Source organism: Diospyros lotus, chromosome 3, assembly GCF_014633365.1.
Source record: "Diospyros lotus cultivar Yz01 chromosome 3, ASM1463336v1, whole genome shotgun sequence".
NCBI classification, from domain to species: domain Eukaryota; kingdom Viridiplantae; phylum Streptophyta; class Magnoliopsida; order Ericales; family Ebenaceae; genus Diospyros; species Diospyros lotus.
This window is the reverse complement of record NC_068340.1, coordinates 35,660,936-35,795,946: the sequence shown is the minus strand read 5'-3', so window position 1 is coordinate 35,795,946 and position 135,011 is coordinate 35,660,936. Positions and strand designations below refer to the sequence as shown.

The 135,011-nt window shown below is 35.2% G+C and overlaps 10 protein-coding genes, 1 non-coding gene and 1 pseudogene across 11 annotated transcripts; 7 read left to right on the top strand and 5 right to left on the bottom strand.

Moving 5' to 3' along the window:
* The first annotated feature begins 7,563 nt into the window (after positions 1-7,563).
* Positions 7,564-8,557, top strand: LOC127796514 (abscisic acid receptor PYL4-like). Its single transcript, XM_052328676.1, has one exon. The coding sequence runs from the start codon at positions 7,665-7,667 to the stop codon at positions 8,295-8,297; it is 633 nt and encodes a 210-aa protein (XP_052184636.1). The 5' UTR covers positions 7,564-7,664; the 3' UTR covers positions 8,298-8,557.
* A 5,297-nt stretch (positions 8,558-13,854) lies between these two features.
* On the bottom strand, positions 13,855-16,906 carry LOC127797728 (protein trichome birefringence-like 33). Its single transcript, XM_052330854.1, has 6 exons — positions 16,676-16,906; positions 16,373-16,592; positions 15,063-15,234; positions 14,741-14,940; positions 14,490-14,648; positions 13,855-14,394 (listed from the first exon to the last, which is right to left on the bottom strand). Exons 1-6 carry the CDS (start codon positions 16,878-16,880, stop codon positions 14,049-14,051), a joined length of 1,302 nt encoding a protein of 433 aa, XP_052186814.1. The 5' UTR covers positions 16,881-16,906; the 3' UTR covers positions 13,855-14,048.
* A 1,019-nt stretch (positions 16,907-17,925) lies between these two features.
* LOC127798513 (DEAD-box ATP-dependent RNA helicase 18) lies at positions 17,926-22,993 on the top strand. Its single transcript, XM_052332127.1, has 11 exons — positions 17,926-18,246; positions 18,957-19,193; positions 19,559-19,819; positions 19,956-20,035; positions 20,139-20,244; positions 20,340-20,453; positions 20,844-20,942; positions 21,066-21,155; positions 21,671-21,777; positions 21,864-22,007; positions 22,358-22,993. The coding sequence occupies exons 1-11, from the start codon at positions 17,971-17,973 to the stop codon at positions 22,626-22,628; spliced, it is 1,785 nt and encodes a 594-aa protein (XP_052188087.1). The 5' UTR covers positions 17,926-17,970; the 3' UTR covers positions 22,629-22,993.
* An 8,523-nt stretch (positions 22,994-31,516) lies between these two features.
* Positions 31,517-60,317, top strand: LOC127796966 (cytosolic endo-beta-N-acetylglucosaminidase 1). The gene is made up of 21 exons (XM_052329362.1): positions 31,517-32,016; positions 32,979-33,116; positions 33,370-33,479; positions 33,857-33,968; positions 34,051-34,158; positions 34,427-34,539; positions 42,574-42,655; positions 42,880-42,960; positions 43,695-43,750; positions 44,227-44,362; positions 47,021-47,750; positions 50,663-50,758; positions 50,927-51,068; positions 57,332-57,607; positions 58,472-58,555; positions 58,645-58,705; positions 58,819-58,906; positions 59,343-59,404; positions 59,642-59,707; positions 59,799-59,862; positions 60,004-60,317. The coding sequence occupies exons 1-21, from the start codon at positions 31,633-31,635 to the stop codon at positions 60,057-60,059; spliced, it is 3,045 nt and encodes a 1,014-aa protein (XP_052185322.1). The 5' UTR covers positions 31,517-31,632; the 3' UTR covers positions 60,060-60,317.
* On the bottom strand, positions 50,087-51,203 carry LOC127797101 (LOB domain-containing protein 12-like). Its single transcript, XM_052329635.1, has 2 exons — positions 50,950-51,203; positions 50,087-50,863 (listed from the first exon to the last, which is right to left on the bottom strand). The coding sequence occupies exons 1-2, from the start codon at positions 51,103-51,105 to the stop codon at positions 50,495-50,497; spliced, it is 525 nt and encodes a 174-aa protein (XP_052185595.1). The 5' UTR covers positions 51,106-51,203; the 3' UTR covers positions 50,087-50,494.
* Positions 60,318-61,674: 1,357 nt separating the features above from the next.
* LOC127798286 (uncharacterized) lies at positions 61,675-79,657 on the top strand. Its single transcript, XM_052331747.1, has 12 exons — positions 61,675-61,945; positions 63,049-63,136; positions 65,769-66,062; positions 66,290-66,448; positions 76,730-76,870; positions 76,983-77,039; positions 77,182-77,320; positions 77,866-77,970; positions 78,240-78,430; positions 78,755-78,796; positions 78,915-79,072; positions 79,184-79,657. The coding sequence occupies exons 1-12, from the start codon at positions 61,836-61,838 to the stop codon at positions 79,194-79,196; spliced, it is 1,497 nt and encodes a 498-aa protein (XP_052187707.1). The 5' UTR covers positions 61,675-61,835; the 3' UTR covers positions 79,197-79,657.
* A 676-nt stretch (positions 79,658-80,333) lies between these two features.
* On the bottom strand, positions 80,334-80,406 carry TRNAK-CUU (transfer RNA lysine (anticodon CUU)). The gene has a single exon. It is a non-coding gene; the product is annotated as a tRNA-Lys (tRNA).
* Positions 80,407-81,140: 734 nt separating this feature from the next.
* Positions 81,141-86,108, top strand: LOC127798199 (eukaryotic translation initiation factor 2 subunit alpha homolog). Its single transcript, XM_052331584.1, has 7 exons — positions 81,141-81,653; positions 83,612-83,668; positions 83,760-83,846; positions 83,933-84,079; positions 84,184-84,288; positions 85,291-85,389; positions 85,682-86,108. Exons 1-7 carry the CDS (start codon positions 81,270-81,272, stop codon positions 85,835-85,837), a joined length of 1,035 nt encoding a protein of 344 aa, XP_052187544.1. The 5' UTR covers positions 81,141-81,269; the 3' UTR covers positions 85,838-86,108.
* Positions 86,109-87,396: 1,288 nt separating this feature from the next.
* On the top strand, positions 87,397-91,117 carry LOC127796964 (probable E3 ubiquitin-protein ligase ARI2; annotated as a pseudogene).
* Positions 91,118-98,468: 7,351 nt separating this feature from the next.
* On the top strand, positions 98,469-104,553 carry LOC127797535 (probable methyltransferase PMT23). The gene is made up of 8 exons (XM_052330519.1): positions 98,469-99,122; positions 100,078-100,227; positions 102,086-102,356; positions 102,448-102,558; positions 102,843-103,014; positions 103,224-103,481; positions 103,769-103,963; positions 104,289-104,553. The coding sequence occupies exons 1-8, from the start codon at positions 98,649-98,651 to the stop codon at positions 104,488-104,490; spliced, it is 1,833 nt and encodes a 610-aa protein (XP_052186479.1). The 5' UTR covers positions 98,469-98,648; the 3' UTR covers positions 104,491-104,553.
* Positions 104,554-104,905: 352 nt separating this feature from the next.
* LOC127797533 (peptide-N4-(N-acetyl-beta-glucosaminyl)asparagine amidase A) lies at positions 104,906-107,037 on the bottom strand. The gene has a single exon (XM_052330518.1). It carries the CDS (start codon positions 107,020-107,022, stop codon positions 105,142-105,144), a length of 1,881 nt encoding a protein of 626 aa, XP_052186478.1. The 5' UTR covers positions 107,023-107,037; the 3' UTR covers positions 104,906-105,141.
* A 713-nt stretch (positions 107,038-107,750) lies between these two features.
* Positions 107,751-114,287, bottom strand: LOC127798022 (sister chromatid cohesion 1 protein 1). Its single transcript, XM_052331295.1, has 20 exons — positions 114,235-114,287; positions 113,808-113,876; positions 113,685-113,743; positions 113,540-113,584; positions 113,424-113,443; positions 113,249-113,325; positions 112,610-112,721; positions 111,413-111,488; positions 111,179-111,257; positions 110,973-111,082; positions 110,076-110,149; positions 109,821-109,973; positions 109,539-109,704; positions 109,376-109,458; positions 109,103-109,289; positions 108,933-109,011; positions 108,593-108,735; positions 108,412-108,502; positions 108,197-108,309; positions 107,751-108,115 (listed from the first exon to the last, which is right to left on the bottom strand). The coding sequence occupies exons 1-20, from the start codon at positions 114,285-114,287 to the stop codon at positions 108,033-108,035; spliced, it is 1,872 nt and encodes a 623-aa protein (XP_052187255.1). The 3' UTR covers positions 107,751-108,032.
* Between the last annotated feature and the right edge of the window lie 20,724 nt (positions 114,288-135,011).

Genomic DNA, 135,011 nt, shown 5'->3' with positions numbered 1-135,011 from the left:
GTTTGCTTGCGTTGAAGATAATATTTCAACAATTTTTTTTATTTTAAATAATTATAAAACAAAAATATATTCTTAAAAACACATGTTTATATATATATATATATTAGTTTATATATAAAGAGTAGAATGGTTTTAAAATATTTTTTTGTGATTTAAAAACATATTTTTCTATAATTATTATATATTTTCAAATTTATATATATATATATTTAGTTTAGGATCAAAATTTTAATATATTTTTTGTAAAATTAAAATTTACTTATATATAGCTTAAAGAGAGAGAATATGAGAGACATAGGGGTAAACTAGTAATTTTAAATTAATTTTGAACGGTAGAGGTTGTTTTTGTTATTTTCAAGAGGCTGAGGGTATTCTTTACAATTAAGTAAACTTAAAATATGATTATTGCAATTAACCCATTTTACTATTGCACCAAAATTGACCTTTATTTAAAAGTTATCAAAAAAAATAAAATTAAAACTATAACTAATAAGTGTCACTGTTACAAATGAAAATAAAAAATTCATTTAAAACATTAATTTGAACTTCTTATTAACACCAATCTCTACCAATGGCGGAGCCACATACAGCCAAGAGTGGGCCATTGCCCATCTTAAATTTCTCAAATTTTTCCAGTTAAGGTCTTACTGACTCTGACATAACATATAATATTACAACCATAATTTGCTTAAATGTCACATATATTTAGCTATGAATTGGTTTCTTAACTACCGTCTTTTATTTTGTTTCTAGAAGCTTTATTATCTGAGTTTATGAAAAATAAAATAAGAAAATTACCTTTATAATGTAATTAGATGAGTTTAATTGAACAGAAATACAATTATTGTAATGCTGCAAGCTTGTTTTCTTCATAATCTCCTTTTCTATTTTGAATGTTTTGAACAGATTTTGGATTGAATTTCAAGGTTTTTTAAAGGATTTAGGGGCTTAAGGTTGAAGTTTTTTTTTGAAGAATTTAGGAACTGAATTTTGGGGCTATTTTGAAGGATTTATGGATTGATTTTTGAGGATTTTTTTTTTGAAGTATTTAGGGATTAATTTTTTTGGAGTATTTTTAAGATTTTTAAAATTGCAATTTGAAGGATTCTTGAAACATATATTATTGATGTGCGTACTGCTAAGAATTTTGAAGGATTACCGGACATTAGTGATCTTGCATAGAAGTTGGTAACAACGAAAAAAAATGATGTATATCTATTAGTTTACATATTTGTGACACTAACATTAATTCTTCATGTTGCTATTGCTAGAGTAAAAATAGTATTTTTTGCCATAAAATTTGTCAAAACTAATTAAACTACACAATCAAACTAAAGATTAATGATTGAGTAACAGTTTAATTATGTATATTGAAAAGAATATATTTAATGAAATTAATAATAATATTATTAGCGATATTATCAAAATATAAAAATATGTCTAAGAATAATTATACTAATTTATCAATACACTTTTTTAGTATTATTATGCATGTAATTTCAAATTTTTTTATTATTTTTACTTTTGTTCACCTAGCTAATTAAAAATTTATGGCTCCATCACTCATCACTACCATATATGGACCAGCGGCGGATCTAGGGGACAGGCAAGGGCTGCAGCCCTTTGTCAGCCTCAGCTCTCCCTCTCAAATCTTCCATGAGATTTGAATTATTTAGGAGGCGAGGGGGCCCCTGGATCCGCCCTTTGCGTGTGTACTGGGGGGAGGGGGCCGGGTGTGGAAGGACTGACCAAGTCATTCAGGTATTCCAGTTTCTGACTTTCCAAATTAAACGATGAGCTCAGCTTAGAGTGGAAGTATTAATTTCAGGCTAATTCATTCATTCATTTAATATACATATATAAAGCGGTGAAGAACCGCCATATATATGCTCTCTGGAGTCTGGATTAATGCAATCAGCCTGTCGACGTTAATGGCGTAATAGATCCAATATTTTCTTGACCAGGAGGTAGCTTAATTGATGACTCAACCAGCTTCTGTACGTAGCCTCTAGCTAGGCTGAAATTTATATATAATACAAAGAAGAGATTTTTCATAATTAATTCATCTGTATATATATACACGAAAAGAAAAACCCACCAAATATTAGGTTTAACTTTCTGTTGTTGTTTTCTGAGATAATCAATATTAGAGTTAGTCAAGAAGAGGGCAAAACTTAATTAACACATCTGTTTTTAGAATTAATTTATTATTGTTGCTCTTAAATTATGCACGCAGTGACTCGCGCACACACACACATACACACACACATATATATATATATATGTTATTATCTCATGCATGAAGGAGAGATTGTTTGATCGATCAGCTAGCTTAGCTAGCTAGTGCTATATACAGTGCATGGTCTGCAGGTCAGCTACATATATATATATATATATATGGCAAGGCAGATTTGCCCATCTTCTGTCGGCAGTTTATCTTCTACGTACGTACAGATCTTAATTGTTTGCTTCTCAAGGAATTAAGTTGTCATCTGCAGCGTACAAATTAATAGTTTCCTGGATTTGGTCTTCGGATCACCAAAAATTAATTAAGCATCATCATCTCAGCCTGCCCATTACTATTACTAAATAATTCTCTCTCTCTCTCTCTCTCTCTCTCTCTCTCTTGTGTTGCTTCACTTGAAAATCTTAGATTACGTGTTCTCTTTACTGTTTTCATATCGTTTTGAGTTTTTAATTTTTTTTAAATATTAAAAAAGAGTTTAATTTATTACCTTTAAAAATAAAAAAAAATTATAAATGAAGCCTAAGGGTGTTTTCAGTTAAAACACACTAAAAATACCAAAACGCATAAAACAATCCCTCACACACCCCCAATAATCTCAACAAATCTCTCGTTTCTCTCTCTCTCTCTCTCTCTCCACTCTTCTCTTTTTTCTCCTTTCTCTTTTCTTCTTAAACTATTGTCAATCACGCCCGCCGCCGCCGCCAACAACTTCTCTTTTCTCCTTCATCCTCCATCGCCAATGGCTGAAGTCAATGATGATGGTTTGATGATGTCGATCGATAGCCAAGCAGCATTGCCATGGTAAGGGCAAGAAATAACGACCATGGCAAAGCAATAAAGACTGACAGCCATGACGATGTATAAAGCCATGGTTGGTCGAACATGGCAAAGGCGCTCAAGTGGTCGCAATCGGAGATGATGATGCATCGAAAGAGAACATTGACGATTGGTAACGATGGAAGGCAACATTCATGGCCATGGAGCCTTCCGCTGTCGACGACACATCATCGGCCATGGTGATGACCCTAATTCCCTTACTAGTAATGTGAAAGAGGTTTTTGATCGTTGGAAACCATCAACCACGATGGTCAGTGGTGATTGACAGTGGACTTTTAGTTTTGACCAAAGATTAAAAATTAGATCTATAAAAATTCAGCCATTAAATTTGGCCTATTTTTGTGTATGTTAACCCCCTTGATTTGGCGTTTCTAATGGTAGATTCTGATGGTGTGAATCTCAGGCTAGCGGTGGTCACCGACTATGGAGAAGATGCAGGCGCCAAAGAGAATAAAAGAAGAAAAAGAAAAAGAAAGGAAAAAAAGAAAAAATTATTCTTAAAATTTGAAAACAAAATTATATATTTATTTAAAATTTTAAAAATATAGTATATCTTTATTATAATTAAAAATATAGGATAACATATAGTATATTATTAAGTGTATTACATATATTATGTACAATAATATTTAATATAAAATGTTATATTAAAAAGAGTTAATTTTATTATTTAATAATCAAATTCATTGAATAAAATATCATAAAATATTTTTTTTAGTTCTCTGTTCTAAGAAACAATTTTTTAAAATGACAAAAAGAAACATTTTTAAAAATCTCAAAACAAATACTTAAAATAAAAAATTAAAAATGAACTCACAACTGAAAATTGAAATACGAAAAGAACACAATCTTAATTTTGCTACACAATTTGTTCCTATGTCATGTTATATTTCTTGTTCTTGGGTCGTTAGGGTTTTTTTTAGTAGTTTTTTGGATTTTACTTGAAAAAGAGAAAAAAAAGTTAAAAGTACTTTCTATTAGAGCTGACAATTTTGAACACGATCTGATTACACAACACAACACGAAGTTAAGCAGGTTAGGGTTGGGGTTAATCGGGTTCAGGTCATAAACGGGTCAACCCGTTTATGACACGATTATTTTTGTGTCTTAGGCGAGTCAACCCATCTAACCTGTTTAAACACGAAATGACACGTTTAATTAAACGTGTTAACAGATTGACCCGAACACGTTAACACGATTATATACGAAATGACACGTTTAATTAAAGGAGTTAGTGGGTTGATCTGAACACATTAACACGATTATACACGAAAAAACACGTTTAACAGGTGACACAACACGATCCATTTAAATTAAACGGGTTAAACAGGTTAACAGGTGACATGACACGATACGACACATTTAGTTAAACGGGTTAAACGGATCGTGTCGTGTTACACGTTTAATAAACGTGTCGTGTTCGGGTTTAAAGAATTTGACATGATGGTCGTGTTCGGGTTAGCCTGACACGTGTTATACGTGTATCTCGACACGACACGATTATAATCTGCCAACACGAATTGTCACCCCTACTTTCTATGGGCTAAGTTTTTTTTTTTTTTGGGAGAGGGGGGGGGGGGGGGAGTTGTGTTTCAATCGAATTAAAATAAAAATAAAACCAAGACTAGGAAGTGATTAGGTTAGGATGATATATATATATATATGTAATGTGAATATTATTTCACAAATTCATTCTAATGAAAATAAGAATAAATTGCCAAATATTATATTATTGCAACATTTATGTTACCTATAAACAAGAAAAATGTCATCAGAATAATATGACAATGATATCTTGGATATAATTAATAATATTTTTCTTAATTTCATTGATCTACTTGCTTTTTTTATTAATTCTTACATGTATGTTGGATTCTTACTTAAAAAGAAGTGGATAAAAAGTCTTGAATGAGTCTGTCTTCTCTTATTAATTAATAAATCACGGCACCCACTATTAAACATAAAAGCAAACTAATTAGAGAGGAAAAGGACGTAGCAAGCCCTTAATTATACCAAGTTGTTCCACTAAATATTAAATAGATCGAAAAGCAAATTGATTAGAGAGAAAAGTCACCTAAGAAACCATTAATTATATCAACTTGGAAAAAGGGGGGTAGTTGGGGTTGCATATCCGGGGTCCGATTTTCCTGTGACTTTCAACTTGATAGGTCTTCTCCTATATATATATATATATATATATATATGAACACCATGTGAAAGTTTGGAATATTCCAAACATAAAGAAACATCATGTTGGATTTCATCACACGAAACAAGTAGTGATTATCCTAATTAGAAATTAAAATTTACTCAATTTAATAGTTTGTTTGTGGGCATAATAATTAGAAGAACAGTTAAACTTTTTACAATAAAAAAAAAAAATTTAAGTATGGAGAGGCTTTTTACTTGTAAAATTACAAATGTGCCCCTATACTCATCTCGATGTGCCCGCACATCTTTATTTCATGTATGTATTATATTTTGATAAGTGACTCTTCACATGATCGTAATTATAGACATCAATGTCAATGTCAATCTAAACGAAAAATCAAAAGGGTAAGAAGGAAAAAACCTTCCAAGTTGTGGAAGTGGGAAGGGAGGGAGGGAGGGAATAGCGAAACTAATGGAGGAAAAGAAGAAACAGCTTTGTGGAAAATGGATTCCCCCCCATCTTAAAGGTGTGTACTAATTAATGAGTAAATTAAGTGGTGAAACCACAACCACTTGAGAGAGAGAGAGAGAGAGAGAGAGAGAGAGAGAGAGAGAGAGAGAGATGATGATGATGATGATTAAAGTTGTTTGGGAAAATAAAACCTAGCTAGTTGGGGGAGGTAGTTCCTCAATTGGCCCTAATTAATTCATTTGTGAAGCACAACAATCCATGGATCCCTTAATTTCACACATATATTTTTGAGCAAATTACATGCAAGTAGGGAATTGAAAAATGGAGTTGTTTCTAACAACTGGGGTTTGGTTGATGGATTTGTAAAAAGAGAGCATTATTCAGCATTGGGATAAGAGATTAGGGTGACAGATTAAAATATATAATAAGGGCACCAAATGGTTAAGTTTGATTCAAATATTTTAATATAAAGCTTATCATAAATATATTTAATAACAGATCGAGACACATTTATAAGGGGAATATTAATTAATGGAACAAATATTTTGTAAAGAGAGAAAGAGCAAGAGCAAGAACAACTTGGTAAAATATATTTGGGTATAATTTAATCAGTTATAAAAGTTTTACAAAAATTTAAAATTCATAATTTCGTATATAACTAATTAATGTCTAATGAATGGGTAGCAAAAAACATGACGTAAATTAATTGTCCTTTTCCTCTTCTTGTACTTTATTATAATAATAATAATTAAACAAGTTGCAAGTCATCTAAAACTGGTGTTGTAAACTTCATATATATATGTTTTCTAATTTGGACTTTTTATTTTCCTCCAATTTACCCTTTTTATATGTTTATCAAATTTTCTTCCTGCAGGATGCTTGACCCCTTTGATATTCTTCTTGCAATGCAACATGATTGAATTTAGTGACAAAGGGCTTTCTCCCCTCCAACCCAACCCAACTAGATAAAGATCCTCCTATTCTATTCTAAAAATATAGATAAATAATTAGATCACAATAAATTAAGATTCGTACTAATAAATCGTAGGTTCGATTATTTATTTTGCACAATGAAACAAAGTTTCTATTTACGATTTATCTCTTATGTCGAAATCGATGACACGAGTAATGAAAAATCATATAAATATGATACTTCCAAGATCAAGATCCTTTTTTTTTTTTCTATAGAATATTAATCTTTAATGTCTCTCCTTTGTCATCATTCACAATATTATTCAATCACACACTCAAGGATTCTATTTTTTAAAATAAAATATTATTTTCTTTACCACCTATATATAATTATATATGTAATTAATCAATTATATGGAAGACTTATAAACTAAATACTGTTTATTATTTCACATATTAGCCTTCCATTTTGGTTAGTTAGTTAGCATTAAGGGTATTTTTGAGATTTTCTTTTACCATATTCGGGTTCCCATCCAACCATCCACGGCAGAGGTCAAAACTCTGAAAGGGCGTCGGCAGTCATTCCGCACGGGACACGGAGGGGCAGTTTTGTCATTTGAGGGAAGCTGCCAAGTGAGTGAGTGGTGGTCTCGTAAATAAGAGGGAGAAGGAGGGGCAATAAGCTAGGAGACTGCGTCCAAAGCGAGGATGTGCAAGTTGAAGGGCCACTTGCGCGTCCGGCGTAAGCCTCTGCGTCCTCGATAAGGATTAACCCCTTCATATATAAATATAAATTAAATAAAAAAGAAAAAGAAAACAAACAAACAAGAAAGAGAAAACTTCCGTGCCCTCTCTCTTTCTCTTTCTCTTATTCCTCGTAAGTAAGGCCATAACTAACTTAATACTACAACTTGACAAAATAAAAAATCTCTCTCTTTCTCTCTCTCTCTCTCTTTCTCTTTCTAACAGATATATAAACAACCATATATCTCCTTTAACGCGTAATTTACCTAAAACGGGGAGGAAGAAGAGGAAGAAGAAAGAATGCCTACGTCTCTTCAGCTTCACAGAATCAACACCACCAACCACCACCGCTCGGCGGCGGCGACTGTGGGTTGTCACAGCAATAAGCGGTCATCGCAAACCATATGGCGGCTTCCTCCCTCCGTTACTTTCCTCCCCGACGAAGCCCTGCACTACCACACCCACGCGGTGGGGCCCGGCCAGTGCTGCTCCGCCGTGGTGCAGGAGGTGGAAGCGCCAGCAGCCGCCGTGTGGTCCGTCGTGCGCCGCTTCGACAACCCCCAGGCCTACAAGCACTTCCTCAAGAGTTGCCACCTCATCGTCGGCGACGGCAACGTCGGCACTCTCCGGGAGGTCCACGTCGTCTCCGGCCTCCCCGCCGCCTCCAGCACCGAGCGCCTCGAGATACTGGACGACGAGCGCCACGTCTTCAGCTTCAGCGTCGTCGGCGGCGACCACCGCCTCAACAACTACCGCTCCTTCACCACTCTCCACCAGTCGCCCACAGGCTCCGGGACCGTCGTCGTCGAATCTTACGTCGTCGACGTACCGCCGGGAAATACGAAAGACGAAACTTGCACGTTCGTGGACACCATCGTCCGGTGCAATTTACAGTCGCTGGCCCAGATCGCTAAAAACATCAATTGTATGTAAATCGCTTTTGTTGAGCCAATAATTAATTTTTCGTGAACTTGGGTTGTGGGTTTGGTGGTTCATCGTCGATCATTCAAACCCAGAATCGAAAATTTTTCAGCCAGATATATAGCTAGCTAGCAACGTCGTATATTATATATATATATATATATATGCTATATGCTAGCTAGGTTCCTTCTGAGAGATTCCAATTGTTAAAGTTGATAATACGTACATGAACATGATCTTAATTAGAGTTAATTACTTGTATTTTGTGTAAATTAATGTTTCTTCGAAATTGTTAGTTTGTTCATGTTTCATTTTAATTAATTTCTTGCCGGGTGAGTATATATATATTTTCCAATTTCCAGTTACAGTAACTAATTAAGATGCGTGAATTTTAATCCATTTAATTTGATCGATCATCAACTCTCCAGCTCTCCAAATTAATATTAATTTTTCTTCTTAATTTCTATATATATATATATATATAGTCATAAAAATATATACATAAATTCATTGTTCTGACATTTTCCATTCCGTTTATGTAACCAAATGTAGATATATATATCTTGCAAACTATATATATATGATATATATAGCTCTTGGCCTTGGTTAATATATATTGTTGTCCACTGCAACATATTTGTTGCAAATATACTAAGAACTAATTAACATCTTTAATTATATATTAGCAGCCACGTGATCATACTCTTACAAAATCTTTATAAAAAATATTATCATCAGAATCATCTGATGTAATTTTTTTAATTTATTTTTTGTCAAATATATATATAATCATCAATAAATCACATTCTAAATTTATATATATATAATAAAATTATTTTCAATCCGCATTAAAAACAAATTAAGAGTTATCAAGGATATTTAAAACATTAATTTAACAACTTAATAAATTAATTATCAAAAAATTAATACAGTTTGAATCAACATTATATATATATATATGTATACCATTATTCCATGTGGATGAACAAAGCATTTGTATTAGTTATTCTTAATGGATAGCCACTTAGGCTGCGTTCTAGCTCTTTGTTGTTTTCAAGTCATTTTTAGTTTTTAATTTTTTAAAATAATGAAAACGCGTTCTCGTTACTGTTTTTAAGAATGTATTTTTGAAAATAAAAAAAATTATAAAGAAAACTCGAAACAATAAAAAATTATTTTGAATATTTTAATCTAAAACAAACACTAAACTCTAAACTAATTGTTCAATTTTGTGTATATTGAATTAAATATTTTTTTTTCTCTTATGTAATCGAGGGCACGAGCATAGAGGGCTGCGCAAGGATGGTCATCTCAAGTAAATATTTTTTTTTAATAATTCACACTAAATTATTCATCTATATATAATAGTTGCCATCAATGTAAGTTTAATTAATTAAAAGTATTTTGGGACTTTTGACTCATAATTTAATTTTGAAAAGAATCATCACAATTAGAAAAGATAAGTGGAGGAATCCAACAGCTAGCAGTATAGCGGCTGCACCAACTTGTTAGGAAAACAAATACAAGTTGGCATAGTAGTTATTTGTGGCCAGCTCCGTCTTGTTTTCTATATATATATTATAAATGTGTGGGGGGCAAAGAAAGAAAGAAAGAAAGAAAGAAAATTATATATAGAAGAAATGGCAAGTTGGGGGGTGCAAGTGGGGAAGAAGGCTCTTAATTTGGTTGATGGATAGATGGATATATCAATATCAATATATATCCCTTTCTTCAATTGCGCGAATTCCATGTTGGAAGTTGTGAAATGGTCAATTCTTTCGTTTCTAATTATTATAAACATACAACATAGTGGGAGGGAGGGAGGGATCACAATTTAAATATGCGAATTTGAATAAAATATGACAACATGCCAGCAGGCAGGCGCATCTCTCTCTCTCTATATATATATACATATATATATGTGTGTGTCTTATTTGAAAACTTAATTAAGATATTTTTAATAATATTCAATAAATATTGTATATTTATATTAATATAATATAAAATGTGATACACAGTGGATGAGTGTCACAACAATATGACAACTAAGCGTTTAAATAATATCTTGATGATATGTATGTACCCTTTAATTTCCAAAAGTGCATTTAAAGTATAAAGTTAGTTTTTTTTTTTTTTTCTTTTTCAACTGGGCTCTTTAAATATACAGCATGTGGGATGTTTTGAAAAGAAAATAAAATAAAAGTCATATAAGTGAATTATTATATGATAGTTTAAAAGATAAAGTTTAAATATCTAGGGCCACCAAAAAAGAATGGGTATACTTTGTAATTTTAAAATTTCTAGGGAAAGAGATAAAAAAAAAGTCAATATTTTTTCATGTGACTTTAGTATTTTTACATAAAATTATTGTAGTTTAAATGCAGTATTTGAGGTTTTGTGAGTTTTTTTTTTTTTTGTTAAACAACTCATTTTTGAAAATTCTTCCCGAGAATGGATGAAAAACAGTATTGCTCATAGTAGAGATTTGGGGTATGCAATCGGTTTGATATGATTATGAAATCAATTGAAAATCACTAACCGAACCAAGGTATATAATCGAACCGAACTGACCGAGTCATTCAAATTAATCGAAATTGAACTAATCCAATTTTAAACGACAATAACTAAATCAAAATTGAAATAGACCGATAAAATCGAACTGAAAATTGAAAATCAAAGATAATAAAAAAAAAATCGAACTAACCGAATAACCGAACCGAAAAAAGTTAGGAAAAAATAGACAAAAGAGCCTAAACTAAACTAAAAAATGGCGCTTATTGTGGTTCAATTTGATTTTTCAGTTATTAATATCAAAAAAATCAAATCGAATTACCAAAATTCTTAGGAGAAATAACTGAACCGAATCAAATCAAATAATTGAAAATCTTGGAGAAAATAACCGAATCAAACTGTTACTTGTGAAAAATCGAACCAAACCAATAAAATCGATCAATTCAATTTGATTAGTTCAATTTACCCAAACTCCGACTTACCCTGACTGGAAGGTGTCAAAATGGAAAAGGTTCACCTTTAGGAAAAGTCTATTTGCAACTACCTTTTTTTGCTCTTCACAGTCACCTTTTACAATTACATAATTATTTTTCAAAAATACTCTTTTACACAACTATCCCACTTACGTCACCCATCTAAGGTTGTTAAAATCGTAAAATCGTAAGAGGGTATTTGATATGTAAAATCATAAAATCGAGTGCGATTCAACTTTAAAATCGTAAAATCGTAAGGGTTTTTGATACAAAAAATCGTAAAATCGTACCCGTAAAATCAGGAGTTTAACAACCATGCACCCATCATTGTACCCGACCATCATCACCCATTATTGCTGACAGACCAAGCTCTCACCGGCAATAGCCACCAGCTCTCACCTCCTACCCATCATCACACCCATTTTCCTCTCTCTCTCTTTCCTGCAGGCGTTCCTTGCGGCCGCCATCATTTCACTCGAACCCTAGGGTTCAGTTGCGTTTAAACATTCCCAAACGCACCCAAACCCCAAGGTTTGGAGGTGTTTAGACTTGCCGGGTTTGGGGAACATTGGTGGGGGAGAGAAAGAGAGAGAGAGGAAGAAAGTGGGTTAGATGGGAGCAATGCTAGCAGGATAGAGAGATGGAGGAAAGTGGGTACGATGATGGGTGAGAGGCGGGAGCTGATAGTGGCCGCATTAGTCATAGCCACAAGTGGGAATTGGGTTGCCGGCGATGATCGGTAGTTGCAAGCAAGGGATGACGATGGGTGGCTAGAGTTGGAAAATGGGCAGGCTAAGCCGAGCCGGCCCACCTTCCGCTTATTTTTTTTGCCTACCCATTTCGTGGGTAGGGCCGAATTTGGCTCGCGAGGAATGTGGGCCAAGCCGGGCAATGGGAAATGGGGGCCTGACACGATCCTATAACCCTTAATAAATGGGCGAAAGCAAGCCAAGCCGAGACGTGGACTTGCTTGGTCGAGCCAAGCTGGGCCATAGGCTTGTAAGCATGGCCATGCCATCTTCGCAAGCCAAATCTTCTCTTTTGATTTTTCCTTTGATTTGATGCAGCCATTCTTTTTTCCTGTTTAAATCTCCTCATTATTTTTTCTACTTTGATTTCTTGTTCAAATTTTTCAATAATTGCGGGACGTATTCCCTTTAAGAGGAAAGATCGCTCCGTTTGTGGATGGCCCTGTATTGTCATTATGCTCTAATTCATTAGATTTATCGTATAAATCTATTCCTTATTTGTCAAATTTAATTTGGTCTAATTACTTTCCTGGGTTGTGTCGGTGCGGAGGGTCATCTTGGGCTATGGGTTTGGCCGAGTTGCGGGCCACAAAGTACTAGCTTGACATGACCTGCATTATTGGAACCAGGCCGACACGTTTGCTACAGTATCGGGTTGATGGACTAGGTTGGGAGGCGAGTCCATTGACCGCTGACCCATTTGTCAATTCTATGGGTGACTAAGGGTAAAAATACTTTTTTCTCAAAATATGAATATAAAGAACAAAAATAGATGGTTACATATAAAATTTTTCTTGTCTTCATGTAATTTAAAGGCCAAACTGCCTTTGCCACTTCACAGTATAAGTTTAAGGCATGCGTTTTATTTTGTAGGTAAAACCACCCCAGCAGGCCTCTCAATGGAGTAGGCCCGGCCTAGACATGTCAGTTTCGGCCCCCCCACCCATCCCAAGATAAGAGCTGGCCCAAATTTATTTAGAAAAACGGGCAACTTCTCATTGGATTAGAGATGTTCATGTGTAGTTGCAATTCATTAGATTATGATAAGTTAAAGATTATTGAATTATGATAAATTATAATTTATATTAATTAATCGTGAGTTTAATTCTTTATCTAATACAGTGAGAAAAAATATTTACGTATAATTTATCTCTTTTATTAAAATTGAAAACACAAACAACAGGGATCGCATAAGAATAGTAATCCTAAGAACTATTTATGTATATATGGTAGAGTCCGGCCCAAAAACTCAACCCAAGATTTTCAAAAAATTGCCCAATTGTTGCTGATTTTAGAAAGAAATTAATATGACTGGCCCGTTTGAAAAACTGCACTGATCGATCAGCTGAAATAAACTTAATTAGTTTTGAGTTATTGCTGATTTTAAATAATCTGAACTCAATATATAATTGAACATCTATCTTACTCTTAGTGATTGCAATTTTGACAGTTCAATTTAAAATTTGACCATTATCATGCACACAGAAACTGGTTTTCTTTTCATGGAGTTCTAAGTTCTAAAATAGTTTTAAAATGGAAAAGGGGCAAAAATGGATGAACATTTGAATCTATAGATAGTGATTGGCGATGCTGAAAACATATTTGATTGTTACCCATCACTTTGGTTGGACACAAAACAATTAGACAAAGGTAATCCTGTTTTGGGAAAAGAAGAATAGAAAAAGGGGGACACATGTAGTGCCGTATGATACTGATTTTTCTCTAGTGCGTGTTCTTTCATAAACTTTATGATATTCTATTTAATTAATTTCTTTTGGACTAACTTAACCATTAAATACTATTTTTGTCACATATTTTAGCATTTATATTCTGGAAGAACAATTACGGTTTGAAGACTTCTACCTACTTGGATATTACATCAGTCTCAACAAATTCAATCATATGGATTATAAATTTTTCATTTTTCCAAAAAATATATATATGTTCTGTTAAGTAACATTGACGAACCATGTGACTTTCAAATGAGCTGCTTTCTTCACATTCAAGTAATTTTAAGTTTTTTAATGATTTCATGGGTAGAAAAGCTTGGCGAAGAGGAGCTCATTCCAAGTGTCTTGAAGCCCCGGCAAGCACCAGTGGATGCAGTCGGCATAGCTCACCGGATTGGCCAGCTGCTCTGCCGTCAGTGGCCGCCATTGCTTCTTGTAGATCGACGTGTGGGCGTCCTTCCGGTATCCGGAAAGTTGGGTTATGTTCAAAAACGTAATCTTCACCTTTGATTGGCTTCCCCTTAGCACTTCTCCAATCACCTCCATTATGCTCCGCTTCGTGTCCGATCCCCAGTACGCCGGATCTTCAATGATCGCAGTTTCGTTGTAGCAGTTGCCGGTCTCCTCGCCTCCCCATTCAACGCTCCTGCCAAATCAACCCCACCAAAATTAATCAAATAAGAAATAAGGCTCCCAGCCTAATTTACTAGGGTATCGAAAAGTCTTAATATATATAATTACTTCTGGTGAGACGGCGACATGCTGGCGAAGAAGACCCTGGTTGTCTTGGGATTCATGTTTTTCCTAATCCATCTCACCATACTCTTGATTGCCAAACGATAAGCATCTTCTGTCGGCAGCTCCACGATTTCTTTCACTTCGTCCTGAAAGGACCCTTGGCTGCGGATGAGAAGCCATGATCAGACCTTAAAGAAGCTAGCTAGGAGACAACAGAAATAATTGATTATATAAGAAATTAATTGACGAGTTACAGTATCTTGAACTTGGCCCCGGTCATCCACCAAAGATAGGTATTGAAGACCAAAATGTCGACTCCTTTCCAGTGCCGGCCGTGCTTGTTAATGGAGCCTCGCCGGACAATTCTGTCCGACAGCCTGTGTATGACGGCGTCATCGGCGTTTGATTCTAACAGGAAAGGCGCCCAGTAGAATTCAACAGACGCGTTGTAATCCTATATAATATACGAAACAAGAGGAAATCAAAAGCTATATATATATATATATATATAGAGAGAGAGAGAGAGAGAGAGAGAGAGAGAGAGATTTCTGAGAGGTTAGGTTGTTATATAATCACCTTAGCTCTGAAAATGGTTAGGGAACCATTGGTTTCCATGGATTTGGCAGCTTCTGGGATGGCTCTGTGGAGAAGACAAACCATGGAAACGAACTGGCCGCGGTTTAGAGAATCGCCTACGAACATCATCCTTTTCCCTCGAAGCGTCTCCAGCATTAGCGTCGCATTGAAACTGTATTCTTCCAGACAGTAAAATAGACATCATCTAATATATCTGTAATCTATTCCTCGCTACTTAGCTAATATTTGTTAATTAAGATATAAATTAAAAATAAAATAAAATATATATAAACAATATTTTAATAAAATTATTTTTCATTATAAATTTTTTAAATAAATTAAATTATCTAAAATCTCATAGATAAATTAAATTATATTATTCAATAATTTTTAATACTGTAAATAATATTTTGATGAATTATATATTAGATATAATAATATCATCAATATATTGTATCTTACCCTTACGCCGTATGAAACGTGAATAGTACCCCTGCCCAAGTGAAGTCCCAACCCTCTGTTTTTATTTATAATATATAATAATATTAATGTTCTTATAATTTGAATGAATGAAACTTTTAAATAAAAGTTAATAATTTCAACCAAACTAATGTTTCTCTAACTAAGAGAGAAGAAACCATAATGATAACTTGAAATATAAAACTCTCATTCGTATTATATTAATAAATATTTTTTTTGTCACTATAACTATAAAAAGAATATAGCATAAATGCTAACCACAATAATTAAATTATTTAAATATTAAAAATAAAATATACTTATTTTATTATTCTTAAAACAATATATAATTACAATTACCTTTATGAAAATAACTTAAAACCAGATTATTTAGTACTCATCTCGGAAATACGACGCTTAATTAAAAACATAGATAAAAAAAAAAACTTAGCAAGTTTACTCCCACCCACCCACCCACCATTCACATCAAGCACATAGAAACAAAAGACTTAATAACAGACAATAAGAAAGTGTCTTTTGTGATAATCAGGTTTAGCGAAATAATCATAGATTAACATGATGATGATCCTCGTGAGACCGTGCAGCCGGCAACATCATGCACCCACCTGGCCAACACCCACGACGTCATGGGAGTAGAGTAGAGTAGAGTAGAGTGAGTAGTTCAACTAACGTAACCTAACGTAAAATGCTCCACGCGTCTTTCCACTATTTTAATTAATTTCCTTTTCCATTCGCCGTCCGAACAAAACCCAAAAGGAATAATCATTTCATTTAATTAACCTCTACTCAGTTAGAAACTAATTTAAAAGGAATGATTTGATTTTAATTACCCTGGAAGAGAACAGGCGTGGGGTTGCCATCGCCAGAACTGATACTCCTTCTCCGGGCGGCCGTGTTCTTGACACGTCAGCTGCGGCTGTATGTACGGGCACTCTGATTCCTCGTAAAGCGGCCGAGTCGACTCGTCCCTCACCCACCTCCCGCTGAATACGTCACAACCTTTCTCCGTCTCGGTCTCGCCCACCGCAAACGTCAATATTTTCGTCGAATCTAAATTTTGATCATCGAGACGCCCAAGATTTTAATTAGTATTAATAGTAAAAAGAGGGATTGGAAAATTCGGATTCGTTTACCGTTTTTTCTGTTGGAGTGATCGGAGACGGGATCGGCGTGGAAATGGAGCTGGCTGAAGATGCAGAGGAACTCCTTGCCTGAAAAAATGGCGTAGAGGAGTAAGGCGAGGAAGGTGAGGAGGTAATAAGGCGGGAGACGGAGCTTTCTGAGGAGGAGAGAGGTGCAGGAGCAGGACGAAGCAGAAGAAGTGAGAGGCGGCTTCATCTCCTCTCGACTGTGTCCACGACAAGTAAAACGAAAGGACGGTGCTATATAAGCAAAGAATACCTGGAGAAAGGGGCAAACATGAAAATTAAATTACAGAAAATTTTATATTAAGATTTTAGTTTAACCATCGTAATAAAGATTATTATAATCATAAAAATCTCACTAATTATAATTAGGGAAATAGCATAAAAAATTGATAAAATGTCTCAATTGTAAAAAAAAAAAAAAAAAAAAAAAAACACACATTATTCTAATCTCATTAAAATTTAAGTTCAATTTAGTAAACTTAAAACATATTTACTTCATTAAATGACATTGTCTTATTTTTAATTTGCTTGGTATGGCAACTTCAACTACTTGTCTAATCCTCAACGCATAGGATGGAACCCAGAAAATAAGCAGTTTATTTCATTTTAATTGATGGATCAACTCAATGTCTTATCTTACTTATTTTGGTTAATTACGTTTATCCCCTCAAACTATTGCTAATTCTCATTTTAAGTCTCCTAACACAAAACATTTGGACTACTTTTGACGGCTGAAATTTGTACCTTTTTTTATCAACAAAATAATTAAAATTATAATCTTAAAATATTATATTATAGATTTTTGATTGATTGGTTTTATTGTAATACAAACATTAATTCTTGGTTTTAGAATCCTACAAGAACTTTCTTTCATATTAATATAATAATTATTTTTTAATGCAATTTAATTACTTTCATTAGTTTTGATCATTTCAATAAAATCAAATTTTAATAGCTTTGATTTAATTAAGTTTTATTATAAATAAATTGGACTCGATTACTTAAATTATTACTTTATACTCGACCGAATTAGTAATAGTATGAACTCAAAGATTACAGATGTCAAAGCTCGTCCCTGCTGCCCGACCCGGGCCTGTGCTTTTCTTCCTTGGCTGCACTAAAAAATATAAATTAAAGGAGGGTGTAACGGGCCTAGTGAGTCGGCCTAAATTTCCCCGGGCATATGGGCCTTTCCAGGCCGGCCCGCCATTAATAGTATCGAAACAAACCCCTAAAAGCGAATTCTGAACGGCGGTGCAGTGAAACGTCCACAAGCTGGCATGGCCGCGGCGACGGAGCCTCCGAATCCCAACGGAGCCCTAACCAACACTCGCTTCTCCGACCTCCACCCGCCTCTCTGTCCTCCAGTTCTCGACGCTCTTGCTCGGTTCGGTTTCGAGTTCTGCACCCCCGTTCAGGCCGCCACCATCCCTTTGCTCTGCAGCTTCAAGGATGTCGCAGTCGACGCCGCCACCGGTTCCGGCAAAACTCTAGCCTTCGTCGTTCCCCTCGTCGAGGTCCTCCGCCGCACCTCCCCGGCGCCGAAGCCTCATCAGGTTTCTCTTCCCTTCTATATGCGTGTGTAGCTGTTCTGGCTCGAACTGCAATTTGAATATTGAATTGTAATTCGTATGCACTTTTAGCCTTCCTTTTTATTTGAACTATGTGTAATTCCATGAGTGAGGGATTCGTGTTGATGTGGTCTTAGAGTTATTGTAGATGCAGGTTTTTGAAGTGATTTAAGACCAGTTGCGGTATGTATGTAGTTCTGGGCAATCAAGTGAGATGACAGTAAGCAGAATGTAGCCACGATGAGCGTCGGAAGGTGTATGCGCGGCAAAGCTAGTTCAATAGATATGTCTAGAATAGGGAGGTAACATCTATTGAAAACAAAATAAAATAGTATAAGTTGAAATGGAGACATGTTAGAAAGTGATCCAGATGGTTCTGATGAAACACAAGCTCATATCGGGTTATTACCTATTGCGTTTTGCCTGAAGTCAGATAAATTTAGGATTGTTGATGATGCTTTTGGATTGAGGCATTTTGTGGGGAGCCCCTTTATGTTCATTAAGCTCTTACCTCACTTAACTAGTTCTAAACAAAGCACCAAGTGGGATGATTGTGATCAGTTTTAATGGTGCTTCTACGTGTTCTAAGATTACTTGCATTATTCGAACAATCAGTTTCATTTTGTGTTAATTGTGAGTATCTTGTGTTGTTAACCTCAGATATTTGTTTGATCACCGTCACTATTGATCAACAGGTGTTGGGGATTATAATATCCCCTACGAGGGAGTTGTCGTCACAAATATACCATGTTGCTCAACCTTTCATTTCAACATTGCCAAATGTTAAGTCCATGCTCCTTGTCGGAGGAGCAGAAGTAAAAGCAGACATGAAGAAAATAGAGGAGGAAGGTGCAAATTTGTTGATTGGCACACCTGGACGGCTTTATGACATCATGGAACGTATGGATATTATGGATTTTAGAAACCTTGAGGTTGGTATGAACTGTGCGATCAATATCTCATTGAATGCTCTTAATTTGTTTTGCCAGTTAATGTTCTTAATTACTTTCATCTATGTTATATTTCATTCTTAACAGACTACTAATTTTTTTAGTATGTTGCGAATAATGGTGCGGACCTTATCTCACTCATTTTGTACAGAAAATTGGCTTACATCTTTCTATTAAATTAAAGATTTATTTGACCAATGATGGCATAAACGCCTCATATTCTGTAAGATTTCAAGTTGTTCATCTGCAGTAGTATGACAGGACTTCCAACTTGAGTCAGCTCTTATTTTTAGATGCCATCTTTGGTAAAAATTTGTAATTTATGACTACTGTTCATGGCTGGACAGATTTTGATTTTAGATGAGGCTGATAGGCTATTGGATATGGGATTCCAGAAGCAGATAAATTCCATTATATCTCACTTGCCAAAGCTTCGAAGAACTGGTCTTTTTTCCGCCACTCAGACTGAGGCAGTTGATGAGCTATCCAAGGCAGGATTGCGAAATCCTGTGAGGGTTGAAGTTCGAGCAGAAACAAAGTCACTCGATGAATTATCATCATCTCAACAGTTACCCTCGTCCAGAACACCTTATGGTCTTCACCTTGAGGTATTATCCTGCTATTATCCATTTACCTATATAAATCTGTCCTTTAAATCAACAGTTAGTTGAAGTTGCTTTCACCAAATGGCTTTTTGTTTGAGCTACCGGCAACTGTTTTTTCAACAACAGTTTGATTTTGCAGTATCTTCAATGTGAAGCAGATAGGAAACCATCACAGCTTGTTGATCTCCTCATAAAGAACAAGTCTAAGAAAATTATAATGTGAGTTGAACATGGATGTTTTCTGGAAGATTGCTAACATGACTTGGCACATGAAATGATAATTATTTGGGGTTTTCTTGAATTGTTTACATACTTTCTGCAGCTATTTCATGACTTGTGCCTGTGTTGATTATTGGGGAATTGTCCTTCCACGGCTTCCTGCTCTGAAGGGTTTCTCTTTATTACCTCTTCATGGAAAGATGAAGCAGGTAAATATGTATAATTTTTTATGTGAGATTAGTGATTATTTCACAATTTCACAACTGATTCTACAGCCATCTCTTTTACATATTTTGTCAACTAGACAGCAAGGGACAAAGCGTTAGCTTCATTTACTTCTCTTTCCAGTGGCATTCTTCTATGTACTGATGTTGCAGCACGTGGACTTGACATTCCTGGCGTTGATTGCATCATACAGGTAGTTTAGTAATTATAAAATGCCCCAATTCGTTACCATCCTTTTTGATGACTTTTGAGCCATTTAATTTGATATTGGCTCAGTTGAGAATTTAGTATAGATAAAGTTCTGATGGCAGTCTGTTACCTACTTTTGGGTGAAATATTGGTTGAATTTACTGGGCAGTCACAAATCACCCCCCCCCCCCCCCCCCCCCCAAAAAAAAAAAAAAGAAGCTGTTGTCTAACAAGTTACCATATATGAGATGCAGTTGGCTGAACAGAAATAAACCACAGTAATGAATGATTTATTTTGTTTTTGTTCTTTTAGTTTTATGACATCACAAATGGAGGGTGATGAGAATATCATTCCTGAAAAATGAGAAATTTTTTTCTCTCTGTGCCAATGCAGTATGACCCTCCCCAGGACCCAAATGTATTCATTCATAGAGTTGGTCGGACCGCTCGGATGGGACGGCAAGGGAGTGCCATTGTCTTTCTATTACCTAAGGTTATAAAATCTTCGCTCTTGTCTTGGTTAATCCCTTCTTTTCTCTGACTGTCACTATTATTGTGATTCTGTTTATTTTTTTTCTTATTCCTATTAATTTGGGCTCTGAACCTCTGAATATAGGAGGAAGCATATGTAGAATTCCTGCGAATTAGAAGGGTTCCACTCGAAGAAAGAAAATGCTTTGATGAAGCTCCTGATATCGTTCCTCTTGTGAGTGTCATCTTTTTCATTTTCTTTTTGCCTTTTTGAATGGATTTTTTATTTTTTTGCTAGGTTAATGGATTTTTTTCAATGTTCATGCCTTTCCTTTGTTCTATTAACTTGTTCGGTGAATGAAATTCTGACCAGTATTGCACCTGGTCCTCACATGACTTTTGATATCATTTTGCCAATGAGTCAGTAATTAACACTTGGAATAGTCAGACTGTCTGTCATTTCCCTTTTACACTCCACACACGGAATCTTATCACTGCAGCCTTGCCCGGTATCAGGCAAGGTTGTGATACAATTCATTTGCCAATAAATCTGTTATTAGCTCCTAGAATTTTTCCCCTTTTCACCCTGAGATATACATGCTTCTCCAAATTACAAATAATGAACGAAGAGTCAAAAGATTGAAGCTTTCTTACAGATAATACCTTTTCTTTTAAACCAATTAGTATGTAATAGTAGGTTTTCCCATGTTAGTATCGTCATATGATGTAAGTGGTCAAATTATGTTTCAGATACGATCTGCTGGAAAGAAGGACCGTGATGTCATGGAAAAAGGACTCAGAGCATTTGTCTCTTACATCCGTGCTTATAAAGAGCATCACTGCTCTTATATTTTCAGGCAATTGCTGATCTTTGTCATGCTTCACTTGGAAATGCATGTCCTGCAGTCCTTTGTATTCTGAGTAAGGGTTCCATTGTTTCCAGGTGGAAGGAACTTGAAATAGGGAAGTTAGGAATGGGTCATGGTCTGCTGCAGCTGCCTTCTATGCCTGAGGTGAAACATCACTCACTTTCTACTGAGGGCTTTGTACCAGTTGAAGATGTCAATTTGAAGGAAATTAAGTACAAGTGAGCATGCGTCTTATTCTTTTGCTTTCTTGGATTTGAATATATAGAAGCTAACGACTGCTTGATTCTTAAGGACGGCTTAAAATGGGAACTGTTAAGGGGTTGTTCTTTTCATGTTTCAATTTTGAGTTTTGAATTAATTTTCAGTTTTATGTTTTGAGTGTCTGTTTTAAAATTGCTGAAAATGCATTTTTATTTTTCTGTAGCAATTTCCACATTTTGGAAATTTTGAGCGTGTTTGTGATGAAAACAGTCGAAATGATTTTTTGTTGTTTTGAGTTTTCTTTACAAATTTTTTTCTTGTTTTTGAAAATATGAAAGTAAACAAGTTTTCATTCTTTTGGAACTAGGGATAAGTCTCGGGAGAAACAGAGAAAAAAGAACTTGGAAGCAAAGAAAGCCATGAAACAAGAAGATCGAAAACCACTGAAGCTCAAAGCAATGGCAAACACTGCAGCTACTATCACCAAGAAGAAGACGGCAAAGCAGAGACGTGCTGTCCAGTCTATGGAAGATGACGATGAAATGGCGCGGGAATATCGCTTGCTCAAAAAGTTAAAGAAGGGAGCAATAGATGAAAGTGAATTTGCAAAATTGACTGGAACCGAAGACCTGTTATGAATAAATTGTTTTATGTTGAGCTCATGGAGTTCAGTTCACGGATGGCTGAGATATAAGTGAGAATGAAGTTCCAGGATGCCAGAAAGAAGACATGCTGTTGGATTGGCTTTTTAGTGACCTTGTTGATTCATGGGGTTCAGGTTGAAGCATTAATTTTCTGGGATAAAAAGTCACTCTGGCAGTGGCATGGATGGCAAGAGTTTTCCTCTGGTTAGATTTCTTTCAGGATAGAAGTAGAAGATCAGAAATATGAATAGAGCTGGTGCCATGCCTTGTTGTATTAATCAGAAAGATTCTCCTATAGGAAAGTGCAGCCTATGATGCCATTTGTCAGGATAAGCAATAGAAAATTATGTTTATTGGTATAGAGTTTGATTTTTGCATGGTTTCAGTCATTGTGGCATCTATAGTGTTAAGACTGTTAGATCAACTCAGTTGAACAAAAAAAGCCAGATGACATTATTAGTGCACGGGAACCCTCCATTTCCAAATGAAGAGTTATTTTTCACATTATTATCTTACTTGTATTTTATGAAAAAAAATAAATATATTTACAAGTCAAATTCATAATCTTTTAGTTGCAAAAGGGAAAAAATAACTTTGTTATTGCTACTAATATTTCCATTGAATTTGGTATCTAGGATAAATAAATCAACAGATTATCTCTCTTGGGAAATGAATTCTTGGCTGCTTTCTTCATCATGTTTATACTTTCATAACTTTTTGTGGTACCCATGGAGAGGAGTGAATGTGACTGTACTTCAACCTCTTAAAGAAGCATAGCATAGCATGGAAAGAAAATATATTTTTTGTTGGCATAAAAATATCATTATCTCAATGTTTTTAGGAACCTATTATTTGAGTTGACCCAATTGTAATTATCAAGTTCATGATTGGCCCTTTAGTAAAATGAGATAAGTGAGTTGGGTTGAAATGAGATGAGTTAAATGTGGTGACTTGATGTGAATTTGTTTGATAAAAAATTAAAGTTGAGTTGAGTTAGAATGTTAAATGACTAAAAGGAATATAAAAATTATAATTATATATAAATATGTATAAATTAAAATATATATATAAATGTTATCATTATATATAAAGTATATTTTAATAAATCTTTGTATAACTTGATCGAGTTGAGTTGGGTTAAAATGTTAAATTACTGAAAAGGACATTTAATCAATGGCTATTTTACAAAAACAGATTAGTTATGGAAAATTTATTATTTAAAAATACATTTTAATAAATTTGTGTATAATTTATAACTAGAGAATATGTAATTAATATGAGCATATATTTACTTTAACAAAAGAAAGAAAGAGAAAAAAAGAATTTAATTAGGGTTGCTAAAATTTGTAAGGCTAGTTTAACATTCCATCAAATTACACCTAAGAGTTATTGTAGAAATTTTGAATGAGTTATTGGTGATGATCTTACCGATTTTTTTATTTTTAAATTTTAGTTAAATATGACGATGATTCCTTAAATTTTATACGAGTTATTGAAACTACGTAATTACTAAAAAAATGTCAAAATAAAAATATGAATATATATATTTTTTACTAAAATATAAATAATATTATTAGACTTGAATATAGACCAAATGAGAAGTCACATTCAACCCCTAAAGGGTGTATATGGACTCGCTCGTTAGTTAAGATTTTGTTATAGTGACTCAAGGCTTATAAATTTAGTTAAATAATATGTTAAATAAAAATGAAGCAAACAAATATTTAATTAGTCTGAAAATGTATTAAATACTTGAGGTGTATGTAACGGGTGAAAGGGATTGAATTGAGAGAGCAGAGAAAACAAAATATAGCGTACAACTCATGCACGAGGACGAGGTGGGACATGTCCCTTTGTCCTATCCCCATAAACACGGTGAATTTTATTAAATTTTAAAATTATAATTATTTACTCATTAAATTTTTAAATTATAACCAATTACTCACTAAACTTTACTTAACATTAACCATCAATCACTCATTATAATTCCGTCAACTATTACAAATGAAAAATGCTAACGGAATCTAACGTGACAAAAATTAATTTAACATACACTTATTGAACTTTAAAAATGTAACTACTTACTCATTGAACTTTATTTAACGTCAACCATCTATCACCCCGTTACATCACCGTTTGATCTTGAAACACCCGTTACATCACCGTCTGATCTTGAAACATATTAAAAGATTTTGTATGCATTTAAGATCACTTACTTCTCAAACTAAAAGTCAAAAACTAAACAAATGATTCAAATAAAAAAAGCTACTGATGCAAACCAAAAGTAAAAAAAAATGTTTGCTTAGATTTTTTTATCTCCATTACAAATAACGAAATTCATAAAAAATATATTTAAAAATTAGACTAAAAGCCAAAAATTGATTGCAAAAATTGTATTTCTTCTATGCCAAAAACTAACAATCTTTAAACTCACTGGTAAATGTATTTTTTTTTTTTTTTTGTATTAGTAGCTTTTTTAATTTGAATAATTAGTTTAGTTTTTAGCTTTTGGTTTGAGAAGGAAATGATCTCAAATGTATATAAAAATCTTTTAATATGTTTCAAAATCAGACGATAATGTAATGTGTGTTTCAAGATAAGACAGTGATGTAACGGGGTGATGAATTGTTGACATTGAGCAAAATTCAGTGAGTAAGTAATTATATTTTTAAATTTCAATGAGTGTATATTAAATTAACTTTTGTCACGTCAGATTCCGTTAGCATTTTTCGTTTGTAATTGTTAATGGAGTTATAACGAGTGATGGATGATTTACGTTGAGTAAAGTTCAGTGAGTAACTGGTTACAATTTAAAGTTCAATGAGTAAATAATTACAACTTTAAAGTTTAATAAGTGTTTATTAATTTTACCCGAACTTTATTTGACTCAACATTAAGAGGTGTTTGGCCTAACATTTTTTAAGATGGTTTATAAGTCTTTCTATTTAAAAGTTATGTGAAATTTTTAAGTTAGTGTTTAAATTGATAATGTATTTAAAAAAATATGCTTTAAACTATTATTTATATAGTTATATGCACAGAAGGTGTTTCGCTTAGCGATTTGACTGCTTATAAGCTATAGTGAAGTTTAAACACTATATACCTTATTTAGTTATATGTTTATTAAAAATTAAATAATTTAAACGTTAACAATCTTAAACGCTATTTGACATCGTTTTAGAAAAGTTTCCTTCCCCAAACTTTTCTCAAAACGTTGTACATATCTTATTTAGTAACCAAATATTTTATAATATTTTATCCTCCAACAATTTTCATATTCTCAAACCTTATCCCTCCCTTTTATTCTTATGCCCTTCTCTCATTCACCACCTCCCTTCAACTCATTCGTCACTGCTTCCATTGTTGCCTACGGTTTTCAACTCCTCCATCGTAGTCGCTGCCTCCCTTCATCTCCTTCTCGTCGCCTCTAGCTCTATCACCATCTCCTCATCCCGCCTCCAGCTTATTTGTCATGACTGTTGCATCTAACTCCTTCGTCGCGATCTTTGCCCCCACCCACCCCCCTTCCAGCTCCTTTGTTATGATCGCCACCTCCTTCCATCGCTTTCTTTTGAGGATGACCACTCCCAGGTCAGTCTCCCTCTCCCTCTCTAATCAATCTTGTCTTTTGATTTTCAATAAAGGTATAAAGGTATTTTTGCAACTTTTCTTCTGATCTTTCCCCGTTCAGTTGATTTCAATTTGGTGTTTCTCCGAATAGTAACCACTTGAAATTTCTCACCAAATAAAGTTTCTGAAATTTTGAAAAATTGCTACCTTCAGCTTTCATATAATATATTTTTAATAATTATATCAATATATTTTTTAATAATCTATATATATATAAGTATGATAGTCTTGAAAAAATATTTTTTTTCCCAAAACTTGCATTAATGATTTACAATTAATACTTATTACATTAATAATTTACATTTTATAATTTGTATTAATAATTTAAATCTTTCAATTGCTTTGAAATAATAAATAGTAGTAAAATTTATCCCCAAAACTTGAATTAATGATTTACATTTAGTACTTATTGCATTAATAATTTATATTTTATAATTTACATTAATAATTTAAATCTTTCAATTGTGTTTGAAATAATATGTACTAATTATTGTAAAATTAATAATAAATTTTAAATACACGAGTTTTTCAATGCTAATCATGGATTTTTCAAGACATTATTATGTAAATATTAAATATTTAATTAATCCGTCAATCAATCAAAAATAAATATTATTTATGAGGAATATGAATAGACACTTAAATTATTAATTAAGTCACAAAAAATTGTTCATTTATATAAAATTCTATCTTTATGTAATATAATATAAATATTATATATTATATATAATTTTTATATCTTTATATATATAAAAGTATGATAGTCTTGAAAAAAGAAATTTTTCTCCAAAACTTGCATTAATGATTTGTAATTAATACTTATTGCATTAATAATTTGTATTTTATAATTTACATTAATAATTTAAATCTTTCAATTGCTTTGAAATAATAAGTAATAATAAATTTTTTCCCAAAAACTTGCATCAATTATTTGCATTGAGTACTTATTGCATTAATAATTTACATTTTATAATTTACATTAATAATTTAAATCTTTCAATTGTTTTGAAATAATATGTTCTAATTATTGTAAAATGAATAATAGATTTTAAATACATGAGTTTTTCAATATTAATCATAAGTTTTTCAATACATTATTATGTGAATATTAAATATTTAATTAATCCGTCAATCAATCAAAAATAAATACTATTTATGAGTAAAATGAATAGACACTTAAACTATTAATTAAGCCACAGAAAATTGTTCATTTATATAAAATTCTATCTTTATATAATATAATATAAATATTATATAATATATATATATAGTAGAATAGTATGTAAATATTTTTTCTTCAAAAAATTTGCCAAACTATTTTTTACATATAAAATTTGTATTAAACTTGCATGAATTTTTCAATGCTATTAATTAATCAAAAATAAATATTTTCTGTTAGATCTTCTCATCAATTAATTCGTCAATCAATCAAAAACAAATACTATTTAGTCAATTAAAGTATTAACTAAGTCACAGAAAATTATTCATTAAATAAAATCTTATATTTATATAATATAATAATATATAATATATTATATTAAAGTATAATAGTGTAACATCCCAAAAATTTGGAGAAAAGTAAAAATAATTAATTTAGGTGTTTGAGGATATTTTAGAATATTTAGAGATTTTTGAAAAAATATTTATTTATGATATTTTAAAGAAATAGGAAATAAAGATGATTAATTAAATTAATTGAATGTATTTATGAAAATAATAAAATATAATATAATAAAAATAATAACAATAATAATAATAATAAGTTAAATCAAATTGAATTAAATTTAATTAATTAATATGTTTATAAGTGAGTGGCTGCGCGCGTGTGTTGGAGACTAAGTAATGCACAGTGGCCATTTCTTTTAAATTGAAACAGAGGAGAGAGGGAGAGTTTGTGAGTGATATAAAATATATATATATATGTGTGTGTGTGTAATGCATGTGCGTGGCCTTGTCTTGGCCATTTCTTCTTGTGGCTTAAAAGCCACTCGGATTGTGTATACAAAGGAGAAATTTTAGGGCAATTTAAAGGCTGAATTCGGCCTTCTTCAAGCCAGCGAACAGAGAGGGAAAGAAAGAGAGAAATAAAGGAGGGAGAAGGGGGCTCGACTTCAGCAGCGAAAATGGAAAGAGAAGAGAAGAAAAATGGGAGGAAATCAGGAATTTTGTGGTTATTCATTGTTTAAAAATATTCTGATAAGTGGGTAACATTAGTATAAATAGTATGTTTAAATTATAAATTTTATACGGTTAGATTATATGATTTATGCGGTTAAAATTAATTAATTTAAGTCACGATTATGTTAACTGCTAGGAAATGTTTTATTTCGCAACAAGAGCTCAAGAGCGGTCGGAATTAGCCGATTTCAGGCAAGGTTTTAACCCTCTCCTCGTGTTCTTTATTTCTTGTGAAAATCTCTATGATTTTTCGTATTTTATTCCCTCCCTTACCGTGACTTAGTTCCACACATTAATAATTATAATCCGCGTGGCAACCACCCTATGATTTATGTTTTATTAAATGGGATTATTGTTAATGGAATGAGTTAAGAAAATGATGATTTGGTGTCATTCTTTCTATCTGTCACGGAGCTTCGTACAGCTCCTTTTTTTCTTGGGAATGATGCCAAACCCACTGGGGCTAGATTCTTAGAAAATAATATGGTATCATGGAAATATGTTAAAAGTCTATCAGGTGTGTTGAGATAGTTTTCTGTGAACGAGAATGAATGAGAATGGTATCATAATGTTACGTGGTTATGTACATGAAGAGTTATGGAGAAATGTTGTGTAATGTTAAGTTTAGAATATATAAAGTTAATAGTGTCAATAAGTGTGTTTAAGGGTATGGGGTACAAAGTCACTGATTGTCGACCGTGGGTCGTGGCAGTTGATGGCTGGATGTATGGGCGTCAGTTATCGATTGTTATGATAAACGCTAGACGGCCAGAAGAGCTGGTACTCCAGATTCTCGCCCTGGCTTGTACATATCATGATGTGTGTGCTGCATAGGGCTTGAGTTGCATTCACTTGGGGGACACGCTTTGTGTGTGATGGAAAGTGTGAACATTTGCATAACTTGGTTGGTCTAAGAGCTAACCTAGGTTCTTTAGGTGAGCCAGTGCATTTAGAGGCATTCCGCATGTGTGAATTCTTATGTGGGCATAGCATGGTCTGATATTTGGTTTATAGGGGCTTTGTCATCACGTTTATGCTACAAAACTATTGCATTTCCTATTTGTTGCACTGCATGGTGAGAATGTGTGTTTTTAGGTGATAAGTATGAGTGGTAGGCGTGGTCACGGTAAGACCTTGTGGTGAGACCCACGGCGGCGTGGTCCACGACGTGGTCACGGTAAGACCTTGGAATGAGATCCACGGCAACATAAAGACCTTGGGGTGAGACCTACGACAACAAATTATGTTGTGAGCGATAGAAATGGACATGTAAGGGAAATGGTATAGAGGTAGCTTATAAAAGATTGCTAACAAGTTTGTGTGTTAGACTTGGGTGCCAGTGTGTGTTTTATGTGGGCCCCAATGATCGTTTATGTGAAATTAATTATATATTTATGCATCTAGAAGTAAGACAGATATTGGGTATGGCATGACATGACTTTGCATTGGCATGAATTGCATGGGGTGTTATGAAAAGAGTCTTGTATGTACCCTTCAGCCTTTCTTTCTAGAGCTTGCTGAGTCTCGCGACTCACATTTGCTTTCCATAATTTCAGGTAAGAATATCCTGAGATTGCAAGTACATTTATCGGAGTTGGGTCTAGAGCGTTGAGTTATGATAGTAGGTGCAGAGCTCTCCCGAAACTAGATCCTGGATGTCGTGTGTCTGGATCAAAATAATGCCTTTATATTTCCAGTCAAGTGTAGGTTATGTAAGCCCAGGTGGGCCCAAGTGGTGAATGGTTATGTAAAGATGATTATGAGATGTTATAATAAAGAAAGATTTCAATTTAATGAGGGTTGTGTGTGAGGTGTAGTTGTGTTATTATTCGATATCATTTTAGTAATAACCCTTTCACGGATCCTCTATCCGCGGTTTCAATAAAGGTGGTGTCTGAGTTTTTAATTTGTGTTATTGTTCTATATCACTCAAATAATGACCATCTCACGAATCCTCTATGCTAGCGGAGACTCTGAGAGGAGGGCCGTTACAAATAATTTGCAAATTTTTGTTCCTTCCAAAAATTTGCCAAACTGTTTTTTGCCTCTAAAATTTGTACTAAATTTGCATGGGTTTTATGAGAAATATTAATAGACAACTTAAACTATTAATTAAGTCATAGAAAATTGTTCATTTATTTAAAATATTATATTTATATCTTTATTCTATATATATTTATATAATATTAAAATATGATAGTCAAACAAAATATTTTGCCAAGTGTCCATCAATGGTGAATTTTTTCTCTCAAAAACTTATATTAAATTAAATGTAGTGATTAATTAATTATTAATTACTTTAATAATTATATTATAGTCTTGAAAATGTGATATATTAACAAATTCATAAAAAATTATTTAAGGTTATCAAATGATAGGGTTTTTCAATACTAATTAATATTTAAGGTATTACATTTTTAGGACTATAGAAGAAATTAAAATTCATATTTTTAAAATTTTATTATTATTGAAAAACTAATTCTTACTCATATTTAAGAGTTTTAATTTATATTTATAATTATAATATAATAAATAGAAAATAACGAATGTGTTTGAGTGAATATATTATAGATTTTATAATATTTATTTATAAATAAATATAATATAATAAATACAAAAATTTATAAGTATTTTGTTAAATGATCTATTTAATGTGTTAATTATTCTTTAACACATTGAATAGCAGTATATTAAATTGAAAGTGTTCTCCATTAGTATATTGAATATCGAATAATTAATTAAACTTAAATTTTGATAAATAATTAAAGATTAAAAAAATTATAATTATCAATTCTGTTAAAATTATTTAAAATATTTTTTTTATTTTTAAATTAATCTCTCACGTGTATCATATGGGTTTATCACTAGTTATATATAATTTATCAACATTAATTTATAATTTATTTTTATTAGAAATTAATATTTTTATAAATTTTATTTATATTATTTATTAATATGTCTATTTTAATTTTTTTATTTTTAATAATTTATTAATTTTTTCAAACCGTGCAGAAGACCCGAGTGGTGTGGCGTTACGGGTGGTTTTGTATATATGGAGGCAAAGACGAAAGAGGAGCAGCTGATTTGGAAGGATTTGATTCTTTGATTGTTCTAGTCGTCGTTGGCTGATTGGGAATGGCGTGAGCGTTGGGTTTGGAAATTTGAGTCGGTGTTAAGAGACTGAATTGAAATGGACCCAAATGACAAGTTCTCGACCGATCCGGTACCGGTCGACCCGTCGGAACCGGCGGTGCCGGTCTCGTACCCGATCAAGACGCTCGAAGAGCTCGAGTCGAGATCGTACTTCAACTCCTTCCACTTCCCGTTCAACAAAGCTTCGGTGAGTCTTCCGCCGGCCGGCAATGGCCCCTTGGCTGATCGTCCGAGGATCCTGGTGTGCCATGACTTGTCCGGAGGGTATTCGGACGATAGGTGGGTGCAAGGAGGGGCCAACGCCGATGCCTACGCCATATGGCACTGGTACTTGACCGATGTCTTCGTCTATTTCTCGCACAATTTGGTTACTCTCCCGCCGCCTTGCTGGACTAATACCGGCCACAAGCACGGGGTCAAGGTATTTCAAGTAGCCTCTGTAACTCTGTTTTATAGAAAATTAGGAGTTGTTTGAGCTGTGTTCCAAGGGCTTGAGATTAGAAGATGCATAAAATTTTATTTTATTCAAAGTTTATTGATAAGACTTTGGGTATCATTATATTATTATAAAAAACAAATTATAGTACAGTAGCTTTTTTGTGAGTTGGTTACATTTAACGAATTCAATCCACTTGGTGTATTTATTGATGTAATCTATGTGTTAGTTTCGCCGATATCTCTAAATTACGTCTCCAGAACTCGCCATTTTTGCCTAATAAAATTAGTCTTTTATTTCTCTATTAACACAATTATCAACGAATTATTAATCTAAAAAAATATTTAATATAATAGTTTCTGTGCTGTATAAAAATTTTTAAAATTAAAATTATCTTTATCAATTACCAAATATTCACGATATATCATATCATATAATTGAATTACAATCCTACAACGAACAGTAAGACAATATAAGACTAAAACCGGTGATTATAGATCTTCTGGGGATGAATCTGATTCATTTCTCTCTCGCCTTGGAGTTCTTCAAGCCTTTAAGCAGATTTGGTAACTTAGATTACTGAAAGTTGTACAAAATTTGGACTGGGGAAGTTATCCCACTTGATCCCTTCCTTAATCCTGCCTTATCATGGGTAATTTTTTACTTTTACATTTTCTGAATTTAAGCGGGATAGACACCTACCCGTGTAAGTGCAGCATAACAAGTAATAATTTTTAGCTCTGGGATTGTAGTCATTTGAATTTTGAAGACAAGATTGGTGATGCTGATAAAACTTTTAGTATCTTTTTCTTCGGTTTCTTCGTTGATTGATGGGGATTTATCTAGCGATGGCACAGATCGTAGGGGGGTTGTGATTAGATCTGCTTGTTATAAAGAATGCTGTTTTCCTGTAAGAGCATAATTTTTTTGTTGGTTTTAAATATTAGGTATTGGGGACTTTCATCGCGGAATGGGACGAAGGGAGAGTTATTGCTGCTAAACTAGTTTCGACAAAGGAAAATGCTCAAATGTATGCTGAGCGCTTGGCAGAGCTGGCTATTGCTTTGGGATTTGATGGCTGGCTGGTAATCTTTTCTTTCTTTTTTCGCGCTCTCTCTCTCTCTTTCGACTAATGTATCTACGTCTGAATTTCTTTGTACATCCTGTAGTTAAATCAAGCCTGAGAATTGTTTTCATCTGATTATCTATGAATTTGACTCGATGTTCAGCTTAATTTAAATTTGAATGTGATATCTTGTTTTTTGTGTTGAAATGACTCCATGAAGGTGTTTTACTACACTCTATTTTAGTTATTAACACTGTTTCTATTACTTGTAGTTGAATATGGAGGTCAGTTTTGATGTGGGGCTAATTCCTAATTTGAAAGAATTTGTCAGCCATTTGACCAATACCATGCACTCATTGATGCCTGGATCTCTAGTTATTTGGTAAGTCATACAAGATATATGCTTCCTCAAAATTTTTCATTGGCAATGTTAAATGGCATTATATACGTTATTGGACTCTTCTTCCAATTTATTCCGTTTTGGGGACAACTTCTGATGTAACATGGCATCAAAGCACGTGGTTTTGGATGTCTTGGTTGAAGTTTTATAACCTCTTTATTTCCCGTTACATTTACTCTTGTGCACCCTCCATGTGGGGGTGCAACTTGTCTGATTCTGATCGCCGTGTGTGACATAGGGTCACACCTTGGGGGACAGGCTGTTATGTGGCTTAATATTTTTCAAGATTTTGGGACAGCTGATAAAGTAATAATTGATGCACAGATAACATAATTGCTTTTCTCATTTGTTTTATGCAGGTATGACAGTGTTACTGTTGATGGCAATCTTTGCTGGCAAAATCAACTAAATGAAAGCAACAAGCCTTTTTTTGATATATGTGATGGAATATATGTAAATTATTCGTGGAAGGTACTTGTTCTTGTCCCGTATTTCAAAATTTTGTTTCTGAACCAATTTCCCATAATTTACTTTTTCCCCCTGTAATGAACAGGAAGACTATCCAAAACTTTCAGCTGATGTTGCTGGTGACAGAAAGCATGATGTTTATATGGGCATTGATGTTTTTGGGAGGGGCACTTATGGCGGTGGAGGGTGGGATGTATGTGTAACAGTATTTTTTCTATCCTGCTAATGTCTTCCTTTGTGCTTTGGGTCTCACGTGTGACTGATTAAACCATAGACCCAAGTTGTTGGTCCACAGCTTCCAATTTGGTTTATAGTTTGTAGGAGTTATCCACTTATTGATCTATTAACTGCATGTGTACAAATCTTTTACCTAGGTGTCATTATGCTATTGCTTAAACAGGCAACAAAACTAGCAGTTTAAATCTGGTGCCATGTAGTTATGCTAACTTTTTTTACTTCAGACCAATGTGGCACTTGATGTACTAAAGAAAGATGACGTATCAGCTTCCATATTTGCTCCTGGATGGATATATGAGACTAAGCAACCACCTGATTTTCAGACTGCTCAGAATCGGTAATAATTCATTCTTGTGGCAAAGTTATGCTATTATATTTGTCATGCCAAATGTGTCAATAAGATATGTGTTACATGTCATATATGTTCAGTAAGATAAGTAATGCAGAATCACAGATTTTCAAAATGTATTGCAATGTTCCTTTTCTGGAGTTTATGGAGTTGACATGCTATACTAACTTGTATCAGAATTTTCCACCTACATGATTTAACATTGGCCTGTGAACTGAAACAGCAATAAAAATCTTGGACCCCTTTGAGTGAGTTGTCATTTGTTCCATCAATTAATGCTATTGCAACATGATTAACTAGCATGGTGCATGCTGTATTGATGTTATGGTCTTTAGAAGTCTAATTTTTCAGTTACCAAGTTCCAGAAAGAATGTCTAGGTATATTAGTTCTCTTCAAGGTTTAGAAATGTTATCCAATTCAATCTTGTTGTTATCTATATGCTAGGTTGCACGGAAACGGAAACCAGAAAATGGCATTTTTAAAAAAAAATAGGAAACGGAAATGTGGGATAAAGTGTAAATTAAAAAAATATAGGGGTTTTTTTTGTAAATATAATTTTTAATATAGAAAATTATAAAAAATAGTTATTTAGGAGATTTTAAGTAAAAATGCAGTATGTTAAAGTTAATGTATAATTTTATTTTGGTAATACATGTACAACTAATATTATGAGAAATGTTCTCAGTGTATAATTAATTCTTGTATAATATTTTGTGTATAATTATTATACATGTATTATATTATAAGGATTAATTGATTAATTGCAAAGGGGTTTTGAAAATTGTCAATCAAATTGAAAGGAAGAAAAGACAATGGAGGAGATGTGTTGCTTCAGGCGCATTATTGCGCCTGCAAGGAAGAAATTGGATAATGGGGAATTGTTCCCCTCTTTGCTGCTAAGATTTGCATGTAAATATATATTATTACATTAATATATTTTATATTAAGAAAAAAGGCAGCAGCCCCAGCGCCCTTAATCTCCTTTCTCGGCTCCTCCGATTTTGCATCTTCTTCCATTTTTCTCTGTCCGTCCAGCAACGCAACAACCTTCTTCCTCTATTAATCTCTCTCTCTCTCTCTCTCTGCCTCCCCCCCCCCCCCCCCCCCCCCCCACACACACACACACATGTTGGAGTGAGTGTGTGCGCGTGCAGTGGGCAGCTTGTCCCACATCAGTGGGTGACAAGGCTTCCCATAGGTTTTATATATTATTTTGTGGCTTTCCTTCCACTCTAAGCTTTGCTTTGCTTCTTTATTACGTCTTTGTGTCTTTCCTCCCACTCCAAGTTTCCTTCGTTGCTAAGTCAATGGGGTGCCTATATATATATGCTGTGTTGGATCCTTTATGTATGTGAAGTTTTTCCTTCCTCTAGAAGATTTCATGGTTTCCTTCCCCCCAAGTTTTTTTCGTTTTTTGAGTTTTTCATCACTAAGAACAAGCCCAGTTCTGAGTTTTGCTAGATCTGGTTGTTCGTGGTTGTCGTTCACTGGGGAGGTTGTTTCATCCTGCTGAGACAGTCGTCGAAGTCTTCTTGCCACCGATTGTCTTCAGGACAACGCAAAGTGCGACTCGACCTGCTTTGTTCCTCTGTCACCTTGACGTTCCAGTTGCAAGCGTTGCTGTTCAACCGTCTTCTCTACTTTGTTGTTTTGGTCTAGTAACATCTATTATTTGTCATTTGTTGTTGCCAGCTATAAGCTCTTATTGCCGATAATATTAGTATTTGAGTTGCAACTATTGGAAGATTATTTTATGTTATAACTGTGTTAATCTGGAGTGGGTTTGAACTATTTTCTTGTATTGTGAGTTGTTACTGTGTAAGTTTCACATATATATATATATACTCTCTGTACCCTAACAATCTGAGGACAGTTAGAGAAGAGACTAGAAAAGATGGATGCCCCTATTCCTGTTGATGGTTCTAGTGCCATTGCTGCCGGTGTTGCCTCGAGTTTAAACCCGCCCCTTGTTGCTGCCGGTGTTGCCTCGAGTTCAAACCTGCCTGCTGTTGCTATTGTTTCTGCAACAACCACTATTCCAGGGGTCAGTTCAGCCGTGGTCAAGCCAATCCCACATGTTGGGAAGCCACCACCATTTAATGGTGAAGATTTCAAAAGATGGCAACAAAAGATGCTATTCTATTTGACCACGCTAAATCTGGCCCACATCCTCAAAGAGGACTGCTTGTCTCGGAGGAGAATTTTGACGACAAAGACTATGGCTGCAAAGGAGGCGTGGATGCACTCAAATTCCCTCTGTAAAAATTATATTCTAAGTGGCTTAGCCGACCCGCTATATAATGTTTACTACATAGCATATGCTACTTCCAACCAACTGTGGGAGGCCCTGGAGAAGAAGTATAAGCTTGAGGATGCTAGTACCAAGAAATTTCTAGTGGGTAAGTTTCTGGATTACAAATTTACAAGATGGTTGATACCAGATTGGTGGTCAACCAGATGAAGGAACTGCAAACCATTATTAGTGATTTGCATAACAGGGATTGGTCATTAATGAGCCATTCCAAGTTGCTGCTGTGATTGAGAAGCTACCGTCTTCCTGGAAGAATTTCAAAAATTATCTCAAACACAAGCACAAGAAGCTGTCTATGGAAGATCTGGATCTTCGTTTTCATATTGAAGAAGACAACCATAAAAGAGATAAAGTCTCAGACAGATTTGAAGTTAAGGCCCACTTAGCTGAGGCTCCCAAATCTCAGCCTAAGAAGCAGCAAGGCAAGAGAGTAAGCGGGTTACTGGGACCAAAGAAGACCACTGCCAACAAACGCATTCAAGGTACCTGCTGGGTATGCGGTAAGACAGGCCATAGGGTTGTGGATTGCAGGCACAAGAAGGGTCAAAGCTCTGGTAGCAACCAGTGCAAGTCTAAGCCTTCTTATACTAATATGGTGGAAGATGATGAGCTTGTTGCAGTCATCACTGAAGTCTGCATGGTTGATAACGCCAAAGGCTGGTGGATTGATACGGGTGCTTTAAGGCACATTTTGCAAGGATAGATCCCTGTTCTCAACTTAAGAGAAGTTGGATGGCACTGAAAAGGTGTACATGGGAAATGTCGCAGCCTCGACTGTGGAAGGCAAGGGCAAGGTGCTATTGAAGTAGACATCTGGGAAGATCCTGACTCTCATGGATGTCTGGCATGTCCTTGAGATTCGTAAGAATCTAGTGTCTGGAACCTTATTGAACAAAAATGGGTTTAAACTCGTTTTTTAGTTTGATAAGTTTACTCTTATCAAGGGGGGAATGTATGTGGGTTGGGGATATCTAGATGATGGCATGTTCAAGTTGAATGTACAGGCTCAAGTGCCTAAAAAGAATAATAAAAATGACTCTTTTGCTTATATTGTTTAGTCGTGTGATGTTTGGCATTCAAGATTAGGACATGTCAATTATCGTTTCCCCCAAAGAATAGTTAATCTAGGGTTATTACCTAACTTTAACATTGATAAGGGACACAAATGTGAAGTTTGTGTTGAATCAAAGTTTACAAGAAAGCCGTTTTCATCTGTGGAAAGGAATAGTGAATTACTCGATCTAATTCACAGTGACGTTTGTGATATGAAAAGTACTCCTACTAAAGGTAGAAAGAATTATTTTGTCACATTCATTGATGACTGCAGTAAATATTGTTATGTATATTTACTACGCAGTAAAGATGAGACATTTGATGTTTTTAAATCATTTAAGGCAGAAGTTGAAAATCAACTGGGAAAGAAAATTAAGGTGCTTAGATCAAACAGGGGTGGTGAGTATGAATCATCAGCTCTGTCGGAGTTCTGTGAATTTCACAGTATAATCCATCAGACGATAGCACCTTATACACCACAATAAAATGGTGTAACTGAAAGGAAGAACCGAACCTTAAAGGACATGATTAATTGCATGTTAAGTAATTCGGGTTTACCCCATAATTTGTGGGGGGAATCGTTGCTTATTGCAAATTTTATATTAAATAGAATTTCACATAAAAAGGCTGATAAGTCGCTTTATGAAGTGTGGAATAGTAAGTAACCCTCTTACAAAATCTTGAAAGTGTGGGGGTGTTTGGCTAAGGTGCAAGTTCTTTTACCTAAGTGGACTAAACTTGGTCCAAAAACTATTAATTGTGTCTTTATAGGTTATGCCTCGCATAATGTTGCCTACAGGTTCCTGGTAACGAAGTCAGAAATTCCTGACATTAATGCTAATACGATTCTAGAATCTATGGAAGTAGAGTTCTTTGAGAACATATTCCCTTTTAAGGAAGATAAATCCAATGTGAGCGGTTCCAAGAGAACTCATGAGGCAAGTTTTTCAAAAGGCCAAGATGGGTAAGAAATTGAAATTGAGCATTGAAGAAGCAAAAGGGCAAGGAAGGTCTCTTCCTTTGGCCCAGATTTTCTAACCTTTGTGTTAGAAGATGAGCCGCAAACCTATGGTGATGCAATGTCATCTCCTGATGCTCCTTATTGGAAATAGGCTATTAATAGTGAAATAGATTCCATCTTGCAAAACAGTACTTGAATATTGGTTAATTTGCCACCTGTGTTTAAACCAGTCGGGTGTAGATGGATTTTTAGAAAGAAATTGAATGTCGATGGTACTATTGATAAATACAAATCTCGGTTGGTAGTTAAAGGCTATCGTTAAAAAGGAGGACAAGATTTCTTTGACACGTATTATCCTGTGACAAGAATCACATCTATCAGGATGTTGATTGCTATTGCAGCGTTACACAATTTGGAGATACATCAAATGGATGTAAAAACAACATTCCTGAATGGAGATTTATAATAAGAAGTTTACATGGAACAACCTGAAGGGTTTGTCGTAAAGGGACATGAAATGAAGGTGTGTAAACTAATAAAGTCTTTTTATGGGTTGAAACAGGCGCTAAATAATGGCATGAGAAATTTGATCATATGATGTTGTCAAATAGATTTAAGATTAATGAGTGTGATAAATGTGTTTATGTAAATGTCATAAACCAAGAATGTGTCATTGTGTGCCTGTATGTGGATGACATGCTGATAATGGGCACGAATCGAAGTGTGATACAATCCACAAAGCAGATGTTGAACTCTCATTTTGACATGAAAGACTTTGGCTTTGCAAATGTCATTCTTGGAATTCGAATAATAAGGAATTCCGAAGGGTATGTACTTTCCCAATCACATTACATAGAGAAAGTGTTGAGAAGATTTGGTCACTTCGAGAGTAAACCGACAGTTACTCCATTTGACTCGAATTCAAAGTTAAAGAAAAATCATGATGAAGGTGTATCTTCTCTGGAATATGCCAGAGTCATTGGGAGTTTGATGTACATCATGAATTGTACTAAACCTGACATTGCCTACTCCGTAGGCAGGCTAGTGAGATACACGAGCAATCCTGGGTATGACCATTGGAGTGCATTGGTCAGGGTACTTAGGTACTTGAAGTATACCCTGGACTATGGATTGCACTATACAAAATATCCATATGTGCTGGAAGGATTTAGTGATGCTAATTGGATCTCTGATAGCGTAGAGACTAAATCAACCAGATAGTATGTGTTCACCCTAGGTGGTGCTGCTGTGTCGTGGAAGTCTTCGAAACAAACGTGTATAACACGGTCAACTATGGAGTCAAAGTTTATAGCTCTAGATAAAGCAGGCAAAGAAGTTGAATGGCTTCGCCATTTCCTCGAAGACATTCCATTATGGCCAAAGCCTGTTAATTCCATTTGCATATACTGTGACAACTTAGTTACCTCAATGAGGGCTAAGAATAGTGTCTACAGTGGGAAGTCAAGACACATTAGGCGCAGGCATAACACTGTTAGAGAGTTGCTCATAAATGGAATAATCTTCATTGACTATGTGAAGTCAAAAGAAAATCTAGTTGATCCTTTAACGAAAGGAGTGACTTATGAGCAAGTCAAATTTACATCAAAGGGAATGGGTCTAAAGCCTTTAAAATGACTTTTCTGGTGGTAACCAAACCTAGTTGACTGGAGATCCCAAGATCTAGGTTAAATTGGCCAACTAGCTGGAATAAGTTATAGTTGACACACTAAGAAACTTTTAGTTTCTCCCCATGTCTCAAAAATTAGAAAGTGTGTCCTATCGATGTTAAAGGGAAGGTTGATATATTGAAATAAGAGGAGTAGTGACAGGGTATTCTTAGTCGATGCTTCCCTATATGAGAGTAGAAGTGGGGTCACTTCTTTGAGAATTGTTCAATGGCTTGGGTTCTCTAGAGCTCTCACGAAACCCAAGATGCTGTCCAGGACCAAAATGGACACAATCGTATAGAACTCAGTGAGTCAAGACAAGTTGTGTGTGATGTCTATTGTCTCGATTTACCTCCAGAAGGATAGTTCAAGAGCCAGTCTCACTATTTCTTCGATAAGTTCGATAGACATTCACTAAGGAAGGTTCAAGTCCAAAAGGCACCTTGTTGATGCATAACTTGTCTATTTGCTCTTAGTGACTCTGTGTCGTTTTTGTATGTTTTCCGCACACACACACACACACACACACACACTCATGTGGGGGATTGTTGGAGTGAGTGTGTGTGTGTGTGTGTGCGTGTGTGCAGTGGGTAGCTTGTCCCACATCTGTGGGTGACAAGGCTTCCCATAGGTTTTATATATTATTTTGTGGCTTTCCTTCCACTCTAAGCTTTGCTTTCCTTCCTTATTAAGTCTTTGTGTCTTTCCTCCCACTCCAAGTTTCCTTCATTGCTAAGTCAATGGGGTGCCTATATATATAGGTTGTGTTGGCTCTTTTATGTGTGTGAAGTTTTCCTTCCTCTAGAAGATTTCACGGTTTCCTTCCCCCTAAGTTTCTTCATTTTCTCGAGTTTTTCATCACTAAGAGTAAGCCCAGTTTTGAGTTTTGCTAGCTTTAGTTGTTCGTGGCTGTCGTTCACTAGGGAGGTCATTTCATCCTGCTGAGATAGTCGTCGAAGTCTGCTTGTTGCCGGTGTAGGGTGCTAACTGTCTTCAGGATAGCGCAAAGCACGACTTGACCTGCTTTGTTCCTCTGTCACCTTGACATTCCAACTACGAGTGTTGTTGCTCAACCGTCTTCTATGCTTTGCTATTTTGGTCTGGTAACATCTGTTATTTGTCATTTGTTGTTGCTGGTTATAAGCTCCTGTTGCTGATAATATTAGTATTTGAGTTGCAATTATTGGAAGATTATTTTATGTTATAACCGTGTTAATCTGTAGTGGGTTTGAACCGTTTTCTTGTATTGTGAGTTGTTACTGTGTAAGTTTCACACACACACATATATATATATATATATATACTCTTTGTACCCTAACAACACACACACAAGCATATATATATATATATATATATATGAGCAACAAGAAGCAACGGCGACCAAAAGCGAGGGAACGGTGAGGGAGCAGCAAGCTCTAATGCATGGCGAGGAACTTCGGGATTCGAAAACGCAAAGAACTAAAAGAAGAAGAAGATTGAACATTGGAATTTATTGGTCGCCAGAAATGCATTTCTGACCATTTTCTGTAATTTGCGAAACGCCCCCGAAATGTTTCGCAAATTACATAAACGACTTGAAAAACATTTTGGGCTGGCTTTTCTGTTTCTAAAACGGGAAACCGTTCAAAAAACACCGAAATGGCGTCTCCAAGCCATTTCCGTGCTTTGTCTATATGTAGCTTTCAAAGGTACTCATTCCATCACAATAAACTTTCTGCTGACTTAATTATGTTAATTTGCCATCTATCTCATTTATAGTTTTCCTTAATCAATTAACATTAAGCTCTAGCTCTCCTTGTCCAGAAAAGCTATCCTGGAAGTAATAATTGTGTCCTCTACTTATACTATTTTGAGTATCTCAACTACTTTAATTGCCAACTTCTTGTATTGGTAATGTGATTACTACATGTTATGCTGAGAATGACTTTAACCAAGAAGCTTACACCTTTCATTTTCATGTTCATCATGGTAATTTTGTCACGACTTGTTGATTGGTGACCACCATTTGTTGTGTCATTGGATAATGCAGTTGGTGGGGTCTTGTTGAGAAATCATGGGGCATATCACAGAATCACCCCCAAGTTTTACCATTCTACTCAAACTTTGATCAGGTTGAACATTGTAAATTTCTCCCTTTCTTCATTAGTTTTATTTTTTACCTTATTAGGATAAGTTTTCTCCACAAACAGTGCCTGCAGGGTACCACTTCTTTGTGTTTTAAAGTTATTAGTCACATGGAATATAATTGGTCACTGAACTTGAAAATGTGATCAGAGAACCACAATATGCCAATTACTTTACGCATATGAGTGTAATCCTTCTCTGGATTTTTCAGGGCCATGGTTACCACTTTGCTATAGAGGGAGGGCAAGTATCAAGTTCTCCTTGGAACAATATTTCCTCCCAAGGTTCTCAGGTATGTGCCAAAACTGAATCTTTTACTTTTCCTTGTTATTCATCTTATCCTTTTTTGCTTATGTTTTTTACCGCAATACAATCATTTTGTCTGTTTGCTTGTCATTTGGGTCATATATATCATTAGCACATGCAGCTTCCCTTGAATTTTTGTAAATTTACTTCAAATCTCTATTGGTATGAAAGGAAAAACAATGTTATTAATTTTTAATTTCTTTAAAAAGAAAATAAAATTTGTAATTAACTCCACATTAATTTCTTACTTTGCTTTAAATTTATTTTCTCAGAAAATTAATTATGAAATAGAAATAAAAAATTAATAACACTATTAAATTTTCATGATGCAGAAGTTGAAAAAAAAATAATTTTGTTATTTTCCAGAAGAAATTAATTCGGACAAATTAAATTTTTCATTTTGTGGAATAGTTGATTTGGTCAAGCAATTAAATTTTTATTAGAATTAAAAATTAATGGGCCTTAGAAATTGAAAAACAATCATGAAATAGTTTTGCAGTTACAGTAAAAACTATAATGATGGAAGTTTTTATGAATATGACAAATAATATTGGTCCATAACAACTTAGAGAACTTATTATCCAGAATATTGATGACATTTATATGTTCTGTGTTCTATGCCTTTTTTCTACTTTTTTTTTATTGTGTTAGAATATGCTATCACCAAGTTGATTCATATTTGACTTTTTAGTGTGTCTTCTTTCTCACTTATTCATGCAGCCTTTCCTTGAGATCTCTGGAGACCTTTCTGCAAAGTCAATTCAAGTCCTTGTTGAGTAAGTTTATTGCTCACGTATATATTCATTCTTTCTCATGTCTTTTATTCAGCAACAATTTCCACTCATGATCTGGTCGCTTATATAGAGCCCATTGCATACCTTAAATTTTAAAATGAAATGCCAACTACTTCCATTTCTCTTCATGTTTGATAATTTTAGAGAAGCAAAATTTTCTGCTGTCTTCAGGATCAAAAATTGCATTTTGATACACTATATTCTCCACTCACTCTAAGCCTTTGACCATTCCATCAATGAATCACTACTTAGGGTGTAACCACTTGGTGAATGAATCTTTATATTGTGCACTCTTTGTGACTTCTTCAGGACCTAAAACATGAAGATTGACTTGTACTGGTATCAGCAATCATGCCTTTGGATCTCTCTCCCAGCCACATGACTTATTCAGTGCATCATTCGTTTTCTAAATTTGCCATATTTAGTTCTTGAATTCGATATATGTTTTCAAATGCTAGTTTCAAGGAAGCATCTTATAGCGGAGGAGGGAACATCACATTCAAAGGAATTCTTGAAGATAATGCATATTTCACAACATGCCTCTTTAAGTCAGAGCTGTTTTGGGGGGATTTACCAGTTCATTTTACATATTCTGTAAGCCATCTCACCTGTTGATACTTACGAACACAATGATATCTTTGAAAGTTATTGGGTCAATGCACTGTCCAAGCCCTGGGTATTAAGATTATTCGGCAAGTGACTAAATCTTATGAAGATTATGCTGAACTTGACATTAGGGACTGGATGTTATTTATTTCATGGACATGTTTGGTGGGGAATTAGGAGGCCTAATGTTTATCACTTCACAGAAGACTTCTATTATGTGAAGCAGTGAACTCCTTCAATGACTTTAATTATTTAAGGTAGAGACGTTGGAATCATTAAGGTAACACAGAGCCTGAAACTTAGCATCAAATGATTGCATTCACAAACAAATTTGAATTTACTAGACTTCCTGAGGTAGGACATAAGAGTAGTATTTTGGAAAATATATTCTAGATGCAGAAATAGGAATTAGCATGGTTTCTCTTGCTTGTTTCCTAATTTCTTGTGTTTATCTTTTAGAAATTATGTTCCATTAGAATCCTTATCAGATTAGGATTATGTCTATTAGTTGTCTGCATATGGTTGATTAGGATTTAACTGAAAGCAAACTTTGATTATTGATTTTGATTTTGAGATACTGAGCTGAGTTTTGGGATTGAGTTTTAGTTTGTTCTTGTGTTCTTCCTCTTGGTTCTGCATCATTACTTCAGAGTTCCCTGTTGAGCATTTAATTCTAAACAGCGAACTCTGAAATCCCATGAAAGTTGATTCATTTAATTGTACTAAAAATATTGATCCATCTGCAAGGATGGTGTATCATATTTAGAATGTGACCAAAACAATAACAATGAAAAGAGACTCTGTTTATATAATTGTTGAGTCCCCAAAAATTGTCATTATTATCATACACCTTCCACCAGTTACTGCAAGCACCTTTATTTGTTTTTAGTATTGCCCCTTTTGGTACCTCTTTCATCATCATCATCATCATCATCAATTGTACCTTATCCTAACCAAGTTAGGGCCAATGTCATGGCATTCATAATGTCAATGATTTCTAAAAGTCACATTGACAAAACAAATCCATGCAGATGAATAATGTGACAAAATTTTATGCTGGATGCCCTTCCTAATGCAACCCTCTAGCTTGAGAATGATGAGATAAAGTTTCAACACCATCTCCATATGGAAAAGTTTGATGAGATGGTAGTGAACGAAAAATAATTGATATGGTCATATTCACATATTTCAGAATGTGAAACTAACATGTACAACACGGAAGTGCAACTAGCCCTTTTGGTTACCTCCAATGATCAAAATTTCTCTTCCCCCTGCCCACCTGTCCTCTGTGTGTGTGCACGTCTCCATCACAAAGTAGCAACTGAAATGTGAGAAACAATTTGCAGGCAAAGTGTATTGGCTTTGAAAGCCTTGTAGTGTCATTACAATCTCAAAATGAGTCATTTACATATTCTTTCATAGTTCATAGTTCTTACATAAAACACTGCAAGTAAAGCCTGTGAGTATTCATGCATGTACTCAGGCTCCAATGAAAGACTTTGATCAAGTGAAACCATGATACTGCATGCAGACAGGTGAGACTGATTTTTAACCAGGGATTGTGTTTGTTTAGGGCTGCAGAAGGAATTTATGTTTGCCATTGTATTTTCCTAGTATTATTGTCATATGATCTGTGTCAGAGGCAGTAATAGAGCCAGAAATTTGGCTGCAAGGGCACTAATAATTCCTAAATATTTGTGCTAAAAGAAAATTATAAAATAAAATTTTGAAAGTTAATAAACTATGCCTAATCATATATGCTAAACTTAATCTAAAATAAAGTCTTCGCACTCAAGGTAAGAAATTCAGATATAACCTAATAGTCATAAATCAAAAATATTAATATTTAGTATTAACTATTTAATTATTTAAAAGTTTTACCTAATGGATCATCATTGCATATACTAACAAATAAGATTCTTTAATACATCTAGTATTATGTGAATTATAAGTCATTTATTTTAAGATTATTTAGTAGAAATCTTTCAATAACTTTTGTTGTGTCAATCAACTAGGTGTTATTACTAAGGGTCTTCCCTTTACATTATTTAGTTCCCCAGAAGCATTTTTTTACAAGGGAATATGGGAAATATGTCCTTTCCTTTTTAAGTTAAGTTGGACATTTGAGTTTAAAACAGCGCTACATTATTTTGTGTAGAAAACAAAGCAACGTGAAAATATTGCTTTGCAAGATGTTTTCAAACATAAATTCTTCTAACATTTTATTTAAAAATGTTAAATTTAAATCATTATAAATGTAATAATTAAATTAATTGTTTAATTAATCACTTCAATTCCGGTAGAGGAGGATGGCATTGGATTATCCTTGTTATTTATTTTTTCTGGGGGCCCCGCCGCCGGGGGGGAAGCATAGGCTATTCTTGCCCTTTTTATTGCTCCGAAGGAAGGGAAACTGGAATTCTCTCTCTCTCCCCTTGTGAGTCCACGTGGCTGTGCATATACACTAGTTTCTTTTCCTTCCTGAAGCTCAATCTGCTTGGATTTGCCTACGTTGATAGTGGATTTTTTTTCTTTCATCAAAATAGAAGACTTTAAAACAGCATCTCTCAATTTCAGGACTATATATGTATACTTGTTTCCTGTTTCCTTACCATGTAGAGTATATTGACACCAGCACCTTGGCAGGTGAAATCAGATGAGAGCTCTCTGATTGGCCTTTATCTTGAATTTTCTTCCGACATGAAAGAGAAAAAATCAGTACTTCTTGCATCCTTGGGAAAGGCTGCTCTAACCATGAAAGAGATCTCAAGCAAATTCACTGAAGTCATTGAGCCTTCTCGAGTTACAATGCCAGAAGCAGGGCCAGGATGGGTCGTACAGGAGAGTAGTATTGCAATGAATGGATACACATTAACAGGAATTCATGCCATGTGCTATAGATCAAAGTCTGAAAATGAACTGAGATTGAAATCTTCCTTGGCTCCAAGTCCAACAGATTATTTTGCCATTCTTGGAGACATCACTGTCAAAACATCTGCTCAGAGCTCAAATTTCCCACCATCTACTTCATGGTTGGTCGAGGGTCAATACATCAAGTGGAGTTCAGGTTCTCAGGGGTCCAAGACCCTTAGTGTCAAAGTCGTGTGGAGTTTGAAAGATGGAGATGCTTCTCTGTTCCCCAAGTACAATATTTTTGTTGAAAGACTAGCAAATCAAGAGGTCAGAGAGCCAATGCAGACACTTTCAGGGGAAAAAGAGTATCTGGGGGTGGCATTTGTCAAAGCCTTTTATGTTTCTGATCTTGCAGTTCCTCCCGAGACCTCAAACCTCAAATTCATCATCCAGGTCTGTGGTGCTGATGGGGCTTGTCAGAAGGTAGATGATTCTCCATCTTTTCTCTTGCCTGCTGAAGGTTCATAAATCATATTTCTCTTGGGGCCCTTTCTTACAGAGAGGATGACATGATGTTGTTTGTACCTGGAAATTGTTGCAGCGAGAAAATAAATATTTTCAGCATGTTGTTGTCCAAACTTTAAAGTTGGTACTAGTAGAGATCAATCTGAATAATTGAGCTGCTGTTACAATTATGAACTCTTCACTTTCCCATGTTACACTTCTGTTCCTTCAATATGAATGATTACTCAGTTTAACCGTTCTGATTTTTGGATCCTGGCTTCAATTACAAGCAAAGAAACTGATTAGTTTAAGTCGTGTGTGAATTACAACTGCTGAGAAGATGTCCTTGTTTATTGAACATTGAATATGCTGACAAATATAGAGTTGAAAAGGACCCTCATGCTTTGAACTTCTTCCTGAATTTGTATGGTTAACCATTTACGTTACTCATGTACGCCCACCTTTATCATATCTTTTAGTTACATCAATATATTTGGCAGTCCTTTCTAATATTCTCTATGTTATCCTTTTTAACATTTTTCGGTCTTTTCTTACATAGTTAAATGAACACCATATAATGATCATCTTCATTTCTCTGTTTTTTGTCTTTGAAAAAAATGACTACACAGTAGATATCTCAGACAAAAAAATCAAATTGATCATCAAACATTTGTGTTTCTTTTCTTAAATCTCTCGATTTGAATACTCTTATCATCCTACAAGGGGTGTGCTTCATTAAGTTAAATGCTATCATAATTAGTTTTTCTACTTAGGAAAATGCTATTTGGGCAGAACTTTTGTGCAGAATAACTATTCAAGTTCTTCTTTCAACAAGTAAAGTTCAATAAATATTCTATTCATTGCGAAAACTTCTCCAATTATTTCATTAAGGTCATATGAGAACTCGGTGTTGAGGAGTCATTACCCAACTTCTAAAGAAATATATCAATTTAAAGTCAAAGATGGAAGAAGTGACAATGGCCACATATTTTGATAATTCTAAAGGAAGGATCTAGCAAATCACTACCAGCCATGTAAAGCATATTTTCTTGTGGAGAAGAGTAGCTGCACTCATCTATGAATAGCCTTAGCATGCCTTGTGTGTGTAGCGCGCGCTTAAGTTAAGAGATTAGGCGAGGTGCGAGTGTTCTAGTGTAAGTTCGTAAACTGTGCGCTAGTGCCAGTGTTTGTATTGTTCATAGTCTAACAGAAGTGTTGTTGGTATTATATCTAACACTCAGGTTGGAGCTAGTTCACAATCTGAATATTTTGATTGTTATTCTGCTTACTTCATATTATCATTGTTTTCCCCACCTGAAAAATGAAAGAAAATAGCAGCATAATTATCATGTTACTTTAATTTGGGACCTAATGCTACGTACCGTGAAGAATCATGGTACTTCTTGTATTTGCCTTTGTCTTCTTCCTAGAAGAATCACAAGGGGCACCATTTGCACAAAAGTTTCACAAAGCATTGTTGAGATTATCAGTCCTTTGATTTTCCCAAAAAATTTGAATTGAAGCAAAGTGCCCCTCTCCTCTTTTCCCTCACCAACAAGATAGAAAAATGAGTGAACATCACAGCGGAAAGGAGAAAGAAAGAAAGGATGAACAGAAGAGGACAGGGTTCTGAATCATTGAAAAGCAACTAGGTCCCACTCTTCTGCCTGTTGTCTTCTCTTGCAGCCCTCCTTCACTTCTATCTAGTCCTCCATTGGGATTTCAAACAAAGCGAGAAGCCTCGTGAATTGAGAATTCCCTTTTTAGTAGGTATTAGTGATAACATAGGATTTTGCTACGTGTTCTTTCCTCAAGAGTCAAGAGAGTGTTGAAGTTTCATCTACAACATGTGGAAAACCAATAACAATAATCAAACTATATAACATCTTAATAGAAGACACAAGAAGACTTTCTTCTGTGGAACAATAACAGCTATTGGATGTTCATTAACACAAACATAGAGCATGATTCAAAGACTTTCCTGCTAGGCATATGCAGAAGAGCTGCTCACGAAGAGGGAGGGCTTGATTTGTGATTATTCCAAATTAGAAAAAAGAGCTGAACAAGGAATCTTGTGAAGCCAGTTTTGCCGCTTGTTTTAGTACTTTAATATGACAAGCATTGGATTGAGAGATGGATTACTTGAACTGTCTTCATGGTAGATTGGTGAATATGGCAATCCGATTGACCTGCTGCCCCTTAAAATACACACACACACACACACACACACACAAAGAGTATATACTTGATTTCACAATCTAGAGTTTGCCATTAGTCCTATAAAGAGAATGATATCATTACAAAATTCTTGTATAGAAAATGTTACTAAAATAACGTGAAAATGATCTTTTGTGTATTATATAAGCCACTTTGCTGCATGTTTTCTATATTAAATTTCCATATACATTTTGGTTCGGATATCATTAACCGCAGACCAAATAGTACAAATTAGCGGCCAAAAACATTTGTTTCACTAGAATGAATGGGACGTCACTTGTTATACAATGATGTTTGAAGAAACTAGGTAAGCTTTCGGAGTTGTTTCTCATACTACCAAGAGAAAGCTTTAGTTGTTCAACTTAAGAGAACTAGTCACCATTCTACTCCATGAGCCACATACTAGAGTTGACTCTCGTCAAATGCCATTGTTCTCAAACACACACATCAAACATTTAACTTGTCTGAAGATAACATCTCCCTCTCTCTCTCTCTCTCTGAAGATGAGCAATACCAAGGAATAGAAGAGTCTGGGAGATGAAAGCATTAGTTTTTCTTGCATTTCATTGGAGAAGAAACCGCATCATGTCCGAAGAGGGAGTCTCTTTTGAGGGAGTCCTCATGAATCACAGTGCTAGAAGAGGCAAGGTTGAGGTGCCGAGGGAGGTTTTCTTGGAGAAAAAAGGATTTGTCGTCTGGGAATTCGACCTGTAGATCGGGCCCAGCTGGCTCTGCTTGCATCTGGATGCAAAGCATCTCTGCTTGAGCCACAGCAAGCTGCATTTTCAGCTGAGAAACCTGGTTTTGCAGGTACGATATGGCTGCCACGCAGCCATATACCGGATCTCTCACTCTTGCCTTTGCTTCATACACTAAACTACTCGCTGCATCAGCTCTCTGATGAACTGGAACTTCCTGTAAACAAATATACGGCGAATGGCTGATTGGTGATGATCATGATTGAATTTATATGGATAGAAATAGGGAGGGGAAGAAGAGACCTGCAAGATTTTGCCAACATTGCTAGCACCAAAGACCTTGTGAACAGTGGCAAACTTGTGGGTATCATCCGAAGGGAAGTAAGGAGCAAATATGCAGTCCTTGGAGCATCGGCGTCGCAGTGATTTGCAGCAAGCACAGGGCGATTTTCCACCCATATTTTTCCGGGAAAATTTTGTTGGTAGTGTGAGGAAGAGAGAGAGAGAGAGAGAGGAGGGTGGCTGGAGCGCTAGACAACAGAAAGAGCTTTTTGGAGTTGTGGAGAATGGCAGTGGAGGAGGCCCAGTTATTTATAAGAGGTAGTTAAAGTATGGTGGGATCTTCTTAAGTAATTTTGTTAAAACATATATCGAATTAAATAGCTATAGCCTGTAGCAATGGTTATTTTTGGCATGCGGTGCTTATCGATACAAATTGAAATTTGAAGTTAATATCGTACTGAATAGTGCAAATATTCCATTAATAATCTTTGCTGTTCGTGGCCAAACAATTTGATGGAATCTTTGTTTGTTTGCTTTAAGATTAGGTAAAGAGGTAAGTAGAGTAGCCTTATATTTGTCCCACCCAATTACATTTAGGGCTCATCAGCCAAAAAGTTCTCCTTCATAACATCTCAATCTGACTGCGAGGTTTCAGAATGAAAGTTGCAAATTTTCCGGAGAAAAGAAGGGCTCATTTTCACTAACCTATTGATAGCAAGCAAATTCCCTTCCAAAATTAGGTAGTACCATTATTTACTAATTTCATATACAACCAGTTACATAGATGGTACGTACCATGTTTCAAAATCAATTATTGAGATAGGGATAGTTGATTCAAAATCTTACTTATATAGTGTGACAATATATTTTTAATAAAAAATTGATGCATAATGTGACATATCTCTCATTTATTCATGTAACTCTTTTGTGTGTGCTGGCTCTCATTTTTTGGGGAACCAAAGTACCCACTTTGGCTTAAGCTTACCCCATCTCTATTGTCTGCAATAGCATAGGAACAATGCACCTGGATCCTACTTTAATACCACTTTATCTGACTTGCATTCCAAAATAAAATACATCAATTAGGCACGGTTGACTAAAGAATTTATTTGTCTCATAAACTACTCTTACACTGATAATTCACTAGGAAGATTTTAGATGTATTATTATTAAGTCTCAAAAATTCATAAATAAATATCTAGCTAGCAGTTTCAGGAAGAATTTTTAATGTTATAATTGGTATTAGAATCAATTGTAACTATTATTTTAGATATGAACAAAAATTATTTAATTGTTGAGTTGAGTTATATTAAGATATGAAAATATTAAGATAAAAAAAAGTCATATATTAAAAAGATAAAAAGATGAATCATGTAAAATATTATTTAGTTGTATAAATTTAAGAATAATGCTTCACTTTCAGTTCATCAAGTAATGATGGCAATTGTAATCCATCAGATATTTTATCTCCAATTATGATATGATGGGACGCTTTACAATTCATAATGTTACATCAATCCATGATTTTCTTTAAAAGAGATATAACTAGAGATTAGAATTGCCTGCTCACATTAACAGTTTATATATACTTAAATTCCTATGGGGGAAGGAAAGCATAGTCATAATCTGCTAATGTAGCAAGATATAGCCCAAATCGGCAACTGCACATATATATATAGTGATGGATTTGGTTGCAAAGCTTCTTGAATAATGTGATGATCATACTTCATAAAATATAAAATATTTTTTGTTGTGTCATAAATAAAGGTTTATTAAAAATTGAAGAGCCTAAAATGATATTTTGGGCCGAAAAGCATAAATTTGTTATTTGTGAGGGTCCTACACAAACGCAAAAATTTCGATATTCGAAAAGATAATCAATTATTTATAAAGAATTTTAATTCTAAAATAATTTTAAAATATTGGGATAAACGTCATCCATAAGAAATAGACGTCATCTATAACAATCTTAATCTCAGTTAGACTAGGATTAATCAAGATAAACATCATCTATAAAAGATAGATGTCATCTATAACGAATCTAGTCTCAATCAGATCAGAATTAATCAAGATAAGCATTATTTACAAAAATCTTAATTCTGTTATAATTTAGATCACTCTATATTTCTCTATAAATAAACAGACACTTATTTCTAAAAATGTACGACGTCTCTGATATTGATTTCAATACAATTTTCTTCATCATACTCAGTGTTTGACTAAGTATCAGAGTATTTGTGCGGGAACCTCCCTGCATTTTCTGATTATTTTTTTATTTTTGCAGATTCAAGTAGTTTGAATACGACGTTTCTAATTAAATAAATTTATTATTGTATTCAGACAACAACACTTTCATAACTTCATTTATTTTAAATTTTGAAGTGATACAAAAATTATAAATTTATTCAAACTCATAATCTCATCTCAGAGATGAATCACTGACTCAATTCACTTTTGAGATAATTTTTCTCATATTTTGGTTCTAAGTGACTATTTTTTTAACTTACACATCATTACTATATCGTTATAGTTTATTTAACATTATCATTCGAACGTGCACGGTCAAATATGAGATATCAAAATCAAAGGTAAATTACACTAACTCAAACCTACCCCCACCTCACCTCGCCTAATTAGGCTTCTTACTTGCTACTTTAAAACCCACAAGAATAGTGGTTAGGTCTAAACATTAATTAATAGCTTGCTCTTGTTGGTGAACGTTAACATCAAGGATGTTAATAAATTAATGTAATGTCACATTCGCATATATTCTATTGCATCCAGGACTTCATTTGGATGGTTGAATGCTGGTAGGCAACGATGGGTAACACTTTAATAATAAATAAACAAGACAAAACTATCTATTCCCAATCAAATTAGAATGGATAGAGAGAGAGAGAGAGAGAGGGGTCTTAATCATGCCTGTCCGTCCATATAATTACTTATTATTCATGGTGCTTTTATTCAACAAAGTGAACCACTTCTTCCTTTCCCTAAATCATTGAATAAAATTATTATGCCAAAGTTACTATCACTGTGAACAAACAAAAAAACACATTTTCCTAGATTAAGAGGTTAGAATTTTTATTCAATAATCAAACCATGATTTTTATAAATAATTTTTATTTATAATTTGAATGGTTTAATCAAATCATTGAATATAAATAATTTTTATTCATAATTTTTTATAGGGTCGACGTGTGAAATTGATACTTTTAATTTTGAAATGGATAAAATAAGTTATTAGAATTATTTTTAATGAGGTCACGTCAATCGATGATCGAGTTTTTTTGTTGGACATAATTAATAATTGGTTAATATGATTTTTTTTTTAAATTTAACGAGTTAATCGACTTGTTTTAAAGTTAAAGGTCAAATTTGACACTCTCTCTCCTCTATTTTCTTAAAAAGATAAATTATTGGTAAAATTCTAAATCGTAACGACAAATTTTTGAAAACGCACTCAAAAATTTTCGTTTTATCCTTTTTAATACAAAAATGTTGACCAACAAATATTTAATTCGTGCCAACAAAAAATTAGGTTTAATTCCTATATGAACTTAATGCATTTTTTGATATCAAAACATTTTTTAATTGACTTAGCAATAATGTGATAAAATTCTATGAAATTTTATCTATAATGATTAACTAAATATAGAGTGGTTAACTTGCATTTTTAAAGTTATTATTTTGATATTTTTCAAATTCTCATTACCTATGAATTCTTGACTAATTATTATTTCTTAAATAAAAATAACTATCGACTAGTTTTCACATAAGTCAAATATATATTATAGTTTACGTTAATTCCCAAATTTGAAGAACAAGAAAAGCAAGGAGTAGCTCTATTTATGAAACTTTTGTCACTTATTTGACCTATTTTAAAATTTAATAACCAATTTGACACTTATTTTTTAGAAATAATTGTTCTTTTTGAAAAAATAAATGACACAAAGTATCAAATTAGCAACTATATTTTAATTAAATCGACTATTAAAATTTAAGATAGTCAAATAAGTCATTAAACTTTCATAAATAAAATTACATTAATCAATTACCAATAAAAACTCAATGTTTGATTAATGGGGTTGTGTTTATAAAAGTTTAGTGAACTTTCCATTTTGATAGGGCATTTTATATGAATCAGGGTACAATTGAGTGAACTTCCTATTTTAGCACAATCGGGTGCTAGTTAGTATAAGAAGAGACAGTCTCATATGTCCAACAATTTTAACTTATATGGATGTGTGCTTTCTTATATTTTTATAATTTTTTATTATATTTAATTATATTTTAAATGATAAAAAAATTAATAAAATTGTCCCATAAACTCAGTAAAATATTATTAAAACCAGGGGCGGAGCCAGCATAGGCCCAGTGCAAGCCATGGCCTTCACTGGGCCTTGGCCCGCCATTAATTTGGCTCGCACTGAGGCTGCCCAAAGTCTGCAAACCCTCCTATGCCCCATCTTCATTTTCTCTTTCGCTCAAGCGCTAGCCCTCAGCCGCCGCCCACCCCCTGCGCCCTGCCCTTTGCTCTTGCCTCTGTCTGGCTCGGTGGCTCCGTCGCTCACCGGCGCCTCCTCGGCCTTGTTCTCACCGCCTCGATTGTCTCTTTGCTCGCCCTCGCCGGCTCTCCCTCAGACCTTGGTCTCTCGCAGTCTCACTCACGCTCTCGTTTGCTGCTGCCTCTCTGAGCTCTCTCGCATCCTCGCTTTGTTGCTCGTTGGCTCGCCCCTCCTCCGGGTTCCGACCCTTCGTCACTCGCTGTCGCCTGCCTGATTGCCTCTTTGCATCATCGATGACGATTCCGAATAGGTTGGGTTTGGGTTGGTGTCGAACGAATCTGGGAGAGCAGAAGAGTCCGAAGACGATGGATAAGAGGTATAAAATGGAGGGAATGGCGAGGAGGAAGGCATCGATGATGAGGCATTTGTCGCGGTGGTAGGTGGAGGACGAGGGTTTGGGCAGGAGATGATGGTGGAGTGAACGAGGGTGGGGCGAAACCCTAGATTGGAGGTTAGATAGGTCCATGGCTATAGTAATTATTACTTGTTATATTAAATTTAATTATCATTTGTTATATTAAATTTGAAGTAGTTATGGAGAGATTTTTAAAATTAAAATCTTTGTTAGATTTTAATAGGAAAAAATTAAATAAATTATATTAATTTTTAATATATTTATATTATTATTATTATTTTAATAAATTTCGCCCACACTGAAAATATTTTCTGGCTCCGCCCCTGATTAAAACCCTTAGATGGTATTAAATAATATTGTCACTCACATTGTGCCTAACTTTATAAATATAATACAGAGTTAGAAAAAATATTGTAAGTGTTGTTTCAAATTTTAGAATAAATTTCACACATCACCTTTAAAATTTTACTAAATTGGGTTGACCACATGTGTTTTTAAAAATAAAATATACCTATCTTGCCATTAATATGCAAAAAGAAACAACTATTTTGTCTTTATATTAATATATTATTGAAATCCAATAATAAAAAAAAAACTTGTTTGTCGTGAACCAACAATAAAATTCATGCCATTAATTTAAATCCAATCACTTTGTGGTAGATACAAGATAATGGTGATATGCCATAAACGAGGTAAAAACGATCTCTAGTGATAAGACTTTCTCTCTATAAATTTTTGAATATCTCTCTCTTTCTCTATTTCCATTAAACCAAAAATCTAAATTTAAATCTAAGATTTTTAAACTTTAATTTTTGGATTTGAAGAAACTCCTTCAAACCCAAATTTTTTTCAAACATTTGGATTCAATTTGAAAACTCAACCACCTAGATTTGTAATTTTCAATCGACAACAATAGAACTTTACTACGAACGATGAAAATATTAAAAATAGACTTTCATTATCAAATTTGATTAAAGATAATAAAATATTGGTGGTAAATTTTTATTATTTTAGTTTTGAATATGATAATTTATTTTAATTTAAAAATAATAATTGAGGGTGGAGAGGACATTTTAAAAAATTTAATAAAATTAATTATTGTTAATAATAAAGGAATATTTATTGCATAAAAAATTAATAATATATTTTTTTAAGAAAACAATGTAATTAAACATAACGGCGGTGCATAAAATTTAAACCCAACAAATCCTTTCCTGGCAATGCCAAAATTGTGGCAGATCTTCCCTCGGGATGCTACAAAAGCATCATCTCTTTCTCTCCCCAGATCTTCCACGAGCTTGCCACGCGCCCACTCCACCACTCAATCAGAGCCGTCAAGGTGTCGCCCATCCAACGGACACACCCTTTAACTAAGCCCTCCTTTCGGATAAAGCTCTCCCCTGTTGCATTTCTCAGTCTCTTCTTCTTCTTCTTCTTCTTCATTTCTCTCTAGAAATCTATCTGTTTCTCTCTGAATCAGAAAAATGCTTCTCAAGGCTTCCCCGGCTTTCTCGATCTTGAACTCACAGCGAGACAATCCGAACCCCTTCGGCTGCTCCGCTCGAGCCAAACCCAGAAACGGGCTCGTGTTTTGCGCCTCCAAAGGCGCCAACAGCCGGGCCCTCACCGGCGTGGTGTTCCAACCGTTCGAAGAGGTCAAGAAGGAGCTCATGCTCGTCCCTAGCGCCCCTCAAGTCTCTCTCGCTCGCCAGAAGTACGTTGACGAGTCCGAAGCCGCCCTCAACGAACAGATCAAGTCGGTTTCCATTTCTCCACTTAATCCACCTTATTTCGATCCTCTGTTTCCGATTTTTCTTTGACTTGTTTTCCAAATCGTTCTGATGTTCATGTTTTTCGTTGTTTCCTTGATGTTCAAAGCAACATATATACATATTCTTGCGAGATTTACGCGTCGTTGCATGTGTACAGGACCTTGTGTTGAAAATATATTGTGGGAATTCTGCAATTCCATGACTTTGAGCTTGAATAAATTCATCAGATTCAAGGTGTTATTTGCCCTAGCTAGAATTGTTGCACGGTTAATGTCAAACCGCATTCAGAATTGATCAAAGTTACAAAATCTGCAGCCTTATACGGAAGATTTTCTTATAAAACAATCTCAGTGTATAAGGAAAGGGATAGAATGAGAATGGAACATCAATTCAGGGTTGATTTACCATCTATTTATAAATGATGATAAGATGAATCGTCATCTCTAACAGATACGCTTTTAAACAGCGGTTGCCCAATTGAAAAGATAATGAGTGAAAAGTTACGTATTTGGTTTGTGGGTTTTAAACCTCTCTTGAGCCAATTTTTCCTGTTTGTGGTTGGACGTGGATTAGTCTTTGATCCTGCTTCTTGAATACGATACTTGATTATCTCAATCCTTTTAGTTGTCCTTAATTTTGTGAGCTTTCTATGTGTATGTATATATGAGTCCATATGGGCGCTATCTGGTTTCAGAGTTTTGGTAACTCTTTCTTCAGCCAATTTCTTGTATTTATTTATGTTGGGGCTCGAGGTGGTAATTTGAATATTCTATTGAATTCTGTCGTTAATTGTTAGTATTTTTTTCCATTATCTCTAAGGTTTTCTCTCTACTTTTTCATGTTGGCAGCGTTGAGTACAACATGTCATATGTATACCATGCTTTGTATGCCTACTTCGATCGAGACAATGTTGCTCTCAAGGGTCTGGCAAAGTAATATTTTGAAACTATCTAATTTGGGATGAATTTGTCATCTATTGTTTAAAGGATGAGGACTAGATCTGGTCTGTGGTTTGTTATAGGTTTTTCAAGGAATCAAGTCAAGAGGAAAGAGAGCATGCCGAGAAGTTGATGGAGTATCAGGTGCTTGATTTGCTGTTGTGATTATTGTCAGTGCTTTATGATTTATTTGGAAAATTGTAAGTGGCGTTGGTTTTGATTTTGGATCTTTACTGTTTATGGCTGGATGGTATCAGAACAAACGGGGTGGAAGGGTGAAGCTGCAATGCATGTTGATGCCATCGTCTGAGTTTGACCATGCCGAGAAAGGAGATGCATTGTACGGTAAGTTTTATCTGCTCCTGATTTGTAATGTGATCTGAAATGGGTCTGCTTTATTACCAGCTTTATCAATTGATTGCATAAACAATCTATATATGGTTGAACTTTATGTGGTGGATTTCATTTTCATCATGCAGTATTCTGATCGAGTAAGAAGCATTGACTTTAAACATATATGTTCAATTTTTGCATACAGTCTTCCTTCTGTGTGCATTGATGACTATAGATATGCTTTTGCTGTAATAGAGTAAATGAAAGTGTTCTTCACCCTCTTTGTCGTGTATACATGTGTTAGCAATGGTGAAATATAAGAGGTGGGGTCCTCCAAAATGCCACATTATCCGGTTTGCATGACTTGTTAAACTTGTGCACTATCAGTTACTCTCATTTTCAGGCAGTGATTTAAACTCTTGTTGGCTCTAATTTTTTTTTTTTCTAGCAATGGAGCTTGCACTGTCATTGGAGAAGTTGACAAATGAAAAGCTTCTAAACTTGCACGCTGTAAGACATGCTTTCTTTTAATCCTGGTTTCTTAGATTGAGTTGTTGCTACAGTTTGTATTATTTTTACACATTTTAACGTGAGCCCAGGAGAAAATATTCTGCATGGTTGGAATCCATATTCCAAACCCTCAGGATTAGAAAATTGATCTTGATTGAGAGTGTTTGAGATGTCCTCAGTTCTATTTTCTGGGAGGGAATGGGCCACTAATGACATTAATTGACGATGTGACTGTAGGTAGCATCGCAGAAGAATGATGTACACTTGATTGATTTCATCGAAAGTGAATTCTTAAGTGAACAGGTGAGACTACAATTTTGTCACTTCCATTATGTCTGGCATATCTTGATAGTGATATTGATTGTGGGGTTTGATCTTTCGCTCCTTGATTCAGGTGGAAGCCATTAGGAAGATCTCAGAATATGTTGCTCAGCTAAGAAGAGTGGGCAAAGGACATGGTACGGATCCAAATTCTTCACCTCAACCGTTAACGCATCTTTACTCCATTACTTTTGTATGCATGTGTGTTACTGGACTTTTTTTTACTTGTATTTTCCTTCCCTCTAAAGAACTGTTTCTGTGGTGGGATTTCATTTCAGGAGTTTGGCACTTCGATCAGATGCTCTTACACGAGGAAGAAGAAGTTGTGGCATGATTATGAATGAATCTGGTCTTGGTTCCCTTCTATTTGTCAACTTGTAAGATGTCTAGTGCTGTCTGTTGGGGTTGCGATTTTGACTGGGAGAAGTCTCTTTTTAAGTATGGCTAGATGATGCAGGTTGTTTTGTGGGTAGATGGACAAGTATGCTAGACGAACCATTTTCAAGTATCCATGCTGTGTACAAGAAATCAAATTTACTTTTTTTTGAGTCCCTTTATTAATTAAATTAACCTTTTTTAAAGGTGAAAATAACCTGTAATTATGAAATGAATGTATCTTCATTACAAATATGCAAAGCTAGCAAATGCTTATCCAAAATTTTACCCAACTTCTTTAAAGGCAAAAGAGTAGGAAAATGTTGACTATTAGTTAGTTAGTTACAATTATTCAGCAAGTTGTTAGTCAGATCAGTTGTATAACAACGAATACCATCCTCATAACAGTTGTATATAAATAGCATAGAAGGATAGAAACATGTATGAGACGGTATGAATGAGAGTATCAGTTTTCTTCTACCTTACCTCTCGATTTCGTTTCTGTTGATATGTGTCAATAAGGACAGAAGAGAGACTTTTGAAGTTGTATTTAGAGTTAGTTTTTTATGGTAATTGGAAGGTTATTTCTTGGGATGCTCTCTTACAATTTTCATCACTCCGTCTCATAATTTTTGATAAGGAAAATAAATCTAAATTTGAGAGGTGTAAAATGTTACTTTTTATTGTTAGATAAGTCAATAATTTAAATTAAAAAATAATTTTTTTAATAAAACATAAAAAAACAACAGAAATGTTCACACAAATAGTGGCATACTAATCCTTTCGCTTGGATACATTAAATTTACATTCTATTCACCCTAATTAAATTAGGCCAAGTATGAAATGAGCTATTATATTTGTAGTTTAGGATTAAATTGATTATTATATTTTAAAAACAATTTAATTAAGTCACATTATTTTTAGATTTTGTGTCAAATTAGTTATTATAATTTAAAATATTAAATAAGTCATTATATATATATATTTTTAAATTAAGGCAGTGTTTTTTTCCAATGACATTTTATTTCATTAATGATATTAATTTTATCTTCAATTAAAACAATTGTAAATACCTAAGTTGGGTCCTAAATTTAAATTTGAAAAATCTCACACAATTACTAGTGTTTAAATCGAATAATTTTATATGATTATAAACACTTAAATCAAACATCAAATTGAGATCGCAATTATCTCACAACACAAGAATTTTAGGTTTTGATTACAGATGCTCTAGTAAATTTAGAATAAAATTTTAGGTCTAATTTTTAAATTAAGATTTAATTAAAGATAAAATTAATACAGTTAATAAAATTTACAAATTATTAAAAAAGATGAAGATAATATTTATCATAATAATTTGTGGAATTATAATTTTAAAAATATAATAAATTATTGGACCGCCCTTCATAAAATATAATAATCCATTTGGCAATTTATTTAACTTTTTGTCCAATTAAATTTCAAAAGATTTGAAAAAAATTTCCACGTGTCACTAAATACTGGGGAGAGTTTCGTCCATCGGGAGATGCTCTGGAAGCAGCCTGCTATAAAAGCCCCGTCTCCCTATAAATTCAAATCTGCCGAACCAAAGAGTCGACGATCTATATCGTGCGAAGACAAGACATTTCCCTGAACCGCGAAATACCAAATCCAGATTCTCCTTCTTGGAGAAAGCAATCGCATCGAACCACCGACCCTTTGCAGTTGTTTCCGGCAAGCTTGAGAGAGAGAGAGAATGGAGAAGACGACCATGGCCGTTGCTCTGTTACTGTTTGTTTCTGCCCTTGCGCTCTCAAACGCCGAAGAAGCCTTCGACGTTCGGCAACGTGTCTGCACTGCGACAAGGTTCTTTTTCAGTTCTCTTTACTGGTCCCGTTTGCCCATATCTTAACCTAAAACCTATTTTAGTGAATATAATCTAGATCTGACAGGTTGTTTTATGTGTGTATCTATCCTATCATACGGTTATGTATGTGGAGAAATTTGCATACAGTATGTATGAGGTTTTGGATACCATATGTACATATCACATTAGGGTTTTGTTGCTGGAAGCTTGAGAAAAAAAAAAATTGAAACGCTATATTGGGGACTTTGGAATTGAGAACTAGAAAGAAAAGGGAAGGAAAATGACAGTAAACTAAAATGAAGGAATCAAGTTCCATTTATTTTTATTTAATATTGATTGGGTCTGAAAGTGAGATGGCAACGGGTATATATTTGTTAAACAATTACGTTTTGGTTTGCTTCTTAACCATTAAGTAAAGTACATGTCGGAATAATTTTATTTCTCATTCATTTTCTTTCTTGCAAAAACTTCAGTTCCAGACATTAATAATTGGAAAGGTGTCTCTGGTACAGTGAATGTTTTAGTTTTCTCGGGTGTAGTAGTAAAGAGTTTCATAATTCAACTTTATCAGGCTCTTTGCGTATTTGTTCATTAACAGCTAATTTATCCTCCTCCGGAGGGAAGCTTGCTGCTTTTAGAAGAAAATATCACATAAATATACTTATTTTTTATCAAGCTAGTCATGTGCATAAACCTTTACCATTAATTCTTATCATTTATTACCTCTCAGCAAAAATGTTTCACACTAATCTTTTCAACTATGGCAATTAAAATACCACTCCGTAATGCTGTAGGGTCAAACTATGAAAACTAGGTTGATAGGGCATTACTGGGGATACTTTTAATTGTCTTTTTTCCCAATGACGTTTCTATCTTAAATCCCTCATTTTTGTTGGCTTGCGCAAGTCATGTGATAAGGTTGTTATTGGCTGCCAATGAGACAGGGTGATTGACCTAATTATACCCGCTAGGGTGTTAATGATTTTAGTCATGCAGAGTCATAATTTGAACAGGTTTTTGTATAATTACCACTTTTTCTTTTTATTCATGGCATTGATTGATTAATTACTTCTCTATTCTTTTTAATCTTTTTGATGAGCAGGTATGGTGTTGTGAAAGACATATTGAACAATTCATCTGTACCTTCTAGCATACCAGACCAATGTACTCCAATCCATTTAAATCTTGTGGTAATTTTCATTTACAAGTTTACACTGCTAAGTGCTAATGCTGGTCAAATATGTGGTCATATATATGGAAACTGTAGATATCCTAATTTAGTAGTGTGATAATTATGTCTCAAAATTCTTGTTTATCTGTGATTGTGTTTCTTAATTTAACCGTGACTATAATTTTGAATTTGACTGTGATTACGATATTGTCAAATTTGATTTTATATGAGATTTATCTTATCTGGAGGAATATCCTCATGCATCATCTTCTGATCAGGATATAATTTCCTATGTTCATCCATAAATGATTTTAGGTCTATAAATAGGTGTCCAAGACACATGAAATTAGACACAGAGTGAGTATGCTAATATCACTTTTGTATTACCATTTTTGGTTAGTGATATTTTATTCTTTCTGTCCGTGATTTTTTTCGATTTGGGTTTTTCACGTTAAATTCTGTGTTTGTGTGTGATTGATTGTGGTTTGTTATTGATCCAATTTTGTAACAAGTAGTCATAGCATCATTTCACAAATTATTTCAAGTATTGACATTAGATTCATATTCTAGGGTGATTTTTATCTGTTGTTGTTAACATGTTATCTAGGTGTATGGTGTGGGCATATTGATGCTGACATGAAATGGTATACTAAACAAAATCTTGATGAGCTAGATGCTTTGAGATTATAACAATATTAGGCTAAGAACCATGGATATAATGGGACATGATATGCTGACATAGTGAATTTAAGAAAACACAGGACATGACATGGAGGAAAACAAATATATATCATTTGTAATTCATATATATCAAACTGCTACAACAAAACACTAGTTGAAGGCAAAAGAAAAAATGTATTTCATAATTTACTAGTCAATATACTAGCATAAAGCTATTGTATTCCATCAAAATAGGAAACTATGCCAATCTACAGATGGCCAGATATGTTTTATGTAAATTTATGATTCAAAATGGTCACAAATTAATTTCAATGTTCTTTGAATTTGAAAGAAAGTATGAATAAAAAGGATCAAAGATCAATTTCATGAATATTTATTCATTAATAAATGAATGCTCTTTAGCTTAAAATTAAGAAGTCCCAAAGAAGAAAGGATAGAGGCATAATTCCTTGTTGCTTTTATCTTACTGAGAGATCTTAAGGTACTTTCTTCAATCTTGTAAGCTCTATGTATGTCAAAGTGATTGCCCAAACACACTATGGGCTACTAGATTATATCTTTTAAAATTTTTGTTCCTAAGCACGATGGTAGATATGGCCCAAATACCTCAAATATGTTCATTTAGTTGAGAAGAAATGCATAATCTAGAGTTTCAAGATATCTAGCAAAAAAAAAAAAGAGAGGCTTCAAGGCACCTATCGTGACACATTCAAGCTATTTATTATCTCCAAATCATTCTTTCCTATATTTTTTTCACATGTATGGTATTGAGAGTAAAAACAATAGTATAAAAAATAAAGCTAACCCTCTATTGTCAGGACCCTAGTCCTAACTGATGCTTCTTTAGAAGATAGATGCCAGATCCGAAATCTAACAGTGAGAATTCTCTCCAATTAAGAGAGAAACTTGCGAAAAGTTGAGGGGGAAAGTAGAGTTGAGAATTTGGAGGGAAAGGTTAGAGAGTGGGAGAAAGATCGAGAAAGAGTTTGAGAGGGAAAATTAGCTGATTTAATTCAAAGATGATTACAATTGAGCTGAGGCAGAGTAGTTATACTGCTCAGCTAGAAATAGGCACTAAAAATAGTTGCCCAAATCCCTTCTAGAATCAACAACTTGCATACCCACTTGTAGACAATTAGCGTTGCTAGCACATGCCGCTATTTCTCACTCAAAAGAAATAGCTAACGTCTATAGCTACCAATTATTACAATGTGTTCAATGTACGCCTAACTGCTAGGGGTACATAACAATAGAACTGGAAATTGAGGGAGAAATAACAAGAATTGAGGGGGAAACAGACAGAATATTAGGAAGAACAGACTGTTAGGACCCTATCCCAAATTCTACAAGGTAACCACTACCAGTAACTGCTCCTAAATCACTCCCACTACCTCCCTACTGCTCCATAACTGTAATTCCTAGAACATAATTGTAAATAACCACTAAATAAATATATAACAACTGAAAATAAAATAAGAAAATATCTGCTTAATTCTTGGGGTCGTGTCATCTATCTACCAACTTAAGTTTTTAGATGAGATGGTGATTAACAATTCAATATGGTATTAAAGTTGGGGGGCAGGGGGAGAGGGTTGCAGAGAGAGAGAGAGCAGAACTAGTAGAAAATGAAAAGGCCTGCAGCAAATCTAAGACAGCAGGAGAGTTCATAATTCTTATGGAGTAAAATTTCCCTTTGCCTTGAAAAGGAAAATTGTATGGTTTATTTTGGGTTTATAGTTTGCTATTACTGTAAAGCCCGAGCTTGTAAAATGTCTCGCTTGAATCTATTTTTTGTTGAGGAGTTTGTTCTAGATGCAGATAAAAATATGTACAGTCATGCTCTCGATGCATTGAGAATTGGCCACAATTCTTCTTTCTTATTGCATGTTGTCAAGGTTGTCTTTACTTCTGTCATTATATGTTTCTGTTCTGCTGAATTCCTCCTGTAATTCCATACACTCATATTCCAGGCAAGGCATGGAACTCGAGCCCCTACCAAGAAAAAAATAAAAGAGTTAAACAATTTAGCCATGCGCATGGAAATCCTTCTACAAGATGCAAAAGAACGAAAATTATCTTTGGAGCAAGTTCCTGCCTGGTTCTGGGGATGGGAGTCTCCATGGAAAGGGAAGCTCAAAGGTGGGGAATTAATTAGTGAAGGAGAAAATGAAATGTATAATCTAGGGATCAGAGTCCGGGACAAGTTTCCGCAACTTTTTGGTGAGGATTACCATCCAGATGTATATGCAATAAAGACAACTCAGGTTGGCTGCATTTTACTTTTCATTTTATTCACTTGTGCGAAGTGCTGCCATCAAATGTTGCCCGGGTGACTTGGAACTGTCTACGTTCTATCCAATGCCTCATTACTGTATTGCTGTTTATCAATAGAGATTTTATGGATCTCTATGGGGTTGATTGATACGTACGACTTCTAGTGCTGTTACAGTTCATTGATGTTTGCCTTTACTTTTCATGAATTATGAGATAGATTCCTCGGGCATCGGCTAGTGCAGTAGCATTTGGCATGGGGCTGTTTAGAGGGAGAGGAAATCTTGGACCAGGGCTTCATCAAGCTTTTGCAGTAACCAGTGAAAGCCGTGCTAGTGATATATGGCTGAGATTCCATGATTGTTGTCAGAACTACAAGGTACAAAGTCTGGACCTCTCTTTCAGTCAGCGTAGCTCATTTTAAACACTTGCATGCATGTATGGTCTATGGTGTACGTATAGAGATTAAATTATTTCTTGCACTCTATGCAGTTGAGATTTGTTTATCAATCAGATGCTTGAAAATTAATAGACTAGTGATACATGTACAAGGCTTATTAAAAACTGTAATGATTAATAGGAAATACAATTAAAATGGCATTCCCTGAAAATCATTAGGAAAATGAATCTGAACCATATTGACCTGGTCACCTCATTTATTCTTTGTTCTATGTTCTCTAGTACCATTTTGTTGGGAGGTATAATCACATATGTTTGTAAGTGACATTGTTAAGATCAAACAAGCTTGGAAAACTTTTAGCATACCCTATGTGTGCGGACATACCTGTATGGAACAGACTGATGCTTTTTTCTATTGAAAAAAGGATGACACCTAGGATGGTTCTCCAGTTGTATTATCTTTGAATTCAAGCCTAGAAGTGGACTGCAAAAGCTAGAGAAAATGAGTAAATACTTAATTTACTAAAAAAGGATAGGTGGCCAACATAGTGATGGTACTATTGAAGAAGAAGCTTGAAAGGCAACACAACCAGGAGACAAGATTCAACATCAAGTTATTATTGTGCCTAGGCCATTGTGCTCTTCACATTCATTGTTTATCTTTCTGTTTTCAAGGTCTGATAAGACCCAAGAAGAGGGAAAAAAATGTCACTAAACAATGGACTTTAGACAACTCACCCTTAAGATATTAGAAGAAAAGTTGAGAATACAATTTATGGATGTAGATTTAATAGATGGTCTACTGATAATAGACTTAATAGATATATTTTATCGATGAACTTCTACCACCTACATTACAAGCCCAACATGAATAACAAGATAGGTCGATGAGTAACAAGAATGATAGATCATTTAGTAGTTTTGCCTGCACTGATGCCTGAGCTAGTATATCTTGTTAGCAAGTTTTGATGACATGAATGAGTGCTGCTTTAGGTGGATGAAGGTAACTGTATTCTTTGCTGATTGTTGCAGTAGATGGAGTAAAGCATCATGCTTCTCCTTGGAAAGTGTCTCATACTCATAAGTAGAAGCAGTTGCTGGAACAATGGGGATATTAATATCTTGTTATGACAAGGTAGCCTAAGAGAAAAGCGTATGTTAGGACCCTGGCCCTAACTTGTGATTTTCTTGAAGATAGGATTGAAAGAGTAGGAGAAATAGAAAGAAATGAGAGAGAATCAGATAGAATAAGAGGGAAAACTAAGAGAGATGAAGGAGAAGTAGACAGGAAGTAGGGGGAATCAGAGAGAAACTGAGGGAGAGAGTAAGGGAGAATTGCAAAGGAAAAGGGAAATCTTTAATTATCATCATCCATAATTTCGGCCAAGAGGTGTATAACTTTATATATCAGCTATCCACAATCTTTACAGAGCAGTTACCACTTCTCCACTATAGGTAACTGTTCCTTAAGTACTCCATAACTGACACTAATATGAAAATAAAGGCAATATCTAACTCTTCTGCAAATTAATACAATCTATAGAAAATAAAATAGAAAATAACTAGCTAAGTTGTGATATTTCCTCCTCCTTAAAAAGATTTCTTGTCCAAGGCCACTGTTCTTTATCCAATCCTAGCTTTCACTATCTTATTCAGACCATTCCTTCGCCTTTTCTTTTTCCTTCCTCTTTCCTTTCCTTCCTTCTCCTCCTTGACCTTTTCCTCTTCTCTCTAGCTATATCAAGTATAACCCCAAATAAATCTTCTGGTGTAGAACTAGATGTATTCAGTGCAACAACCTGATAAGGTGTAGAATTCTTGACCCTCATGCAATAACCACACCTAAGAGTTTAGTAGTAAATATTTCCGTGACAACCAGCTCTTCCACCATCTTCCATTCATCAACATTTTTGGACTCCAATAGTGCTTTAAAGCATCTGTTGCTTCCTGCTTGCTAACATGCACCAAAGGTTCTTCAACAAATTTCTCCTTCAATAGTGTTGTAGTTACTTTTCCTAATGAATCAATATCTTTTTCCAATTCAAATTGTTCCTCAGTTTCTTGTAAGTCAGAAATTTGAGGAAGGACTCCAGCACCAGTTTCCTCACAGATGAATGACTTTTCAGTTGAAATTACCTGATCCAGTGTAGGTTCTTCATCAATTGCTTGCAGATTGGAGGTCTTAGGTAGGATTCTAGCTCCTGCTGGAATTGGTTTTGTAGTAAATCTTGAATAAAGTTCCACTGGTATACTGACTTGAAACTTCTTAGAAATCAAATCCAGTAAGTCATCTGGCTTTTGGTTGAGGTTAGTGAATTCCTTCTTGAATCCGTTCTCCATTTCCACAATTCAAATTTGTTGAATTGTACACTGAACCTCAACTGTAACTGCTTCCAATAATTGGTAATTGCCTCTGAAACTGCTTCCAGAAACTACCTTGTCCTGCTCGCCTTCAAAATCTGATCGGAAACGCCTAGATCCAGCCAAGAACTAGACTGCTCTGACACCAATTTGTCAAGACCCTGGCCTTTTCTTGTGATTTTCTTGAAGATAGGATTGAAAGAGTAGGAGAAATAGAAAGAAATGAGGGAGAATCAGACAGAACAAGAGGAAAAACTGAGAGAGATGAAGGAAAAGTAGACAGGAAGTAAGGGGAATTAGACAGAAATTGAGGGAGAGAGTAAGGGAGAATTGCAGAGGAAAAGGGACTTCTTTAATTATCATCATCCATAATATATCAGCTATCCACAATCTTTACAGAGCAGTCACCACTTCTCCACTACAGGTAAACTGCTCCTTAATTACCCCATAACTGACACTAATCTGAAAATAAAGGCAATGACTAACTTTTCTGCAAATTAATACAATCTACAAAAAATAAAATAGAAAATAACTAGCTAAGTTGTGACAGTGTAGCTGGATGAATCATGTCTTAGCAAGCCTCATTTGTTACCCTTACCTTTAAAGCTGCTATAAGTACAATTAGTTCTGCTCTTCATAGTCAAACTTGGGATTTGCGATCCCAAGTAAGATCGGTTCAGGATTATGGGATACTTTTCTATCAGATAGGAAGGGTTGTTGCACAAAATGTACTTATAAGTAATTGCCCCATAGATCTTATATCTATCTATATGAAGAAGAAATCATGTAACGAAGGGGATTCTTATTTGTACAAATGGTACTTCAAACTTGGAACGAGCATGAAGAAATTAACGATACTTCTTTATCTTTTGAGTTGTTTTGCTGGATCGGTCGCTCAAGATCTTTGGTCTCTACCCGGACCTGATGAAAAAAATGGGATCACTTCTTATGGACTCATTGAGAATGATTCTGATCTACTTCATGGCTTATTAGAAGTAGAAAGCGCTCTGGTGGGATCCTCACGGATAAAAAAAGATTGCAGTCAGTTTGATAATGATCGAGGGATATTGCTTCGTTGGCCCGAACCAAGGAATCTCTTAGATATGATGCAAAATGGATCTTGTTCTATCCTTGATCAGAGATTTCTCTATGAAAAATACGAATTGGAGTTTGAAGAAGGGGAAGGAGCCCTTGACCCGCAACAGATGGAGGAGGATTTATTCAATCACATAGTTTGTGCAGCTTCTACTAGTAGAACCATGACGTTGAGAGGCCTTGTTTCAAGTTTCAACTAGCTGACTGTAAGTACAATTGTGTATTTTCCATGCACATGATGATGGTGGGGAATTGATGCTTAAGTAGTTGGAATTCATTTCAGAAAAGGGGGAATATTAAAACCACTTGTTAAATTTTCCCTTCAATTGGTTGGAAAGAACCAAGTGTGGGAAAGAATGAGCTGCATGGAACTCATCATGTTGCTGTTTAGAAGTTTAATGACTGGTAAACTAATGGTGCTAATTCTACTTATTCAATATTCCTTAATTGCACCATGATATTCAAGTTCTGTCGTTGTGTTCAGGGAAGAAGTACTCGCATACAACTCATATTTGAGGGAAATTTTCTCCTGTGAGAAACATGTCAGGAACCATGTCAAAATCCCTTTGACAATGGTACAAGAACTAATGCGACATGGGATGTCATTTCACAATGAATTAATCACATGGCAATTATAAGCCTCCTACTTGCTCCTCGTAAGATGGAGCTGCAGATTAATTACAATACAGCTTCTTAGAACTTATATGTACTTCCATGACTCGCTTCCATAGTAGGTAATTCAGTATATTCAACTTTAATGTTTCAGTTTGCATATTAGTATGGTTTGTAGAAGAAATATGTGTGCTTTTGAGTTCACATCCCCTGCCATAATCACAAAAGAAGAGCAGTAACTACCTGATCCTCCCTGCTCAAAACCACATCAGGGAACAACTTTTTCGTATATAAATTTTTCAAGCACTAGATATTCTGAACCAAGAGACAGCTTGACTGTAAGACCATTGTTGCTGTGTGACACAGTGTAGGCAGTTAAGTACCCAATGTGCAAAATATGAGCATACCAGCAGTGAAGATCTTATATATGATCATGCAAGACAAGACAGAATTAGAAATGAAATTACCTGTATTAAGGTTCAAATGACACCTAGTGAAGATGAGATGCACAAGACATGATTAAAATGGCTTTGACATGGGAGAATATGACCAATAGTCACACTAGAATGTGAGTGGATAAAATGGAAGAACTTTGTGGTAAAAGATGTAGAGGTAGACCATAAAAAACTTGGTGAGATATAATGGCTTATTGAAGGTGAAGATATGATCATGAGTAGAGATGATTGAGGTGGTGAAATTTCTGAATTCGATCTCATCTTGTGAGATTAAAGCTTGTGATGATACTAATGATGGTACAACCTGACTGTAATGGTGTCATGACCCTATGAGTAATAAAAAGGTATTATTGTAATAGGGTAGAATAGTTTGTTAGGGATATTCTAACAATTAGTTAGGTGCACATGGCTGCATGTGCAAGGCTGTTAGGGGACAAATAGGCCTATATAAGGCTGATGTAAATGAAGGGGAGGTATGCTGAAAAATTGATATTGAATCTCTATTTTCCTCTCTACATTTCTCTCTAATTCTCCCTCTCGTTTCTCTCTATTACTCTCTCCCTTTCTACTGATTTCTCCTCCCATTTCGCCCTCCTACAATTCTGATTTCATTCCCCAATTCCTCTTCTAACCCATCACGAACCCTAGGTTCGTGACAATTGGTATCAGAGCAGTCCATCCTTGGCTGTGGTGATTATCGGTTGTTCCGACGGTGATTATCGGTGAGTTCCGATGGTGATTATCGGCTGTTGGTAGGCGATTGTTTCCAATTCGATTTGGAGGATATTAAGGTCGGTAGTGAATGAGAGAGAGCAAAGCAGTTCTCGCCAACTGCATCAATTCATCCTAAGCAGTTTGAAATTGAAAGGTGGAGTAGCGTCAGGAGGTGACGACCACGATTCTCAGCAACCCAGACGACTTCAAGGAGCTACCATCGGCTAGTGGTCCTCAGCTCAAGAGGTCGTGACTGGCGCAGGAGTTGCAAGCGATCGCGGTTGTGCAATGGGTTTCTAGCAATCTTGGTTTGGTCAGTGATTGGGCAGAACCTGAGGAAGGAAGCGTTGATTCATCACTGGTTGGGTTATCACTGGCAAGAGGTTCGCGTTTGGAAGTGATCACAGGTAGAGCGAAATCGGAGGAAGGAGATGAGAGGCTAAGCAAATTTGCCGACTGATTGGGCCAACGATTGTTGGAAGGGATTTTCTGGAAGCAAGGCGATTCCAGCTGGGAGCATGCGACTCAAGAGGGTGACCTCAGAAGCAGAGTTGCGCAGCAGGTTTACGAAATCCAAGGCGAGCAAGCAAGTCCGATCCGACTTCTTTGCTTGTGAGTTCCGACACCCTAGGCTGCTAATTTCCAAGTCGGAAGGCGTTTGAGGCGAGAATAGGAGTCTGGGCAGTAGGCGAGCCAGGAAGTTGCGACTGGTGTAGGAGTTCTGAGCGATCACAATTGTCCAGCATTAAGCAATCTTGGTTGAAGATTTAGAGCCGGTGATTCTCGGCGGCTCCCAGGAGCGATTCAGCGATAGAGAACCCCCAGTGGCACTGGCCGATTGGCTTCGAGGGTAATCAAAGCCGGTTCGGCGGAAGTAGGGCAATTCTCGTTTGTCGTTGGGAGGTGAAGTAGGTTAGGCAAGTCCGCTGACCAGTTCTTGATGGCTCTGAAGGTGGCGGAATAGGTCTTGGATCTCGGCTAAGAGCCCAACAATTTCGGTATCTGATTCCAGCAAGGTTTGGAGCAGTTGGGAGTGGATTGTGGAAGGCGAATTGGGATGGGTGATTCTTGGCTGTGAATTCCAACGCTTTTTTGCAGTAATTCTGATCCGACTTCATTAATGAAGTAGTAATTTCAGGTGGTAATTCCAATCAAATCCTAGGTTGCTAGTAAGGTAAACAGAGGTTAATTTTGGCTTTGAATTTTGGGTTAACTTGTTTGAAGAAGAGCAGTATGTGGTCTTCAAAGTATGCTGATTGTGAAAAATCAGCCAAGGGAATCAAGGCACACCTGAAACAAAAGGGGTCGCAATTGCAACCGAATGATGCTGCATTTTCAGTGGTTAATTTTCAAGGAAGAGAGCAGCCTCCATTGCAGTGGACCAGTGCTGCATTTTCAGTGGGGTGTCCTACTCATGAAGCTAGGAGAGGCTGTGAGCAAAGGGAAACAAAGGCAGCCAAGGGGAGCAGTGCATACATGGAGCCTCAATTGCAACAGATGAATGCTTCATTTTCAGCTGAAATGGAGCTTCAATGGCAGCCAAAGAAGGCTGCATTTTCAGTTGGCAGCAACAAGGAACATAAGAAGGGGATCAGCCAATTGAAAAATGGAACCAGCAGTGGGTTTGATGAAGAGTGCAAGGAATTAGGCCGAATGTTCCGTGAGAAGTTGCAAGAGTTTGCAATGATACTATCTAAGAAGTATGATTACAACTTTCTGGTAGAATACTTTGATGATTATCACGGAAGTTTTATCAAGGAGGAATTCATTGGAGTGGAGTGGGAGAATGATATTGTTTTCGGTGGAATCGACAAGGATGGTGGCTGTCAGGATAGTGCTAGCAGCAACAACAGAAAGTCCGAGGGCTTGGCTCAAGGTGTTTGGATAAAAGAAGAATTAAAGGAGTACTCTGATTCCTTTGGAAATGAGGTTGTTAATGAGGATGATCCAGATCATAATAGTGGAAGTCCAAAACAAGAGATGCTTAAGGCATTCAATTAGTTGTCGGGAATGACAGGAAACACCAAGGAATCGCTAGAATTGGAGAGTGATTCAGCTGCAGTGATTGAAGGGTTAGAAGAAGAAATAATACCTCAGGAAGTACCTACTGAAAGGCTGGAAGAGGAAAGTGGAGAAGATAAATATGGTGTGTACGACAATGATCAGGAAACAGCTCTAGGAAAGGAGTTTCCTGCTGTTGCAATTGTTCAAATTCCGATTGGTGAGCTGCAATATCAGGGCTGGTTTTGGTTGGCAAGGAAGATTGAGTCCCTTACTATTATTGGAAATGGCATGATTAAGCATGTATCTCCGGTGGAAACATCTTCTAACGTTGTGAAGATGTGTGGATTGGGTAAGGAATTTCAAGGACAACTGATAATTGGTGGGAAGCTGAGAGAGATAACTGAAGAAGTCAAAAGTTTGGCAGTAAGGGATGGAACTACAGCTGCTCTAATGGTTCTTGCTCCAACGGTGAAATTCATGTTTCTGTCTACTGTATTGACAGAGGAATCGATTACTAGAATTGAGGTTGTGGCAGCACCTAGTTCTGAAGCTCACAAGCAAGCCTCGTCTAAGTATCCAAGGCAAGTCAACAATTTCCCATTGCTGCAGTTCTAGGATATTGCTGTTGATATTTCTGCAACAGAATATGGCTGTGGAATGAATGGGAATAGAGTAGAGGTTGCTATGGAGGTAGATATGTCATCCTTCCTCATGTTGGACGGGGGAATTGAGTGTAATTGGATAGTCATTGCAGAACTTGGATGCATCGAACTTGAACTTGATAAAGTTTCTTCTGCTGGAGTCTTGCACCAACTTAGTCTTGGAATTAATCTTGAGAACCTACAAACGAAGAAGAAGAAGCCTAAAAGAAGAAAGAAGGCAAGAGGCATGACAGGAATTGAGAAAGCTGTGATTGGTTAATAGTAGTGACCAATTGTTGAAGTTCTTGGGAACAAGAACTCTTTCAAGGGGAGGGGAATTGTCATGACCCTATGAGTAATAAAAGGGTATTATTGTAATAGGGTAAAATAGTTTGTTAGGGATATTCTAGCAATTAGTTAGGTGCACATGGCTGCATGTGCAAGGCTGTTAGGGGACAAATATGCCTATATAAGGCTGATGTAAATGGAGGGGAGGTATGCTGAAAAATTGATATTGAATCTCTATTTTCCTCTCTACATTTTTCTCCAATTCTCCCTCTCGTTTCTCTCTATTACTCTCTCCCTTTCTACTGATTTCTCCCCCCATTTCTGCCCCATTTCCCCCTCCTACAATTTTGATTTCATTCCCCAATTCCTCTTCTAACCCATCATGAACCCTAGGTTCATGACAAATGGCTTATTGAAGGTGAAGATATGATCATGGATAGAGATGATTGATGTGGTGAAATTTATGTAGTCGACCTCATCTTGTGAGATTAAAGCTTGTGATGATACTAATGATGGTACAACCTGACTGTAACACAAATACAGTAACATTTTCCTTGTCAAGCATGAACACTTCCTAGGGGTTGTCATATTGTTGTTGCCGATGTGTCGACTCTGGTACATGTTGGACACATCCACTTGGTGTCTCTGACACTTTCTTGAAACCTTTTAAAAGGATAAGGGAGGGAGCATGCATGTCCTCTATGTGAACACTTTGAGGACTAAAAATTAAGGCCTTGTTCTCTTTGCTATTTTTAGGCCGTTTTCAGTTTTTCAAAACAATGATAATGTGTTTATTTCCATATTTTCAAAAACACATTTTTGAAAATAAGGAAAAATTTTGTAAAGAAAACTCAAAATAACAAAAAGTCGTTTTGGCTGTTTTTATTACAAATACGCTCAAATTTTTCAAAACGCGAAAAACGTTACAGTAAAAAAGAACGTGTTTTCAACAATTTCAAAATAGACACTCTAAATACAAAACTGAAAATAAATTCAAAATTGAAAACTGAAACACGAAGAGAACAACCCCTAAGGGTTTTCTTTTTTACCTTTAGTTTTTTGATTTGGTAATTGCATAACTATTGTTTTTTCACATTTTGATTGCATGACTATTCAGTTTTCGTACCCTTGACACGTCTTTTCTCTTAACTCTTTAAATATTGATTAGATCGTGAGGGACATAAACAACTGGATAGTGAGCTGATTGCTAATTAGATTAGAGTTGTTCATTTGAAATTTTGGCCTATGAATTTTAAATTCATATTTACGAGTTTGGAATATAGTTTTAATACTTTATTATGCCACTAAAAGTATATAAAATTATTTTATTAATTAATGTATCTTGATTGTGTCGTGTCCTACTTTTTTGAAAAATGTCATGTCTGCAGTCCTGTGTTCATGTCCTGCTTCTTAGCTTTTTCCTGGGCATAGAAATGAATTAGAAGTCAACCATATAACAGTCAGTTCATTCAGTGCGTGAATTGTGTGTGGATTTTCTATACAGGTGTTTGTATGAACTGTGGAATCATATCTAGACAGGAAAATAAAAAAATTAAAAATAAAACAAGGGAAGTTGAGAAAAAAATAGTGAAGAAAATAGAGTAATTATGGATTTTAATCCTTTCATTATATTGCAACTATACTATGTTGGAGAAGTATGCAGTAAACACAAAGGATTTGCTCTTTGGAAATGTGACTTGCTCATGTGTATAAATCATGACTGTTAGCCATGCGTTTGTTATTTGTCTAGAATCCTTAAAGCTGGTTTCTTAGCTCTGATCTTACTCCCTAGTTGCAAGCTTGCAGTTCTTCATTTTTTATTTCTTTGATCTCAAAATGCGTGGAGAAGATGTGAGGTGCCTATTGTAATACAACTGAGAAATATATAATGGTTAAATTTATTTATGCTTTTGTGCATTTTTTTTATTCCTTTGATCTCAAAATAGGTTGGAAAAGATGTGAGGTGCCTATCCTAATACAACTGAGAAATATATACTGGTTAAATTTATTTATGCTTTAGTGAGGCTCTATGAGCTGAATTAGGGCAACGCATTCTACTTTGGTTTTCATTGTTTAGATATCTGAATGCAGGCCTTCAGGAAAAGTCAGGAACCTACTGTTGGTAAGATTAAGGAACCCGTGTTGGCTGAAATTACATCTGCATTAGTGAGGCGTTATGAACTGAACTTTACAACAGCGGATTTGTCATCGCTCTGGTTTTTGTGCAAACAGGTGATTTTATCTGTCATATCCTCTCTCTGTGTGGTTGAGTAATGTAGAACACTTAAATCTATCCTTTCTGATTGAGATTCCTTGTAATCATTTGAATTTTTAATTTTGGCAGGAAGCATCCTTATTGAACATAACTGATCAAGCTTGTGCCTTGTTTACTCCATCTGAGGTCTGTAGCTTTGATGTTTATTTGCCTATTCTGAAATATGCATAGGTTCCAGTGTTATCAGCAAATCTTTGCATTACAAATAATTGTTTTTTTTTCTTCTGCAATATACTGTTTCTAACTTGCAGAATTTAAACATTTTAAGGTTGCTTTACTGGAGTGGACAGATGATTTGGAATTGTTCATATTAAAGGGTTATGGTAATGCATTGAACTACCGTATGGGAGTGCCCTTGCTTGAAGATGTTTTTCTGTCCATGGAACAAGCAATTAAGGCTAAAGAAGGTTAGACAACCACCATCATTTACAGTTGTTGTTTCGCTCATGTGCTGTGTCCTTTTATCATACACTGGCTGAAATTTGAAATTTTCATGGTTGGTGCTAGTGCAAGGTGGGGCTTCTAGGCGGTTAGGAATGGACTTCCATTGTCTAGATTGTCTAAGACTGACTTTGTCCAATAATATTATCTTACTCAAAAACAATGCAATTTGATTCCAGAATGTTCAGTTTTCAATCACACAAGTGGGTATTATAATTTCAGTAATTGCTTCAAATCTTATTGTTATCAAATATCGTTTATGAATTCTCTGGTTCTCCTAATGATGTGGGATCTGTTTCAAAACTAGGAGTTTGTTCCCAAGTTGTGGTGTCTGTTTCAAAAATTTCCTGGGAATTAAATTTCTGTTATAACGCTAAAATTTGAAGTCTTGTGGAAATGCTGTGGAAGCCAAAAAAGAGAAAGGGGAAGCTAATTTGACTATCATCACATATAAAAAGATGATGTGTTATTGGTATCATGCTTGTTCTTGATTATAATTTTGTTACCATAGAAAGACATCCTCCTGGAAGTTATGAAAAGGCAAGAATGCGGTTTGCTCATGCTGAAACTCTGCTTCCATTCTCATGTCTCATTGGGCTCTTTCTTGAAGGATCTGGTGAGTGGTTTCCTCTTGTTTGTTAATCTCTACTATGTCATTGTACATTAATGATCCTCTCTATACATGTGGGCTTGCCTTCCTCTTTTCTGGGTTTGAAGTTCTTTTTTTTTTTGTTTCTTTTTGGGAGGGGGGGAATGAATATGGGGGAGTCGCATATAATCAACTTGATCACATATGCCTGCGATGCCCATTGCGTTTCTACTTTTCCCATGTGGTTTAAGCTTGTATGTTTTCTCTCAGTAGGCATTATTTGTTGAATATTACAGAGTTTGAAAAAATACAGAAGGAACAACCCTTGGAATTGCCTCCAAAGCCTCCTCAGAGAAGAAAATGGAGGGGCAGTATAGTGGCACCTTTTGCTGGTAATAATATGCTGGTACTTTACAGTTGTCCAGCCCAGTCTTCGAGCAACTACTTTGTGCAAGTACTGCATAATGAACATCCCATTCCCATGCCAGTAAGTTTCAACATGTCATAGATTTTTACTCTCTCTCTCTCTCGGTTCAGCTTTCTATATATGATTTTTGTTTTGTTTTACTAGTTTGTCTGAGGTTGACACCATATGTTGGATTGTAGTGCATTAGCTTAAAAACTATGGATCTGACTACAGCTGAATTTTTACTGATTCTCTCCCAAGTTACTCTTATGTCGCTAGTTTTTAGAGGGTTTCCCTATTTCTGCTGCTTTGAAACCTTTCTATACCATTGGAAGCTCTTTACACCTTTATTGCGGCCTTCTTGCATATGTTTTGAACCTCGTTATGCTGTCTTTCTGTGAGCAGGGTTGTGACAATTCTGATTTCTGTCCACTTGAAATTTTCAAGGTAATGTTAACCCCAACTAAAAAATAAACCAGCTGAAATGATTTCTGTCTCTTGTTTTTTTGGCTGAAGAAATTGATGCATTTTCTCTTGTTGATAAACCGACTGTAATTTTCTTCAGGAAAGAATAGTTGCTCCTCATTTAAAGCATGACTTCAACGCGATGTGTAATTTGCGAGGAGCAGAACAACCGGAGCAGAAGCCTCCCACAAGCAAATTGTTACAAATTTTTCGTTGGTTCTTTCCTCTAGGGAGCGACAACACACTAACTGCCAAAGAGTTATAGTTCTCCTCCAAAGAAACAAACACTGTTCTTGCATTCTCCTTTACTCGTAGAAATGCTTCTTACCTTGATGCATTCTCATTTACTCTATACGTCTTTTCTTGTAGGAATGCTTCTTAGCTTAATTATCATATAGAAGAGGATGGTGACTACTACTAGCAGAGATTCATTTTAACTTTTCAAGCCCATATATAGCTCTCATACTACTAATCCCCCCGTGGTGGTCTGATCTCAAAGTTTTGGCTTTAGAGCATCTGAAACTGGAACAAGAACTGTATCGTGTTCCATTGCTTGTTTAGAGGGACCTGGAAGTTGTAAACCTCATATATCCAGATTGCCCAGTGGCGTCTGTACTTGCCAGTGCCTCTGTTATTCAATATTTAGATTGCCTCTGAATTTATTTATGCACACTGGACTCTTCAGTAGCCTTATTGCATGCTCCGCATCTGAAACTGAAACTCCAACTGTACGCCTTAATAATAGGGAAATTTTAATTTCTGTGAGTTACTTTGTAAAAAGTTATTTTTGTAAGAACAATCGTGATTAATCTCTTAATAATTCTATTTTCTTTTTCTGGTTTTGCCTTTAGTTCATTTCCATGCAAAAGTTTTAAGCCACCTTCGCTTTGACAAGATATTTGTTAACTTTTAATTCTCATTTTATGCATTTTTCCTTAAAAAAAAAATCAAAAAGAATGTTTTTAAATTCATATTATAAAGTTAAAAAAATTATTATTATTTTTTTATTTTTTCTTATTCAATAAAATTTACAGTTAAAAAAATAAAAAAAAATTGTAACTGAATAATCCCTCAGATTTTGGCTTCTTTTTGATAGAGACTACTTCCAGATGGAGATGATTTTCTTATATGTGCCGGTGTCTTGCAAATTTTGTCACTTTTAAGTCAATTTGAGGAAGTTGGGGTAAAGGGATAATAATTACAAAGCCTTAAATTAATTTATATTCAATTTAATAAGTATGTCCTTTTATTTTGGTTAGCATGATGTGGATGCATTTTACATACAAGCTAAGCCCAAGGCAAGACTGGTTCCTTGTTGGTTTGTTCGTAAATAATTAATATTTAATTTAGTTAAATAATAAGTTCATTTTTAATTCAACGCGTACAAGGGTAATAAAATGGAAGTAGATAATAAGTATTAAAAGGATATTATATATTACTACACACAGGCACCTCCGTTTGACGGATAACACCTAATCTGCCCTGATTGCATTGGCTTTTTGAAAAAATCAAGGCCAACCGCCCACCGTGGGGCTCGAACCCACGACCACAAGGTTAAGAGCCTTGCGCTCTACCGACTGAGCTAGACGGGCAGATGCCGAGGAGGTATAAAAAAAATAATAAAACCAATTATATCTATTTTCTTAATTTTCAGAAAAAAAAAAAACACAAGATTTGTGACAAGATAGATTCTACTCATCATCCTTTGGGAAAATTCCAACGCCAATCTAATTGACATTTGGGAGACTGAATAATGGGATAATTTCACTAAATACCTCAAAACTATTATTCTTCTCATTATTAACGCCCTTATACTATCAAAAAATTTGCTTATACCCACTCAACAATCATAATAATGTTGAATGTTGACTTAATTTTCATGGGAATTATGCAAATCTCAAGGGCTATATAAAGTACTAAAGGTAGCTTTTCTTTTTAAGGTAAATACTAGTGGAAGCTAAAAATTAACCCAACAATGAACAATAATAGTAAATTATAATTAAAGTAGAGGATTAAAAAAATAAAATATTTTTAAAAAATCAACCATTATTTCTAATTGTCCAAAATAAAATGACAATGCTTGTTGAATTCAAAACTTTTAATTAGATTCAACTAGTAAAAATATTAAAATGAGGCAGCTGACTAAAATAGTAACTTTTTTTTTTTATATTTTCGATGGGACTAAAATAGTGTCTTTAATGTTAAAAGTTAGATAAATAGTAGGTGCTAGATATTTTCAGTGTTGGGGATTAAGTGAAATTCAGCGTTAGATTAAGGACGATGAACGCAATTAGTCGTTTTTGTATGTTTACCCTTGAGTTGAGCAGCCACATGTCGAAGGGGAAGAGTTAAGACCCTACAGCATCAGTTCTCAGGCCAAAATCCCCTCTCTTCTCTGCAAGTCCCCGAAAACCCTAGATAGGACTCGAAAGAACCCTAGGGAACAACCAATCCAATGGGGACGAACACGCTGAATCTGGAGTGCAGGATGTACGAAGCGAAGTACCCGGAGGTGGACATGGCGGTGATGATACAGGTGAAGAACATAGCCGACATGGGGGCGTACGTGTCGCTTCTGGAGTACAACAACATCGAGGGCATGATCCTCTTCTCGGAGCTCTCCCGCCGCCGAATCCGTAGCGTTAGCAGCCTCATCAAGGTCGGCCGCATCGAGCCTGTCATGGTTCTTCGAGTCGACAAGGAGAAAGGCTACATCGACCTCAGCAAGCGCCGCGTCTCCGAGGAGGACATCCTCGCCTGCGAGGAGCGCTACAATAAGAGCAAGCTTGTCCACTCCATCATGCGCCACGTCGCGGAGACTATGAGCCTCGATCTCGAGGTACCTGACTACTTGTTTTGCCTTAGTTTAGTGTGCGTGAATGAGGTTTTTGAGGGTTCTCTATTTTGATAGTTTAGCGCCAGGTTTTCAATCTGTTTAAGGTTTTACATATCTTGAATCGTACTAGTCGGAACTGCTTCGATGCCTTGTTGCAATTGTCGATTTTGGACTGCACTGTTTTTCCTTCCCAAGTTTTTTTTTTTTTTTTTCTTTTGCGGCAATACGGTGAAATGGCTGAAACATTCAACGTGAACATCAAAATTTTGGAATTATGGGGTGAATCCGTTGTTTTAGCTATTCACACGTCATGAAAACACTACTAATCTCTTGATAAAACAAAAGTTTGGAAATTGTATTCTTCAAAATTTTTCCTCGCTGATTTCCTAAATAAGCCATAGGAATAACTTGTTGGGGGCGGGGGCGGGGGGGACGCGGAAATTTAGATTCTTCTAGGCATGCCTGTGATAGTCTGTCTATGAAGAAAAGGGAAGAAATAGTGCTACATAATATTGTATTTGGATGAAAAACATAGCAGGAAATAGACAAGATTTAGGGAGAAAGAAGACGGATTTCTCATCAACAATGCCAAGACCAGTCTGATTTCCGGCTAGAGTTTGGAAGACATGAAGATTAGAATAGGGGCAGTTATCTTCAAGTTTAGACTTTTAATGCCCCATTGAAGTTAAACTCAGCTGCCCAAACTTACCTGGGGACAACCTGTTGGGACAAAAAATCCAAAATGAGAAGATAAAATGTTGGTAAATGAATTTACTAGAGAAAAGGAAAATTATTCCAGCTGGCATTTCAGAAAATTGCTTATATGATTTATTTTGGAAATAGAGAGGCCATGGTGTTGTTTTATGATTACCTATATCTTCAGGGGTGAGTTTCAGTTGCTTGAAACATTGAATTGGTTTATGGTTTTCTGCTCTCTTGGAGGATTGACAATTTGTTGGCGGGGTTTGTTATATTGAGTTAATATCCCTGTACCCTTATTGATACATTATAATTTTATACAATATGAAGAATTGGCTATAATGGCATTATTTAAGCCTGACAGTCTGTGACGTTAAGGGCCTATGTGGTTGAGCTTCTGTTTTCATTTTCTCTGAAAATGAAGCAGGAAATGGTGGATTTGAGGGGGCTTGATTCTTGTTTAGTTTTTTACATTCATAGGTAACTTAGCAAGGTTTGGACTTAATTGAGTCATTTGGGAATTTCAGCTTAGTCATTGGGTGATGTGGTCACTATTTGAAGATGGAGGGAACCGGCCCAAAAGCGTTCAAGACCCGGTCCAAACCAGCCCATTCAAGAGCTGGCCAAACAAGGGCTGAGACCTTATAGGGCCGTGACTTCATAATTTTTTCCATATTCTTTTAGGGTTTTAATTTACTTCATATTTTCTAGGGTTTTACTTCTATTAGGATTCTAGTTGGGTTTTATTTGCAATATTACATGGAACGGCCAAACACTATAAATAGTCCTTAGCTAGGGTTTGTAAACAGTTTTTTGCATTATTCAATTTCAGCAGCCTATTCGGTTTTTCTCAGCAAAACAGGGTCTGTTTTGCGCCTATCTTTCAAGAGTCTCCTTCGTGTGTTTATTCTCTGCACACGCACTACATGCTGCGTCATTGGGTTGCCCCTCATGGGGCCTGTTCCCTACTTCCCTTCTTACAAGTTGCATTTGCTCAAAGCTTTATATTTGAAACAAAAGTACATTTGACTTTATCTGGAAGGCAGGAATATGTTCCAATAGATAAGAATAATAAAATTTTATATCATTACTTTATTTTCTGTTAACTACACAGTGCTTTTGGATATTAACTTGCCTGTGGTCAAATTATTTTCTTTCTATTTTCCAATACTAATGTGTTCTGATGTGACATCAGGTAAGGGCCCGGATAATATGTTCCTTTCTATCCATTAACGAATTTTAATTGCAAATTTACTTTGCAGGATCTGTATATTCATGTTGGGTGGCCTTTGTATCGGAAATATGGTCATGCTTTTGAGGTAAGATTATCCACTGCTTGCTGGAAGTGCTTTTTTCTCCTAACTCTGTGTTGATATATATTTAAGCATTATTTTATGTCCCCTATTGCAGGCATTCAAAGTAATTGTTAATGATCCTGATTCAGTGCTCAATTCCCTTACCCGTGAAATTAAGGAAATTGGTCCTGATGGACAGGAGGTAATATTTGCGTGCTTGAGTTTTCTAGAGCATGTTAACCTTTGCCTATTTGTAACAAGGCTACTTGATATCTTCTCATTCAATAGGTGACTAAGGTTGTTCCTGCTATGTCAGAGGAAGTTAAAGATGCTTTAGTAAAAAACATTAGGAGGAGAATGACTCCACAACCATTGAAGATTCGAGCTGATGTTGAGATGAAATGTTTCCAGTTTGATGGTGTTCTTCATATTAAGGTGTTTTTCCTCTCATCCTCCATCTTTTCTGGATCATTTTGTAAAGGATTGCTAATTGCATTTTCAAATTTCATTATGACCTTCCCCGATACCTGACTCTGCAGGAAGCCATGCGGAAAGCTGAAGCTGCTGGCAATAAAGACTGCCCTGTGAAAATTAAATTAGTTGCACCTCCAGCATATGTACTTAATACTCAGACTCTTGACAAGGTAAGTGAATCCTCTTGAAAATCTTACTCTAGCTTGGTTCAGGCCTTTCTTGCCCAAATTTTGCATGCTCTCTCTCTCTCTCTCTCTCTCTCTGGGATGGGGTTGGTGTGTGCCCCTGTGCTTCCTTCCCGCATCATTTAGGGAATATATTTAGTTCTAGGTGCTGTTAGGTCTTGCTCTCTTGTAATTCAAGGCCGTCTGGTCCAAAACTTGAGGTATGAATGGTTGCCATTTACTGCAATCATGTGCAGTCACTGTTTTTATGTTTAGAGGCAAATGAGTAATACTTCTTTTTAAAAGTCATATTTTTTTTTTTTTTTAGATAGCTCTTTTCATAAGTCTTTACTGCTTACTTTTCTGATGCTTAACTAAGTATTGGTACTTGTAAGCACGTGGGATGGGAAACAACTCTCAATAGTTTTAACATGTTACTTTTTGTCTCTGTTTTTGCTTTCACAAAGATCAAGTAGATTTGCAATCATGAACAAATTGCAGTTTTGTATTTTTCCTACAGCCTAGCAGCAGTGGTGTAGAACAATCCTGCCCAACCCTCTGTATGTGAGAAACCAACACCTTTTGTTTTTTTACCCCCTTCTCCTTTCTTTTTGTGGTCAACTTCTCTCCTGGAGAGATATCCCAAACTTCTTGGATAGGAGGAATTATTGTTTGCAGATGTTTGTTCATCTAAATACTCATTTCTATATTATCTGCTATTCAACCATTGAATTTCCCTTGCTACCATATGAAACAAATAATTCAGTTTTCCAGGTTTTAGTTTGATCTCCACTTGTTGGTAGCCTGGAATCTTAATAACATTCAGGAATAGGAGGCAGAACACAATGAACTGCCACTGTCATTCACTTAGTTCTGTTTCTCATTTTATTTGAATAAACCTTGTTGCCAATTATTTGTAACTGTTTCCACAATGACCTCTTTATGGGACTGTAATAGGAAGTTGGCAATTGTCCTACTAAAGGCGTATTAATGTTATTTTACTGGCAGGAACAAGGCATAGCAATTCTTAATAAAGCAATAGCAGCTTGCTCTGATGAAATTGAGCGGCACAAGGGAAAACTCACTGTAAAGGAGGCAGCTAGAGCAGTAAGTGTTTATTCTATTTTGTTCAATGTTTATGTTGTTTACCATTTTGTTTCCATTTGGGGTTCTTGTCAAGGTAGTTTTTTGAGGGGACTGTTTACTTCAAATCAAATCAAAACAAGTTTTCATCCTTAGCACAGGGACCAGATCTCTCTCTCTCTCTCTCTCTCGTGTGTGTGTGTGTGTGTGTGTGTGTGTGTGTGTGTGTGAATACACGTATACACGTCTCATCTGCCCCTGATCCATAAAAATATATATATATATATATGGCTGACGTGGTGGTGCATTGATGCAGGTGAGTGAAAGGGAGGACAAACTACTTGCTGAACAGATGGCTAAACTTGGGCGGGAGAATGAAGAGGTGAGCGGCGATGAAGACAGCGAAGAGGAGGAAGATACTGGCATGGGAGATATTGACTTGGAGAACTCAGGGACTGGGATAGCAGAGTGAATCGGCCTAAGCCATGGAAAAAAAAAAATTGAGTTTTCCCCCCTCCTTGTATCTTTATTTTCATTTACTTCTTTTTTTTTTTTGTTTCTTTGTATTAAATCAGCGTGATACCTGGACTGGACCTGGTCCGCTGGCCGATGTTGAGCAGTTTTGCCAAATATGATTTGTTTGAATGTTTTCCTCGCCGCTGTTTTAGCTATAGGATTGTCCGGACATTGAACCATTCGTCGATGGTACACTATTACTATTTACCTTTTCCTTTTTAGCTGCATTATTTTTTTTTTGGTTAATGTAGCACGAGGGCTCTCACTATTCGGCTTCACGATTTCAGTAGGAGTGGTTAATCAGAGAATCTAATAAGCAAGTTTTAACCCCTAGCATGACTGTAAATGTAAGGGTGATAAGTATATTCTATCTTTCAAGGTTGTTTTTTATTTGCTGAATTATCTCTTGGTCAAGGTTCGAACTCGAAATTTGGGGCTCAAAGAATAATACTCTAGCACATTTACGTCAAAGGATATTTTTAACTGTATTATTGGCCATTATTGTGTCGGTTTGCTTGTAGATGGTGTCTTGGGTCCGAAAATTGAAGATTTGGCATGGTGTTGCCTTTTTCTTTCTATTTTTCTTTTACCATGTAAAACATATGAGTAGATATTTTAGAAAATATTATTATATAATAAAAGAGGAGGAAGTATTATTTCTTTTGATTATTTTTTAATTTCTTTTAACTTAATCCTCTATCAGGTTCTATTGGAATCTTAATTAGATTGAGATCATAGATCATATAATATTATATAGTTGTGTTGGTCGGGTATTTGGTTGTTTTTGGTCTTGGTTATCCTTTGTCCCAGCCATATTATTTGACCGAAGTAAATCACTCTCTCTCTCTTAGGGGGTGTGCGTTCGGTTATAATTGAATCGAATCAGGCCAAAATATCTAATCGAACCGAACTGAACTTAGATATAAAATCAAATCGAACCCACTGAACTTATTCACTAATCGAAATCGAACTAACCGAATTTAAATTTTTGATAACCGAACTGAAAATCAAACCGAGATAATTGCCCAAAAAATCGAACCGATTAAGCATAATAACTGACCATAACCGATATATCGAACCAAAAACAAGCTACCTATCCAAATTCAAATACAATAAACTGAACGTACAACATTCAAACATAAAACATCAATCAATCTAAACACACATATATGAATATACACACACAGCATCCATCCACAACATCAATCTAAACATCAACGTCTTTGCATCCAAATCTAAAATTGAAGGAAAATTAGATAAATTTCATTCATGATTAATAAAATGACATCAGTTGATTTCTACAATCATTCACTCAAAAAGTTACACAAAACCTACCTTGCAATACATATCATTCACCTATATATGCACTGTACAACTATATATATACACACATACATGTACCTATTAACCTTTAACTCTAAATTGATCAAGGAATTGAAGCAGACAGAAGCTTGGATACTGTCTCTCTTCTCTCCCTCTGTGCTCTGAATATGATTGCTTCAGAGAAAGGGATGAATGGGCAATGGCGATGATGTCGGGTCTATGGATCTCAGCTGTCAGTGTCGGTGGGGTGGGGTGGGTGACCATTCAGAAGTCGACGACGACACGATTAGTTTCGAGGGCGGCGAGGGCGAGGGTAAGGGACTTAGGGTTTCGATTCGCTCAACCTCGCCCTCACGCTCGAAACTAAGGGACTTAGGGTTTTGATTCGAGAGTAAGGGACTTAGGGTTTCAATTTGGGTGCAGGGGGGTTGGGCTGTGTGGTAGGGGGTAGGGGTGTTCGCGGTGCAGTTTGGCCGGTCTGAATCATTTTCATCACGCTAAATCGCTAGTGCGGTTTTTCAACCAAACCAGATCGCATTTGCGGTCTGGTTTGATGCGGTTTACCGCGGTTTGAAATGCTATTTAAAATCACTAAAAAAGATATTTAAAAATGGTAAATAAAGACACAAATATTGATAAATAAAGACAATTAAATGTAAATAAATAGGAGCAAAAAATAAAGACAAAATAGTGTACAAAATAAATAGGATGGGCTGCCAATTATTATATTTTTATGATAATAATTTTTTATAATTTTTTTTATTATTTTCTTGGGCGGAAAATCGAACCGCAAACTGTCCAAACCGCAAACCGCGCGGTTTGGAAAGAATCCAAACCGTTTTTGACCGCAAAAAAAAAAAAATCGATCGGATCGGTTTAGTTCGGTTCGGTTTGGCCGGTTTCCACGGTGCACCGGTTTTTTTGAACACCCCTAGTAGGGGGCGACATGACAGCCATTGGTTTCAGTTTTCGATCGACGGCGACGACGAGGATTAGAGTTATTTGCTCACGGGGTAGGATTAGGGATTCGGGTGTAGGGGGGCTGAGTGTGAGCTGAGAGTTGGGTTGGACTTGGGGGGTCGAGATCAGTTCGGTCTTTGTTTTGGGAGGGGGGGATGTGGCGCGGGCGAGAGGGGAATCGAACAGCTCGGTTCAGTTTTTGTGGTTATTTATACTGTAATAACCGAACCGAACCAATTACCCGATTTTTTAGAAAATTAGTAACCGAACCGAACCATTTATCAAGAATAACTGAACCGATCCGGTTCGGTTCGGTTAGTTCGGGTTACCCGAATTTTTGCACACCCTTACTCTCTCTTTGCTTTTTATATTCCAGCAGCTTTGAACCTCATTCCTTGTTAGGGATGGCAATTGCAGCCGTAATCGTGGAAAATCGAATCGAAACTAAACCGATATCGAATCGGTCAATGCAGTTAAAAATCGTTTGACTGGATAATGGTTTGGTTTGGGAAAAAATTGAACACTGTTTCAATAAGTATGGTTTGGTTATGGTTTTCACTAAATCTAAACCAAAATTCGAACTAAAATCGAACCGAATGGTAGGTAACCGAACCAAATCAAACTAAACCGAATCGAATATATATATAATATCTATATTATATACAACCTAACTCACCCCAGCCCACCTGAGCCTAGCCCACCCTAGCCTAATTGTCTTGCTTGCAAACCCTTCTTTCCTCCTTCCCCTTCTATTCTCCTTCATAAGTTGATGGGTGTTGCTGCAGTATTAGATTCTAGGTATAAGATGACTTTTCTTAACTTTTACTCTCCTAAGGTCTATTTTTATGACTATGATGAACAAATTAGCAGCATCAAGTATCTTGTTTATGATTTGATGGAAGAATATTACATTAAAAAGAACAAAATGAATGATGTGAATAACTAATAATGTATATTGGATGGGAGCGTCACTCCAACTCCAAGAGAGAATTACATTTCTTTTGATGATGAATATCAATATTTTCTTAGAAAAAAGAAAACTACTAAAGTTACTAATTTCAAAACTGAATTGGACCTTTACTTGGATTAAGATGCTATAGTTGATAATGGTTAGTTTGATATTTTACTTTGGTGGAAAGTGAATGGGGTGAAGTATCCTACCTTACAAACTATTGCAAGAGATATATTAGTCAGTCCTGTATCTACTGTTGCTTCGTAGTCAGCATTCAGTTCTAATGGGAGACTGGTGAGTCCTTATCGTAATCGACTTCATCCAAAGACAATAGAAGTATAGATATGTGCCCAAAGTTGATTATCAAATGAAGTGGAAAAAGGTGAATTTATTTCATTTACTAGTTATTTTTTATTGTTAAGACTACATTTTCATAATAATTTATTTTTTATATTTATAATTTTGTTAGATGAAGTTGGGTTATTCATTTTAGATGAATATGCATCAATTTATGAAAAAGATATTAATGTTGTTGATGAAGATATTAACTTTTTTAGTTTAAATTACAATATAATTATGCAAATATTAATTTATTGATCTTAACAATTGTAGGTTTTGAGATGTGATTTTATATCCAAGAAGTTTTGTAACTTTATGCAAGAATAAGATAACTTTATTATAATTTATCTTTGTTTGTTGTGAAATTATCAAAAAAAAATTTATGAATGCTATTTGTCTTTGTTTGTTGGTATGGATTAAACTAAAAAAATTATGGTTAAACCGAAATCGAAGCGAAACCGAATGGTTTGGTTATGGTTTTAAATTTTTAAAATCAAATAGTTAATGGTTTGGTTTTGATTTTAATAATTTAAGTTTAATTTAGTTATAATTTTGATAAAAACTAAAACTAAACCTAAATCGAATCATTGACAACTCTATTCCTTAATTCATGAGCTATCGATGAATATTCTATACCAACAAAAAGACAAATAGCATTCAATTTGTCTCGGGGCCATTCAATTTCAACGGGTCCTTCTGGTTCTAGCAAGCTAAGCACCCAAAGAGTCTCTTTTCGCTGCACAGAGGGAAGATTTGCAAAGAGTGATGAACTTGCTATCTCCAAGAGAACGCCATGCGAGGACTCTGCTTCTCCATTATTGCTGAGACGTCGAAAAGCTGATAGCCCTTCTCGTCGATAAGGGGAAACCTTACTTGTTCGCTCCAGCCGGCGTGACGACGGCGACTGTGGCCTAATATCGTCATACGTCGTGGATGATGTTCTGCAGCATCTGTGTGAAAGATATATTCCTGGCACTGAGGTAACGACGACACTGGCCACAGCTTCTGCAACAGTGGTTGGACAGAGCATTTTGTTGTACGAGGGCCAGAGCAAGCGCATTACGTGCATGGCGCACAATGCAACGCTGTTTGTGATGAAGTCAGCCATCGCTAGGAATTTTGTGCTTTGGCAGACAAATTTGAGCGTTTTCTTCCCGTGTCCTACATTGAGGATAACAAGATGGTTAAGTGGTGCCCCGGTACTCTTTGTGGCAATGCAAAAAGCGTGGAGGGAGACGAATTTCGCGAGAATGTTGGTGTGGTTTAGTTCTGTTTCAGTTGCTGGCGGAAGCTCACTCACCCTGTTCTTGCTCGATCTGGGAGCCGTGGACGAGACGAATCAGAAACAGTGAATTGGATCACAGTTCAAACAAAACCTTGCCCCAAGTGTCGCAAACCTGTGGAGAAGAACGGTGGCTGCAACTCTGTGAGCTGCATCTGCCGGCAAGGGTTTCGCTGGTGCCACTGACAGGTCTCGTACTGCAACAGTTGCGGTGGCTATGAAGAAACCCAAGAGACTGAAGGGAGCGCGCTGCAAATCGCAGCCTTCATCGTTTCATCCACTATCACAATTGCTACAATGCTCATACAGATTTCTTGGTGATCGTTGACAACCTTTGCAAATCGCAGGCTTCAAGTCATCGATCTCTTGGTGATTGTTGACAACCTTTGCAAGAAAACGGATGAGCTCGTCGAGAATGATTTGTTGGGTTGGGTTCGCTCCGACCAGGCATTTATAACATAGCTCCATACCAGCCGCCAAACATTGAGAAGGCAATTCAGCTTCCTGCTTGTGGAACTTCTAAAGTCTCCAACTTTAGATCATCTCAAAAATTAGTAGAAGCTTTCCCTGAAAATCCAATGAAGAATCCGTCCAACTGTCAGCACCTCTCTGGTACTGGTTGACCCCGGCCATGGCCGAAACCAGTAGTGGTTTGGACCATGACTGCATCTTCTTTTTCTTCTTTCAACCTTCTTCTTAGGGTTTTTGCAGAACCCCTTAGCCTCTCCTCTACCCTTAATTATAACGTTGCCATCGTTGTTCTCTGACGACACTGTGAGCCGTCGCCAACATCTCCAATTTCTCTCTCTCTATTCTAGATCACGATGTATAGTTTTTTCCTCTCTGTCGATTCCAATCTCTCTCTAGCTCTCTCGTTCACCCGTTCTCCTCTCCAACAAATCAGCTATATCTTTCTCTACTAAAAAAAATGTGGCTTTGAATTTTTTTTTTAATATTAGGGTTTCGATGGTGATTGCGGGAAAGAGAAGAAAAGGCAGGAACGAAAGGGGAGAAGAAGAAGAAGATAGGATGAAGAAGAAAATTGGCAGAACATGAAGTAGTTGTAGGCATGATTGAACTAGTGGTGGGTTTGGCCATGGCTATTGTTTCTACTGAGTGCAAGAGAGAAATGGGACAAAGGAACATAAAGAAGATTGGAAGAAGAAGAAGAAGAAGATGGACAGTCATTGCATTCAGCCATGATCGTCGTTCTCTAACGAGAGAGAGAGAGAGAGAGAGAGAGAGAGAGAGAGGAGCTAACATGGAAGCACATGAGTGATTAAGGATTAACGGAAAAAATTTAACGTTGAAAATAAAGTGAAAGTTGAGTTCTTTTTGGGCAAATTACTAAAACATTCCTAAAATTTGTTTGGTATATTAATTAGACAATGAACTTTATCTTTTATTAAATATATACTTGAATTTTCATAATTGTAACCATTACATAAAAATATCAAATTTAAACTTAGAGCACAACTTTTCCATCCAAAAATTAAATTTTTTAGTTTTAGAAAACTCATCAAATAATCAATATAAATGGTAAATTACACTCAAACCCCTTCATCGTGGATAACCCTTGCTAGCACAACCCTCATTTTTGGAATCTCATTGATTCTAGAAACCCATAACATTGATCTATTCTAGAAATGTGTATGTATACGTGTGTGCGATTGAGAGAGAAGTATAGAGAAGAAAAGATGTAAGAACAATACGATAAAAAAAAAAAGAAACAATCGACGAACCTTTGCCAATGAAGGGTTTTGGCCAGCTAAAACTCTTTTCTTCTTCTTCTTATTCTCTCATTCCATGAACTTTATTGGTAATGAATGGGTTCTACTCTACAATCGATCTATTGCTAATCTACCTTGTTTGGCGAATGTTCCATTGACCAATGATGGTTCAACAATAAGACCTTTATCAGCTATTACTCCATTGGTTGGTCGGTTCCTTTTGCGAACCTAGTGTTTTCTTTTATTTCTTTATTTTTTAATTTTACTATTGGTTAATTTTAGTTTAATTAACTCAATTTCTATTTAAATAGTTTAATTATATTTAAGTGATAAGGGTTTAGTAACGGAGGAGGTTTGAGTGTACTTTTATCAATTTTTTATTTTTTTATGATTTTTTGTAAAAGTAAAAAAATTTCTAGACATAAAATTACACTGTTAATTTAAATTTCACGATGTTATGTAATTATTACAATTATAAAAGTTCAAATATATATTTGATAAAAATTAAATTTTATTATATAATTAATAACAAGAAAAAAATTTAAGAATTTTTTAATAACTCGGCTTAATTTTTTAATAATTTACCTAATAAAATAAGATTGGATGCAATAAAATTGAAGTAACTAAAATTCGTGATTGATTACCAAACCCACTCTAGTTGACCAATTACTATTACACTTAGATAACATTTGTTAAAATGAGTAAGATAAAGAAGTATTAAGATAAATTTAGAATATTTTTTTGACCAAAATATAGAATGGTAAAGATAAAACTGTGAAGTATTCCAAAATTTATATTAAATTGTTTGTTAATTTTTTTAGAATTTATTGAGAATTGTATTTTTTTTTCTATATACTTATTAAATGCATATAATAAGTACCAAGATAAGAGATTTAGTAAAATATCTCAATTACTAAATTCATTTAAAATTGTATGTTAATGTTGATAACAAATTTATAATTAAAATAGTACTTTATGATTAATGTGAATTGTCAAAAAATTAAAATTAAAAATAGTGTTTTATTTTATAAATCTATATTCAAAAGTAGATTCTAAAAAGACTCAGTAAGTAGAAATTATTATTGGTAGAATTACATTAATTTCACATAGATAATTAAAAATTGTCAAAACACATTTTCATAATAGATAATAAGTTTTAAAATTTAATAAAATAATTTAAAAATCAGTAAAAGGAATTTGTATTAGATAATAAAATATATATAAAGAGAAATTTAAATTTTAAAAATTGATGAAATGAATAATTTGATTTAAATTTTAAAAATTGTCAAAATATATGAAAATTTAAAAATATATTAAATGACATTAATTATAAGACTTAAATAAATAATTTTTTTAAAACTAATTTTATTATAAAAATAAGACTTAATAAATTTAAATTTTAAAAATATATTAATTATCCTACAAGAGACATATGAGTAATTTAAGTTTATCTGTAAAAAGTAAGATAAAAAGTCACGTGAGAGTTTTTTTGAAAAATGTTATATAAATTTAACAAATACGTTTGAAACAACAAATATTCGGAATGCTTTCCATAATTGATATTTTTTATTCTATATTTTAATTAACAAATACTATAATAAATATTTTTTTCTAAATTGTGGTCATAATGGGACTTCTTATGTAAGTACCCCCGCCTGAATATCCCAACCACCTGGACTATCCGAATGGGAGCACTTACAGAAGGGAAAAGAAATAAACACAAGACAAAAATACCCTGGCATGCATACACGAAAATAAGAACAACGGAAGTAAAGCTAAACACATGCATGCACTACGGGCACCTCGCTGACACACCGGTCACAAGATAAATAAATGAATATAAACTCTTGTGCCGACATACACGGGACTCGAGGAATGACCTGACACAGTTGAAAATAATAGAGTAGATCCTACTCAACTATCAGAGTTGACAGGGATTGACGGGACTGCCTGTACACCATACCGACTCTGCCGCTAAAAGATGACTCCATTGCCATGGCCCACACTGCCACTACTTGGAATGATGGAAGGCAAAGTGAGTTGAGAGACTCAGCAAGTATAAGGAAAGAAAGGCTGAAAGTTGAACATATCCAGTAAACTCTCCCCAGAATAAACCCACATGTACACACAAGCCATGAGACGCTACAACACAATAGTATAGCATAATAAAAGCACATACCGGTCCTTGGGGCCCACACAAGACACACGGCACCCAAGTCCCATACCAACTTGCCACTGCCCTGAGAGGCAACATGTATCTCCAACAAACCTGCGCGCGCTGTCCCGGGTCGGTACTCCCATCACCCGTCCATGTCGGTACTCCCGACACCCGAGCCATAGGCTCCCTCGGAATGGTACTCCCGTCCGAGAACTAATAACTACCAGTAACCATGCAATGTACATAGAAATGCAATGGCGTAGTGAGCATCAACATGATACACTGGCGCCCATACATCCAGGCATCAGGCCATGCTCTACCCACATAGTAAACCACATGCGATGCATATGCCCGTGCTAGATGCAACCTAACCAAGCTAGAATGTCCGTGTCCAAGCATACTCAATAAATGAATATCCCAACATGCAACCCGTACCCATGTGCATATCAAATCATGAACAGTAATATAATGAATCTAATCGTGCAGTAAATCACATACTGGCAGAGCTAGTCAACAGTGCCCGGCACCGGTCAACGGCCAGTGACTAGGAGTGTCCACCCGATGGTTCATTTCAGGGCCATACAATAATCTACCCCAACGTCACCAAACAGCTGACCCTTGCCCCACTGCTAGATAGTTCTAACCAAACCATAAATAAAACCAAGAAAACCATAAATAAACCTGCACGTCTAGGAACTTAGTCTCCAAGCTGGGTTCAGCATCATTCTAAAAGGAATAGGGGCGGTACAAACCCCCATAGGCACACAATAAATAAAATTCCACAAGTCTCGAATTTAATTTAAATTAAAACAAATGAAGAATAATTCAATAATTAATGCTAGGTGCTGAATTAGAGTAATGGAGAGGATAAAATACAAGAAATCACGGGGTCTTTTACGAGAATTAAAGATCACGAGGATGGGGTTAGGAGCTTGCCTTTTACTAGCAGATTCCCACCTCCTGGCTCAATCGCTGCACAAATTAATAAATTTTACTAATGAAACTAAGTTTTGATATAAAACCCATACGCGTATCTCCGATAACCTAACTAAATCGGTACAAAATCGAAGCTATTACGGGTATATGAGGACACTAAAATTTAAAAGATAAAGAGAGCTTGCCTTATTTTGCAGATTTCTAGCCTTAAATGCCTGCGCACTGCAAAATAATATTAACAGTAAAATAAACCAAAATACAACTTAAAATACGATTTAATCCGTAGAAAATGTTTAGTTCACGCTAACTAACTTACCTCGCTCTTCGGATCTTCAATAATTCGGAGAAAAATTAATACCGATTAACCATTCCTAAATAATTTAATTAGCTACCCTTAATTCCTTATTTCCTCAAAACGGCACAAACATTTATTTTTTTTCCTTAATTTCTCAAATTTTTGTAATGATTTAAAACACCAAAGTAATAATCATTATTTACTTCCCAATTTCTGGGATATTACATCTTAAGTCAGTAATGGTAATATTTACCATTATTTTAAGGGTAATGATTTGAGTACAATAAATGTATCTTAGTTTTAAGATGTATTTGTTATTTTTTGTTTTCAATTTAAAAATAATTTTGAGTTTTTCTAAGAATAATATTGTTAGGAGTCATGACTGATGATGGTATTATCAATTATGTGATATCTCATCATTAGAAGATGATACTAAGAAAATCATGTGTTATTATCTCATCTGTAAATAGCTCTTCCAATAAAAATATGATATATCATCGGTCATGACTCCTATCATTACTTTTTTTCTAATGAGTGTCTTTAAGGTGCATTTAATGTATTTTATTTCCAGTACTTAAGTATTTTTTTTATTGGTGATATATTTCAAAATATGATATATTTATTATTAATTAATAGTAGTGTTTAGATGTTGAAAATAAAATATATTAAATTCACATAATGAGCTCATTAATGCCAGCAAATCTGCAATTTTATTATTTGATAAAAAGTTATAAACCATAATAAATTTATTATCAATCAGTAAAAATGTTTTTTAGCTAAAAATAAGATGTAGTAATAATTAATAAATGTACATTAGGAAAAAGATACATTTATTGCAATTTAACCATTGCACCTAAACAATAATATTGTCTAATTACTCTCCTTGTGTAGTCACTATGAATCAGACTCAAATTTATCTCTCATGTCAAAAATTGTGAGATCAAGTGGCGGAACCCTCACAAGAGAGAGCATCCCAACATTATCTAATTATTATTTACACTTTGAAAAAATATCACCCATCACTCTTAAGATTTAACTAAATTGCACAATTATTCCTTTGTTTTCAAAAACACCACACCTGTTGTCAATAAATAACTATTATTATTTTCTTTGAAATCTCAACAATACCCTCCACAATTGTGTCCATGACAATTAAAAAAAAAAAATCAAAGCAAAAGGAAAAATATGGTTAAGTTTTCTCTAGATAACCCATCGCTAGTGAATTTCCTTTAAAAAAATATAAAGAATGAGAGACCGATAATTCTTGAAGGATTAAATTTGAGTTTAAAGAATCATTTGAATGTGAGTTCAAAAGGTTCCTTTGGATTCAAAGGCTTAAAAAAACCTCCATATGGGTATGGAACTTATGAAATAGATACATATATATAGTATTGAGAAAGAGAGTAATAACTACAAACCCATTACTAGCTAAGATTAGTCTATTACAAATCATATCGTGATGGGTTTACCATCTTAATTGGACACCTCTAATTGACATAGAAAAAGTAAGATGAGAATAAGAGTTAATTGAAAAGGAGTTAGTGATTAATTCTACTAATTATTGATTGTTGACATAAAGAACGGAGAAAAGGTTTGATAGCACTGAAAAAGATAAATAAGAAAGGCAAGAGAAAGAAAAAATATATTATTTAAATATAAAGACAAAATGATTAATCTTCAATTAACATCTAGAGACATCATGTCATTTTAAAAATACAAAGATTATCAATACAATTTAGTTAAACCTCAAAGATATTGCGTGAAATGTACTTTTCTTATTTATCCACATATGTAGTTAATTCCATAAACATATACTCTGGCCAAAAAAAAAAAAAAATCCATAATTATATAAAAATACTTTTGTTTTCTTTTGGAGCACTCATTAAATTGTAATAGATGCACATTAAATTTAGATTTTTTTTTTTTTGCTAGGTAGTATCTTGTTTTTATTCCTCAAATACTTTTATTAATTGATAAATTATTTAAAAATTAAAAAACAAGATGTACTTGCTATATATTAATGAGTGCCCATAGTACTCTTAAAATTACTCTTTCTTTTATAGTTTGCATAAATATATGGGTGAAGTGCAAATAAACTATTGTATTTTGGGTTAAGAGTTAAATTAATTATTATATTTTAAAAATTAATATAAATTGTTGTACTTTTAAAACTAATAAATAAATTATTATATTTATAAATTTAAGATCATTTTAGTCCTTATAATAGATGTTATCTCAATATTTTTTGTCAACATTAATTTTATTTTTAATTACAGAAAGTCACAAACATCTAAATCGAATTTTAAATGTAAGTTAAAAAATTATGCATAATTATAGTTTAATTATGTTTAAAATATAATAAATAATTATAATTTAGGAGCCAAAATAGGACGAGTTATTTAGTAGACCCTAAAAATGTACAAATTTTTGTTTGTTTGATAGGTAAATTAGCTAACTTCTATAATCCTTAAACTGACCATAATCGCACTCCCCAAACGCGGCACATAGGTGGGCGAAAAGCCATTGATAAATGTGGCGGGCCCGCCTTGTCTTCTGCAACAACGACATTTCGAAATAAGCCCACGAGCAAATTATTACTGCCATCGCCACTCGCTTTAGCGCTCACTCTCTGAGTCTCTCTCTTTCTCACCTCTTTGGTTCTTTGAATCTTCCTTCTCTCACCGCGTTCAAGTATTGAAAGAAACCAACCCTCATATCTCTCTCTCTCTCTCTCTGACACTCTGAGTCGCAGCAGATCGAACCAATCGAATCTTGAAGAAAAGCTTCCAGAAATGGCTACGATCTCCGTCCAAGGTCTCATCAAGGAGAGAAAATACCCCTTCATCTTCGCTCTCTTTCTCCTCGTCATCTTTGGCACCTTCCGTCTCTTCTCCAATAACAATACTCAATCCCCCGCCAATTTCACCACCGATCTCGTCCACTCGCCATCTCCGCCGGCTGCGAGCCCTCCAGTTCCGATCTCGAAACCTAGCTCCGCCACATCCCCCGAGCAGGATCGCGTTTCGTCAAACGATGATGTTACCGTCACGCCGGTTGATTTGCAAGTGAGTTGGAGGCTTTGTCAGGGCGGAGTGGCGGTGGATTATATTCCCTGTCTCGATAATTCCAGGGCAATAAAGGATTTGAAATCGCGTAGGCACATGGAGCACAGGGAACGGCATTGCCCTGAGCCGAGTCCCCGGTGTTTGATTCCCCTTCCGCAGGGGTACAAGGTTCCGGTTCCGTGGCCGAAGAGCAGGGACATGGTGAGATTGATACTTTGGTAAGGTTTAATTTTGTTTTTATCAATTTGATTTCTTGCTTGAATATTCGTTCCGCTATTACTGTGAAAAGTAGTGAATATTGAGTATTTGACAAAGTAAATAGTAAACTTCATAAACAATAGTGTCGTACATGAGCTCTGAAGATGTGGTTTATCTTTCGGGTGAAGACTTCTATTTTATATCAATAAATGGCTCATGTGTTGTTCGTGTGCAATCAGCGAGCTGTGGTTCTCTGCTTCTGAAGGAAAACAAAAAGAGGCTTCTCATTTTTACATTGATAGGTATTTTGGAGTGCACAACGGGCATTCATTGATGAAACTAAGAAGAGTAATCCTCTCTCCGGTTCAAAGTTACGTGTGACTATAACCTTCTAAGGTTTAGATCAATGGGTTTACATGTGTATATACGTCAACAACGGCTACCGTTTGCCCATATCTGTAGTCAAATTCCTGAACCTTTCCCTTTCTGTTACCATACTTTTTATTGTTACCCCAACAAGAACACGGATTCTTTAGTGGAAAGTGAACCACATTCTTGAAAGCCTTCATTACATTGATTTTATCTGGACTCCAATTACAAGATATAATGTCCAAAATAGAACGTGTGACTTCTTGCTTGGAATATCCAATATTTGAGTGTTTGGTTACAACATGGATGTCTGTTTCTTACTTTCTCTTTGAGACTTGCGCACGTTTGATGTAGAACTTATTGCTGCACACTTCTGATTTTCATTTCTGGATGTAAACTTTTCAATACTTTGATATTATATTAATGCCATTTTTGGAAGCATAGTCATTTCGTCCAAAATATAAATCTATATGATTCTTGTGAACAAAAGGTGGCAATTGATTTAGCCTAAGAAAGTTTCACTTTGCTCACATACTTGGTGCTTTTGTTTCCATCTAAATAGTTTGGGCTTCAAAATATTTGTTTCCAGATATGGTATGATAATGTGCCTCACCCTAAGCTTGTTGAATACAAGAAGGACCAAAATTGGGTGCGCAGATCTGGTGACTATCTTATTTTCCCTGGTGGTGGTACTCAATTTAAGGATGGAGTTACTCACTACATTGAGTTCATAAAAAAGGTATTCCATGTATTATATGCTCAAATTTTTTACTTGACTTACTAAAGCTGTAATCTGCATTGAGATGTTTTTCTTTTATGTAACAGTTGCGTTTAGTGCATTGTCCATCTCCATTAAAATTAACTTAATCTATGATCAATACATTTTCATGTAAAATGGATTTGGCAATCAAGGGAGCACCTTGTGGAACAGACCACACTCCGAAGGGGCAGAATGTAACCAAAACTGTGTAGTTTTGTTCATTACAGAGGATTGAACTCCCATTATTTCTTTCTGTTCAAAAGCCTATCCTTATCAATGGTTTCTTGTTTAACAAAATCTTTACAGTAGTTTTCTCAGCATTTTTTTTTTTTGTAAATAGTTTTCTCAACAATTTCCCAGAGAATTCATAGACATCACTTTTAAGTGCTTGAGTTGCATGACACGTGAAACCCTCTCCTGTCCTGTGGGGGTTGAGGTGTTTAGATATGATTTGTATATAGTATCTCTACAATATAGTAACCATATATCTTGAGATATATAGAATATTTGTAGGATATGTTATTTCCTTTTTAGTAGTCTAAGTTCATGTATATAAAGGCTGTACATACCATTCAACAGAAGACGGAAAAATATAAATTGTTCTATCACAAGGTGATCAGAGAAGTGTTGGGTTGAAGATGAAAATGAGTGGTGAGTCTAGGAAAATGTTGAAGCATCTGGAATGCTGCTGTGGCCTTTTCTTTTTCTTTCTCATTTTTTTTTTTTTTTGGTTTTTCCCGACCTTTCCCATTGTTCATTTTTCTGGTAATGGGTGTTACTGGGAATGTATGTAGTCGAACTAGGATCCATTCAACTCAATATCTGACCTAGGAATATAAAAGAGCAGAATATAAGACTTTCAGATACATGAATTTCATGTTACTATGGAGCAGGATCTTGAGAGGGGTCTGGAAGACTGGAAGTCCCTTCTCTCCCTTGCTTGAAAGCAGGACCACTACATGAGGGTACCGTAGGTGATCATTTATCTTGTAATGCATATTATTGCTCCTTTTTAGTTTGCTATATGTCATCTTCCACACTTATGTGGATTCCATTCGCAAGAAGAGAAGAGCTTGCATTAGTTTGTTCTTGCTGTTGAGTGAAAATGCAAACAAAAAGATCTCGTTGGAGCTGTCTTTTGTAAAGAAGACAAAGTACTAATGAGGAACATGGGAAAAGTCGTTCTTTTTTTTATGCCATTTTCCAGACTTTGTTTTCTAGATGTATTTTAATAGAAATATAGGTAGCTTGAATTACAAAATAAATCAAATATGATCCCTGTTTCTGTTCAAGAGCTTTATCTAACGAAAAGTGATGCTTTAAGGTCAACTAAAGCCCTGAAAGCTAGTCAAGTTCTCATATCCATCAGATTGATACGTAAGAAAGTAAGTCGTGTCACTAGTCAGTAAACTGGCTTCAGATTACAATTGGGGAATAGTTTATTTTGACTGTTAATGCATGCTATTTGACATAACTAAGGTCTTGCTGACTAGTAATTACATTTTGGTAACGGAACTATTTCCGAATGGTTTGTTATCCTTAAGAAGCATTATCACTTAAATCCTTCTGGAGTTGGCCGGCCCGGTCATATTGTGCTTCAGTTGACATGAACTTGGTGGGTTTTTGAGTTTTAGTAAATGAGTATTTTAACAAGCACTTTGGTACAAGATGTTTATGTCATTACTTACCCAAAAAGACGAAAGGACATTAATGTTATTTTAATTGTTTATCTTGATTTTCAAGTGGTTAAAATTAGGGATAATGCTGCTTGGTCCGAATTTTCGGGGTTAGCAGTCCTAAAATGAGTATAAAGTAAGTTTACCTCTTTTTTCTTCAGACTTTACCGATAATTGAATGGCGCAAACGAACACGGGTTATTTTAGATGTTGGTTGCGGTGTTGCTAGCTTTGGTGGCTATTTGATGGACAAAGATGTCATCACGATGTCATTTGCACCAAAAGATGAGCATGAGGCTCAGATACAATTTGCTCTTGAGCGTGGAATTCCAGCTACTCTCTCTGTCATTGGAACTCAGAGGCTGCCTTTTCCTGATAATGCGTACGATTTGATTCATTGTGCGCGGTGCAGAGTTCATTGGGATGCAGATGGTAATTTTTCCATATTTAGTCCTTTCTGTAATTCATCAGTCCATCTATCCTCTCTGTCTGATCGTCTGATGGTTTTCGTTGAAAACTGTAGGTGGAAAACCATTGATTGAACTCAATAGGATTCTTAGGCCTGGAGGGGTTTTCGTTTGGTCTGCTACACCAGTTTACCGTGATGATGAAAGAGATCAGAATGTCTGGAACTGTTCGTGCCTCCATCATCTCTATCTTATCTTCATGTTTAAAAGCAACAAAAAAAAGAAAAAAAAAAAAAGAGGGAAGGGAAAAGACTCCATCATAACTGTTCTCATAATTGGATTCCCATCCAGCATTGTAAATTGGAATTGTAGAGTATGTTTGTTCTGTTAACTTTTTTGAGCATGAAATCATTGCCCTCACAGAAGGTTTAGTCTGTGTACCATATGTTTCCTGGAAGTTAATCAAGTCTCATATTTGATCTCTATTATTTTTGTTCCCTGTTTGCTGCAGCTATGGTGTCTCTGACTCAATCAATATGCTGGAAGGTAGCGGCAAAAACTGTCGAATCATCTGGTATTGGGTTGGTTATATATCAAAAGCCTGTTTCATCCTCCTGCTATGAGAACCGCAAGGACAATAAGCCACCCATATGTGATCCAAGTACTAGACAGAATATTTCATGGTATACTTTTTTTCATATTACACGCTATGATGGTTAAATACCTATTATGATTACGATCTTAATATTAGCTACATGCATGAACACACCTATTAGAAAAGTATTACAAAAGATAAATTTAAAGATAAAAATAATTGATAAATGACTAGTTAGAATTCATATAATAGCTCAGGTGACGAGATAAAAGACTTATATATTGTTTGCACAAACAGGTACGTGCCTCTCGACAGTTGTCTGGCCTCACTGCCGGCAGGGAGCACGGATAACAGCTATGGCTGGCCCTCCTCTTGGCCCAAAAGGCTTACCAGTATGCCACCAAGCCTATCATCAATTGAACGTGAAGCTCAAGAGAACTTTAATGAGGATACCAAACGTTGGTCTGCTCTCGTCTCAGATGTTTATCTAGAGGGCCTTGCCATAAACTGGTCAAGTGTAAGGAATGTAATGGATATGAATGCTGGCTATGGAGGGTGAGGAATATCAACTTACCGAATTATTTATTATTGTACTTCCTAGCTCCTAGTATTTTTCTTCGTTCTTTTTCCTTCTTTCCTTTTTTTTTTTTTTATGACTAGGTTTCATAGTTTTTCCTTCTTTCTATATACATAAAACCCCCAGTCACTATATTTTGGGTGTGTAGTGGATAAATTCATCATGCAAATTGCAAGCACAAAAAAATCTGTCTGGACAAAGAGATTTGAACCATAGTATTTTCCTTGCTTAGTTATCATCTCACATGCTCTCTGTATTGTCGCAGGTTTGCTGCAGCACTTATTAATCTGCCTTTATGGGTGATGAATGTAATCCCTGTGAATGGGCCAGATACATTATCTGTGATCTTTGATAGAGGGCTGATTGGAATCTATCATGATTGGTGCGAGTCATTCAATACCTACCCTCGAACTTATGATCTTCTGCATTCCAGTTTCCTCTTCAAAAACCTGTCTCAAAGGTAATTGCTCTACCATACATCACCAGTGTTTGAATTTATAGTTTAGCATTAAACTCTTTGAAAAATCAACGTAACTCATATTGTACTTTAGAATGAAGTGGCATGCGTGGAAATTGAGAGGGCAGATCTTGATAATAATAATGAAATTACTCTTTTAGAACTAAAAGGTCACTTGTTTCAATTGTGAAATCAACTTTTTTTTTTTGAGTAAAAAGACGAGCCTCAATGCCCTTTGTTTTGACCTATAAATATAAGAGGTATTTCTTGCGAAAATTATAAGATCTTTTGTTTTTATTATGAGTTGAGTTCTTGTAATTCTCCCCAGATGTGACATAATAGAAGTGGCTGTTGAGATGGATCGGATATTGAGACCTGGTGGAATTCTACTGGTTCAAGACACCGTTGAGATGATTAACAATCTGAGTCCAATTTTGCGTTCACTTCACTGGTCAATAAACATGTATCAGGCTCATATCCTTGTTGGTAAGAAGGGTTTTTGGCGTCCAGATGGCAAAACTAGCCTATGAGGGAGGCCTCATTCTCCATCGATCAAGTCATAGAAAAGAAAATTGCATATTTCCTTTTTCTCCCACGGTGTAGCAATTTATAGTGGCTACTGGCTAGTTGAAATCTGACGTCTTCTTTCTTTTTATTTATTTATTTTCCTTATTTCTGGGAAAAGATCAGTGAATTTTCACGGAGCTATGTACCGCAAATAAGATGACTTCAACTACAGCAAGGTTTGTAGGCTTGCTGCAACACCATACTTAAACAAGAATCCGGCAAAAAAAATAAAAATAAAAATAAAAACATCTAAAAGAAAGCTTCTAACATCAAGGGCTAATCAAGCAAAAGAAGGGCTAATGAAGCTCAATGTTGGTGGTAGATAAGAGGTGAAAGCAATGCCACCTTACAAAGCCGAAGTTGTGCAGGTGTGTACCATACTCTTAGAAGCACAAGGATTATTCATTATGTTAGAAATATTAACACCGAGTACTTTGGAGAAAGTACTATTATGCAGGCTGCGCCATCCTGCCGGGCTCAGTGTGAGACTGGTTTAAATCCCTACCCCCAGGCTGCTGGATTTATACAAATCTATGGCTGTTATTACAAAAAAAAAAAAAAAAGAAGAAGAAAAGAGGGTGATCTTGCACTGGCAGAGACAACTTGATTTGACCCTAAAAGGATGACGTACAACTAAAGGTGGTATTGTCGCCGATGAGCTTGCCACGGGTAGCTGCAACAACCCGGGAGTAGCAACCAAATTCATCCTTCGAAGTGAAAGTTTGGTTAGTCATGGCAAATCCAGAACGAACAGAGTGGCCCTTGACCACCATCCATCCCCCAGAAATTTGATTGTTGTATAAAGAGCTTGAAAAATGTCCATGGGAAAATTTCTCTCTCATTGCATGAGAAACATTAGTCAGCATCTTATAATCACTGCTTTTTGATCCAGAAAGAGTTGAGTTGGTTATCAGTCTGAGAGGGTATTTCCTCCGGACGATTACCCGATTGATCAAACCACCCATCTCAGATACTACTCTCGTTATAGTTTTTGTATTGACTTTCTGTTTCACCAATTTGTAAGTACCATTCTGAGCAAACTTTATCGAGTTCTTGAACCTGAAACCCTGCGAGACATAAGTAGTCAAATTGCCTGCACTTGATTTCACCCACCCCGAGAATCGACTCTTCCTCCTCGCTACTATGGTGAATGATCCATCAAGTTGTACAAATTTTGAGGTGCGTTCTATCAAAAGAGCTGGAGAATGGCTACTAACAACTTTAGCCTCGATTCTCGACGAGCCATGATCAAACCATAGGTGCAAATTCGCATCGACAAGCCAAAACGGAACGCTATCAGCCACTCCAAGGCCCAATAAATGAGTCTTCCCATCCACAATAAGCCCCAAAAAGGGAGTCAAATCGAAATCATAGCAAGGCAGGTTAAAAGCACCGATCGCCACAACCGGTTCCCAAAACAACGGATTGATTCCTCCGGTGAATATAACCGGAAATGGAACAACTGACCCGACGAACCTGCCATCTATGGTCACAAACACCTCCCTATAAGCTCCATGGCCTCTTCCAGTGCTCATATTGTTCACCCTTATGTATGAATCAGGCGGGTTTGAGTACCAAAATTCATCATTTCCATGAAATGATACATAAACCTCAAGAACAGCCTTCAGTGTATTCCTAGGAATATTAACCTTGGTAGATTGAACCCCTGATTCACTCTCAATTCTGAACCAAAACCCTTCCCCGAGGCCGTCGTTGGATATGGGAAGTATCAAATCTGCCGGGGTTTCATACAAGTACTTTGAGTTCCTTTGTTCATTTACACTATCTACTCCTTCTTTGTATCTAATCGCTGGGTTTTCCCCCAATTTATCTTCAAATCCTAATGTTCCCTGTTCATTGACTAAGCCCATATCCCTGTAATCCTTCCTAAACACTAATTTTCTACTTAATTCACTTGACGACGGAAGATTAATCGAGTTACCTTTGTAATACAACAGAGTGAGCGTAATGTCGTAAACTCCGGTGAGTTCGTCATTGACTATGTTCTCGAGCATGACCGTTATCGCCAGATCCGTCCGCCTGAGGAGGGATTCGTACCTGGTGATGTCCTTCCGAACCTTCCAGAAGACGCCGTTGGAGGTGGGCTCCGCGGTGCTGGTGCGGAGGATCTCGGCGGCGCCGAGCCAGACCCCGGCGATGCGGTCGTACTGGTCGCCGGAGGAGGAGGCGCGCAGCTCGAGGACGACGTGGGACCAGGACGAGGAGCAATTCAACGGCGGGGAGTAAGGGGTGGAGACCGGCGGGCGGCCAATGGTGTCGGCGAAGAGGTGGTGGAGGACGCGGAGAGTGCATGACGGAGTGAGATGATCGGACGGCAGTGGACGGGCGAGCTCGATGTACTCGCGAGAGTGGTGGGCGGCGCGTGGGATTGATTTGTGGAGGCGAAGTGGTGGTGGTGATGTGGAAGAAGAAGAAGAGAGACAGAAGAGGGTTGAGGGGAGACAGAGAGTGAGGAGGAGGAGCGAGGCTGACATTTTTGTGCCTTGGGATTGCTTTGATTTGGCTGTCAATTTGCAGGAAGGTCTCTCCTGGAGTAATCAAGGCGTTAGCTACGCTTTATGATATAAAAGATATTATATATATAATAGAACTGTATATTGTACATATAAAAATTGTATATTATAATTATTATGTTGAAAGTTTTTTTAATAATACTTTTTTAGTGTTATTTATCATAATTGTATAATGCAAAAATAATATGAATTTTAAACTTGAATTAAAAATTTATTTAATCAACCCAACCTCGTGAAATTAAGGATTAGAATTATATTTACACTAGTTTTACTATTAAAATAACATGATAATGGCAGTTTTATAATTAAGGTTTACTTTAATACATTTACACACAATTATCATTATGAAGAAAGAAACATTGTCCAAAGCCAATGTTGGTGTAAAGTCACTGTCAGCCTTAATAATTGATATGTATTTTTGCTTGGAGTGTGGCTGAGTGGGTTCTTCCCGAATTTCCTATCCCGCAATTATTAAAATAAGAAAAGCACTAGCCATTCAATTTAACATCAATTTCTTAAAAAGAGTTAATAATTAAACTTCAGACTTGTTAGATATGCATTCACAACTTTCCTATACAATTCTCAACGTGGAATACATACATTTATAATATACATATATATTTATGTATGTATATTGATCACAGAGATCATGAACTTCCTAGTTTCCTGAAAGAAGGAATCATGGCAGTGCCCAAAACCCTAAATTTCATCATGAAATTCCAACAGGGAATCAACATAAAACCCGATCAGAAGAATAAATGGGAGACTCGAACAGTGTAAGAAGGCTAGAATAAAATGCATGCCATTTACATGCTACAAAATTGCCTTAATCCTAGCTAGACCAGAGAAAACTATATATAAATCTATAGCCGTTGCCAAATTATACTGTTCCAAGTGTCAATCACTATTTAGAAAACAAAGATTTGTTAGAATGAAACCCACCTGAGAGAAGAGGATGCGAATTTAAAATGTCACATCTTTGCCCCTCTAGAAATGAGAATGTCCCCATATGGCACCCGTTGTTCAACTCTGACGAAATCGCGTGTTGCTAGAACTGAAAAGAAAGCATTAATTGATCAATCATGTCAAGTTCAATTTGAGAATATGTTATTGCAATTGGAGAGGGGGCTGATACCGCAAGTTTGATAGAAGAGATGGGCCGCTCTTGTTTTGTTCATCCCAAAGGCTAGCTGATTGAGCGATTCTGCACGAGCAGATCCTGGTGTCTCAAAATGTTTCTTCAGCTGCCTGAAGGAAACCAACATGAGGTAGTGGGAATGAGAAGATTGAAAGATAACATCTTTAGGACATTGAATAGTTCAATGGAATCTCAAGAAGGAATTGTTGTACATTCTAATAGAATCAGTAATCTGATCAACAGGCTGATTATAGGTTGGAATTGGAAGTTGAGTCTGTGTAGGTGCAGTTTCTACCAAGAGATCTGCACGAGTAAAACAGGGAATTTGAATAGTCCCAGGAGAAAAAAAAGAACTGATGAACAACTATAGCTTGTGGTCAATCGGCTATTTACCGTACTCAGGTGTCGGGCCATTTTCTGATAGTCTGGCTAGCTTGAAATTTGGATCTGGGTCCTCCCATGAGTGCTCCTCAGCTAACGGGTCCAGACTGCTGCTACTGTGTCTAGATGACGAATAAGGCCTTTTCTTGTTGGATCTGAACAGTATAAACATCCCAGTCAATGAGACGACGCATTGTTTTTGATGTATTGCAACATAATTCTCCCACAAGTTTGAACTAACCAGCACCAAACCACTTCTTTTTCTTAAATCATATTGTAGTTTCATGACTACCAGGTGTTTAGTTGTCGGCCTAGACAGGCATTTTGTATATATGCATGTATGCACACTGACCTGCCTGAATTGACTTCTGAATTATTTGACAGGAAACCATGCCCAGATCCTGAACTGGAAAGTGATTTTCCTTTATCTCCTGTAGTATGACTTCAGCCATTAAAATGAAGTCTAAGGAACCCTTAGAGAAATGAGAGATGATAAAGATTGGAAGTGTGCGAGGGATTTACCAGAATCTTTTGGCGTGACCATCACATTGGTCTCAGCCAAATTTGCACCATTGTTCACAAGTTTGTTTGTTAGGCCCTCAACGAGGATGTCAGCTGGTACCTCATTAATGTTGAGATTTCCACGATGCTTCTCCCAGGAAACTACCAATGGTTCAGAGCTGAATCCACTGTGAAAATCTCCAACGTGCTTCAGATCCCAGTATTTTATCAGACTTCAGAGTAGAATGTATGCCTTAAGACAATCCTAAAGCAAAGGATTGATAGAGTGCTTACAGATCCCACTGGAGCATTATAATCAGCTATATGTGGAGGTGATGATAAAGAAGGTTCTGGTGGATGGGGTGGAGAAGTTTTACCTGCATGCAATTTAAGCGAATTTTAACTACAAGTCTTTTAATATGGAGAAACTTAAAAGTCATATACCATGAACTCCTACCAGAAGATGAATTACGGGGCAGTTGGGTACATCGCATCCACAGTTCTAAAAGAGGTGCGGGATATTGTATTTCCCTATTTCCGTTGTTGAACAACCCAGAGATAAGTGCCACAGGAGGCAACTCCATAATGCTGCCTATCTTCATGGTAGACATTACTTTGGAGTGCTGCAATACAAAAGGCAATGATAATGTTCTGTTGGAGTCATTTGTCCTGATTAAATACTGCTCCCACTCTGCCAATAGATGGAACAAAATGACAGAAAAACTTATTGTGCGCATACCTTTCTCTTTCTTCCTCTTCTTGACACAATATCAGAAGCACTCTGAAGCCAGGACTGGTATATCTGACCAGGGATAATAGTTTGTTCATAATCCATTTCCAAGGCTGCTGGCTTCCTAGCTTTCCTACGTGCTGGCCGTTTTATCTGGTGATCCTGTCGGGGCATTGAAATCACTCGCACATTTCCATCTTGAGCCATTTATTTGTTGATTCTTCAACATAATTACAGTATTGACAAATGTTTAGTTAAGGCTACCTTACTAGATTCCTTTCCTTCATCAGATTTTTGATTGACTTGGTCTTCAGGATGCTGGTCAAAGATTTCATCAGCTGCAAGGGGCCTGGAGTTAAGAGTATCTAACCAGAATATTATGGGTCCTAAGTTTATATAGGTTTTTCATATATAGTTCTCAAGGTCTTTGTTTGCATCAGAGAAGAGAATTTTAATAAGATAAGGATCTCCTCCTAAGCTCAGGTGGAACCGTGAAAGAATTGCATTGCCATAAATGTTCATCAAATGCCGAGATTAATAGCAGCCTGATTGACTCAATGTTATCCCTTCAGCATTTATCTCAGACCAAGAAAAAGGTACGTGGCTTATGTCTGTGTGTCTAAGACTTCTTAGTATTGCTTTTCTTTTTTTCTTTTTTGGATGAATCCAAGTATTGCTTTTGCAAATGATTACCATCTATTTGCATATTTGACAGATCTGGTACAAGCAACATATATGAGAAATCTTCCTATGGCTGTCACTAGGAGTAGGATATGCACGGAGTAACAGTTAAATAAAGACTGGTTACTGTGACAAAAATTGCCATAGTAACCCGAAAGAAATCATGTTTTCACTATCTAAAAGCTGAAATGCTTAAAAGCTGTCTATAACTTGGAAGTCAATAGATCATGTTTCCATCTTTCAACTCATGCTTTTCAGGAAACATACAGTGGACATTATTTCATTTTATTTTTTACCGTAAAACATTTAGCAATCAATAGACCAACCAAAAAAAAAAGAACGAACAAAGATTTGATTGAATGATCAATCACTTACTTGTATTAAGTTCTTAACCAACGTCATAACAACCTAAAACCTTTAAGCATTTTTCCCAGACGCAGTTTTATGTGAATTAACAGCATTATATGTTCTGTTGCTTACGTTCTTGAGGCCCCTGTGGACGAGGTGGAGAGGGTATCAGAGTACTCGGAAGTTCTATCCGCCTCTCATGAGAATTTAACTCTGTCTCGTTGTCTCCTTCAATATCAAACCTGCCCAAACACTCATATATGACCCAAAAAAAAAGAAAGAAAACAAGAAAGAAAGAAGCAAAGCTAGCTGGGCGATCCCCTGCTTTTAAGTGTTACCTTTCAAAGCGATTGTATGCATCTGCATCTGTCTGGTAGGAATCATAACGTTCAAATAAGGTGATATTGGCGGCGTCGGCTGAGAGAGATAAGCAATGATGTAACTAATGAATCTTTTCTTTTTTTCCTTGATAGCAATGTAACTAATGAATCTAGCATGATAAAGGCGGAACATCAACATGGAAAGAAGCATGCTTAAATGATCAGGACGATATGTGAGGAAAAGTAGAAAACCTTGATGGTATTGCACGGATTGATCTTCCTCTCTGATATAGCTGTTGATATACGGGTCTTCCACATCGTCCAGTCGCTGTGTACACGGGCAAGGTCAAGCAGAAGAATGAAATGGGTTGGGGCCAAACAGATCAGAGGTAAAATTGGCTGAAAATGTCTGTCTCTAGATTAAATGACTAAAAAAATCCTATTCCATCAAAATATTTATAAAAATTTCAATATTGAAAGATGATAACTGTTTTTAATTAGGAAAAAGAAAAAAGAAAGAATGAAAGAAAGATGATTATAATATCTTTTTGAAATTATAAAGATAAGCTCACTTCATAAAATACATATAAAACAACAAATGAGTTATATTATGTGATCAAAAAATTAGGCATGAATATTTCTGTTAACATATCATCGTGCCTAGATTAAATTAACTACAGCTAGGAGAAGGGGCGTCTTCCAATAATATTTTACTTGAAAATGTTCTGACTGCATGTGGTTTGGTATGCAATTCTAAATAAAGTTGCGATGGCCAAGAAAAAAAAATAAAAAAAGAAATAAAGGTTGCAATGGAAGTTGCTGTAACTTGTGAACATAGAGGACAATGGGCAACTGTGTACTTGATCTCAAAGGAGCAAAATTAAATTTCTTAATTTTCTTTATTTGTTAGTTTTTCTTTTCTTTTTCTGTTTCCTGTTAAGACTCTAGAGTAAAACACCCCTTTACACAATCTATACTTTCTGTACATTGCACACTTAATGCCAATACTACACAAACTCAAATAGACATGATTCATAACTCCCCTGTCTTAGTATATTACAAAGAATTACTGAATGTTTTCAAAGCCAATTGTTTCATATTACAAAGAATTACTGAAATGTTGGTAAAACTTTTCATAAATAGTCTTGCTCATCAATATTGGAAGCATGTTAACTCTAAACTTAGATTTGATTACATCTTGATACATCTTTATTTACTCCTTTCTCACCATCTAGTGTTTATTCATCAATGATAAATAATCAAATAATGAATTTACCTAAATATTTCATACGTGCAATGATTAATTACCCCTGTAAAAACTTTTGTCAAAATTATAATTGAAATGAGGGTTATTTTCTGAGAGAGTGAATATTTATTTAACAAAAGTTTATTTAAAAAATCACAATAATATTTTTGTTACAATGAAAAGAAAGAAGATAATAAAGTTACCATAGCGAAATAGTCGGTATGCTCGAACTCCACTCTATTTGTATTATTGAGAGACAACTCAATCTCTTCTAACTCAATCTCTTGAGTCATAGGCAATGTGACAGCTTCGAACCTTTAAAAAAGAAAAAAAATAAGTCAAAACTTGATAAATTAATATTTATTTATATTAAAAAGATTTTATATTATCAAAATTTATAAATCCATCTATTTTATAACTATAATTTTGATACTTTTTTTTCTACTTTTAGAAGTGGAATTTAGTTTTAGATGTAATCTTTTTTCATTTTTTTATATTTTTCATTTTCATTATTTTTGCACTGAAAATATTTTATATTATACTATTAATACTCACTATCTAGAATCATCAAAAATTAACAAAAATTTTGAGTTCTGTTGAACTTTGCATTATTAATTATTCTCTTGAATTTAGCAATTTATTTTTTTAAATCATATTTAATAGTTGAGATGTTATTAACTAAATATGTCATACCATTAAATATACAACTAATCAATAAGCAATTTTCACATGGATCTCTATTAATTAAATTAACCAAGGAATGGGCTCTACATAGATTTCTACTAATAAATTTTATAATTAACAAACTTAATAAAAATTTCGGAAGAGACGCTGAGACTGACTTGGCCTGAGATTTGCCCTTGGGAAGGAGGGTCGGATCTGGAACAACTTTCACCTTCCATGCTTCATTTATCTCAACCTGAGTAGAAAGCACAATATCACCACTCAGTTCGTCGTCATTATCCCTGAAAGACACGGTCTGTGATTATCCTTGAAAGACACAGGCCGAATGCATACCAGAAGACGAGTTACATCATCTGCAAAAGCATTTCAGAAAATTAGAATCCATCATTCGGTAATTCAGATTAATAAAAAAGATAGCCAAACAAGTAGGATTGAATTCTAAAGCTTACCGTAAAGAAGTTTCACTTTACGTTCATAGACAATCACGACTCCACCTGTACACAAGCAAACGAAGCTAGCGGTTATTTTTCATCCCTCAACTCAGTGGATAAATGAGATTGGAAATCGAAATTGAGATAAATCTAACAGTCTCACCCATGAGAATTCCGGAGAGTCTGAGAGCCATTGGGACCGAAGGATTTAGGATTTCTTCACTGTCCGAATAGACGAAAATCAGTCTAATTACGTCGATTGAAGTTGATAGTGTAGCAATCTTACCAGATTTTTATGATGTTGAGTTTGTCGAGCTTCCTCCGATTGATCTTCGCGTGCATTGTCGCCGCCATCCTTCGTTTAACCGAGATAAAAGTGACAGAGAAGCAGGGCAGAGATCAAAACTCCGCGCGTTAGATTTCACAGATGATGAGAGTTGAATGGAAATTGCGATCACATTAGCAGTAAATTTCCAGAAATGAACACATCCGTGAGAAACAATTCCAGTTCATTTTGCAGAAATTACATATTCCTCGTCGAAATAAGAACTGATGGACAGAACAAAAAAGAAAGAAAGAGATGATGAAGAAGATTCAGTTTAAAACAAAGAAACTACGATTCATGTAATGGAGAAATATATCATCATTCATCAAATTGCGATGAATTTGAGCTACGAGACCAAAGACAAAATATAAAACAGAAATTGAATGACCATATCTGTCCGAGGGGAGCCTTGCGAGCAAGAAGCTGGTGCGAGTAGAACATTTGGTCGTCTCGCGAGTTGCTTTGCTAGAACTACGTACAACAGTGATGAAAACAGACGCCCAGACTGAATACACACACACACACACGCACATATATATGAATGAGAGAGAGAGAGAGAGAGAGGGTCACATGGAAGAGGGGGGAACAGAATACCCCGCCAATGAAGAGCGGAACGCTTTCACGCCATCTGGGTTCAGACTTGAGTTGAGACCTCAAGAACGTTCCATCACTTTCTTTTTATTTTTGTTTTTAAATTTGTTTTAGTAAAAGTCAACTTCTTTTTATTTTTATTATTGGTGTGAAGATCAAAGCGTATCTATTTCGTGGATTTGTTTATAAAATTTAATTTGCAAATGTTACTTAATTTTAAAAAAATCGTACAAAACTTATATTAAACTACTTTAAGTACAATATAAATATTAAAATAGAAACATATATATTAATATTTTTAATTTTAATTAATCATAAATTCATTTACATATATTTTTATATTAAACTGTAATATTCTTATAAATTTTTTGTTGATTTTAATTTATTTATAAAATTTATATAAAATATTTTTTAGACTATTTGCATATATATAATACAATATTAGTAAAATATTAAATAAATATTTATTATTTACTTTTAACATTAAGAAATATAATACATTACTTAGTAACTATATATCAAGAGGTACAATTTAGACTACACATATGTACAGGGGTGGATCTAAGGGGGGGGCAGGCACGGGTTGCAGCCCGTGCCAGTCTCAGCCCTCTCAACAAATTTGTCCTGAAATTTAGATCATTTGGGAGATAAGGGAGTTATAATGAATGATGAATCTGTGGTCAGTCCTCTCTCAGATTCATTTCTAAATCTGCTCTGTATATGTATACAAATAACAAAAATATTCTTCTCACCTAACCATATTGAGTGAGAGGTATTTTTGTAATTTTAGCTACATTATATAATTCAAAGTATAGCCCAATAATACAAATAATATTTTTCATATTAATATACAATTACAACACAACATGAGAATATCTAAAGGTAAGCTAACGGTTGGAAAATTTGAGAACGTCGTTACCGAGACATGGTGCAAATTTGTTCCCCTCCCGTAGGGTAAATGAAAATTTAGTTTAGGTTATCTCTCATCGTTTGATAGTGAAGTATAGGTGATAAAAATCACTCTCTCATTTAAACATTTAAATTTCATATTTATGATCATATAACGTATTAATATTTTATATATTTATACTTATATAACACACAGATATTAATATAATATATTATCATAAATATCAAACTTTAATTATTCAAATAGTATTTCCAAATAAAAATAGTACTGGTCACTTTAATGTTTGCTGCTCACAAATGATAGATACGAGTCTAAGCCATAAACATTAGGGTGGATGCAGTGGCGGAATCAAGGAAGAATTTTAGTTCGGGCCAATGGCTAATTTTAGTTCTGGTCAAATTATAAAAATTATAATTATTCATACTAATATATATAAAAAATTAAAAAAATAAAAAAACCAGCTGGGGCCAAGGCCCCAACTGGCCAACATGTGGCTCCGCCACTAGGTGGATGGATACGCAAATAATGTATATTTAAGTATAGAAGACTGCTATATTTTAACACAGGTAAAGTTATATTATTCAAGTCAAGTTAGAAATTAATACTTGTCGGTCTATATTTTGATTTCAATTAAAATACACATTTGCAAGTAATGTCAAGCAATTACACTTTTAACTCATCGTCAAATTTGGATCAAAAGAGAAACATTAGGTTGCGTTCTCTTTGTTTTTTAATTTTGAATTTTGAATTTTGAATTCATATTCAGTTTTATGTTTTGGTAGTTTATTTTTAGAAAATTGAAAATACGTTTTCTTTGTCATTTTGAAAAACTATTTCTCAAAACAAAAAATTAGAAAATGAGTTCTCTTTGAAATTTTGAAAATAATTTTTTAATGATATTTTATTCAATAAATTTAATTATTTAGTAAATTAAAAATATTTAATGTTAATATATTATTAAAAAATATACATTTTCAAGTTAATGAATTTTGTAATATTTTTTCATTATAATAATAAAATATGAATAAATAAATGTGTTTTTAGTTTAAAGTTTGTTTTGAATGAAAACACTCAAAATAATTTTTTGTTGTTTTGAGTTTTTTTTATAATTTTTTTTTGTTTTCAAAAATGCATTTTTAAAAACAGTAAAGAGAACACGTTTTCATTAATTTAGAAAATTAAAAATTAAAAATGACTTGAAAACAGTAAAAAGAATGCAATCTTAATCTTCTACTACATGAATGAAGTTGACTGGCCTTGCCCTCATTTTCATTTCAAAAGATATAAAAGAGTTATTAAATAAGTATATATTAATTTTTATATATTTGTATCTTTGTATATATTAATAAAATGCAAGTTATCTTTATTCATTCGCTCTCCAATCAAGTATATGAATGAGTTATTAAATTTTTTATTTAAAAATCTTATTCTCAAAGTATTAAAACTGTGTGACAGGATTTTCTGTGAACGAGAGTTCTTAAATTATTCCTAATCCTTGATTTTTTTGGATAGGGACTTCGATTAGTCAAGTATGGACTAGCAAATGAATTACTAACTCATTCAATATGGAAATACTAATAGAATGGTGGTGTGTCACACGCCACATAACATGAGGATGTCGTTAAGAGGCATGTGGGTGGTTGTTGGAAAACAACTAGTCGAATGTGACGTTGATAACTGACCACATAGTATAGTAGATAATAATCATGTTGTCAAGTTACGATGGTATGTTGATCCTTAAACTTGAACTGACACAGTTATCTTGTGTATTGGTGTGAGAGATTTATTAACGAGTCGAACCATCCAATTAAGATGTAAGAATATTCATCTATGTGGTTTTGTATTATTGCTATGTAGAGGCAGGTGTTCATGGATATGATTCGTCGCTCTCGTCGGTAATTGATGGAGTGAACGTCCCATGTGATATACAGTTAGTGTAACGGGACAGTCCCTGGGTAAGGCAAATTAAATGTCAGGAAAAGAGTTTCTTGATGTGTCATATAGTCACATTAACGAGGTTTGACATATAGTTACTGAGTTTGTGAGTTTATCATTTCATGACTCTCGCTCAGTTGGGACGTTAGGTGATGGAAGAATTATAGCACACGATAATCATTAACTGTAACAGATTCACTTGAAGTGAGACTTCACTACCACATATACTATTCTAAGCCGTTGCTAGACGCTTTTCAGGAACTCTTGGGTTATTATTGGGATATGAAGAAATTTTGGTGATGGGTTAAAGGGTTAATCGGTACCGAAAAAGATTTTGATGCTATTTGATTACTAGCAGATAGTAAACTTAGAAAGTCATACACTAAATAGTGTTGTGTCTAGTATCCACATTGTGTACTCATAAGTGTCTTAAGAATTGACTGGTCAAATGTTGACCAGCAAGTCGTGAGAGTCGACTCTTTCTACATGAAGAGTATATAGTGTTGTGTTTAGAATCCACATCGTGTACTCATAAGTGTCTTAAGAATTGATTGATCAAATGTTGACCAGCAAGTCGTGAGAGTCAACTCTTTCTACATGAAGAGTCTACTCTCAAGGGGCATCGACTCTTTCTACTCTCAAGGGGGCATCAACTTCGCCTACGCCATCACCAGCCTTTCTCAATTTCTACTAACACGCAACAACCAATTTAAGTGGCAGTTGGGTGGCCAAGAATCAACTCTCGCTGCCCTCCCTAAAGAGATTCTACTGCTTGGAGTTTATGTTTTCTTTTTCCTCTTCTTTGTTTGATTCTTATGTTATTCTATTGTTGCTCAAAAAACTAATTATGTCTAATAGTTATGTAAGTGAGACGTGGGTGCTGGTAATACGGAAGATCCTCTTGTTTAGCACGGTTGAGGTGGGTGCTGGTGATATGGAAGATTATCTTGTTTAGCACGATTGAGGTGATTGGAACGATGACATATTTTATATTAGGTGTGGATGAGTTACGATCACTATAGTTTGAGATGGGTTCGGTCTTAGCACATAAATAGTTTCTGTACCCCAATCTTACATCGGACAACATATATAGTTTAGCTATATTTCTTATGTTAAAATATGCATATTATTTAAATACTCAAGTTATGTATAGTGTGTAAATTTTATTTTATTGCGTGTATATAATTTATGTAAAAATTTTATTTTTATCCGTGCTGTTGATATATTGCAACCCTGTTTAATTGGCCAAACCAACCAAGAGCAAGCGCAGTAAAATATAAACAAAAATGACAACACAACGAGTTACGTGTTCGGATCAAAAGATCCTACTCACGGTAGAGGCTCCGCCTCTAGTTAATCCATTAATAGCTTTCGATTACAACCGAATTACAAGATCACAACAAGAACAAGATGTATTGCAAATACATCAACTGAAAACAAAAAAGAAAATACAAGAACAAGTATAGGATTTGTTCTACCAATCTCAAGATCATGTCAAGAATCTGATCTATTAGTTACATCCAATCTCTCACGCCTCAGGTGATTCAACAACCGAGATTAAAGCAATACAGCCTTACCAAGTGATCTTACCACAAACCGAAGCCAACCGAACAAGAAAAGGATTTACAAGCGAGAGAGTCTCACTTCATGCTCGCCGAACTAGGGTTTCAAAAAATGAGAGAATGAGCAATCTTATTCAGCTAGGGCATGAAGCTGCCCTTATATAGCAACATACAACGAGCTGGGCTGGGGCAAACACGCATGGGCCACATGAAAAATGGGCTTGGCTCATAAAACAGATCTCGACCCAATGGCCATTGGCCCACAAAATAATCAGCAGATCATATATACATTTAAACTTCAATTAAATGTAAGTAAGATGAAACCCAAATGCATATATCAAAATGCAAATATAATGCACATAACAAATAAAATGATAATACATTTTGAATCATAAATCCTAACAAATTCCACCTTGATTCAAGAATGGATTAATAGTGGACTTGACCAGATACCTCTACAAACTCTCCCAGTTACAACAGGGGAGCACATTGAGCAACGACACAGCTTGCTCAAACTTAAGACTCGAGATAGACTCGACTAATACATGCCTTACTAAGAACAACAAAAACCTTTCTCAAGACTTCTATAAATAAGACATCAGGGCTAACACTCAACCTTTCATTAGACACAAAAATTTCCTAAGGTTCCATTTTAAGGATGACACATTTCCACCTCAAACTTTACACTATGAGTTTGTTTAGGTACGTCTAATTCTACAAGGCCATCAAATATTACAAGACCAAGCACACATCAATGACTGCACTCTCACCCAGCAATTAAAACACAAAACAAAACACAATAAAAATTTTATATTTTATTTATTTATTTAGGCGAGAGGTTTATACTCGTTAGTGTACGAGTGCAGTTGTAGTTCAAATTTAAATTTATACTTTCTGGATAAGTCCAGGTCGTCCACTGAGAGATTTATTTATGGCAAAAGAAAAAAAAGAATGTCACACACACGCACACGCATTTAGATGGATTGATAACATGATTTTTTATGATTTTTTTAGATAACAAATACTAGAAAATAAAGCAAGACAGAAGTTGAAATAAATACTAAACGTGAGAATATGAAATTGGGAAGTACTTGAGTTAAGACAATTTCAGTGCCAACCCGTTGATTCCCAAATATTAGCATAAAAGATTAGCAACATTAATTTAATTTCAGATATGAGGATTTGTTATTAAATACAATTAAAGATAATGATAGCTCTAGTTTAAGCAATCCCCATACATGATATGCGGGATTCTAATTTAAGAAACTACCATAAATTCAATTACAATTAATACACAAAACAACTAAATTAATCATCCGGGTTTGGGTATGATAGCGTTTCCAGTTCTAGTAACTCTCATGCGTGACATGAAAGCTCTAAGTTAGGCTTACGCTCCAATCCAAACCTAGTGATTTTTCAATAATCAAAACACACTCATATTGAAGTTTAAACCAATGTTACTCATTTAAAGCGTAGCTTTCTTTGGGAATCATTGGCGTTAGACACTGTCCTTGCCTTAACCCAAGATTAGATTTAGCTACTCATCTCTATTAAATTAATTGACAACAATTTAAATGACATAATTTAAATAACAGAATTTAAATGACAGGAATTAAAATAGAAGAAACTAACCGGCCATTTAGGCGGTAGATAATTAAAATACAAGAATTAAAATTGCAAGAATTTAAAGGCAAGAAACTAACCGTCCATTTAGGCGGTGAACAATTAAATGACAAGAATGAAAATTGCAGAAATTTAAAGGCACAAATTAACCGGCCATTTAGGCGGTGAATAATAAAGTAATAATAAATGACATAAGAATTTAAAAGAAGAAAGGAAGGAAGTAAGATCACAAGAGAGAATACTAAAGAAAAGGGGAAAGAACAAGAACAATTCTCAAAGAGAGAATTATAAGGAAACAACTAAACTTTGATTCAAGAATAATAATCACACTTACAAATGCAATCAAGTGATCTATTTATAGGCCACAAGATGCAATACAAACCACACAATTTCAATTATTCAACTAGACATAATTATATCTAATGGGCACTCACACACTTAAAGTTAAATGGATTTTAGCTATAATACACACCTAATATTAAATGGATTTTAGCTAAAATACATACCTAATAAAGCATTCATAAAGTTAAATGGATTTTAGCTATAATATCCACCTAATAGTTAAGTGGATTTTAGCTAAAAAAAAACACACCTAATAAAGCTCTCACATAAAAAATAAAAATAGATTTCTATAAATTGATTTTTAATCTTCATTAGGATTAAAAATAATCCTTGGGTCTTCTCCAAATAATATCTTCCATGGGTTGCTCAAATTGGGCCTTAATTCTTCATGGGCTTAAATTCTTCATGGACTTTAATTTTTCATGTGCTTGATTTCTTCATGGACTTGAATTCTTCATGGGCTTGATTTCTCCATGGGTTTGATTTCTTCATGGACTTTAAGTCTTCATGGACTTTAATTCTTCATGCCTAAAAAAAAATAAAAATAATTTAATATTATTAATAAATTATATATTATATATATGTATTACACATGGCACATATATATATTATATTATATTATATATATTACATGAATGCATATAATGATGTATATGTATTATATATAATTTTATATATTATTATTATTATTATTAAATTTTACTTTAAAATTTCATTTCATTCATTTTTCAATTTAAACTTGCATATAACCATAAAATATATATTAATATCTAATTTAAACTATTTTTAAGATCAAAAGAAGGATATAATTATAAAAAAAAATTTATAAAATTAACCACTAATCATACCCCCCAACTTAAACATTGCTAGTCCCTTAGCAATCAGATTATACACCTGCCAAACTTTATTCACAATAACTGTATGAATGTAAAAATTTTAAATTCGAAACCGAAATGCATAAAATTAAATAAATAATTTAGCATTCTAAATCAGATTTTTGGTTAAAGGTCATACAATCTCAGGAATGGAAATTAGGATAACCAACACACAGACTTACTCCCTCGAAGTTTTGACTTCAAATCTTACTATGGATTTTCTCTCCAATAAAAAGGATTCTTCAGGTGTACACACAAGGGGGTGCACCGTTATAAGAGTAAATGCAGAACAAGTTCAAAACTCGGTGCCATCCCAAATACAAGGAACGTATTTTCATGAAAGAATAAGGAAATTGACATAGCTTCATGATTGGAATAATGCTCTAGATGAGTAACTTCTGAATTTAAACATGATTCCCTACTCCAAACTCGAATTCTGAGATCACATGATTTATAGCATCAAAAGGGACCAGACTGGGTTGTAATGGGGCTATAAGGTTAATACGGGTTGTCAAAGAAAAGGTAGAGTGTGCAAAGAGTGTGTCGGGAATTTTTTTTTTTCTTTTTTTTTTAGCATTCATTTTGAAACAGTTATGCTGAATAACTAAGAGAATTTGCCCCATTTTTTTCACTTTTTTTTTCTTTTTTTTTTTCTTTTTTTTTCTTTTTCTTTTTAAATATGAAAATAGATAAACAGACTAATTCCCAAAATCACACCAGATTGGATAAAATTCATATGGTTATGGGTTAAACAAGGGTAACGAAAGAAGTTGTACTACAAATGGCTCAAATGGGCTAACAAGAGGTTGATTTAAAGAAAAAAAAATAGGCTCAAAATGAAAGAAATTGATCCCCCTATCATGCTTCTCAGTCATCTAATTCATAGTTTGAAACCAGTCAAATTCATCCGCTATCATACTAGACATTCAAAGCGAATTGATATTTTGAAGCCATTGAAAAGATAAGATAAACAAGAGAGCATATTTAGAGTAAGTGTTATTTCACTCAGAATTAACGGTTATTAGGCTCAAACACTTGCTTGGGTAATAGTCTCCACTTCTGTTGAGGGATCATACAGTGTACTAATCAGCTAATTACTGTTACCTTTGACTTTATGACCGATAACCAATTTCTAAATTTTGAATCCCTGATGAATGTAAATTACTTATTCTCATGCATAAACGTTTTCAAATGAGAAATCAATGCATTCATGTTTCGTATTGCAAACTTAACCGGCTATCAGTGCATAACTTTAAAGCTTTAGGAATAGCATTATTTAAAACACATAATAAATTTTTTTTTTTTTATAAGAGTAGATAAAGACAATCAATTCCCACAAGACTACAAACTAGTAATTACAAACTCACAGTTAAATATAAACCAGATGATTCATGACTAGACCTTACACCCCCAACTTGAATTGCAGTAATAAATCAGGGTTGTTAGGAATACCTGTAACTCCACAAGTCCATAGATTTGCTGTGAACTGCTAAAACTTAAACAACAAACGAGCACACCATATAGATATATATTTATATTTTCACACCAAAATAAAAATTTCATGCAAGTCATAAGATAAGCAAAATGCGTCTCAAGAGTACAAAAAGTACTCCTTACTCAGCCATCTTATCAAAGACTTTGCTAACAACATTCCATAGTTTTGTTTTTTTTGTTTTTTTGTTTTTTTTTGTTTTTTTTTTTCAAGAACACAACCAAAAAAAATCCTGCAAGTTGTACAATAACTAGATGCGTCTCAAGAGTACAAAAAGTACTCCTTACTCAGCCATCTTAATAAAGAGCATTTCTCACAGTGATAAATCTAAATTAATCGGACCCCTTGGGCGCTTGTTACTAATTGCCTTAGACTAGTCTATCCGAGGCTCATGAGGATCGTACTGTGGAACATAAGCATGTAATTTCTCTAACAGCTTATCAATGGTGGATGCAGAAATGAGAATCTTTCTTGCTGAACGAGAAATGAACTGTTGGTCCACAGCCTGATCAAGAAAAGAGAGTAACCCATCGAAAAAATGGTTAACATTTAAAAGTCCAATGGGTTTGGTATGGAGATTACTCTTGGCCCAGGAGATTATACAAAAGATTTCTTCAAGTGTTCCAAAACCTCCTGGTAACGCAATGAAGGCATCTGACTGATAAATCTTACAAGCCATGTGCTCAGACATAGAAGTCGTTTCTATAAGTTGACCGCGTGTAATCCCGGAAATATGTGGTTCAGCTAAAGGGATTGGCATTATACCTACCACAGATGAATTTCCAAGATGTACAGCTTGTGAAACATAACCATTCAATCCACGACTTCCCCCTCCATATACCAAATTAATTTTTTTCTCTCATAATTTTTTACCAAGTTCGTTCGCTGCAAGTGCGTAACAAATATCACTCCCAAGTTGAGAGCCACAAAGTACACATATGGTTTTAATTTGACGAACGAACTGCCCTTTCATGTTTGTTTCTTTTGTATGTCCTGAAAAGAAGTTTGGAGATCAAAAGTAGCTATACAACAATTCAACAAGAAATAAATACAAACAAAAATCTTGCGTATATATAAGTAGTTGTGATTGTGGCTCACATCTTCCTCTGGTTTTACGTCCAGAAACGGCTTAAACACTTTCTATGAAGTGGGGATAAGCTTCCCATCCAATTTTCTTATAGATTGGCAAACAGGGTCGTTTTTAGTCAGATTCCCAAGACTATAGCGTTGGTGGTCACTTCTGAACTGGGTCCATAAAGCAAGAAGTTCTCTTTGCACTATTCCACACGGATGCGTCTCAAGAGTCAATCGGATATCATCCAGAGACTCCTTACTCAGTCCATCCTTTATGAAACTAATTTTATCTTCTCGATTTATGGACGTAAACCCCACAGATTTGCATCGTGTGTTACAGGTCCATCGAGCACATTTGTAACAACCATTCACTCTTTTTGCTCTTCTTTTCTTCGCAAAACTACTCTTCCCTAAGCCTGGAAAATGCTTAAAACTAGGTGAAGTTTCACCAGCTAATCGAACTTTTGCTTCGATCAGCCAACGAATATCTTCAGGGATGTTATTAAGCATCAACAACCTAAGTCTTTCACACCTAGCAACATAAATTTTTTTCAAATCATTCTGCGGGAGAGATGGATAGTACTTGTGAATTTTTGAGAGATAAAGATCCATTTTTTTTTTTTTAACTATACTAAGAAAAAAAAGTAAAGAACTATAAACTTTACAAAAGGGATGAGAGTACCTGATCGGAGAATAACACAAAAGAGAGAAGACTGAGCTCAAGAAGGGTGGCTTGCCTTATACAGATATGGAGTCTCTTATAGAGCAATGACCATCACTATTTTACACTCGGCTCGAGGCATGCCATAATTACAAGGTTATGCTTGGCGTCTCTTTTTCAATGCTTGGTGCCTCATTTTTCAACATTTGGCAGTGTGCCTTATCCTTTATAGGGCAGTGTGATTGCACTGCCCAAGAAAAGATAGCTACCACCAGCGTCAATTCTGTCTCTCTCAATTCAAAATTTTTTTTTTTATTATTATTATTTTATTATTTTTAAATTTTTTTTTTTATTCTTATTCTTATTATTATTATTATTTTTTTTTTGATTTTTTTTTTAATAAATGTTTTGTTTTAGGGGTCCAATAAAATCATACATACCACACAAGACAATATTATCGAGTCTAACAAAATTATTATCGAGTCTAACAAAATTATTTGCACAATAGATCAGTTTCAAACATCAATAAAATCAAGTACACCTTACCCCCCAACTTAAATTGCGCATTGTCCTCAATCGACAATAAAAGGATAGAAGATAGGCATACTTGGTGGTCTTCAATGCATGAACTCGTATGCAAAAAAAATTTTATTTAGACTGCACACAGAGAAACACTATTTGAATCAAAGTTAATTAAGTAATGCAGAAAATGAACAACTTATATATATAATTCTTTATTATTTTATTTTATTTTTTTTTCTTTTTTTTATTTAATTTTATTATATATATATATATATATTTTTTTAGATCTATAAACATCCATTTAACCTAAATGGAAAGGTAGTCTTTTAACGTCAGATTCTCAGACGATAGGAAACTTTCCCTACTCATCAGATGATGATGGATCATCTAAATCCACAACTCCTTCATTCTCCTCAACACTACCCTGGTATGGTTTCAACCTATGACCATTGACTGTTAGAAGCTGTCATGACTCCGGATTTTCTATCTCAAAAGCCCCATATCCTGAGATGGACTTGATTACAAAGGGGCCGACCCATCGAGACTTCAATTTTCCTGGGAATAGATGCAATCGAGAATCATACAAGAGTACCCGTTGCCCTACCTGAAAGCTTTTTCGAATGATGTGCCGATCATGTAACTCTTTCATGCGAACCTTGTCCAATCGTGCATTTTCAAATGCTTCATTCCGAATTTCCTCAAGTTCATTCAATTGGAGCTTCCTGGATAAGCCTGCTTCAGTTAGACTCTTGTTGATCTTATGAATTGCCCAATATGCTTTATGCTCAATTTCTACCGGCAGATGACAAGATTTACCGTATACTAGCCTATAGGGAGACATTCCCAAAATTGTTTTGTAAGCTGTTCTGTATGCCCAAAGAGCGTCTACTAGTCTTAAGGACCAATCCTTACGATTAGCAGCAACAGTCTTTTCCAATATGCGCTTAATCTCCCTATTGGCTAGCTCGGCTTGACCATTGGTTTGGGGATGGTATGGTGTTGCAACTTTATGCAGTACACCATATTTCTTCATTAATCCTGCCACTACTTTATTACAAAAATGGGAACCCCCATCACTGATGATTGCTCGTGGCATCCCAAATCAACTGAATATATTTTCTTTCAAAAATTTCACGACAGTCCTATGGTCATTTGTTCTGGCCGGGATTGCTTCTACCCATTTGGACACATAGTCAACAGCAAGTAAGATGTATTCATGACCAAATGAATTGACAAATGGGCCCATAAAATCCATACCCCAACAGTCAAAAACTTCTAACACTTGGATCGGATGTAATGGCATCATGTTTCTCCTTGACAGACTTCCTAACCTTTGACATCGATCACAATTTGAATAGAACTTGTACACATCCTTGAACAGTGTCGGCCAATAAAATCCACTCTGAAAAATTTTTGCAACTGTTTTCTTGACAGAAAAATGGCCTCCACATGCAAGAGTATGACTGAAATTGATGACACTTTGTTGCTCATGATCGGGTATGCATCTACGGATGATTTGGTCAGGACAATACTTGAAGAGGTAGGGCTCATCCCAAAAGAATGTTCTGACTTTTCTGAAGAATTTATGCCTATCTTGCTTACTCCAATGGTCTGGGATCAGACCAGTTGCCAGGTAGTTCGCAATGTCGGCATACCAAGGGACAACAGATGATGCACGAATAACATTCACTTTAAACAGTTGCTCATCAGGGAAATTGTCATGAATTGGTTCATCAAATTGTGTGAGATCTTGACTTGGAATCCTTGACAAATGGTCAGCCACCACATTTTCTACTCCCTTCTTGTCTCTGATTTCAATGTTGAACTCTTGCAGGAGTAAGATCCATCGAAGCAGACGGGGTTTTGCATCTTGCTTTGTGAACAAATACTTCAGAGCAGCGTGATCAGTAAAAATGATCACTAGTGATCCTACGAGGTAAGATCGAAACTTGTCCAGGGCAAAGACAACTGCTAGTAACTCTTTCTCTGTAGTGGTGTAATTCTTTTGTGCCTCATTAAGAGTTTTGCTAGCATAATATATCACATGAGGTTTCTTATCCTTCCTCTGCCCTAACACAACTCCTACCGCATAATCACTAGCATCGCACATAAGTTCAAACGGGAGGGACCAATCAGGGGACTGAATGATAGGTGCTGAAATGAGTGCATCTTTCAATTTATCAAAAGCATTTTGACAGGCAGGACTCCATTCAAACGGAACATCTTGAGACAACAAATGGCACAAGGGTCTTGTTATGGTGCTAAAGGAAGCAATGAATCTCCTATAAAACCCTGCATGTCCCAAAAAACTTCTGATGTCTTTCACATTCCTAGGGATGGGGAGTTTTTGAATTGTTTCAATTTTTGACCTGTCTACCTCCATCCCCCTAGATGAAACGATATGCCCCAAGACTATGCCCTGTTTCACCATGAAGTGACATTTTTCCCAATTGAGTATCAGATTTGTTTCCTCACATCTTGCTAAAACCTTTTTCAGATTCTCCAAACAGGCCTCAAAGTTACTTCCATAAACAGAAAAGTCATCCATAAATACTTCAACAATCTGCTCAACCATTTCACTGAAAATGCTCATCATACACATTTGAAAGGTGGCTGGAGCATTGCATAACCCAAATGGCATGCGCCTGTATGCAAATGTCCCAAATGGACATGTGAAAGTTGTCTTCTCTTGATCTTCTAGTGCAATTTCTATCTGATTGTACCCTGAGTAGCCATCTAAGAAACAATAGTAGGCTTGGCCTGCTATTCTCTCCAGAACTTGATCCAAGAAAGGCAAAGGAAAATGATCTTTCCTTGTCACAGAATTGAGCTTTCTATAATCAATGCACATACGCCATCCTGTCTGGATGCGCGTGGGAATCAGTTCATTGTTCTCATTTTTTACAACAGTGACTCCAGACTTTTTGGGTACTACCTGTGTTGGACTTACCCACTTAGAATCAGAGATTGGGTAAATTATTTCAGCATCCAATAGCTTAAGCACTTCTTTTCTGACAACTTCTTTCATGTTGGGATTTAATCTCCTTTGCATTTGCCTAACTGGTTTTGCTCCTTCTTCCAAGAATATCTTATGAGTACAGATCAAAGGGCTAATACCTTGCATATCTGAAATGGTCCATCCTAATGACTTCCTGTGTGCTTTTAGAACTTTTATCAGTTGTTGCTCTTGCTGAGGTGTCAAACTTGAAGAGATCACCACTGGGAATGCTTCCCCTTCTCCTAGAAAGACATATTTCAAATCACTGGGCAATGGCTTTCTCTCAGGCGTGGACTGATGGCTATCAGGAGCCATGAGCTTACTGTCCAAGTTCCTTAATGGCTCTAAACCAGGCATCCATGTAGGCTTCTCACTTTCTTTGCTTATGACTTCCACTTCTTTTATTTCTTCGAGATCTTGATTTCCTTCTTTGGGTCTTCTCATGAACTCTTCAAAACAGTCATTGGTCAGTGTTTGGATCAAGTCTACCTCCTCCACTTCACTCTCAGTGTCCTGATGTTTGGCTACCCTAAAGATATTCATTTCTACAGTCATGTTCCCAAAAGATAGCTTTAACACACCATTCCTACAGTTGATGATGGCATTTGATGTGGCAAGGAATGGTCGACCTAAGATGACTGGCACAGGAGGTTGAGGCCCCTGATGCGGCTGGGTGTCCAAAACGATGAAGTCCACTGGAAAGTAGAACTTATCGATTTGTCCCAAAACATCCTCCACAATTCCTCGTGGAACTTTGACTGATCGATCAGCCAGCTGAAGGGTCACTCTAGTGGGTTTAAGCTCACCTAATCCCAACTGTTGATACACACTGTATGGCAACAAATTGACACTAGCTCCTAAATCCAAGAGTGCCCGATCAACCTTTTGACTTCCTATGATGCATGTAATGGTTGGACAGCCTGGATCTTTGTATTTGGGAGGAGTTTTCAATTGGAGAATGGCGCTGACTTGTTCAGTCAAGAATGCCTTTTCATGCACATTTGTTTTCCTTTTGACAGTGCACAAATCTTTCAAAAACTTTGCATATGAAGGTGTTTGTTTGATTGCATCCAACAGCGGGATGTTGATTCTCACTTGCTTAAACACTTCATATATATCTGCATTTTGTTGCTCTTTTTTCAAATGATTCAACCTTTGTGGAAAAGGTGGTTTGGGCCTGTATTGAATTTCTTTCTCATCTTCTTTTTGTTTTTCATTTTTCTCATTTTTTTCATTTTTCTCATTTTTTTCATCGGTGGATTCATGATCTTTTGGTTCTTTTTCTTCATCAACATGTTGGTTTATCCTAGGATCAGTTGGTTTCTCAATTATTCTTCCACTTCTTAGGGCAGTCACTGCTTGCACTTGTTCATGAGTGTTGGTTTCACTATTTGAAGCTTCTACCTGGTTGGTTTGCCTAATTGGGTTAGGATTAGTTTGGGATGGAAACCTCCCGGGTTCTCTCACACTCAATGTTTGTGTTATCTTGGTCAACTGGCTCCTAATGTCTTCTATGGCTCTGTTTGTTTGGTCTTGATTTTTGACAAGCTGAGCAACCTGATTATTGATACCTGTTTGACTTTGGATGAACTGGTGCAAGGTATCTTCCAAAGATCTCCTATGAGGAGGTTGGTAAGTATTGGATGAAGAACCTTGATTTTGTTGGAAGGTATGTTGTTGTGTAGGGAAGGGAGGTTGAGAATGATTTCCAGAATCATTTCTCCAAGAAAAATTGGGGTGATTTCTATTATTGGGATGGTATGAATTGTAGTTCTGATTATTCCCATAATAGGCTCCACTCTGATTTTGATTTTGTCTCCCCTCAAAGTTGTGTGAATGATTGTTATTAGTCTGCCCATACAATACCTCCTTGAAAGCAGGTAGGGTAGGACATTCTTCAGTTGAATGATCTGTTGCATCACACACAGCACATTTTACTTCCACTTGATTAACAGATTGCACCTTTTTGGGTTGCATGTTTTCAACTTTCTTTGTTAAAGCAGTTAATCTTGCATTTAAATCGTCACTCTCACTCAGTTGGCATCTCCCTCTAGGTTGTGGATTTTCTCTTGAATCAAGAGCAGATGTTGGACCAACTTCCCAGTTCCTTGTATTCTCAGCCAATGTGTCAAAGAAGTGGAAAGCTTCTTCTGGAGTCTTCTCATAGAATTCTCCATTGCACATTGTAGAAACTAGCATTTTCAATTGGGGGGTGAGTGAATCATGAAAGAAACTGACCACTCTCCATTGCTCAAAAGCATGGTGCGGACAAGTGTGAAGAAGGTCTTTAAACCTTTCCCACGCTTGCGCAAAATTCTCATTTAGTTTACAGGCAAAGTTCATGATTTATCTTTGAAGAGTAGCAGTTCTGTTGGCAGGGAAGTATTTTTTTAAGAAAGTTGTTTGCATTTCTCTCCAAGTTCCTATAGATCTAGGTGGGAGAGTGCTTAACCATATTTTTGCCTTATCTTTCAGTGAGAATGGAAAGAGTTTTAATCTTATGGCATCCTCATTTGCTGTATGGTCCATGCAAGTGCTACATACTTCCTCAAATTCTTTCATATGAGTATATGGATTTTCAGAATCCATGCCATGAAAAGTTGGCAACAATTGGATTGTGCCAGGTTTGAAGTTAAACCTATGATGATTGATGGGAAGAATAATGCATGAGGGGGTTGTCTGCCTAGGAGGATTAAGATACTCCCTAAGGGGTCTGATCATCTCCTGATCAATGGGATCAGGGTCACCGTGGTCACTACCACGTGCAGACATGTTCTGTGGAAGTGGCATGTTCTCATTGTGTTGAGACATGAGTGACTGATTTTCTACAGTTTTACCTGACCTAAGTATCATACACTATGCAAAAATAAAAATAAAGTAAAAAGAAACAGAGTTACCGAATTTATCAGGAGATGCTTCTTCTTATATTTTGTTTTTCCTTTTTGTTTTTGCCTCAATCTCCCCGGCAACGGCGCCAAAATTTGACTGCACTCTCACCCTGCAATTAAAATACAAAACAAAACACAATAAAAATTTTATATTTTATTTATTTATTTAGGCGAGAGGTTTATACTCGTCAGTGTACGAGTGCAGTTGTAGTTCAAATTTAAATTTATACTTTCTGGATAAGTCCAGGTCGTCCACTGAGAGATTTATTTATGGCAAAAGAAAAAAAAGAATGTCACACACACGCACACGCATTTAGATGGATTGATAACATGATTTTTTATGATTTTTTTAGATAACAAATACTAGAAAATAAAGCAAGACAGAAGTTGAAATAAATACTAAACGTGAGAATATGAAATTGGAAAGTACTTGAGTTAAGACAATTTCAGTGCCAACCTGTTGATTCCCAAATATTAGCATAAAAGATTAGCAACATTAATTTAATTTCAGATATGAGGATTTGTTATTAAATGCAATTAAAGATAATGATAGCTCTAGTTTAAGCAATCCCCATACATGATATGCGGGATTCTAATTTAAGAAACTACCATAAATTCAATTACAATTAATACACAAAACAACTAAATTAATCATTCGGGTTTGGGTATGATAGCGTTTCCAGTTCAAGTAATTCTCATGCGTGACATGAAAGCTCTAAGTTAGGCTTACGCTCCAATCCAAACCTAGTGATTTTTCAATAATCAAAACACACTCATATTGAAGTTTAAACCAATGTTACTCATTTAAAGCGTAGCTTTCTTTGGGAATCATTGGCGTTAGACACTGTCCTTGCCTTAACCCAAGATTAGATTTAGCTACTCATCTCTATTAAATTAATTGACAACAATTTAAATGACATAATTTAAATAACAGAATTTAAATGATAGGAATTAAAATAGAAGAAACTAACCGGCCATTTAGGCGGTAGATAATTAAAATACAAGAATTAAAATTGCAAGAATTTAAAGGCAAGAAACTAACCGTCCATTTAGGCGGTGAACAATTAAATGACAAGAATGAAAATTGCAGAAATTTAAAGGCACAAATTAACCGGCCATTTAGGCGGTGAATAATAAAGTAATAATAAATGACATAAGAATTTAAAAGAAGAAAGGAAGGAAGTAAGATCACAAGAGAGAATACTAAAGAAAAGGGGAAAGAACAAGAACAATTCTCAAAGAGAGAATTATAAGGAAACAACTAAACTTTGATTCAAGAATAATAATCACACTTACAAATGCAATCAAGTGATCTATTTATAGGCCACAAGATGCAATACAAACCACACAATTTCAATTATTCAACTAGACATAATTATATCTAATGGGCACTCACACACTTAAAGTTAAATGGATTTTAGCTATAATACACACCTAATATTAAATGGATTTTAGCTAAAATACATACCTAATAAAGCATTCATAAAGTTAAATGGATTTTAGCTATAATATCCACCTAATAGTTAAGTGGATTTTAGCTAAAAAAAAACACACCTAATAAAGCTCTCACATAAAAAATAAAAATAGATTTCTATAAATTGATTTTTAATCTTCATTAGGATTAAAAATAATCCTTGGGTCTTCTCCAAATAATATCTTCCATGGGTTGCTCAAATTGGGCCTTAATTCTTCATGGGCTTAAATTCTTCATGGACTTTAATTTTTCATGTGCTTGATTTCTTCATGGACTTGAATTCTTCATGGGCTTGATTTCTCCATGGGTTTGATTTCTTCATGGACTTGAATTCTTCATGGACTTTAAGTCTTCATGGGCTTTAATTCTTCATGCCTAAAAAAAAATAAAAATAATTTAATATTATTAATAAATTATATATTATATATATGTATTACACATGGCACATATATACATATATATTATATTATATTATATATATTACATGAATGCATATAATGATGTATATGTATTATATATAATTTTATATATTATTATTATTATTATTAAATTTTACTTTAAAATTTCATTTCATTCATTTTTCAATTTAAACTTGCATATAACCATAAAATATATATTAATATCTAATTTAAACTATTTTTAAGATCAAAAGAATGATATAATTATAACAAAATTTTTATAAAATTAACCACTAATCAATCAACATCTGGACCTTCATCAGAATTTTAAAAATAGGTCCTAGACAGAAACCAAGAACTCGGAACAACTTCCAATAAAGAGATAGAGCAAGCAACTTACAACCCATAAGAATCAAAACACATGTATCTATGGGAACCTCTACCCCATACCATAAAACAGGATTTATACAACCCTTTAGGTTACAAGCCTAAACAAATCCATTCATGCCTAACATGTTTAACTCTAACAGCTCTCTTATGACCAATGTGCCCTAGCCTTTTCATGCCTAGACTCCAAGCCTACAGTCTTCCTATACTCTCATAACCATCAAGCAGGTTGGCTGATTCTTCTTTATACTTATTTTTCTCGAGATCTTTCTTTCTTTTGAAACACTCTTTCCTTAAGTGACCCTCTTTATTACAGTACCAACAAGTCTTGGTTGTTGAGGATCCTCTTCTTGACCCTCCAAGCATAGGTTTATCCCTAGTGGCATTTCTATCTGCTTGACCACTAACCTGCAATCCCTCTGCAGGACTTGACCTATTGTCCCTCTTAACTTCAAGATCCCTAGATCTAAGAGCTAACAACACATCTTCTAAGGTCAAAGAAGATCTACCATATTTAATTGTTGTTTTAAGGTCTTTATAAGCTTCTGACAAAGAGTTTAACAAAATAATAGCTTGATTCTCATTAGAAATTTTTTCATCAGTATTGGCTAATTCTATTGTAATCACTTTAAATTCATCTAGATTTTTCCTCTAAGGTTTTTGTAGGGTTCATTTTAAATCCAAACAACTGCTCTTTCAAAAATATTTTATTAGTTAGAGACTTAGTCATATACAAGGACTCAAACTTAGACCATACATTTGCAGTTGATTCTTCTTCATTTACCTAGCGCAGGACATTGTCTGCTAAGCTGAGGATGATTAAGGAAAAAATCATCTCATCCATGTCCTTCATTTCTTAGGCGGTCATGGAGAGTTGCTTATCATTTTTCTTCTTTATTTCCACCAGACCCTTCGCGCACCGATGTTGGACAAGCACTGCCTTTATCTTTTTCTGCCACATGCTAAAATCACCATGGCCATCAAATTTATCTACTTTCAATTTAGATGGAGCCATATAGAAAGATTTATAAGCAGGCCAAAAATAAGCTAATTAAGAATCGAACAAGATAAGCAGTCCTATCAGACATACTATAAACATTTTAGATAAATTAGATTTTAAACACTGATTTTAAAGAAAAAACAATTTTGGATTTAAAAACAAAATCAAGAATTCAATACAATATTAGGCCAAAACAGAACGAAAAACTTATTGAATGTTAAACAAAATCAAGAGCTCAGAAAGAATTAGGGAAACACAGTAATGATTATGAATTAGGATAAAACAATATATATAGCAAAATTAGGGCAAACGCGAAATTTCTTACTTAATAGAAGATTCGAAAAAAAATCTTCGTGTTTATCTTTCTGGAAATGAGATGGTTCAGTCCGGATCTTGAATCCCTAGGGCTTTGATACCACTTGTTGATATATTC

What these genes read in the sequence shown, in the direction of transcription:
- LOC127796514 (XM_052328676.1), top strand. Translation starts at nt 7,665, where the DNA reads ATGCCTACGTCTCTTCAGCTTCACAGAATCAACACCACCAACCACCAC.
- LOC127797728 (XM_052330854.1), bottom strand. Translation starts at nt 16,880, where the DNA reads ATGAAGCCGCCTCTCACTTCTTCTGCTTCGTCCTGCTCCTGCACCTCT. An exon ending in TCACTCCAACAGAAAAAACG is followed by an intron (nt 16,593 to 16,675) that starts GTAAACGAATCC and finishes ATCAAAATTTAG; the next exon opens with ATTCGACGAAAATATTGACG. An exon ending in TAACCATTTTCAGAGCTAAG is followed by an intron (nt 14,941 to 15,062) that starts GTGATTATATAA and finishes TATATTATATAG; the next exon opens with GATTACAACGCGTCTGTTGA.
- LOC127798513 (XM_052332127.1), top strand. Translation starts at nt 17,971, where the DNA reads ATGGCCGCGGCGACGGAGCCTCCGAATCCCAACGGAGCCCTAACCAAC. An exon ending in TTGTCTTTCTATTACCTAAG is followed by an intron (nt 20,943 to 21,065) that starts GTTATAAAATCT and finishes CTCTGAATATAG; the next exon opens with GAGGAAGCATATGTAGAATT. An exon ending in CTCCTGATATCGTTCCTCTT is followed by an intron (nt 21,156 to 21,670) that starts GTGAGTGTCATC and finishes ATTATGTTTCAG; the next exon opens with ATACGATCTGCTGGAAAGAA.
- LOC127796966 (XM_052329362.1), top strand. Translation starts at nt 31,633, where the DNA reads ATGGACCCAAATGACAAGTTCTCGACCGATCCGGTACCGGTCGACCCG. An exon ending in CCTGGATCTCTAGTTATTTG is followed by an intron (nt 33,480 to 33,856) that starts GTAAGTCATACA and finishes TGTTTTATGCAG; the next exon opens with GTATGACAGTGTTACTGTTG. An exon ending in ATGGCGGTGGAGGGTGGGAT is followed by an intron (nt 34,159 to 34,426) that starts GTATGTGTAACA and finishes TTTTTACTTCAG; the next exon opens with ACCAATGTGGCACTTGATGT.
- LOC127797101 (XM_052329635.1), bottom strand. Translation starts at nt 51,105, where the DNA reads ATGGGTGGAAAATCGCCCTGTGCTTGCTGCAAATCACTGCGACGCCGA. An exon ending in ATGTTGGCAAAATCTTGCAG is followed by an intron (nt 50,864 to 50,949) that starts GTCTCTTCTTCC and finishes ATTTGTTTACAG; the next exon opens with GAAGTTCCAGTTCATCAGAG.
- LOC127798286 (XM_052331747.1), top strand. Translation starts at nt 61,836, where the DNA reads ATGGAGAAGACGACCATGGCCGTTGCTCTGTTACTGTTTGTTTCTGCC. An exon ending in CGTGTCTGCACTGCGACAAG is followed by an intron (nt 61,946 to 63,048) that starts GTTCTTTTTCAG and finishes TTTGATGAGCAG; the next exon opens with GTATGGTGTTGTGAAAGACA. An exon ending in GCTCTTTCTTGAAGGATCTG is followed by an intron (nt 77,971 to 78,239) that starts GTGAGTGGTTTC and finishes TGAATATTACAG; the next exon opens with AGTTTGAAAAAATACAGAAG.
- LOC127798199 (XM_052331584.1), top strand. Translation starts at nt 81,270, where the DNA reads ATGGGGACGAACACGCTGAATCTGGAGTGCAGGATGTACGAAGCGAAG. An exon ending in TTGGTCCTGATGGACAGGAG is followed by an intron (nt 83,847 to 83,932) that starts GTAATATTTGCG and finishes CTCATTCAATAG; the next exon opens with GTGACTAAGGTTGTTCCTGC. An exon ending in ATACTCAGACTCTTGACAAG is followed by an intron (nt 84,289 to 85,290) that starts GTAAGTGAATCC and finishes TTTTACTGGCAG; the next exon opens with GAACAAGGCATAGCAATTCT.
- LOC127797535 (XM_052330519.1), top strand. Translation starts at nt 98,649, where the DNA reads ATGGCTACGATCTCCGTCCAAGGTCTCATCAAGGAGAGAAAATACCCC. An exon ending in ACATTGAGTTCATAAAAAAG is followed by an intron (nt 100,228 to 102,085) that starts GTATTCCATGTA and finishes TTTTTTCTTCAG; the next exon opens with ACTTTACCGATAATTGAATG. An exon ending in ACTAGACAGAATATTTCATG is followed by an intron (nt 103,015 to 103,223) that starts GTATACTTTTTT and finishes TTGCACAAACAG; the next exon opens with GTACGTGCCTCTCGACAGTT.
- LOC127797533 (XM_052330518.1), bottom strand. Translation starts at nt 107,022, where the DNA reads ATGTCAGCCTCGCTCCTCCTCCTCACTCTCTGTCTCCCCTCAACCCTC.
- LOC127798022 (XM_052331295.1), bottom strand. Translation starts at nt 114,287, where the DNA reads ATGTTCTACTCGCACCAGCTTCTTGCTCGCAAGGCTCCCCTCGGACAG. An exon ending in ATAATGCTCCAGTGGGATCT is followed by an intron (nt 109,290 to 109,375) that starts GTAAGCACTCTA and finishes TGGGATCTGAAG; the next exon opens with CACGTTGGAGATTTTCACAG. An exon ending in ATTACTGATTCTATTAGAAT is followed by an intron (nt 108,310 to 108,411) that starts GTACAACAATTC and finishes GGTTTCCTTCAG; the next exon opens with GCAGCTGAAGAAACATTTTG.